General features: G+C 43.3%; 1 protein-coding gene and 1 long non-coding RNA gene across 3 annotated transcripts; both read left to right on the top strand.

The window, feature by feature from the left end:
• Window positions 1–46,370: 46,370 nt before the first annotated feature.
• On the top strand, window positions 46,371–138,333 carry LOC138261691 (cathelicidin-1-like). 2 transcript variants are annotated; one of them, XM_069210950.1, is made up of 5 exons: window positions 46,374–46,661; window positions 67,708–67,815; window positions 88,238–88,321; window positions 101,538–101,695; window positions 135,874–138,333. In XM_069210950.1, exons 1-4 carry the CDS (start codon window positions 46,476–46,478, stop codon window positions 101,673–101,675), a joined length of 516 nt encoding a protein of 171 aa, XP_069067051.1. In that variant the 5' UTR covers window positions 46,374–46,475; the 3' UTR covers window positions 101,676–101,695; window positions 135,874–138,333. The 2 variants fall into 2 exon arrangements, with proteins under 2 accessions (XP_069067052.1, XP_069067051.1); XM_069210951.1 differs by lacking the exon at window positions 101,538–101,695 and having other exon boundaries at window positions 46,371–46,661; window positions 135,874–136,148.
• On the top strand, window positions 56,579–58,258 carry LOC138260789 (uncharacterized). The gene is made up of 2 exons (XR_011198990.1): window positions 56,579–57,026; window positions 57,522–58,258. It is a non-coding gene; the product is annotated as an uncharacterized lncRNA (long non-coding RNA).
• Window positions 138,334–144,179: the final 5,846 nt, after the last annotated feature.

The raw sequence follows: 144,179 nt of genomic DNA, 5'->3' as shown, positions 1-144,179 counted from the left end.
TGTATTTGTCAATTGAAAAGAGTGAGTTCACCTTTCAGTATGAACCTTAAATATTTGAAGTTCAAAAGAAATTAAAGCAGGCAAAGGATCAGTGGCACACCTAGGCAGGAACCTTCAAATTCCGGTAGAGGGGAGTCTGGGAATGTAACCACTAGGCCACAGGAGACTCAATTCCTTGTAGAATCCAGATATTGACATTCACCCCAAATAATCTGAATGCAAAAGGCCTAAATGACCCATCACACGGATTGTTAAAAACGCAAAACACTAGCAAATAATCAGAGGCATGCCACCGGGCTTGAACCTTCAACCTACTACGTAGCTGTCCAAGACATTTACCAGTAGGCCAGAAGAGATGCTGTTCTAGAGTGGATCAAAACTTACTTATAGCCTTCATGCCAAACATCTTACTAGTCTATCTCTTTGAAGTCATTGCATGGAGAGACCATGCAATGAGTAGCTCTCTCTTCCATCCCATTATGGGTGGAAGAGAGAAAGTGAATGATATTACCGCAGGGAAAACCATGTCCTGTGGGAGCTGACATTGCTCCTCCAAGCAGGGAGCTGCTTTCATAGCAGCTCCATGCCTCCAGGAGTAATTTTTTAATCTGTTGTCTCCACACTCATATTTGCATACATGGAAAACAGATGAAAACTCTGCTTTCTCCAAGTGAGAGCTGTTTGACAGCTCTCATGTGTAGAAAGTGGACTTTGTTTACTTTTGCTTGGTGGGAGTGGTCAGCTCCCACTTTGCGAAAGCACACAGCTATGTCCCTGGTGTGGGCCCCCCGGACACAGCAGGATCTGGCCCTGAGGAGTGGTGGTCTACAGGACCAATGGTGGCTCCTCGAATGTGGCACCCCTCCAAATGTGAATTTAGCCCCGGGGAAGTGGCAGTCCCTGGGACTGTGGGGTAGATCCATGCCCCTTCCCCCATTAAATGCAAAATAAGCCCCGGGGAGGTGGTGTCCCTGGGGCACTGAAAAGTCCAGGACATGGCCCACCCAGGGGCTTTAAAAAAAACAAATGTGGGTGCCTGTGCTTTGTTTGTTTAGACTTTTTTGCAGCAAATTCATGAATTTTGTGAATTCACAGGAATTGTTTTTTTTAAAAAAATGTTTTTTTTGCCTTGGCGGGGTCCCTCTGGGGCCTCAGCACCAGGCCTAGGAGGTGAGGTGCTCCCTACTCTGGCCCATTTCCTTTTTTCACACTTTGTTTTAGGGACTCAGCTCAAGCCGAGTCCCAAGATGGCTGTCAACACTTTGTGGTTGAAGTGATTGCATCCAATCAGAGCTGTGCATTTCCCTGCACTAGCTTGTAATTATTTGCAAAGTTGTCATTGCCAGAGATTTACAAATGTAGATTTCCTTAAATTTCTCAAAAACTACTGTGTAATCCACATACCAAAAGCTAGCTTTCTGACAAATTTGGAGTATTTACATCCAGTGGTTTGGGCTGTAGTCATGTCTAAAGGTCCTATGGGAATTAACAAGGGAAATGCAACGTTTTTGACCCCCTCCTTTTTCCTTGGGCCCACTTGTCGGATCACCCCGAAACTTTTCGTGCTCAACAAGAATCTCTGGGGCACTTTTTGTTTAGAAAAGAGAGAGAGAGAGAGATTGTGTTGGGTCAATGTTTCCATAGGAAATACCTTTTTTGTTTTGCTTATAACTTTAGCACCATTTGACGAATCTTCATGAAACTTTCCCAAAAAAGTGTGCTCCTTTTTTGCCTATTTCATGCATGGACATTTTCTGGGTGATCTATCGAATGGGGCTGATAAAAAAGAGGACTACCAAAAAGCAAAATCCATATGAATTTTCCACAGACTTTTTTAGACAGCTGTACTGCAAAAACTGCTGAGCGAATTTGCACCAAATTTTAGAAGGAAGCTAGAGCTTTGTCAAGAAATTATACTTTTTCTGATTTGGTGTAAATCCATTCAGTAGTTTTAGAGATATTAAGCTCCAAACTTCGATGTATATCTGGACCTTGGGTTCAAGAAACTCTCATGAGATTCCCTCAAATGCAATTTAACAATCTAGCCTTCTGTTTGGCCCAGGGAGCTTTTTTCCTTGAGCCAATTCACTCCAGTAGGAACAAGGCTCTGATTGGCTACCAGGAACATAAGAAAAATTTTGCTGGCAGCCATTACAGGACCTGGGGACTTAGGGTCAGATGTATGACCATTTTATGTTGCGAGTCTCTGATTGTGATTCATTGCAAATCGCAATTAGAGACTCGCAAACTGAAGAGTACAAATGTTTCTCAGACACATGGGGTCGAACATGACCTACCTCCTTAATATACATGAGGTAGGTCACAATTTGCAACCCCAGTGGGAATAGCTGCACTCACAAGGATGGTGGCCTCGCTGGGGACAGCAGACCACCATGTCTGAGACTTCTTTTCAATAAAGCAGTTTTTTTTATAATGCAGTCCATTTTCCTTAAAGGAAAATGTGCAGCATTTCAAAAAGAAAAATGTAAAGTTCTTTTTTCATTTATTCAGGGTAAGCAGTGATCCCTGGGACCACTGCCAGCTCTGAAACAATATTTTTGCATGCGTTCACAAAGGGGAGGGAGTCCCAATGGGACTCCTTGCCATTTGCGAATGGGTTAACACCAATTTAAAATTGGTGTTAATTGCGACTGCATTCACTGTCACAAAACAATCATACATATCATTCAGATTCTGCATTATGAAGGGCCACCCTAAACACGCCCCTTCGTAATACTGAATGGCAAGATCCAAATTGTTTTTCGGTAACAAGTTACTGATTCGCAATTTGGGCTTTCTTCATCCCAAAAAGCATTTTTCTAGTCGCAAATGGGCAGATTCTGCAAATCCACCCTTTTGCGACTAAAAAAATGCTTTGTACATGTGGCCCTTAGTCCCCTCTCCTGAAGTGCAAAAATACAAATATAATAAGGGGGATAGGGATACCCTGCCACACTAGGCTCTGTGAGGGGGACCCAGAGGGGTCCCTCAGTGCCAAAATAAAAAAATCTGAGTTTTTTTCTGTGAGCCCACAGGACTATTGCAAGATTGCAGTAAAAAAAGAAATGGCAGCCTGCCAATTTTGAATAAATATTTATGGAGGGGGCTTGAGTGGGGCCCCGCTCTTTGGGATTGAAATGTTATTTAAAACAAGCGTGGGCTTTTATAGGCCCTGTGACCGATTTCATACAACAAAAGGGAGGGGGACGTGGCCACCTTCCTGAAACTTTACAGCATCAGGAACCCCATCAACAGGCCCAATGTCTTTTTTTTTTTAAAGTGAGGGGGCTGCGTGGCCCACCTGAGCCTTTAAAGACCCCAGCAAACCCCTTCTCCGGTGCTGATTGGTAAAAAAGAGTCAAGGGGGAATGCGCGGCCCCCTACTTAAAACTTTGTAGGCCCCGGGGACCCCATTCCTGGGGCCAAAATGAAGTCTAAAGAGAGGGGGCATGCAGCCCTTCTGCTGGGCCTCTGAAGCAGGATGGCTTCCTTGGGCCCAACTCAATTACCCTGTCCCATGACACCCACACCCAGGACAGAGTAATTTGCCTGCCCGCACTAGAGCAAGCATGGAAACGCATGTTTGCTCCTGCCTGGATGAGCATTTTTAAATCGTTCATTTGGTAGGAGCAAACATGCCTTCCTGGATTGCAGTAGGTCGGGAAGGGAAGACACGTCTGATCCCAGCCAGGGTGAGGTTTAAACATGCTTCCACCAGGTGAGAGCAAGCATAAATAGCTGCTTCCACCAGGTGGAAGCAATGCGCTCTTCTGCTACAAGCGGGGAGCCAGCTGGGGCTGTGGGGGCCCTGTGGCTGCGCCTGCAGCCCTCACCTTGCTAGTTGGCGGATGCCTCTGGCCCCAGGGTTTGGGGTGCCGGAGACCAAAAAGTGCTCAGGAACGGGGGGCATATGTACACTCCCCATAATAATTGCATTTGGCCCCAGAAGGCTGGGGTCTACAGGGCTGAAGAAGGCTTGGGGAGGATGACTGCATGCCCCCTCCCCCTAATGATTGCATTTGGCCTCTGGGGATGGGGCCCCCGGGCCTATTGAGGCTCACAGAGGGGAGCCATGTGGCTCTGTTGCCCTTTTAAATTGTTTTTGGCCCAAGGGGATGAGGGCCCCCTAAACCTATTGAGGCTTGGGGAAGGGGCGATGTGCCCCATCCCCTTTCATTAAAATATGACCCCTGGGAACGGTCTCCAGGGACGATTTGGGATTGGCAAGTGGAGCCACATGCCCCCCTCCCCACATAATAAAGTATTTGGCCCCATGGGATGGGGTACCTGGGTCCTCTTAAGGCTTGGGGAGGGGGGCCACATGCCCCCTCCCCTATAATTAACCTGTACTGTGCCTTGGATGAGGTGACCTCGAACGCGCGCTGATTTGTCACAGGGCCTCCCCAATCACGCTGGAAGTTCAGCTTCCAGCGCGATCGAAAGAGAAATGCTTTGCATTTCTCTTTCGATCACATGGGGGAGGCCCAGAGAGGCTTCAAAGGGAAGGAAATGTATTTCCTTCCCTTTGAAGTCTCTCCAAACGTTTCAAAAGCCTGATTGCTTGCAATCCGGCTTTTGAAACGCCCACTAGACACCAGGGATTTTTTTTTTTTTGAAAGTGGCATAAGGGAGCGACCCCTTGGGCAAGGATCGCTCCCGATGGGGGGCATTTTTTAGGAAGGCCTTTTCTGCCCCCTATTATTAGGCGATCTGCTCCCAGGGGGGGCAGAAACCTCTAGGGTACCAGGATCATTTTTTTTTTTTCTTTTTCTTTTTTGTTTTTTTTTTAGGTGGGGAGCGACCCCTTAGGCAAGGGTAGCTCCCTTAGGGGGCAAATTACATTTTGGCCATTTCTGCCCCCCTTGGGGGCAGATAGGCCTTTTTTGATGAGGCCAATCTGCCCCCAAGGGGGGCAGAAACCACTAGACACCAGGGAGTTTTTTTTGTTTTCGTGAATTTCACGCAAGGGTAGCGACCCCTTAGGCAAGGGTCGCTCCCCTGGGGGGGGAATTATTTTAGGCCATTTCTGCCCCCCTGGGGGGTAGATCAGCCTATTTTGATTAGGCCGATCTGCCCCCAAGGGGGGCAGAAACCACTAAGCACCAGGGATTTTTGTTTTTTTTTGTTTTACAGATGGGGAGCGACCCCTTGGACAAGGGTCGCTCCCCTGGAGGGGAAATTGTATTTAGGCCATTTTGCCGTTTTTTGCTACGCCAATCTGCCCCCAAGGGGGGCAGAAACCACTAGGCACCAGGGATTTTTTTTTTGCGCCAATGTCACGCAGGAGTGGCGACCCCGTAGGCAAGGGTAACTCCGGGGGTGGGGTTGGGGGGCAAATTTATTTTAGGCCATTTCTTCCCCCCTGGGGCATATCGGCCTATTGTTATTAGGCGATCTGCCCCCGGGGGGGGGGGCAGAAACCTCTAGGTGCCAGGGCAAATTTTTTTTGTGTGTTTTTTTTTTTATTTGTTTTTTTAGAGATGGGGAGCGACCCATTAGGCAAGGGTCGCTCCCTTGGAGGGCAAATTGTATTTAGACCATTTCTGACCCCATTGGGGGCAGATTGGCCGATTTTAGGTCAATCTGCCCCGAAGGGGGCAGAAACCACTAGGCACCGGGGATTTTTTTTTGGGCGCCAATGTCACGCAGGGGGAGCGACCCCATAGGCAAGGGTAGCTCCCAGAGAAGGTGGGGGGGCAAATTCATTTTAGGCCATTTCTGCCCCCCCGGGGGCAGATCAACCTATTGTTATCAGGCCGATCTGCCCCCGGGGGGGCAGAAACCTCAAGGCTCCAGGGCAAATTTTATTTTTGTGTTTTTATTTTGTTTGTATGTTTTTTTAGAGATGGGGAGCGACCCATTAGGCAAGGGTCGCTCCCCTGGGGGGCAAATTGTATTTAGTCCATTTCTGCCCCCCTTGGGGACAGATTGGCGGACTTAAGGTCATTCTGCCCCCATGGGGGCAGAAACCACTAGGCACCGGGGATTTTTTCTTTTACGCCAATGTCACGTGGGAGAGCGATCCCGTAGGCAAGGATCACTCCCGGGGGGAGGGTTGGGGGGGGGCAAATTAATTTTAGCCCATTTCTGCCCCTCCTGGGCCGGCTGAGCTAGAGGCCAAAATCCACAGGTAGGCACTTTTGCAAAAAACACCTCTGTTTTCTGTGAAAAAATGTGATGTGTCCATGTTGTGTTTTGGGCCATTTCCTTTCGTGGGCGCTAGGCCTACCCACACAAGTGAGGTACCATTTTTATTGAGAGACTTAGGGGAACGCTGGGTGGAAGGAAATTTGTGGCTCCTCTCAGATTCCAGAACTTTCTGTCACCGAAATGATAGGAAAAAGTGTTTTTTTGGCCAAATTTTGATGTTTGCAAAAGATTCTGGGTAACAGAACCTGGTCAGAGCCCCACAAGTCATCCCATCTTGGATTCCCCTAGGTCTCTAGTTTTAAAAAATGCACAGGTTTGGTAGGTTTCCCTAGGTGCCGCCTGAGCTAGAGGCCAAAATCTACAGGTAGGTACTTTGCAAAAAACACCTCTGTTTTCTTTAAAAAAATGTGATGTGTCCAAGTTGCATTTTGGGGCATTTCCTGTCGCGGGTGCTAGGCCTACCCACCAAGTGAGGTATCATTTTTATCGGTAGACTTGAGGGAAGGCTGGGTGGAAGGAAATGTGTGGCTCCTCTCTGATTCCAGAACTTTCTGTCACCAAAATGTGAGGAAAATGTTTTTTTAGCCAAGTTTTTAGGTTTGCAAAGGATTCTGGGTAACAGAACCTGGTCAGAGCCCCACAAATCACCCCATCTTGGATTCCCCTAGGTCTCTAGTTTTCAAAAATGCACAGGTTTGGTAGGTTTCCCTAGGTGCCGGTTGAGCTAGCGACCAAAATCTACAGGTAGGAACTTTGCAAAAAACACCTCTGTTTTCTTTAAAAAAATGTGATGTGTCCAAGTTGCATTTTGGGGCATTTCCTGTTGCGGGCGCTAGGCCTACCCACACAAGTGAGGTATCATTTTTATCGGGAGACTTGGGGGAACGCTGGGTGGAAGGAAATTTGTGGCTCCTCTCTGATTCCAGAACTTTCTGTCACCAAAATGTGAGGAAAATGTGTTTTTTTGGCCAAATTGTGAGGTTTGCAAAGGATTCTGGGTAACAGAACCTGGTCAGAGCCCCACAAGTCACCCAATCTTGGATTCCCCTAGGTCTCTAGTTTTCAAAAATGCACAGGTTTGGTAGGTTTCCCTATGTGCCGGCTGGCCTAGAGGCCAAAATCTACAGGTAGGCACTTTGCAAAAAACACCTCTGTTTTCTTTCAAAAAATGTGATGTGTCCACGTTGCATATTGGGGCATTTCCTGTTGCGGGCGCTAGGCCTACCCACACAAGTGAGGTATCATTTTTATTGGGAGACTTGAGGGAAGGCTGGGTGGAAGGAAATGTGTCCTCTCTCTGATTCCAGAACTTTCTGTCACCAAAATGAGAGGAAAATGTGTTTTTTTAGCCAAATTTTGAGGTTTGCAAAGGATTCTGGGTAACAGAACCTGGTCAGAGCCCCACAAATCACCCCATCTTGGATTCCCCTAGGTCTCTAGTTTTAAAAAATGCATAGGTTTGGTACGTTTCCCTAGGTGCCGGCTGAGCTAGAGGCCAAAATCTACAGGTAGGCACTTTGCAAAAAACACATCTGTTTTCTTTAAAAAAATGTGATGTGTCCACGTTGCGTTTTGTGACATTTCCTGTCGCGGGCGCTAGGCCTACCCACACAAGTGAGGTATCATTTTTATCGGGAGACTTGGGGGAACGCTGGGTGGAAGGAAATTTGTGGCTCCTCTCTGATTCCAGAACTTTCTGTCACCAAAATGTGAGGAAAATGTGTTTTTTTGGCCAAATTTTGAGGTTTGCAAAGGATTCTGGGTAACAGAACCTGGTCAGAGCCCCACAAGTCACCCAATCTTGGATTCCCCTAGGTCTCTAGTTTTCAAAAATGCACAGGTTTGGTAGGTTTCCCTATGTGCCGGCTGGCCTAGAGGCCAAAATCTACAGGTAGGCACTTTGCAAAAAACACCTCTGTTTTCTTTCAAAAAATGTGATGTGTCCACGTTGCGTATTGGGGCATTTCCTGTTGCGGGCGCTAGGCCTACCCACACAAGTGAGGTATCATTTTTATCGGTAGACTTGAGGGAAGGCTGGGTGGAAGGAAATGTGTGGCTCCTCTCTGATTCCAGAACTTTCTGTCACCAAAATGTGAGGAAAATGTGTTTTTTTAGCCAAATTTTGAGGTTTGCAAAGGATTCTGGGTAACAGAACCTGATCAGAGCCCCACAAGTCATCCCATCTTGGATGGAGGCCAAAATTTACAGGTAGGCACTTTGCAAAAAACACCTCTGTTTTCTTTCAAAAAATGTGATGTGTCCACGTTGCGTTTTGAGGCATTTCCTGTTGCGGGCGCTAGGCCTACCCACACAAGTGAGGTATCATTTTTATCGGGAGACTTGGGGGAACGCTGGGTGGAAGGAAATTTGTGGCTCCTCTCTGATTCCAGAACTTTCTGTCACCAAAATGTGAGGAAAATGTGTTTTTTTAGCCAAATTTTGAGGTTTGCAAAGGATTCTGGGTAACAGAACCTGATCAGAGCCCCACAAGTCATCCCATCTTGGATGGAGGCCAAAATTTACAGGTAGGCACTTTGCAAAAAACACCTCTGTTTTCTTTCAAAAAATGTGATGTGTCCATGTTGCGTTTTGAGGCATTTCCTGTTGCGGGCGCTAGGCCTACCCACACAAGTGAGGTATCATTTTTATCGGGAGACTTGGGGGAACGCTGGGTGGAAGGAAATTTGTGGCTCCTCTCTGATTCCAGAACTTTCTGTCACCAAAATTTGAGGCAAATGTGTTTTTTTGGCCAACTTTGGAGGTTTGCAAAGGATTCTGGGTAACAGAACCTGGTCAGAACCCCACAAGTCACCCCATCTTCGATTCCCCTAGGTCTCTAGTTTTCAACAATGCACAGGTTTGGTAGGTTTCCCTATGTGCCGGCTGAGCTAGAGGCCAAAATCTACAGGTAGGCACTTTGCAAAAAACACCTTTGTTTTCTTTAAAAAAATGTGATGTGTCCACGTTGCGTTTTGGGGCGTTTCCTGTCGCGGGCGCTAGGCCTACCAACACAAGTGAGGTATAATTTTTATCAGGAGATTTGGGGGAACATAGATTAGCAAAACAAGTGTTATTGCCTCTTGTCTTTCTCTACATTTTTTCCTTCCAAATATAAGAGAGTGTGTAAAAAAGACATCTATTTGAGAATTGCCCTGTAATTCACATGCTAGTATGGTCACCTCGGAATTCAAAAATGTGCAAATAACCACTGCTCCTCAACACCTTATCTTGTGCCCATTTTGGAAATACAAAGGTTTTCTTGATAGCTATTTTTCCCTCTTTATATTTCAGCAAATGAATTGCCGTATACCCGGTATAGAATGAAAACACACTGCAGGGTGCAGCTCATTTATTGGCTCTGGGTACCTAGGGTTCTTGATGAACCTACAAGCCCTATATATCCCCGCAACCAGAGGAGTCCAGCAGACGTAACGGTATATTGCTTTCGAAAATCTGACATTGCAGGAAAAAGTTACAGAGTAAAACGTAGAGAAAAATTGCTGTTTTTCTCACCTCAATTTCAATATTTGTCTTTTTCAGTTGTTATTTTCAGTAGGAAACCCTTGTAGGATCTACACAAATGAACCCTTGCAGAATTCAGAATTTTGTCTACTTTTCAGAAATGTTTAGGTTTCTGGGATCGAACATTGGTTTCACACCCATTTCTGTAATTGACTGGAAGGAGGCTGAAAGCACAAAATTTTTTTAAAATGAGGTATGTCCCAGTAAAATGCCAAATTTGTGTTGAAAAATTGGGTTTTCTGATTCAAGTCTGCCTGTTCCTGAAAGCTGGGAAGCTGGTGATTTTAGCACCGCAAACCCTTTGTTGATGCCATTTTCAGGGAGAAAAAAACCACAAGCCTTCTTCTGCAGCCACTTTTTCCCATTTTTTTGAAAAAAACGAACTTTTCACTGTATTTTGGCTAATTTCTTGGCCTCCTTCAGGGGAACCCACAAAGTCTGGGTACCTCTAGAATCCCTAGGACGTTGGAAAAAAAAGAACGCAAATTTGGCTTGGCTAGCTTATGTGGAAAAAAGTTATGAGGGCCTAAGCGCAAACTGCCCCAAATAGGCAAAAAAAGGCCTGGCACAGGAGGGGTAAAAGGCCTGGCAGCGAAGGGGTTAAAATATTGCCCTGGGAATTGGATTTTACCTATAGGAGAGGACAACACTCTCCTCCTCTACAATTAAAATATGGCCGCAAGGGCTGGGGTCCTCATGCCCAAAAGTATTTGGCTCCAGGGGATGATGTCCCCCAGAGCTTCTGAGGGCTCAGGGAGGGGGGCATGTGCTCTTTCTCCTATAAATAAAGAATGACCCTGGAGCTGGGATCCCAGGCTCAGTTTGGGTTTGGTAGATGGGCTAAACACCCCTCTTCCCTAATGTTAATGTATTTTGTCCTCAGGATGGTGTTCCCGGAGTCTCTTATGGCTCGGGGAAGGGGACCACGCATTCACCTACCCTGATATTATGTTTTTTTCCCACTGAGATAGGGTCCCCGGGACCAATAGCGGCTCATCATCTAATCAGTATGTTACTTTGTTTTATAGTTTACATAGTGACGGGTAACTACCACATTAATTCTCTACCTAATTCTTTACAGACTATGGGGGTCATTCTGACCCTGGCGGTAATTACCGCCATGGCGGAGGTCGGCGGTAGCACCGCCAACAGGCTGGCGGTGCACCGCTGGGCATTCTGACCGCGGCGGTTCAGCCGCGGCCAGAAACGGAAAGTCGGCGGTGTACCGCCGACTTCCTGCTGCCCTTGAGAATCCTCCATGGCGGCGGAGCGCGCTCCGCCGCCATGGGGATTCTGACACCCCCTACCGCCATCCGGTTCCTGGCGGTTCTCCCGCCAGGAACAGGATGGCGGTAGGGGGTGACGCGGGGCCCCTGGGGGCCCCTGCAGTGCCCATGGCATGGGCACTGCAGGGGCCCCCGTAAGAGGGCCCCACGAAGAATTTCAGTGTCTGCTTTGCAGGCACTGAAATTCGCGACGGGTGCAACTGCACCCGTCGCACCTTCCCACTCCGCCGGCTCCATTCTGAGCCGGCGTCCTCATGGGAAGGGTGTTTCCCGCTGGGCTGGCGGGCGGACTTTCGGCGGTCGCCCGCCGGCCCAGTGGGAAAGCCAGAATGACGGCCGCGGTCTTTTGACCGCGGAGCGGTCTTTCGGCGGGAACCGCTTGGCGGGCGGCGACCGCCGTCCGCCGCGGTCAGAATCACCCCCTATGTCTAGCTAATGGGTGTAAGAGTTTACAAAACGTATGTGCTGCTATAAATCTTTGTACTGAAAAGTAATTCTGTGTGCAGATGACAGCTGATGACTTGTGTCCAGTATGTTCCACAAAAGTTTTTTAGTTCTGCACAAAAAGTTTCCAATGAGGCAAAGATTCTACACAGTGTTGCAAGCAGCCTTGAGTTATCCAACAGAATCATATCAGCATGACAATTTCTATATAACGTAGAAGATTGTGCACACTAGGTACTAAGCTATGTACATGCAATTGTTTAGCTTTAAATGATAGGCTATCTGTAAAGTTTTCACTACAGTATGATGGCAGCATGTACCATGACATATAGCACCTTCAGACCTTGGGTATGTTAAATAGTCTCTCTTTGCACAACTTTTGCATAGAGTGAACACTGTTCTTAGTACATACATTTTAATATTCTGTGGTGTATTCTTCATGAGAGTTTCACTGTCAGCAAATAGTGTGATACAGAGTAAACTCTATACAGCAAACACTGTTTACAGTACTCACTTTACTACTCATATCCATTTAATTTCTCACTGTCAGTTTGGAGACTGTGAAGGGTTTGATACAGGTAAAGACTTTCTGTAGTAGGGCATTAGTTGTGTGACAGAAGTTGAGCATCTGGAGGAATTTGGTTTTCTCTGAACAGTTGTATACAGATTGAACACCGTGTGCAGTAGGGGTTACCCACCTACATGTGGCTGATTGTTAATTTAAACTCAGCTACCCAGGAAGTGTGTGATATATAGAGTCAATGTTATATATAACACAAGCTTGCTTCACCTAAAAGGTTTGTATGTGTGACTGCATTATTGACTCTTTATGTTATTCTGAGCCAGTTGGTCCCTACATCAAACCTCTAATACCATACTTCCTTATAGGGTAATATGTACTAAAACAGCTTGGATGATATCATCAGTGATGTCATCAATGTTATAATTTGAGATGTCATTAGTCATGCCATCAATGATGCTATAGAGCACGTCATGAGTGATGTAATTTGTGAGGCCATAAGCAGTGTATGGCAGTGGCACAAGTAATATTTACTGCTGCTAACTATAACTGGTGAATTTTTGTGTTTTTTTAGTTCAGAATATTAATGTTGTCACTAACATATTCCTAACATATTCACTTAATTATAATGTTACTTTAGCTTTCTGTTTTTTTTCAGTGAATATATATTTATATATATATATATATACACACACATATATATAATTTCTTTTTTTACCTATATACATATGTATATCATATGTATATATGTCTCCAGTAGGTAGTTATAGTTAGGATCTAGTTTCCGTAGACGAGGCATTTTTTGACTTGCCTATATCATTGGCACTGTTTGTCGAAAAATAATTTTAAAAGGGTGCCCTCCAGGGTCTTGTGCATGGAAACTTTCAAGGTGATCCGCAGGGGGCGAGAAAAAGGGGAACAACAAAAGTGCATTTTCCTTGGTAATTCCTTTAGGGTCTTTAGACAGGCCTACAGCGCGAACCACTGGGTGGGATCCGCACGCCACTAGCAATACTGTGATTGGCTGGCCACAATCTGACTGGAAAGTTGCAGCCACCAATTTATGTAACAGGGATCGGTTCCTAGAGTGCAGCTATGTTTGTTTTACAATTGAAAATTTGGGGCACCCTTCAGAACCTACACGCTGGTGCTAGCTGTTCAACGTGCTGCTCTTTCGACCACATTGTAAGGAGAGATTTACTACAGCAGCGTCCAGCATTACAACAGTAAGAAATGGATACTTCACAGCGGGTCGAGTGCTGGAGGACAGAATCAGAGGATCTCGTCCACGGAGGAGTTCTCCCCAAGGTGAATGAAACTGTATCCATGTCAATGAAGTTAACTATTCCGAAGTGGCCCTGTATATGCCAATGTTTATACTAATTGCAGTATTAGCATGCTTCAAAACTAATCAGGCCATGAACTTCTATAACTTAACTATTTTGAAAGTGACAACCGTGGTAAGAAACTTAATCAATAATGTGAGCCAGTAGGCAAAACTACAGCAATCTACTGCTTTAAGTCGAGAAATTAAACACACTAAACCGCTACAAAGTGTTAACTTCTCAGATCACTGTGAACTATTCAAAGCTGTGCTGAAGAAGTTTTCAGTGTGTGTATTAAAAGTATCTGACAGTTACATGTATGCTCATGATTATCATAGCCAAAGCAGCATTTGGATAATTACTGCCAAACACGTTCCAAGCAGACAAACTTCCATTACCAAACTAAGTGAGACCAACAAATTGCTTATGGAGGGTATCACTGAATTCATTAAGTCGCTGTTCTGCAAAAATAACAAGCATTTGCAATGCATCGGGTCTCTCATTTGCTCGAGTTAGCGCTATTAGCATTGCACACTCCTAACCGTACTTTTCTTGCCACACAAATTAAAAGAAAAAAACAAGCGCGATCGCGCTATGTAAAACCCAGCGTAATCACGCTGCTTGGAAAATAAAAAAATAAAGTAGTCCGGAAACCAGGCTGAAAACATGAAGACTCGTATGTTTTCAGTAGTTGGCCGGTGCGCTCAAGGAGTGCTAAACACCGGAAAAGGCATGATGTATGCATGCCTTTCACTAATGAAATCAAGCAGATTTCAAAAGGCAACCCTGCGAACCAATGAAAGTGACAGACGTGACGTGGGCATGCTTAAAAGCCCAGAGAGAGATTGCAACAGGGACAGGGTGCTTGTGCGCTCGATCCTAAAAATTGACAAAAAGGCATAGTATGTGCTTCCCTATACAACGTGCCTCTTAAAGTTATTTCACAAAGGAGAAATCACTAATGCGAGTTGTATATACAAAGAAGTACATCTAATTAGGAACATATTTAGTGAATCTACAAACAAAGCAATTATTGTGAAATTCTTGAGACAAGGGACTAAAGTGCTTGACGCATTAAATGTTCAAGGCTCTCATCATCATGCTTAAAATAAAACTGTGAAATATTCAATCTTTAAACAAATTATATTTTAATGAAATGCACTCCTTCGACCTTAATTTATAATTTCAAATTTTGGTATTGAAAGAAATGTGATAGAATAGCAATTAATGCAACTTCAGGCATCAATGATTAATTACTTCTAATTTTGGAGTCCAGTGATAAAGGGTACTTTAAAGTGAGGCTGTACTCACAGTAACCGTAAATAATTTTTCTGTCTTTCACTAGACGTCTTTTATTTTACTACTGACAAAATATAGTAACATGAAAGCAACGCTTTGACAAATGAAAACACAGTGAAAGTAAAAGGTATTATGCGACGATTTAAAGAGGGGCTTTCGGGCGTTTTCAGACATAAACATATCATTACGGTTGAACATGGCTAAATTTACACAAACAAGGCATTCACCAAATTGCGTGGTCGGACTGACCTATTGGACAATTAGGCAGTGACCAATGCCCTGGTCTGACCGTTCTACATGTGGGCCGGTTTTTCGGTGCAGCTGTATAGTCTTCTGGGAAGGTTTTTGCTGTTGATTCCCCTGACAATAATTCAAACACTGCAGCAAGCTCAAATCCAATCAGACTTCCATACCTTGCAAAACATTTATACAGCAGGGGTGTGGCTGGAGGTCACGCAAGATGGCCGCAGCTCTTTAGAACTCCGTGAGGCTTCAGCACTTCCTGGAAGGAAGGAGATGTTTTCACATCAAAATGTTTAATTTCTTCAGCATTTTTTAGCACTGGAGCTATGCCACTGCATAAATATGCCTTTATCTTACAGAGACATCGAGTTTTGAAGTCATTTCAGAGACTTCATGTGAGGGCCTTTTTCACTCCATAAGCCTCTGCACAAACCTAAACTTTCACAGAGATGTTCCTATTTGACTTTTAACTGCTTGCCTGGATGTCATTCTACAAATCTAATTTCCCCTGCAATAGAATATTTCTGACAGCCAGCTGAACTTTTGACCTCTCTCTTCAAACACATTTAGCTGAGGTTTTCAACTTTCAGTATTCACTGGCAGGTCTTGTTGTCAAGGAGCTCTTTCAAATTGCTCTTCATAACATAGTAAATGCTTTCCTTGGAGGAGGGGATTTTTCCTTTTCAGAAGTTTCCCTTAAAACTAGTCACCAATTGTTTGACTATGTGCAGTAAGTGCTATGCTCTTGTGGTTTTCTGTCATGCCTGTTTTGAGAGAATAATTTAGGATTTTGTATTTATATATTTTTTGTTATATTTTGCTCTGTTGTTGGAAACTTCTCGCAGAACCTTCTCATCGTCATATAATTTCATCATCACCTCACATTGCTGGCTTCCTATTACCAAATTGCTGCTGGCTTTTATGGGTAGACCACATAATTCTCAAAGTAGCCAGTCATCCTCTTCCTCCAAGTCTAACAATCCTCTTCGAGTGGTGTGCACACATATAACTAAATCTTCTCTACCATCAGCTTTAACAATGCATAGTGCTACAGACTTTTCAACGGATAGCGCCTCTTCATCTCATGCTGCAGGCGCAATTGCAAAAAAAACATCTAACACCTCCTCCGTCAAGCGCCCAAAAAAAGACCTTGATTCTCCCTCAAAATCACCTACACATCTTACTATAGATGATGTCATGGAGGAATTGCGTGCATTAAAGCCCTTTATGATGGACACTAATGCCTCTTTGCAGTGTATTGAGGAGCAATGGTCTCAACACGAACAATTAATTTGTACTCTGGAACAGAGAGTCAGTAACCTTGAAGATTGTAACACTGTCAATCCTCCGATCTCCGAGGACATAGCTCAACTTAAAAGGCTTACTGAAAACTTAGAAAATAGAAATAGGAGAAATAATCTTCGCCTTTTTGGGATTCCTGAAGGTTCGGAAGGCTCTAACATGATTGCATTCCTTAAACAGCAATACCTTCAATTCTTCGCTTGCCTTCTACCTCTCCCCTCTCTATCCAACGGGCACATTGTTTAGGTCCACAGACTTCAGCTGGCCCTCGTGCACATCCTAGAGGCATTATTATTCTCTTTCTCCAATTTACTGACTTGATGCAAATACTCTTGGAAGCCAAAAAGATGGCTTTTTGCTATGGTCAGGTCATAAAGGGGGTTATTACGACATTGAACCTCCGTGCGGCCGCCAATGCGGCCGCACTCCCACGGCCCCCATTACGACATTCCCACTGGGCCAGCGGGCGCAAACCAAGTTTGTGCCCGCCGGCACAGCGAGGATGAGGCCGCAACATAGGAGCCGGCTCCTAATGGAGCCGGCGGTGTTGCGGCCGTGCGACGGGTGCAGTAGAACCTGTCGCGCTTTTCACTGTCTGCTATGCAGACAGTGAAAAGCTGGCCGGGGCCTTGGTAGGGGGCCCCTGCACTGCCCATGCCAGTGGCATGGGCAGTGCAGGGGCCCCCAGGGGCCCCAGGACACCCCTTACCGCCAGCCTCTTCCTGGCGGTGCAAACCGCCAGAAACAGGCTGGCGGTAGGGGTGTCATAATCCCCAGGGCAGCGCTGCTTGCAGCGCTGCCTTGACGGATTATCACCGCCGGGGCTAAAACGGCGGGAAACCGCCGGCCCCAACGGTACGACCATAAGGGCCTCTGTACTGCCAGCCTGTTGGCGGTACGGACGCTACATCACCCCTGGCGGTCTCCGACCGCCAGGGTCGTAATGACCCCCAAAGTGTTTTTAACGACTTCTCTCCTGCTACAGCTGCACGTCGCAAACAGTTTTTGGACTTACGTCCACAACTCAAATCCTTGAATATTCGATATGGTCTTCTTCACCCATGCCTTTTCAAAATTACATTCAAGGACAAATCTTACTTGTTCGAGGAACCTTCTGCACTTCAAACTTTTATTACCCAAAACAAAACAGAAGCAACGGAACTAGGAGCATCTGCATTTACTTGAAGATATAATTTAATTTGTCTTTAATGTCCTTTCTTTTTTTTTCTGAACAGTTTAATAGTAATGGTTATGTTTAGTATTTATATCCATGGTTTTCCTTCTCAGCATCTTCTTATTTTCTTCTTTTTTTTTTTTAGATAGTGTTCTTTGTGCAATCCTTATGTTCCTTTCCCAACCATATCCCTTTGTCACCATCCAAATTGTTCTCCTACACGTTTCACTGGTAAGGTTTGATTTTTATTGTTCTTCATGTCACACTCCTTTACTGTAGTTATTACGTTATTTGGTCTCCTGAATGGTACATTTTTCATTTGTATGTTTTTTTTTTAATTCCATGAAACTCGCCTTCATTTGTTTTACTACCTAATATCGCTTTTCTTGTGCTGAAGCCACTCTTGCCTGTCTTTTCAAGTTCTCCGCTGTCCCTCTACCTTTCGGGATATTCACTTTCTAGTTTGTCTTCTTTAGCTTTCGTGGACTTTAGTCCCTGTATTGCCACATCCGTATATATACAACTTCTGGAGGTCATCTTCCTCCTTTTCTTTTTCTTTACTATCATGTTTCTTTCCATTTCTTTGCTTTTGCAAAATTGATATGCCTAGTTTTTTCCTTGTTACAGCAGTTGTTTATTAATACTTCTTGGTATGCAACTTAGAACTGTTACTTGGAATGTTAAGGGGCTTAAACATCCCATTAAACATCAGCATGTCTTATCTCACCTAGCAAGTTTGAAATGCCACATTGCTTTGTTGCAAGAGACTCACCTCAACGACTCTGAGGCAAATAAACTTAAAAAACAATGGGTGGGGGACATTTTCTACTCCCCTTCCACCACAAACAAAAATGGGGTAATTATACTCTGTCATAAATCTCTCAAACCTACCATAATTTCACAGCATCAAGATACTGAAGGTCGCTGGGTACTGGTTACATTTATTGACAATATTTCTCTTACTATCCTAAATATATACGGCCCCACACATCCAGATCCAAATTTTTGGAAGAATCTTTCACATATTGTCTCTGAACATTCCTCAAACAATTTACTAATAGGTGGTGACTGCAACCAAATTCTCAATCCATTTTTGGATAGACGTTCCCCGTCACATTTTGTTCCACATGCCTCCCACAAAGCTTTTAAAAACTTTATTTTACAGCATTCTCTCTCTGATTCCAGGAGAATATGCAATCCCGACCTCTTGGAATACTCTTTACATTCTCCTACCCACCATTCCCATTCTAGGCTTGATTATATCTTTCTGAGTAAAGGTTAATGCAACATATGGTCAACTCTGAAATCGGTGCTATTTTGATCCCAGATCACCCACCTGTGATTACTGACCTTAACCTTTTTCTTAATGGTTCTAAAACATCTTCATGGAGGTTTAATAACTCTCTACTTTCAGATGCTACTTTTATCGCTTCCTACAGTAAGTTTATAGAAGAATACTTCCACATCAACGATAATGATCAACTATCATTTCATTTTGTGTGGGATGCATTCAAAGCAGCCCTAGGGGTTTCATCATAAGTTACGCTCACTCAAAAAAAAGTCTGCTCAACAAAAATCGACTCCCATCCTTGAAAATATAAAGTCCCTAGAACATGAATACTAGACTCTCAAAACTAGTAAATCACATCTTGAAGCACTAGTTTCAGCTAAAATGGAGTTTAACCAATATACCACTGAACAAGCATGTGGCACCTTCCTGAAAATAAATGCCAGATATTATGGTGGTAACAATAAAGCTAGTTCTCTTCTAGCTCGATATTTGAAACAAAGAAAAAACAACTATCATATCTATCACAGCTAACAATGGTTTTAAACATTTTAGAGATAAGGATATAGCATTGTGTTTCGCTTCTTACTATAAGGACCTGTACACTCCAGAACCCACACAAACAGTTGAATCTCTCAACCAATATTTCTCTGATCTCAAACCAAGAGACCCATTGCAGATTGACCTCTCATCTTTAGACCAACCCCTACAACTTACCAGACTATGGGGGTCATTCCGACCCCGGCGGGCGGCGGGCACCGCCCGCCGGGCGGAAACCGCCCAAACACCGCACTGCGGTCAAATGACCGCGGTGGTGATCACAACTTTCCCGCTGGGCCGGCGGGCGATCTCAAGCAGATCGCCCGCCGGCCCAGCGGGAAAGCCCCAGCAAAGATGAAGCCGGCTCCGAATGGAGCAGACACTGAAAATCTTAATCGGGCCCCCAGGGGCCCTACGACACCCGTTCCCGCCAGCCTGGTTCTGGCGGTGAAAACCGCCAGAAACAGGCTGGCGGGAAGGGGGTCGGAATCCCCATGGCGGCGCTGATGGAGGATTCCCTTGGGCAGGGGTAAACCGGCGGGAAACCGCCGGTTGCCCTTTTCTGGCCGCGGCTTTACCGCCGCGGTCAGAATTGCCCATGAAGCACCGCCAGCCTGTTGGCGGTGCTTCCGCGGCCCTCTGACCTGGCGGTTTCAAACCGCCAGGGTCAGAATGAGGCCCAATATGCAGCTTTACAATCTCTCCCCAAGGTTAAGGCTCCAGGCCCAGATGGCTTCACAGTAGAATTATTTATTCAGTTTGCTAAGTCTCTCTTCCCCAAACTCTTTCAATTACTTCATCACTTTATAATGTCAGGTTCTGCATCTGGCTCATTTACGGAGGCCACGATTTGTCTTATTCCCAAAAAAGATCGGGATGTGACTAACTGTAAAAATTATAGACCCATATCTTTAATTAATACTGATTGTAAACTGTATGCCAAAGTTTTGGTTCTCCGTTTACTCCCATATATACCTGACCTTATTGATTCTCATCAATCTGGGTTTATCCCTAATAGAAATGTAGCAGATAATTCCCCTACTTTTTAGAATATTATTAACAAGGCATCTAAACTTAAGATTCCTCTGGCAGCTTCATCACTGGATGCGGAAAAGGACTTCAATAGGGTCTACTGGGGTTTCTTGTCGAGGGCATTGGAATGGCATGGACTAGGTACTAAATTCTGACATTTTATATCCATTCTTTATTCCTCACCATGTTCCTTGGTTATAACAAATGGTATCTGATCTCCATTTCCCTCTTAAAAGGGTTACTCGTCAGGGATGCCCATTATCTCCTTTACTATTTATTTTGGCTCTCGAACCTTTTCTATACCAATGAAAAACATCTGAACAATTTACGGGGTTTCAAATTAATAATGCACACATCAAATTTATGGCATATGCTGATTATGTTCTTTTGTTCATGTCTAACCCTGACACTTCTCTTCCTGCATTCCTGCATGAGCTCAACTTATATTCTCATGTATCTGGCTATAAACTTAAAATAGACAAAACAGTGGTCTTACCACTTAATGCTCATTGCACTGGCTCTGTATTCCTTGATGCAGGATTATTTTGGAATTCTTCTGAGATTAAATGCCTGCGGGTATGGTACTGCACTACTCTCAAGGATACATTAAAGACTAATTTAGAAATCTTATCTGCAAAGCTTGTAGATCTCACACAGAAATGGTCTCTGTTATATCTCACGTGGTGGGGCCGCTTGGACACCATTAAGATGATGCTTCGCCCTATCATTAACTTCTTCCTTATGATGCTTCCTATTAAAATACCTAAGCTATTTTTTAGTTCAATTGATAAAATTCTATCCAAGTTCCTGTGGAACGGTAAACAATCCAGACTCTCTCTCTCGAAATGTAAACTTCCTAAACTACAAGGTGGAGTTCATTTTCCTGACTTTTTAACTTATCACAAATCTTTTGGCATTAAGCAAATACATCCCTATTTATCTTCACTCAATGATGCCCCTCAAAAGCTATGGTTCTCTTTGGAAGAAACATTTATTTCTCCCTTTTCCCATAAACACATTATATTTATGTCTATTCACCAAAATTCTGGTTGCCCAGCACTATCTCCCATTCAGTCAACTTACTGAAACCTTTTTTTATTTCGTATCTTACCCCCATTCATCAATTCTTTAACAGTCCTATTTGGCACAATAGTTCTCTTAGGAAACAAGGTAAAACCTTGTGTTGGAAGGCTTGGATGACTAAAGGTATTCTTCTCATTTCCCAATTATATCATAAAGACTCTCTCATCTCTTTTACTACTCTCTCAGCAATCTATAATCTCCCTATTCACATGAAATCCCAATTTATCATTCTTTGTACTCTGGTCCAAGAGGCCTTCAATAAACGTATACATCATAATGATTCTTCTCTTGCATCATCTCCATACCCGATCGTAACTTCTAATTATCCTAGGACAGCTGGAATGCATCAACTTTGAAGAACGTCTGTTTCACCTAGACTCAAATCACCTATTGAGACATTGTGGGAATCAGATCTTGGTGTTGTTTGGCCAACTTTTTTATGGGATAGAATATGGAATAAGATACATTCCACTGCACGCACTGCAAGCCTCACGCAGACCCTATATTATTTTTAAAATAGACTTTTCTACACTCCTGTACGCCTTTCCAAACTTGCACAAAATGACAATTGTTGGCGATGCCACACTCAGCAGGGTACTGACTTTCACGTGTTTTTTTCTTGTCCATCCCTATCTACTTTTTGGTCCTCAATATGGTCTCTCATTTCAGCAACAGCTCAAATCTCCTTACCAATGTCATATGAATTACTGTTTCTGGGGGGCATACACGATATCTGGAGTTCATTCTGGCCTCTTAGAAAATGGGTGGACCTTTTGTTTTCTATTGCAATCCCCATTATTACTTCTAACTGGAAATCTCCGGAGAAAATTACTCTCAGACAGTGGTGGAATTCTGTATGTTTTCATCATAGACTTGACAGCTACAAGCTTGATTCAACAGGGACTTTCTTCAAACGTCATCATCTATGGTTGCCATTAAGTAACTATCTCTCACACACTGCGAAGGAAATTTATTTTTCTCCTCCTTTTTAAAAATGTCAATATATTTCCTGTTTTTCTTCTTATATATGCTTATTTCATCTTATATTCGCTGTAACTAATGTCTATTACCTCTCTCTCCACATGGCTATCACTTGACTCCCTTTTCTATCCCTATAGCTCTTCTTCCTCTCCCTATATCTTTCTTCTTTCTTTATTCAAATGTGGAGTCTTTGATACTATATTGCTGTATATGCCTAATTCATTTACATGTTTAAGATGCATTTATAAGTACAATATTCTTTATGCATATATCTTCCCAACTGCGTATCTCTGTCCTGGCAATGTTAAGTTAATGTTCTTGTATTTGACTCAATAAAAAACATCTTTAAAACAAAAAAAAACATTTATACAGCATTCAAAATGGCCCCAATTTGCAAATGTGGGGCACTTTTTTTTAGCTATCTTACTCTCTAGGCGGTGGTTGGGTTACATTTTGTTGCTGGGACGTTTTTTCTATCTGAGACCGAACTTGTAATGCCACATGTAATGCCTTAAACTAATGTGGACAGTTATGCAGGAGTAAGAGTTGTTTTTTAAAGTCTGACTGGAAATGAAACACCTTCAAGCATTTTGGGGGTGCATGGGAATGGAGGTTTTTGTTTGCGTAGTCATACTTCTACCCTTTTGTATAGGGTCATTGGTTCAGACAAAGCATAACTTGCTTTTGTGAATGGGGATTTTCTTCCAAGTTCACAATACGAAATGCATATCTCCTCAGTTCTAAACGTTTTCGTAAACTGGGCAATAAGCAGCATCTACTAAAAAGCAGCATAGACTCTAAAAAACTGGTCTTCATAAATGTCAGGCGTTCTTGATTTGCTTTATTAAGCATCACAATGCTGACTTGGGACTTCCGTTTATAGCTGCAGCAGCCCGATGGGCTGAGTGTCTCTCGTTGATGTATTTAAGATTGCTTGATGTGGCAAATTCCAATTACATCACAGTATTAGTAGATAAGACAGTGGCTGTTCATTTAATAGCTTACTGTATAGGACCACTGGTAAATTCTTGTGGATTAGCCTCGCCTTTTAGATGTTATTACAAAGTTCCCTCAGGGCCGATTGCTCTGGTGTGGTTATCATTCGAAAGTGTACATGGAGAGTTATGGTTTCATTGGAATACAATGAAACATTAGAGTCCGGTATATAAAGATTACAAAAAGTCTAGACTAGTAAAAAAATAATGCAAATGCTAGTTTATAGGAAAAGAACCACATTGAAAAATAGAATAGCTGTGTCTGTATGGATGTGGTGATCAATGAAAACGGATGAAAAACTGTGCTGAAGTGGATCCGACAGGGCGAGGAAGCAGGGGCCTCCAAGCCTTCTGCTGGCCCCTTTTCAATCCTAGGATAAATAACATGTGAAAAATATGGTAGATTGCGCAGGGATGCATCATTTTGCGTTTTGACACTGCTAGGAGGCCTATATACCATCACTACTGATGCACATGGACAGGGAAGTGTTCACCAGAAGACAGAAGACGCCAAATCAGAACAAGAAAAGTCCGGTTAGGAGTTTACAGATCTAATAGCTCTAGCTCGAGCAAATGCGAGACCAGCTCAGAAATATGAGTGCTTAGTAGGAAAATGGTTAAGGCACAGGGGCAGGGGCAAGGTTGGTAGTGGGAACGTGGTGCGTGGGGGGGCGGGAAGGAGGAGCAGTGTTTACAGGTCCTGTTGGAAAAACTGTTCGGCTGTGAGGGCACAAAATAACAAGCATTTGGAATGCAATGGTGTCGTGTTTGCTTGCGTTAGAGCTCTTAGCGTTGTAAATTACTGACTGGACTTTTATTGCCAGACAAACTGAAAATAAGAAATGGAAGAGAGTGAGCTGGCCCTGAAAAAGACCCCCTCTGTTTTTATTATGTTTCTAGAGGGAGCTGGTGGGGAGGAGGGACTGACCAAGCACCCACACTGCTGAGGTGAAACAGGCAAATGCCAAAAAAAAGTCCCTTACAGAAGAGATAAATAGGGCATAGTGTAATTACACAGTACTTTGTGCTGCTCCCAAAGTGAAAAAAGACAGGACAAAGAGGCAGAACTGACCACTAGCAAGCAAGGATTTTTGAAGGACACTGCAACTAACAAATCAGAATGCTGGAACTCACTCTATTGTATACTTTAGTATACAGCAGGCCAAACGCTAACGCTCGACCTAAAAATGTCTATGAATACTGTGAACCACAACACAATGAGCATAATCAGCAGCAATCTGTGCTGAAAATACAGACTTTGAGTGACATTGTAAATCATATGAAAGTACTAAGCAAAGGCCCTGTGTCACAATTAGCCTCTGATAGAGTGGATAAAGTATAAATCAATTACATGGTATTGATGAATGGTAAATTCATTACGAGGCGAAATGGAAATTCACCACCATAATATCAGCATATGTATTTGTTGGTTGGTTGCTGCTTGAATTTTTGTCTATCATAGTTTTGCGGTAAGCAACAATGTCTTTCTATATATTTATATGTGTTCTTCATGGGTGCATTGCTATTGACCTTCGCACATAGTTTTTGCGGGAGACTCGACTGACAGAAACGTGACAACTGTTCACATCGCCTGTGCATGTGATCACTGAGTGCTTGGGCACTTTATGGTTATATCAGATATTGATGTCTTATAAAATGTCATCGTGTTTTCTTTTTATTTTCTCATGCCAACCTTAAATTAGGGCTTCTGGACTCTTATTTAAGTCCTTCTTTCAATATTTGTACACACTACAGTTACACAAGGTTTTTTAAGTGAAGTCTGGGATTTTTTGTTTGTTTCAGGCCCTGAAGAAATGCCAACTGATCATTATGTGATAACATAGGCGTGAAACATGTCAACCATCACTGAGGGCTAAAAGACTAATTTCCTCTTCCCCTCTTCTATTTCCTTGTTGAGTGAGGGAATATAATTTCCTTGGTCACTCCCTTCCTTTTTAAAATTGACCTAGACCATAAAGGGACAATAAACTCATTCATTTTAGGTCCTAGAGTCACTTTTTAACACACAATCTCCAGTCCTTCACTCTCTTCACATGTAGGTTTGAGTCTACTCCTACGGCAGACAATGGCACCTATCAAAAGATCTCTGACAAAGAGCCCCATTGAGGGGCCCATCGGTCATTGCAGTGCTGAACCATCGAGGAGCAGGCTCAATGATGAAGCATGACACCCATTGGGGGTGTGTGAGGGACTTTGCTTCTATTTATAGAAGTGCCTAGTTGACCTGTGGCCATTACCAGAGCACTATTGAGCTTCCTTATCTCTGAACAGTGTACCTATTTGTTTTGTATTTGACTGTTGGGAGATTGTGCACTGGACCGATAAAATCTCCCAGTCCCTACATTGTATGTAGTATCATTTGATAATATTTAAACTCTACCTGGATTTCCAAAAGACAAGGCACAGGGAAGCCACGTCTACGGCATCTACTAAAACGGTAAAGTTAAATAAAGTAATTACCAACACTTTCATAGCTGTGATCATCCACCTAACAACTTACAGTTCCATGCACACCCTGATACAACCTCTCATACACCCACTCATACACCCAAACAGCCACTCACATACTCATTCCCAGACCCATACAAGTATCCACACGCCTACTCACTCATTTTTACAAGCACTCACACACCCATATTATTACTCACACACTTATACACCCATAGAGCCATTCACACAGCCACACGCTCACCCATGCAGCTATTATTACCCTCATGTACTCTCCAAAAACAGTCACTGCCACAGCCACTCACACACCTATACACCCACTCATACACACACTTACTTATCAATACAGCCACTCAAACACCAGGTCATACAGACATACAATCAGTCAGACACTGAGTCACTCACCGTTGCACCTACATACATACCCATACACTCACACACATAATCAATAACACAACCACCAACCACCAACTCACCCACACAAATACTCAAACACCCACTCACTTAATCACACAAGCACTCACAATTTCCCCCACTCACCATGACAGCTACTCACACAACCACTCACCAACTCTCACGTAGAGCTACTCAAGCATCCACTTCTTCACTCATTCAGCAACACAGAAACCCACTCACTCACCAGAACATCTACTGTCACAGCAACACACCCACATGTATAGCCACTCACACACAAATTCAGACACTCACACATCCACTTAGATGACATATCTAGAAATAGTATCACTAATCAATAGTACCAAAAGAAAATACATTTAAGTTATGCTGTATCTTAGTATTTATCTTTAACTCTCATAAATGTTTTTTAAACGCGCTGACTGGATGATGCCATCAGTGATGTCATTTGAGATGTTATCAGTGATGTCACTGACCTTATCATGAGTGATGTAATATGTGAGGTCATAAGCAGTGCATTGCGGGGGCATAAGTTATAGTTTGCTCAGGTAACTATAACTGCTGCATTTATATGGTTTTGTGCATGTAAAATCTAACCCTAACTATAACACTCTTGTAACCTTTGTTTTTTTAGTGGAAAAAAATAAATACATATATATATATATATATATATATATATATATATATATATATATATATATATATATAGATAGATAGATAGATACATAGATATAGATATATATAGATATATATAGATAGATATATATATATATATTTAATCATATACTATCTATTACCATCCCTTAATCCCTGATGGTGAGGAAGGGTCATAATTCACAAGAAGCAAAGGGAGAGGGGCACTCTCATCTCTCAACCAAGGTATAAATAGCATTTTACACTCCATGGAATTGCCTGTATGATTTATGAAATGCGGGTCTTTCATGTGCATTATTTATAAACAGTGGGCCATTTGTACCAAGTTGTGAGTAGCAAACCATCTGTGATGTGTTAAAGATCTAATACCAAGGTTCACAAAAATTGCAAAAACTTGTGAATGTTTAAGGTTTCCTTATTTTGCTAATAAAATTAGCAATTCATAGATTGCAATTTCCAATTACTGGCTCACAAGTTACACAACAAACAAATTCACAAATTGCACATACTCATAAAAACGGTAAATTGCATTGGTAATTTAGCATCAAGTAAAAGTAGGTGGTAATAGGTTACAAAATCTAAAAGGTCATCCAAAATGCTAAAAAATCTTTCACCATGGTATCACTCTTTGTTATGTGAAAAAAAAATTCAAACATACATTTTCCAAATACTGCTACTGAATTTCAGGCTACTAATATGCAATGTTATGTTATTGCACAATGTCCACATGGCATTGGATGTGTGGACAGAACCCAAGTCCTCCTATGCCCCCTCCGGGAATAGGTTTCCCCACATAAAGCTTAAGAACCACCACTGCCTGAATATACAAGTAGTATGTAAAGTCACATGCCTAATCACTGGTCTTGTTGCTGCACAGTATCTGGGAAGCACACATGACCTCTGTATCCTTTATCACTAATGAGAGGCGAGTTTAGAGAAAGGCGGTTGGTTTCATAAAGATACAGGAAGTTACATTGTTTAGTGAAGATATTGAGGTGTTGTTTGTTATTTCTAAATATATATGTGCCTTCCCATTTCAAGTGACATGGCCTATGCCCAATGCCCATGGGTAATGGAACCATACTTAATTCCACAGACTAGAGAAAGGAGGTATAATGCAGCTCACAAGTAATCCAACTTGACTTTAGAACAGACATTTGGCTTGCTGAAAGGCAGATTTTGTTGTATGCACAAGGGTGGGGGTTCACTAGCATATGATTCTGCTACTGGTTACACAATCACAGCCACATGTGCATTTATACATATAACATCATCTTTAATAGTGAGTCTAGGAATGATAGGACTGTGCCCTCAACTTCCACCCCAGGACAGGACAGAACAGGATGCGGCAAGAATGGCAGAAGGACCAATATGCTGCACTGAAGTAACACAAGGCTAAAGATGCAGGAACACACATTTAGATATAAACTTTATTTTGCAGTTCAAATCAATGTCAAATTTCATATGTATGATATATTAAGGAAAAGAGTTTCAGACAAATTTTGTAATCAGCAATGTTTTCAGATTTCTCTGAAAATATTTTTCCTAAGTGTCAAAAAAACGTTTTATCAGCAAAATGAATATTCATACAAGATTATATGTATGCCGTTGCTTACTAAAACTTGCTCATTTTTACAGGAAGGTGAATTCAATTACTCTCTCCCTTTACACTGTTTTCTTCTACTCATTGTAATTGATGTCTCAGATGTTATGGATACACTACTACAAATACACTTGAAGTCTCTTTACTCTCCACTGGTGCTGCAGTAGATCTTTTGACTGTTGTATCAACATTTCCTAAAATGTATTTGCTATTTGTGCAAGGCTTCTGATTACATTGTCTCTGTAATAAACCATCTCGTCTTGCATAGTTGCTGTACATCTGCACCTGACTGTTTTAGAAGATGCCATTATTTGACCAGAGTCTCTGTATGGGGTGCACATTTGTTGTGTCTGTTGTACATTTTTATTAAAGTTCCTGAATCCTATGGTTTAATAACATACTGAATCTAAACATTACAGAGATATCTTATTCATTAATTGAAGACTGGAACATATGTACAGAAATTATATCTAAACAATTCGTCTAGGAACATTTATTAGTGGGACATTGTCTGTACACAATTCCTATGGGACTACTGGGTTGCCCCTTTGTATGTTAAATTTCTAAAAGTGGCATTTTCAGAACTGTGACTTAAAATTTAATTTTACCATTAAAGAGGATTTTAAATTGAGTTATTTAGACATCAAACATGAACATTTTACCTGTTCCTAAACTTGTTATTACTCATTAAATGTATCTTATCCTATGGATGAGGTAGGCCTTGCAGTGGTGAAAAACAAATTGAAGAATCTTTCCCTATTAGAAAAAGCAACATTTTAAAGTAAATGTCCAACTTTTTTAATACACTGCACATAGCCCTAAGGTCTCTTTAAGGCTCACCCTAGGGGTAACATATTAAAAAGGAAGATTGAGCCCTGGCAAAAGGATTCTTTAGCCAAGTTAAAATGACAGTTTAAAACTATATACAGGATGCAATGGCAGGCCTGAGACCTGTTTAAAAGACTACTTAAGTAGGTGGCACAATAAGTGCTGTAAGCCCTCTAATAGCATTTGATTTACAGGCTCTGGGTACATGTTGTATCATTTTACTGGGGAATTACAAGTAAATTAAATATGTGAATGGGTCTAAGCCAGTTTTACTATGTTTAAAGAAGTGGACACAAGCTCTTATCTACTGGTTAGCAGTGATGACATGCACATAGTCCTAAAAGCCAAGAAAACAGGTTCAGAGGACAGGAGGGGTGACAGCAAAAAGTTTGAGGTGACTCTGCAAGGAGGGTCAAGTCCAACACTGATGCTTACCAAATCACACATTAGAAATTGGTATTAAATAATAGCGGACATTTAAGAATCATTATTTGGTGATGATAAGCCTTAGTACATACTATTTTGTTATTGAGAAATAGCAGTTTGCTAAAAATTGCTATTTTCAAATTGCGATATCAAGCTTTTGTACATCAGACCCATAGTTTTTTAAGCAGACTCACAGCACAATTAATTGAATAGGCCCATCTTGTTAAGCAATGAAGTTATAGAAGATGATCCTACACAGAGCCAACAGAACTTGCAGCTCTACTGTTATAATTGGGGTCTTTGGTTAGCAGTCAAGTTACCCCCTGTCCAAGCAAGGACCCTCACTCTAGTTGGGGCAAAGGAGAAACACACCTGGTTAACCCCCGCTCACCCCCTTGGTAGCTTGGCATGAGTAGGGAGGCTTAACTCAGAAGCAATGTGTAAAGTATTTGTACCAGCATGCATAGTAAAACAGTGAAAACAATACAAAATGGACACCACATCAGTTTGGAAAAATCGGCAATATTTATCTAAATAAAACAAGACCAAAATGACAAAAATCTAACATACACAAGTTAAAATGTGAATTTTCAAAAGAATAAGAGTCTTACTCCAGAGAAAACAATGGAAACGTGGATCTTGCAGAAGGTACCTGGTTAGCTTTAAAAAAAAAGCTGCACGGGCGAGTGTGCGCAGGAAAAGGCAGCGAAACGTCAATTCCTTCCTTGGAAGGGAGGCCCTTTGTTGTTTCTTTTCCGGTCGGATCGGCGATGCGCCATTTTTCTCCCTTGCAAGAGAGCGATGTTTCAATTTCAGGATGGGGCACCTTGGATCCACGCAGAGTCAGGATGACTTTGACGTCCAGGGACGATGCGTGGAAAATCCAGTCGCACGGTGTTAGAAAACTGCTGTGTGTGGGGTTGGCGTCATTATCAGCAGCCGCAAGCAGGTGTTGCCCGTTGCTTCTCCAGTCACGATGCATCGATCTCCCAGCCGTGATGCAGGTGGAGCGTCCGTTTTAGCAGCGAAACCGGCTGCACATCGTTTATCAGCCACGTTGCATAACGTGCGTCGAACAATTTCCTGCATGGTGTTCTGGGTGTGGCTTTTTAGCTCTTGTTCTGCCAACTTCACCTTTCAAGGTCCCAGGGACTGGACAGAGCACCACTTGGCATGGCAGGAATCTCTGCAGAGAGTCCAGGTGCTGATGGTCCTGAAACTTCAAAACAGGAGGCAAGCTCAGTTCAAGCCCTTGGAGATTTTTCACAAGCAGGAATATACCACAAAGTCCAGTCTTCGTCACCTTTCACAGGCAGAAACAGCAACTGCAGGATAGCCCAACAAAGCACAGTCACAGTCAGGGGCAGCATTTCTCCTCAGCTCTCAGCTCTTCTCCTTGGCCGAGGTTCCTCTTGATTCCAGAAGTGATCTTGAAAAAATCTAAAGTCTGCGGTTTTGGGTCCACTACTTATACCTAATTAAGTCTCTGTTGTTCACAAGATCCTGCCTTTCCCAGGCCTGGCCCCAGACACACACCAGGGGTTTGTAGACTGCATTGGGTGAGGGCAGGAACAGCCCATTCAGGTGTAAGTGACCACTCCTCCCTAGGGCCTACCTTAGGGGTGCCTTACATGTATAAAAAGGGAAGGTTTAGGCCTGGCAAGTGGCTACACTTGCCAGGTCGAATTGGCAGTGCAAGACCGCACACACGGACAATGTAGTGGCAGGTCTGAGATATGTTTACAGGGCTACTCATGTGGGTGGCACAACCAGTGCTGCAGGCCCGTTAGTAGCATTTGATTTACAGGCCCAGGGTACCTCTAGTGCACTTTACTAGGGACTTACTAGTAAATAAAATATGCCAATCATGGATAAACTAATCAACAATACAATTTACACGGAGAGCAGATGCACTTTAGCACTTGTTGGCAGTGGTAAGGTGCCTAGAGTCCTAAAGCCAACAAAAACAGGTCAGAAAGATTAGGAGGAAGGAGTCAAAACGTTTAGGGATGACCCTACAAAAAGGGCCATTTACAACATCTACTATATGAAACATAATGTGTTTCACAAGTGTACTATAGTAATAGTTGTCTAAATCTGTATATATTACTGCACTTGCTCGAAATAACGTGGTTCATTGTGCTACATTTATTTTCACTGCTACATATGTGGTCGGTATGTTCAGAAACCTAACAGCTGAGAACCATATCACATTTTAAATGAATTAGTTATATTTAAAAGAAACACAAATGAAACGGTTAACTATTAGGATACAGAAAAAAACCCATAAAGAATCTGATAATGTTTTAGAGGGTTTTATGGATATAGTTTCCTCTCTTTGCCTTGCAGTGAGAGGAATTGACCTGAAATAAAGGAAACAGTAGATAGAAGAGGACAGTAGACAGATTCTTGGCATAGAGAAATAGAGTGAAATGAACTATGGTATAGGAGTAAGAAAAGAGAAAGGTGGATTTTTGGGGAGGGGGTTAAATAATAAAGGAAGGAGATAAATAAGAAAAGTTAGGCAAGAAATTGTTGTTTTATACTGCCTAGGTGAAGTCCAGGAGAGATTACTAAATTGAAACTAACCGAAATTGAATTGTAATAAAATGTTTTTATTTCCCTCGTGAAAGGTTTAGAGAGAATCTGAGACCGAAGGGAGTCGGTTTCAGAACCACTGGTCTCTTCAAGAGAAAGCCTGAGGCAGAGTCTTCTGGTTTTAAACATTGTATTGTTCTTATTTAGTTAAATGGAAGCCAGTCAACCCTGTTTGAGGGTACATCTGGCTTCAAACTTGAGCCTATCGAGAGCTGTCAGGAGCTGACTGAGAGTTCAATTGAAATGAGCAAGTAACCTCGCATGCCACTGCATGAAGTATAGATTTTCATGGGTGTCTTGCTTATTTTTTCATGCCAATTGAAAGGATTTCCTTATTAAAGTCAGAAGAAGACAAGAGACCACATTAGGATCTGCAGGGTTCAATGAGCCTAAAATGGTATTAAATCTTGGCCTTGCCATGGATGCAAAGCTCAAATCTTAATTTACTAGTTTGGGTGAAGCAGAGAGATTGGGCACACCTTACAATTTATGTGAGATTCCCAGAGTGGTAAATGACGTTTTGTACTGTTGAATTTTGAGACAATGAGAATGAGATAGGTCTTCCGAGGACTGAGACTGGGGAAGTGTTGTGCTATCGATAACTGGATTTTTTCAAGCATGATTTAATTTTGGAGTGGCAGTCAATGTGTATTGTTGGAACTCAATGCTAAGGACATCCATTGTGAAAAATGAATTAAAAAGTGAGGAAGCAAAGACTGTCCCTTGCAGAATGCTGTAACAAACATGCAAGAGAGAAGAAAGGGGCCCATTTAATGGAAATTCTTGGCAACAGCCCTTGAGAAAATAAGAAAACTACCTCTAGGCAACATCATTGGCGCTAATATTTGTTCAGGTGGCTTAATAAGTCATGGTCTGCAGTGATGGATGAAACAAAGGAATTTAAGAAGGAGTGAGAGAGGAAGGGTCAGAGAGTGGATGGAGCAATTGGAGGGAGAAGGGAGATCAGAGGAAGAAAGGAAGGAATATTTACTTTTCTTAAATATGACACACCCTACACTAACATTATCAGCAGGACACCATAACTTTTGAAAACAATCTTGTTGTCACCTACAAAGAAGCAGTGAAAGTTCAAAGCAGTTCAAAGTTTTTCTTCCTTAGGAACCACCACTGTTGCAACAAAACCCTGAGGTTACCAAATCCCAAGGCTGCCTATTCATGATTTCACATCATGTCTCTTTCTCTCACCATCCCAACCTTACTTAATTTCATTCTCCAATGTCTTTCTCCTCTATGTTTTCTCCCTTTCTCTCTGTTTTCCTTTCTTTCTATTTACCATCCTTTCCCTTTTTTGCCTTTCTCTCTTTTGCTATACAGTAGGTCATAGACTGCTATAGGTCACAGACTGAAGATGGAAAATAAGTCCCAATGCCCAAAAACATGAGTACTGGTGATCACTTCCTGCAACTATGCACAAATTAACTACTGAATACACTAGAAACCTGGCACATTATAACGAAATAGAGTGTTCAACAGCAAATTAACCTTAAAAATATACTCGACACAAAGCAAGAAAGGAGGCAAGAGGTACCACTGTCCACTCTGAGGATGAAATAGTCCTGGACAACAGACCTGTTTCTTCACCACTGTTAAACCACAAACGAGACTGCAGTCCTCCCCAAACACGTTGTTCTTCAACAAGTATGTTGTGTGAAACTGTTCCAGCACTATGGCCCTCGTTATGACATTGGCGGTAAGTGCTGCTTACCGCCATGCTGACTGCCGCCAACATACCGCAGCGTTATACCACTACGCGTATTATGACCCACACATAGAAATCCACCACTATACAGCTACACACACCAGTCCGCCACACCAAAGGTCAGTGATAAAATGGCGGTACCAAAACCTACACCGCTACACTAACAGAAATACACCCACAGCATTATGACCAACGAATCATCGCAGCGGACAATCAACCGCGGTAAACCATTGGCAGTACATACCTCTGTGCTCAAAATACACACACATATACAAAACAACACCACATTGGGCAATTCAAAATACACACACCTGACACACATACACACACGCACAACACTATAAAACACCCACCCACGATACCCACTACCCTTTACCACTACGAACAATTTACAACAGAGAGAGAGATCCGCCAGGAGCACCCACTGAATCAGAGCCACAGAACACCATCACCCATACACCATCCACGCACCTTACAGCACACACCCAACACATCACCCCATACACCCTAACACACACCACTCACACTACACCCATGGAACCACAAAGAGGAGGAGCTGAGGATCATGGTGGAGGAAACCATCTGGGTAGAGCCACAGCTATTCGGATCACAGGTGCAGCAGACGTCTATAGCTAGGAAGAGTGAGCTATGGTGGAGAGTCGTGGACAGGGTTAACGCTGTGGGACAGCACCCCAGAACAAGAGATGACATCAGGAAGAGGTGGAACGACCTACGGGGAAGGTGCATTCCGTGGTTGCAAGACATCAGATAGCTGTACAGAGGACTGGCGGTGGACCCCACCTCCTCCCCCACAACTAACAACATAGGAGGAGCAATTCTTGGTGATCATGCATCCTGATGGCCTGGCAGGAGTAGCAGAGGAATGGACTTTGGTAAGTCAAATCTTTACTACTTTCACCCCACCTACATACATGTCATCACAAACTCCTACCCCCATCACTCCACCACCTCACATATACCCCACCATCACAATCCACCCATCCCATTACCAATCTCTGCATGCAACACCAATGCATGGACCCCCATCACAGACCTGCATGGACACCCATCACCACAGCATGCACACTAGTGACAATCACTTAGCCAACCAAATCACAACTCACACAAGCCAAAGCTGCCTTGGTAATAACAACCATAGAGGGAAACATACTCATGCACAAGATGTCACACGCAGAAACAATAACAATGCATTTACATCCCCACTGGACCCCCACACAACGTCACAGGAAGGAGGTGCCAGCAACATCCAGCTCCCCCCCCAGGCAGAGGCCCACAGTGATGACAACAGCTCTGCATGCCTGGATCGGGATGGCCAACCTGGCCCATCAGGGACCTCTGGACAGTCGGTGACCCAGCCACAATCCCAAACCACCACAGAGCCTCCCTCTTCAGGAAACACCACCACAACACCCACCCAGCAGGTTCATCCTTCTGTCCCCAGGACACGTCAATCAGCAGTGTGTCCACCGCTACAGAGACCCCAGGCAACCCCACAAACACAGGACGATCAGGAACCTGGGGTCAGTGGCACAGGACAACAGGGAAGCTGGGAGGAATGCTGTGCGACAGGGGGAGGACAGGCCAAGGGAACCGATTCTCCACAAGACACTCACCAACATCCTGGGAGCATACCACCATTCCCAGGAAACCATGGGCCATATACTGGACAAGTTGCAGGAGACCCAGCGGCTGCAGGAGGGGCAGTACCTGGGGATCAGGTAGGACCTGAGGGACATCCACACTGCCCTGGTCACCATTGCAGGGGTGCTAGTAGACATGGCCAACACCTTGGCCAACACCATGAGGGAGGCAGTGGCACACCAACGGGCCCCTGACAATAGCCACACCGATGAACAGCCCTCCACCTCCGCTGCCGCTAGTGTACAGGAGGCCCAGTCACTGGAACAACAGGCCACCAGCACACCTCCCCCTGCAGAAGGAGAACCACCCTGCAAAAGGTCGCTGCGATCCAGGCAGAAGCCAGAGAACATTGCCAAGACCCCCGCCAGGAAATAAGACTCCCCTGAATGTCACCCTTGTGTCCCACTCAGTCACCCTGTCCACCTTGAACTGCCATTGCCCCACTCCCTATGCCCCCTTGGACAATGCATCTGTGATACCAATAGACTTGACTCTATCCTGGACATTCCTCCACCATCAACCCAGCCCATTGCAATACCCCCTACACTTATTATCACAGAAATAAACACCCTTGGAACTAATACAAGTATAGAGTCTGTCAATTGATTGAAAAATGTATTAGCTTAACAAGCTGTAAACATTGCAATTAAAATGTACAGTTATATATACATAGGTATGACCTGTAGTGGGCAGCAGTAAACACACCAAGAGCCAGAGTGGGGCACAGATGTCTGAAAATAGAGATGCCAAAGGGTACAGTAAGTGGCCATAGATTTGGGAAAATCAGGCTGCCATGTACAATGTCCAACAGAAAAGTGCCATGGAAGGTGAAGTTACAGTGTCTTACCTGTGTGTCACTGGAAATACTTTTGAATCATAGTAGTTCTGTTGTCCACATCCTCTTCCTCTGCCTCCACTTCGTCGCTGTCCACAGGCTCCACCGCTGCCACACGACCATCTCCAGCCTCATCCTCCTGCAGAAAAGGCACCTGGCGTCTCAAGGCCAGGTTGTGCAACATGCAACATGCATCGATTATCTGGCACACCTTCCTGGGTGAGTAGCACAGGGCTCCACCTGTCAGATGGAGGCACCGGAATCTGGCCTTCAGGAGGCCAAAGGTGCGCTCAATGATGCTCCTTGTTCGCCCATGTGCCTCATTGTAACATTCGTCTGCCCTTGTCCAGGCATTCCTCACTGGGTTCAGTAGCCATGAGAGGTTGGGGTAACCAGAGTCACCTGAACATATCGAGGGATAACTGTTAGACACACACTCACCCTTAGGGCCAACCCCACACACATATACCAACAGACACTGGGTGGGGACCATGGGCTTACCTATTAGCCACAGCCTGTGCCTCTGGAGTTGAGACATCACATATGGGATGCTGCTATTCCTCAAGATAAAGGCATCATGCACAGAGCCAGGATACTTTGCATTGACATGGGAAATGTACTGGTCCGCCAGGCACACCATCTGCACATTCATAGAGTGAAAGCTCTTTCGATCTCTGAACACCTGTTCATTTCTGCGGGGTGGGACAAAGGCAATATGTGTACCATCAATAGCACCAATGGTGTTGGGGATGTGTCCCATTGCATAGAAGTTAGCCTTCACTGTGGCCAAGTCCTCCACCTGGGGGAATACGATGTAGCTGTGCATGTGTTTCATCAGGGCAGACAACACTCTGGTCAGATCGTTTGAGAAGATAGGTTGTGACATCCCTGATGCCATGGCCACTGTCGCTTGGAAGGAACCATTTACCAAGAAATGAAGCACTGACAGGACCTGTACTACACTGGGGATACCTGTGGGGTGGCACATAGCTGAAATCAGGTCTGGCTCCAATTGGGCACACAGCTCTTGGACTGGGGCCCTATCAAGTCTGTAGGTTAGGATAATGTGCCTGTCCTTCATTTGCGCCAGGTCCAACAGGGGTCTGTACACGGGGGTATGTCTCCATCTCCTATTCATCCTCAGCGCTTGAACTCTAGAGTGAAAAATGGTGAGCAGATTGTCAGATTCAAACATATACTCAGATTAATATGCCTTGCTTTTCTTACAGAAACTCAATGTGAACGTGTAGGTCAGTTGATGTGCCTATGTCTGCTGTGACGCAGTTAGGTGCCATGGCCTGTGCTCCCTTGAAATGGCAGCCGCCTGAACTGTGAGGAAGGATATGTGGAAATGAGGTCATTCTGCTGACGTTCTGCGCTGTTGCGGGAGGCAGTTGATGACCGCCATGCAACACATCATTGGTTGTCATTGGGGCCTACGGTTCGAGGAGCCAATGGTGATGTACGCCAGTGGTGACGGTACGCACCGCCGCAGACGTGACCGCCATTTTTTATCTGCTCACTCACTTGCTACCTGACCTTCAACAGGAGAGGACCTACACTACAAGTGCTGCTGTGACCTGTGTCTGAAAGCAACCATTGCTCGAGTGTCTGGGGAAACGGCCCCTGCCTTCACTTAGGAGGAGTTGGAGAGACTGGTGGATGGGGTCCTACCCCAGTACCGTTTAATTTATGGTCCTCCAAACCAATAGGTGAGTACCCTGTGAGCACCATGCATGGGGCATGAATGTATGGAGTGCTGTGTGTGTAAGCCTCGTGTGGGGGGCTGAGGTGTCCTGGGCAGAGGGCTGTATGTTTGGTGGGCAATGTCCGTGCGTAAGGGGATGGGAGGGATATGGTGGGCCATGAGTATAACAGTCAGGACGGTATGAATAATACCTTTTCTCATGTATCTTTTTCTGCAGGTCAGCACCCATCAGAAAAAGGGTATTTGGCATGCCATCTCAAAGGAGGTGCGGACCCTTGGGGTCTTTGACAGGCAGAGCACCCACTGTCGCAAACGGTGGGAGGACCTGCACCACTGGGCAAGGAAGATGGTGGAGGCCCAGCTGGGGCTGGCCTCCCAATGAGGAAGGGGTGCCCGTTGTACCCTGACCTCCCTGATGTTCCGCATCCTGGCGGTGGCCGATCCAGAGTTGAATGGGTGCTTGAAGGCATCACAGCAGCCACAAGGAGGTGAGTACAGATTCATAATCATGAATTTGCGTGCGTTAAGGTGTTACCTGGGTGGGGGATGTGGGGCTGTGGGTGCCCCTAGGCCAGGGCGAACGTGGCAGGGTAGGTTCCATGATGGGCAAGCTCAGATGCACTCCAACCCCAATAATGCTAGTGGGCATCAACTACTGGGCAAGGTCCTGAGAGTTTCAGGTGTTCAGTTAATGGCGTTAGGCATTGTATCTCCTGGCCTGGTGACTAGCATTGTAACTGGTAGTGCATGGCCTAGTGCATAGGACTGTTCCCTGTGAGTTGTGTACACCAACGGTGGTGTTGTTGCTGGCATTGACCAAGTGTATCCTCTGTCTCTCCCCCTTTTTGTTTTGTCACCCTGTCCTTGTGTGTATTAGCATCATCTGGCAGAGGAGCAGAGGCACCGGTGACCGAGGGAGCTGCATCCCACATGGGCCTGGAGGCCGAATCCACCAACGGTTAGGGCACCAGTGGGACGGAGGGCAAGGGAAGCACCACGACGGAGACAGGAGGGGACAGTTCTGACAGCGACACCTCCTCCAATGGAAGCTCCCTGGTGGTGGCGGACACCTCTGTGCTCACCCCAACTACAGGTACAGCCGCCACCCCTGTACCAGCACCGCCCTCCCAGAAGCTCCTCAGCGAGTTTCCCGTGCCTGCTCACCCAGGAAGGTGGGCATCTCCTTCGCACCAGCCACCCCAGGCCCTGCCCCAGTCAGCCCTGCTGCCCTCAGTGAGAAGGCGATTGACCTCTTGAGATCCCTCTCTATTGGCAGTCAACCATACTGAATGCCATCTAGGGTCTTGCAGTGCATTTGCAACAAGCAAATGCATACCAGGAGGGCATTCACTCTGATGTGGCGGCCCCACAGAGAGCATTCCAAACTCTGGCCAACTCACTGATGGCAGCCATTGTCCCTGTCTCTAGCCTCCCCCCTCCAACTTCCTCTACCCAGTCCTTTCCCCTCTACCCCAGCCTATCCCAGGCACACATTCAGACCTGCATGCACCCCAATCAACACACAGAAGTGGCTAATACAAACACAAGCACCACACTTCATCCCACAGGCACTGACACTAGCACCATCCAGATGCAGACACAGCAACATCCACTGCCTCCACTGTGTCCTCCTCCTCCTCATTGTCCACCTCCCTCCCAGTTGTGTCTCCACTTACACCTGCATGCACTACATCCTCATCCACTACCTCCATCACCAGCAAACCTATCACAACACGCCCCTCACTGGCAGTCACCACCCCCACATCCACGCACACATCCCCTGTGTCCTGTCCCACTGTGTTAGTGCCCCCTCCTCCCAAAGTACCCAAACGCAAGCACTCAGACACCCAACAGCCATCCACCTCACAACAGCATCCAGCCCATGCACCTGCACCCAAACACAGCAGACAGACACCTCCTACAACCACTCCCTCTTCCTCCACTCCCAAACCTTCACCCTCTTCCAGCACCAGTGTCCCAAAAAGGCTTTTCCTCACCACCCTTGGCCTATTCCCTGCCCCTCCCCCCCCACGTCCTTCACTTTGGGCCAGGGTGGGCAGAACCCAGCCCAGCACCTCAGCCACCCAGTCCACAGCCACTGTAGTTACTGCAGCTACTGCAGGTGTGAGAGGCTACAAGGAGGCACCTGTAGGCGCAGTCAGTGTGCCTGCAACACCTGCCACGGGCAAGAAGGGGCCATCAGCTAGCAAGGGCAAGAAGCGGCTGCCAGCTAGCAAGGGCAAGGAGGGGCCACCAGCTAGCAGGGGCAAGGAGGGGACACCAGCCAGCAAGGGTAAGGAGGCACCACCAGCCAGCAAGGGTAAGGAGGCACCACCATCCAGCAAGGGGAAGGAGGCACCACCAGCCAGCAAGGGCAGGAAGGGAACACCAACTGGCAGAATCAAGGAGGCACCACCATCTGCCAAGGGCAGGAAGAGGACAACAGCTGGCAAGGCCAATGTCAAAGGAACTGACGCCGCAGGCAGGATGGATCTGGTGCATGGGGCTGAAGCAGAATCTGGGCAAACAACACCAGCCACAGCACTTCAGCCGTCCGAGGCTGCAGGGGAAGGGCTGGAGCCTCCCCCCACCACTGCCACCACCGCCACCTGCACCACCTCCAGCACCGCCACCTGCATCGCCAGCAGCACCACTGCCAGAAGCAGGCCCAGTTGGCAGTCATCTGAGGCTGCAGGGGATGGGCTGGAGCCTCCCTCCACCGCTGCCAGCACTGCCACCAGCACCACTGCCAGCAGCCCCAGTGGGAAGCCGTCCAAGGCTGCAGGGGAAGGGCTGGAGCCTCCCCCCACCACAGACAGCTCCGCCACCTGCACCGCAACTGCCATCCACTGAGCAGCCATCAATGCCAGCGAGCAGTGTGTAGTTGTGACTACATGGGCTGTAGCGCGTCCTGGCCCCAGCAACACCTGTAGGTGTGACACCCAGGTGAGAGACTGTGACCTTGCACCATCCAGGATCAGCATCACAGGGCACTAGCCCCCCCCCCCCAGAACCAGTGGAAGAAGGCATCCACTCACCCCCTCCTTGCCAGGATGAAGCAGACTGGGCAAAAGGCCCCCTCCAGAACCAGTGGAAGAATGCATCCACTCACCCCCTCCTTGCCAGGATGAAGCAGACTGGGCACAAGGCCCCCTCCGGAACCAGTGGAGAAGGCATCCACTAGAGAGACTGTGGCTTTGCACTCCCCAGGACCAGGCAGTGGACAACCCACCCACTTGAGAGACTGTGGCCTTGCACTCCCCAGGACCAGACAGTGGACAAACCACCCACTTGAGAGACTGTGGCCTTGCATTCCCCAGGACCAAACAGTGGGCAAACTGCCCACTTGAGAGACTGTGGTCTTGCACTCCCCAGGACCAGGCAGTGGGCAAGTCACCCACTAGAGAAACTGTGGCTATGCACTTCCCAAGACCAGGCAGTGGGCAAACCACCCACTAGAGAGACTGTGGCTTTCAACTCCCCAGAACATCGCAGAGGGCATGTAGCCCCCTTCAGGAACAGTGGCGTTGTACCATCTCTTGGCCTGAGATGCCCCCCATTCCCTGTCCCCCTGAGGTGCCTGTGTGTTTTCGACCTGATGCCCCTGCAGTGTTCTCTCCGTATTGAGGCAGGAGTCAAGTGTGGCCTTGGCCTATGTGCTATGGCCCTGTGGGCCACGGACATTTTGGAATGGGCATTTTCCCTCCATTTGTATATATTGTACATACTGTTTAGTACTTTAAGAATGTATTTATCTGGCTTTGTAATATTACACTCACTTTAATCAATTCCTTTTGTCCTTGCGTTATTGCTGAGGCTTACAGGGTGTATAGGTGATGTTGTTGCATCTGTTTGTGTGTATGGTGTTGGGGGTGGGGGTGTTGCGTGTTGCGTGTGTGTGTCACTCTAGTTTTCCTCCTCCCCCTCCCTTGTGTGCTAGGTGTGGTACTCACTGTGGTCTTCTTTGCTGCCGTTTGTGTTCCTGGTGTGGGAGGAGGTAGACCAGCATTGGAAATATGTGCAGTTCGGGCTCCATGGCGTCATGGTTCTTCCTTGAGTGTCAAGAGGTGAGTCGTTTCCCTTCTGTGTACTGTTTCTGCCGTGCTTGTGATGGTATTGATACCGACCCGGAAAAGGTGTCGAATTGGTGTGTCACAATAGAGTGGGCCGTACATTGTGTTCCGCTTGGCTATTGGCAGTTACCGCTGCGGCGTTTGTTGCTACCGCTGTGGTGGTCGGAGTGTTAAAGTGGCTGTATGTATTGGTGGTGTCCGCCGTGGTCATGATTCCATTTTTCTTACCACAGGCCTGTTGGCGGTATTGCCACCACTTCATCACTGACCGCCAGGGTTATAATGAGTAAATGCAAATTGTGGCCAAAAAGGGGGAAGAATAAACATAGACTCCCAAGGTAAATAAATTGTAATTCTGTTCAATGTCGTATTTTTAAGTAACTATACATTTTATGTCTTTGTCACAACATCCAGTATGACCTTTTTTTTTATAAATCAGCTTAAATTGAATTCTTAATCATAAATTTCTAGGTGCTCTAAAAATAACATCACAGTGAAAGTGAATATTGTGATAAATAAAGTGCTAGTGTTTTGTACAATATATACAAAAATGTGGTTAAAAGCAACAAACAGTGAACTTCAAAAGGATTCCTTCAATCTAGGAGTCTTGAAGTCACTGTATTATTTCTACAGCAATCCACATTGATCATTTTTGTCGACGTTTCGACCCTTATTAAGACATAAATCAGAAATGGGTCATCATCAGGACTGGAGATTCCTCTGAATTAGTAGCACCTAGAGATAAGGGGAATTACATCTATTATAATCTTGTCAAGGTAAAGAGGATTTGGAATTTATATTATTTAAATTTATGAAATATGTTAGGCAGTGGACCACCCACCTATATTATTCGAGGTCATCTAATGCAACAATCCCAGTATATTTCTTATTGGAGATTGTCAGCAATATTTATCATTTTCCTAATAAAAGGAAAAAGTAAACAGGCCTATTAGGTCATATATTTTGCCATCGCTGAGATATTACCTTAGGCAGTGGCAGCAAATATTATTTCCCTTAAGCAAGAGCTAACCTTCTTGCAGTTAAATGTTTATTGTGGAATTCTATCCTAATCCATTAACGGAATGAAATATTATCTGAGGTTTGATTAATATTGGTAATTTTCATTACAAACTTACATCGATCCAAGATTTGAAAAATTATCTTCTTAGGGATGCCAATGAAAGAGCGGGAGATGTTTTGATTAGCCACAATCTGTTAGCCTTACACTTTGCTGCCCTGACAAAGTATAACTCTAAGGCTCATGTTCCCTGAAAAAAATATAATAAGTGATGGAATTCCAATTGCATCACGATAATCTACAAGTTTGGTTGAAAAAGGCATTTGATCTATGACTTACTTCTTTTCGGATAGCACGCCGCACTGCTGGGCACTGATTAATGTTCTTTAATGCGGGTCGGAATAAAATGCCATTTAAATAGAAGGTGGTCGTGCGTGGCGTTTACTTCACCACTCTAGTGGTTCCCTTTCTGGTCCACATACCCAAACACCATAAAAATAAATATAGAGGGCGGTCGTGCGTGGCGTCTACGTCGCCACTCTAGCGGCTCCCTTCCTGGTCCACATATCAAGCAATGCATAATAGTATTGCCCCGATTGGAATATAATATTTGTACAATTCACATGTAATATAAGGTGAATCTATTTAAAATGTATCTCTTCTAAATCCACTATCTCTGGAAAGAGGATGTCAACGTATATGGCAATTGTGTTGGAATTGTTGCTGTTTCCTCTCTGGCCCGCCTGCGATTTCCATGCACTCTAGCGGTTCCCTTTCTGGTCTGCATACCAAGATGCCATTTTAATAGAAATCCATTGTGCGTGGCGTTTACATCACCACTCGAGCGGTTCCCTTTCTGGTCCGTATCCCAAACAGTGAATAATAGTATTGCCCCGGTTGGAATATAATATTTGTACAATTCACATGTAATATTGTGATGATTTTATTTAAAATGTATCTATTCTAAGTCCACTATCTCTGGAAACAGGATGTCATCGTATACGGCAAATGTGTTTGAATTTATTGCCATTCCCTCTCTAGTCCGTCTGTGATTTCCATGTACCAGATTTACATAAAGGCGGTTGTACTTTAGCGTTTAAGCTGCTATTACACCGGTTTTCTCTCTGGTCTGCCTAGAGTTTCTAAATGTCAGATTTACATGGAAAATGGTCTTATTTGGTGTTTATGCCACTACTGTGACAATTCATTTGGCAATTGATGTATATATTTATCTGCACATCGGTTGGGTCATATTATTTCTACAGTTTACTGATAAAGATGTGTATGTTGTTAAGATGTCAGTGCCCTTTTACAGATTCTTGAAGTATAAAATACCCTACCTCGTTTATCAAGGATTCGTATATACTGAATATATCTGTTTCGTGTGGCATGTAATTTCAATTGATTATAAGGGATGTGTCATAACCTCTGGGCCACTAAAAAATTGATCACATTATTGAGGCTTGTCTCCAGTCTTCTAGAGTATCGAGCCCATTATTTATGGTTCTACATCTTTCCATCCAATAAAGTTCACATTTCATTAGGAGATTGTTCTTGTCACCTCCTCTAGGACTCAAAGTTATTTGTTCAATAATTTGCCGTTTCAACTCATCACTATTATGTTCAAACTTCTGAACCGCCCTCTATATCTTTTTTATGGCGTTTGGGTATGTGGACCAGAAAGGGAGCTGCTAGAGTGGCGGTGTAAATGCCACGCATGACAACCGTCTATTTAAATGGCGTTTTTTTCCGACCTGCATTGAAGAACATTAATTAGTGTCCGGCAGCACGGCGTGCTATCCGAAAAGAAGTAAGTCAAAGATCAAATGCCTTTTTCAACCAACCTTGTACATTATAGTGATGCAATTGGAATTCCATCACTTTTTATTATATTTTTTTCAGGGAACATGGGCCTTAGAGTTACACTTTGTCACGGCAGCAAAGTGTAAGACTAACAGATTAATGCTTTTCAAAACATCTCCCGCTCTTTCATTGCCATCTCTAAGAAGATAATTTTTCAAATCTTGGATCGATGTAAGTTTGTAATAAAAATTACTAATAATATTCAAACCTCAGATAATATTTCATTCTGTTGATGGATTAGGATAGAATTCCACAATAAATATGTAACTGCGAGAAGGTTAGCTCTTGCTTACAGGAAATAATATTTGCTGCCACTGCCTAAGGTAATATCTCAGTGATGGCAAAATAGAGGACCTAATAGGCCTGTTTACTTTTTCCTTTTATTAGGAAAAGGATAAATATTGCTGACAACCTCCAATATGAAATACACTGGGATTGTTGCATTAGATGACCTCGGATAATATTGGTGAGTGGTCCACTGCCTAGCATATTTCATAAATTTAAATAATCTAAATTCCAAATCCTCTGTACCTTGACAAGATTATATAATATATACAATTCCCCTTGTCTCTAGGTGCAACTACTTCAGAGGAATCCCCAGTCCTGATGATAACCCATTTCTGATTTATGTCTTAATAAGGATCGAAACGTTGAAAAAAATGACCAAGGTGGATTACTGTAGAAATAATATAGTGACTTCAAGAATCCTGGAATGAAGGAATCCTTTTGAAGATCAGTTTGTTGTTTTTAACCACATTGTTGTATATATTGTACAAAACACTGGCACTTTATTTGTCGCAATATTAACTTTTGCTGTGTTGTTATTTTTAGAACACCTAGAAATGTATGATTAAAAATTAAATTTGAGCTTATTTATTTAAAAAAGGTCATACTGGATGTTGTGACAAAGAAATAAAATGTATAGTAACTTAAAAATACGACATTGAACAGAATTACAACTTATTTACCATGGGAGTCTAGGTTTATACTTCCCCCTTTTTGGCCTCAATTTGCAAATTCTAATATTTATTTACCGAGGTCTAAGGGTTATTCGGTGATACCTCTCTTTTCTATATAAGGGTTCTAATGAGGGCTTATATGTATGTAGCTGCAACTTTTTTTCCAAAACATCTAAAACATCCAACCTAATTCGCAAGAAATTTCCAATTTTATGTCAAGAAAAAAAACAGTGCTTTGCCTGTAGGGCACGTTGCTTGTCATGTTCGTGCGTGCCTGTGTTTAATTAGAAGTACTTCAAAGAAGTTAACTCTTAGGTTTTCAGAATGGCACGTGGACTTAGTCGTCAGCTCTTCAGGGAACATTCCAATGGGAGCAGAAACAGCTGGCTATATATGGGGCTTTCTGCGCATCAGAGGAGTAGATTAAAGCCAGCTGCGTGCCTCGCTGCAGGATCAACAGAATGGAGCTGTGCCTCTTACTCACACTGGTCCTTGGTGGGACTTCGGTAGCCACCTCGGCGTCCTTCCAAAAGACCCCTGCAAGTAGCCGAGATGCCTTGATCATTGCCAAGGCTATCGAAATCTACAACCGAGAGCCGGATGTAACTTATTTCAAACTCTTCGAGTCTGATCCTGACGGCAGTCTGGTGAGTATCTTTTACTTAATTCAATAAAGACTATTACCTACGAGTGCAGTGGCTACTAAATATGGGCGGCCTAATAGCCTGTTTCCATGCTTGCCGGAATTGCTGCTTAAATCTATAGCCGAGAAAAAACAGGAATAGATTATGTTTAAATATGAATCCCAAACAAATACGTATTGACTAAAAATAAGCAAACTAAAGCTTTGTTTTGTGATGTTTCATTCACTCGGCTCAATTTCGGCATTAGACTCCGGAATAAAAGATGGCCGAAATAAGAGCGCTGGGAGTGGTATGCAAGTACATTAGCTCAGAGGGTTAAAGCAGGCGTGACAGAGATCCAGGTGCATGCTGAAAACTGTTTCTCACCATATACCGCAGACTTTTCAACTTGCACGGTGCCCCCGTGTGTAAGACTTATCGGATCTCACCACGCCGTCACCCGATGCAGAGCCGATATCACACGCTGAACACAAACATTAACTGGCAACCCCTGCAGAGAGCAGGTTTCCGGCTACCCGTCTAGAAATTCTGCTCATGGGGTGTCCCTTAGGGGGTGTGAAACTTGCTATGCACATCAATGACAGCCTTAGAATGCAATTTAAAGTGGCTCAATCTGTGCTCTGCATTAAATCCCACCCCAAACCCCACTCGTTCAGGACCCCACCCTCCCCTCAAACAGTGAAAATTGTTGGTAAATTGGCAGGTCTGACACAAGCATGCATAGATTACACTCACAGAGCAACACACCCATGGGTACTCAATTTCACAATCTCTAGGAGACGTTCAGAATGATCAACAAAGATACATGCATGAATCCACGCAGACAAGCAGCCATATGTAAAACAGTAAGCAGGAAGCACAGTTTGACGTGCATCAGTTGTCATAGGTATATGTTCACCACAGAAGCACTAGCATAGCTGCCATATTTCCAGATCTATGTGTACTATGCTGCTTCAGTCCAGTTTTTTTTCCTCTTTGAATTCTGGGACTTTTAGTACCGTTTGTAAAAGAATAAACACGATTAAAAGTCCCAGGACCCAGAGAAAAACTTGGAATGGAGCAGCACATCACGCACGAACCTAAGTAACCTTGTTGGGCTGCAATAGTAATGTGCACTGGGTGCTGTGGGTCTTAGGAGAACTGAGTGAAGTCCAGTTCTGTCGCACAAGATTCTATGGGCCTTATTTACAAGCCCCTTGGGCCGCTCGTGCGTCACTTTTTATATGGGAAAAAGTTGCGCAAGGGTTGCGGAAGGGGCTTGTAAATAAGGCCCCATGTATTATTAGGGCACATGCTGTGCTCTAATAAGGCACAGAATCCTGTGCCATTGAACTGGGCTTACAAGATGCAATGCAGCAGGGCTCACAGGGTCAAATTCTGTGATGTACATGGCGATGGAGTACAAAGCGCACACGCCGATGTTTAGTGGGTGGGCACAGTATGATGTCAGATGTCCTGTGCTTTTTGCAGCAGCAAGGTTAGATAAGCTTTTCATATCTGATCTTGTGGAAGACAAACTGGGACATTTACAGCTTTCTTTTCTAATGCTTTTGAGGTATTTGTTTTACGGGCCAGGATATATTGTGGGTAGATGTAGGTTTCTGTTCTTTATAGCTACCCGTAGACAGATAACATTGGGTACACATACATTCATAGCTACACACCGACATTGCAGCACGAGTGCCCATGTCCTGTGTGAAGTCTCCTGGAGGTCCTGGATTTCTGTATAGCAGCGTTTGTCGTACTAGAATTTTTAAGCCTATACTCATAATAGTAAGAACAAAACTCCAAATTCCTGAATGCAAAGAGCTCTTTGACTGAAAGAAGAGAAGTTTTTAAAGCTGTTTCATGTGTCATTGGCTGCCTGCCTGCTATGCACATAGATGGATTAATTGAAAATTGAAAAATAAACATGCATTTCCTATTTAGTCTTTGAAATGTTGACTTGTTTTTGTGTTGCTGGTTTTTGTGGGCCTCGCCTGCTGATCACATTAGCGTATTAAATAATATTTTTGATTATTTTAATGTAGCTTGTTACCCTTCATTGTATTATAGGTAAGGTTCTTGTGCGGTAACTCATTTTTTATTATATGAGAAAGATGGAAGACACACTCAACCTTAGTCAAGCAATGAGCTGCCTGGCTTCAATGATTTCTGTAAAGACATAATTTCTTTCTTATCGCACACCAATGAAAACATCAGATGCCATATGAATGATGTTGTTCATTATCTGAACTCCATTGTTGAAGCCAGATGCTGCAGTACAACTATTCACAAAGACAACAATTTTGCTTGCAGCTATATTTGTGCCATACCCTTGTATCTATAAAAGTGATTAGCATATTAATGCTTTGTGCTCACTTAATAAAGTCAAAGATAACAATAGGTTCAGTTAATGCTAAATTGTAGGCCGGTAGATTTTGTGTTCTAGATTGACAAGCTGGCCTTCAGTGACTATCCATGTGTCTTGCTATTCGTTGGTTCTATGTTGAACGCACCCACCTATTCTTTCAAGATATTCCTAGAATCAACGAGTATAGAATAAGCTTGCATTGGAGGGACTGACTGCAGCTAAAGTGGGTCCACAAGATAATATTTAGTGGTCTTGCAAACCCCACGACAAAGTGCATTAACAAGTAAGGCCCTAATTTGTTGAGGACAATTCTTTTTTGAGACAATGTCTGTTTAATAAAACTTTACCCTGAAGTAACAAAGAAAACCTACCCTTGAGGTTGTGGAAAAACCTTAGCCAGAAAACATGCCCTTGAGACAGAAGCCACACATGAAGGAGTTGAAGTGAAATATGTGAAGGTATATGGGGTTGGGAACATGACTGAGAAAGGAATCAGCCAAAAGCCAAAAGGGTACTCATTTAATATATGTCAGAATACTAAATGTCTGCTTTGGCCAGGACTTGATTGAGCCAGTGCTTACAAGGTACACTCTGATGTCTTCAATAGGAGACTGATGATTGGTTGAGACTGATGAGAAATTACAAGTCTTTCCGCCATTACTTCTGAGTACTTAGATGAATGTGTAAAACTGGACTGGCCTGAAGAGAACGCAAATCGACTGTAAACATATCAGCTGTATGTTTGAATAAACACCCCAATTATACAGAGAGATAAACACTGTGGAGCATGCTACATACAGGGAGCGCAGAATTATTAGGCAAGTTGTATTTTTGAGGATTAATTTTATTATTGAACAACAACCATGTTCTCAATGAACCCAAAAAACTCATTAATATCAAAGCTGAATATTTTTGGAAGTAGTTTTTAGTTTGTTTTTAGTTTTAGCTATGTTAGGGGGATATCTGTGTGTGCAGGTGACTATTACTGTGCATAATTATTAGGCAACTTAACAAAAAACAAATATATACCCATTTCAATTATTTATTATTACCAGTGAAACCAATATAACATCTCAACATTCACAAATATACATTTCTGACATTCAAAAACAAAACAAAAACAAATCAGTGACCAATATAGCCACCTTTCTTTGCAAGGACACTCAAAAGCCTGCCATCCATGGATTCTGTCAGTGTTTTGATCTGTTCACCATCAACATTGCGTGCAGCAGCAACCACAGCCTCCCAGACACTGTTCAGAGAGGTGTACTGTTTTCCCTCCTTGTAAATCTCACATTTGATGATGGACCACAGGTTCTCAATGGGGTTCAGATCAGGTGAACAAGGAGGCCATGTCATTAGATTTCCTTCTTTTATACCCTTTCTTGCCAGCCACGCTGTGGAGTACTTGGACGCGTGTGATGGAGCATTGTCCTGCATGATAATCATGTTTTTCTTGAAGGATGCAGACTTCTTCCTGTACCACTGCTTGAAGAAGGTGTCTTCCAGGAACTGGCAGTAGGACTGGGAGTTGAGCTTGACTCCATCCTCAACCCGAAAAGGCCCCACAAGCTCATCTTTGATGATACCAGCCCAAACCAGTACTCCACCTCCACCTTGCTGGCGTCTGAGTCGGACTGGAGCTCTCTGCCCTTTACCAATCCAGCCACGGGCCCATCCATCTGGCCCATCAAGACTCACTCTCATTTCATCAGTCCATAAAACCTTAGAAAAATCAGTCTTGAGATATTTCTTGGCCCAGTCTTGACGTTTCAGCTTGTGTGTCTTGTTCAGTGGTGGTCGTCTTTTAGCCTTTCTTACCTTGGCCATGTCTCTGAGTATTGCACACCTTGTGCTTTTGGGCACTCCAGTGATGTTGCAGCTCTGAAATATGGCCAAACTGGTGGCAAGTGGCATCGTGGCAGCTGCACGCTTGACTTTTCTCAGTTCATGGGCAGTTATTTTGCGCCTTGGTTTTTCCACACGCTTCTTGCGACCCTGTTGACTATTTTGAATGAAACGCTTGATTGTTCGATGATCACGCTTCAGAAGCTTTGCAATTTTAAGAGTGCTGCATCCCTCTGCAAGATATCTCACTATTTTTGATTTTTCTGAGCCTGTCAAGTCCTTCTTTTGACCCATTTTGCCAAAGGAAAGGAAGTTGCCTAATAATTATGCACACCTGATATAGGGTGTTGATGTCATTAGACCACACCCCTTCTCATTACAGAGATGCACATCACCTAATATGCTTAATTGGTAGTAGGCTTTCGAGCCTATACAGCTTGGAGTAAGACAACATGCATAAAGAGGATGATGTGGTCAAAATACTAATTTGCCTAATAATTCTGCACTCCCTGTAAATATGTGGACAAAACAGGGAATGATAGAAGGACTTTTTGTCAGTGTCCCTCATAGTTAGTTTTGTCTAATTGGGTTAAAGTAAGGACTGATAAAGCCAATATCTTGGGATTTTTTCTAGTGAAAAACTATTTTGTGTAAGCAGAAATAAGCACACAAATGTGCAAGTAGCCTTTGTGTCCTCAACCGTTGGCAATGCTTCTGTAGTACATTCCATAATAGGTTTGTGGTACAGGAGGAGGAGGAAGTAAGAGTGTATGAGAGGGGAATGAGAACAGGTAAAGTACTACCTTGGTTGAGGAGAGGTAGAGTGATATGTCGATGGCCTTCTGGAACCACTGAAATCCTTGGAGAAAAGGACACTTCTCCAGAAAACAGAAGAGTTGTAAGCTTCTTTGTAAAAGACAGAACAGAGTGGGTCTGTCTTATACACAGAGGCCACTGGGAAGAGGGATGAAGGGAGTTTACGAGAAGATGAGCTCTGCAGAGGAGGTGAAGTTTAATAGAGGCAAAGGTGAGATAAAAGAGATATGGTGTGAAGCAGAGACAAACATATGGCAGAGTTCGTGAAATGCAAGTGGAGAAGGAAAGGTTCAATGTAGTCTTGGGCATACATGATGAGAAGGGTTGAGATATTACCAAGCGAAAGATGTGCTGTGGTGAAATGTGCCCTGTTTAGCGAGATCTGAAGAGATCGAGTGCACTAAAGTGACATATCAATGGTTGATGTGCCTTGACTGAGTGCTCTGCAAGTAGCGAGAAATGTCTTGAGAGAAGGATCTAGTGGGGCAAAAGAAAGAGTGTATTATATTCTTCAAAGTGTGGTTAGTAGATGTGGTCTATGAAGAATACATACCTTGAAAGGAGATCTATCAGGTCTTAGACATGCATAGGGGACTAAGGCCCAGATGTAGCAAACTGTTTGCGAGTCGCAAACGGCAAAAATCGCCGTTTGCGAGTCGCAAACGCATGTTTGCTATGCAGAAATGCATTTTGCGAGTCGGAACCGACTCGCAAAATGCATTTCCGAGTCGCAAATAGGAAGGGGTGTTCCCTTACTATTTGCGAGTCGCAGTGGTATGCAATTCCATTTGCGACCGCGTAGTCGCAGTTACCATCCACTTGAAGTGGATGGTAACCCACTCGCAAACGGGAATGGGTCCCCATGGGACCCCTTCTCCTTTGTGACTGGACCCAAAATTATTTTTTCAGGGCAGGCAGTGGTCCAAGGGACCACTACCTGCCCTGAAAAAATCCGAAACTAAAGGTTTCGTTTTTTTTTCCTAAGTGCAGCTCGTTTTCCTTTAAGGAAAACGGGCTACACTTGGAAACAAAAAACTGCTTTATTTAAAAGCAGTCACGGACATGGAGGTCTGCTGTTCCCAGCAGGCCTCCATCCCCGTGAGTGCCCAGAGTCGCTATGGGGGCGAAAATTGCGACCCACCTCATTAATATTAATGAGGTGGGTCTTTGCGACCCCATAGCGACTCGCAGAAGGTGTCTGAGACACCTTTCTGCATATGGTTTTGCGACTTGGAAATTGCGAGTCGCTCGGAGTCGCAATTTCCGAGTTGCAAAAGTTAGTTTTGCTACATCTGGCCCTAAATGTGACCTCAAATTATGATTTCTGCGAGATGGGAAGTAGTTTGAGAGCCATAATATGTGTTGAGATGCAAACGGAGAAAGAGTATACAATGTATTGGTCTAGGGCACCAGGGTCAGATTGGTAGGCTGGGAAATTGGCTGGTGCTCGAGGGGCCTGTGGCAGCGGAGAGCTAGTGGGCCATTTTTTGAGACTGGATAAAGCAGCTCTACTTACCTGGGCTGCTGTTTCTAATCAATAGAGTGCTGCAGGTTCAAGTGAGAGGTAGTCTGAGCAAGCCACACATTAGGACCATTAATTGTTATTTGCAGAAGGACAGAAGGGTGGCTGACACACGCGCATCATGTGGTGTGCCTCCTTCCATCCCGGGCCTCAGAAGTCACAGTGAGCCTTTGAGGGAGGTGCTTCCTTTGAGCACCAAATTAACAAGTCTTCAGTGTGGAGAGGAGGCTTTTGTCCCCCATTGCCGGTCACAAGGATCAGCCGCAGGTGTCTGCTGCCAGTTTTCTCAGATTGTGACCTGGAGTTTCATTCAAATTCTGTGCAATGAAATGAAAGAAAAAACCCACCAAGAATCACAAAAAATGTAAATAACTTTGCAATTTGAAAAAATCAGAATGAAAATGGATAAAAAGAAAACACAATTTTTTGCAGTATTGCTGTAAAATACTCAAACCCCCATCCTGGCATGAAAGTCGGGAGAGAGAGAGAGAGAGAGAGAGACAAAAGGATGAAAGAGACAGGGAGAGGGGCAGCGAGGCAAACAGGGAAGAGAAAAGATTGAATGGAGAGAAGGGTTGAATGTTAGATTGCTATAGAGAGAGCGAGTGAAGGATGGGAAACAAAAGTGGAGAGAAAGGAGATAGCAAAGGGAGAAAAAGAGCGAACAGCGAATGATAAAACAAAGCATGGATGGCGAAGAGGATGGCCGAACATTCCTGGTCATTGAGAACAAGAAACAGGTGGATTAATGCATCATATACACTTCTTAATTCTCTGAAGGTCCAGTAGTCTATGACTTATTTTAGAAGTAGGCAGACCCTTAGAGGAAGTGCTGAATTCACAGTAGAACCCACCAATGGAGTTTCATTAAAAATAGGATAGTATGGAAAGGAAACACCAACAGCGGGTTCTCCTCTTTTTTTAACACTTCCTCTGGAATTAGATTGCTTTTTCATTACCACCCAACTCGAAATCAGACTCTTGGTCTGTCTACTATCAGAGCCAGCACAGGGTACCTCCACTTCCCTGAATCACCTTTGGGAGACTGCAGAACTCAAAGTACCCATAAAGTCCAAAATCCATTCAAAATAGATTTTTTGAAGCAAGCAGCTACTGACTGCAACAAGACAATAAGTAGAACATAACAAAATATAATGTTAGGTGTAGTACAGGATGCACTGAAGTTCAAGGGCTGTATGAAAATGAGTGTGAGGGACACAAAAAAGCAAAGAAAATCTAATAGATGCACTTGGTGTGAATGGGAGAGTGGAGGTGACATATGGGATTAAAGAATTGGGAAAGAGTGATGAGTGCCAGAAAATGGAGAGATAGACTGTTCTTATGTGTAGGTCAGTAATAATGAGCAAGAGTACAGATTATATAAAGAAAATTAAATTAAAGGCTCCAGTTGGAGTGATTTCTTATAGTATGTCAAGCAGGTTCAGATCATGATTCTTCTCACATCGTAAAAGTCATCGAGTACCAAGCTGTGTTGCACCCCCTAGATATCACATGCTGACTGGCCTCCATGTGACAACCAACAGGGGGACTGATTAAAGACTTACATATGTGCAACCATCAATGTCTGAGGCTCAGCAGGGAGTTTTCCGACCACCTAAGGATTGACAGAAGCCTCAGGAAATGTCTACATATGTCAATGTTTATACCAGATGCCTAACAAAACTTGAAGGGACACCTGTAAGGTACATGGAGGGGTCCCCATCCTGACTCAGTAAAGAGCTCTCAAGCCATGCCACCTTGCTGAGGAAGCCTCCTGGAGCTCTGGCGCCTCGCACTGTGGGGGTTGCGGGGGCCTATGTTACACCACTGATTCGTAAGTAAGCAGCATTCAGATTTTGGAACTGAGGAGCTTTAATCACCTGAAGATGAGCAGGAACCTCAGGGGCCTAAAGTTAGCTGGACCTTCGAAAATCAGTGTGCCTGAGAAGGAACTTCTGGGTTCCATAGTAGGGCAAGAAGCCACAAGTAAATAACAGTAAGGAAAATTGGGCAGCACATGGTGAGCAGGAGTCATTGGTAGAATCAGGAGCCTTTAAGTCCTGAAAGTGAGCAATGCTTTGGAAACTGAAAGTGAGCACAAACCTCAGGAAGCTAAGGGTGAGCAGCACTCTCTGGGACTTAATTGAAGCAATGCCTTTGAAGCAAATATTAACTCGAGTAAACGGGAGCTTTAGAGATCTAGTGGTGACTATGTGCCAAGCAGCAAGGGAAATACATGGAAATGTAAGCTGTGCAAAATCTCCTGGTGAACATGGTTTTAAGTGAACTGAGGGAATCCTGAAGCTTTTAGGTATGAGTGAGCAAGAGATACTGAAGCATGCAAATAAGGTGACCAGTAGATGAGCTGAAATCCAAAAGGCACCTGAGAGTGAGCTGGAGCATCCTAAATTTGAGCCGGAGCAGGATCCTCAGGGGACAAAAGAATGGAAATTAGCTTAAGGATCCTATTGGTAAGTGGGTAGTTTAGAGGCCAGCTGATAGACAGTAGGAGTCTCAAGTCCTTAGGATGCACAGAACACATGGGTCCTTGAGGTGAACAGAAAACTTGAGGATGAGTGTGAACCTCGGGGCCATGTTGGCTAGAAGTGACTGAGAATCTCTAAGGATGACCAGAAGTTTTAGGTTCTGACATGGTATCCACAGATCCGAGGGTGAGGTAGGGCTTGAACATATAAGAGAGAAATGTTTTCAGGGACCGGATGGTGAGAGCTTTAGTGACCTGATGGTATGTGTCAGAAGATTTCTCCTCAAAATATACCCCTGATGCTAACCATACAATGATTCATGAAAGGTTGAAATGCACAAATGTCAGCCTGGGACAATTTCCCATATCAGTCTGATCCTGTGGTGCACGATGGAACCTTAGTCTCCTTCACACTCATGGACATAATTAAGATTGGACAAGATGGCCACAGCACACAGAGTGTATAGTCCATTAGTGTGGCAGGGATACGTATCCCTGATAGTATGTTGTTGAAGTGAAAGGGTGAATGGAGTCTCAAGTCTTGTTTGCAGATAGTGTCTTTATTTGTAGATGCTAGAAATCATTGTGCCATCATCAAGATACAGCCAACACGTGTTTTGTCACACAGGTGACTTCACCAAAGCTGCAAAACAGTAATGAATGCAAAAATTGGCATACAAAAGTGTTTGGACTCGAAAGTAGGCTCATAGGTGAGCATATGGGAAAGACTCCAAAACCGGAAACCAGTGACCAGTGATCCGTATGTGAGCTCAGTGGGCCTTAAAAGGTGAGTAGGTGAGCATTGAAAAAACACGGCAAGCAAACTTCATGACTGGGACCCAAAGTACAAAGCATGAAAAAGAAAGTGAGTCACCTTGACTGAGTGCTACGTAACCTGGACCAAAGTTTCGAGAGGTATATACCCAGAGTTTATGGTGGACAGAAACAGCGTAGTTCTGGAATTACTATACAAAGTTTTGACTACAGGCTTATCAGGGCCTGCCATACCTGCCCTACCTTACGTGTCCATTACCTCACTCCACTGCTGCTGCTTGGGCAGCCATACTAACGATAGGTCCACTCCAAGAAGGTATGTACTGTGTGACCTATATTTTCTTCGTCAATCTCTCCATTCACTGTGTATAAACTACTCCTCTAGACTTCTTGTTCTCTTTTGTTTCTACTTTCATTTTTTATTTTTACTTTTCACTCCACTGTTGGCTATTCACAGACATTGTTGTCTCTCTTCCCAGATCCAATTCACCTTCTAAAGCCCATTCAGCTGATCACAGGGCACCCTCGTTACTTACCTTCGTTACGTACCATTCTGGCCGGACGGCCCAGGTATGAGCAACGTACTCGGCCCCTTTGCCCCTTCCTTCGGTCAATTCGCTAATCCACCTTTTTTGGCTTTTTATTTCCTTTGTTGTGTTCTTACTCAGCCACCGGTCTGGTCTCTCTCTCAGTCCTTCTTTATTCTTCTACCTGTCTCACCTCACTTTACAGTCTTTGTATACTAATTCCAGAACTACGCTGTTTCTGTCCACCATAAACTCTGGGTATATACCTCTCGCAACTTTGGTCCAGATTACGTAGCACTCGGTCACGGTGACTCACTTTCTTTTTCATGCTTTGTACTTTGGGTCCCAGTCACGAAGTTTGCTTGCCGTGTTTTTTTAATGCTCACCTACTCACCTTTTAAGGCCCACTGAGCTCACATACGGATCACTGGTCACTGGTTTCCGGTTTTGGAGTCTTTCCCACATGCTCACCTATGAGCCTACTTTCGAGTCCAAACACTTTTGTATGCCAATTTTTGCTTTCATGACTGTTTTGCAGCCTTGATGAAGTCACCTGTGTGACGAAACACGTGTTAGCTGTATCTCGATGATGGCACAACGATTTCTAGCATCTACAAATAAAGACACTATCTGCAAACAAGACTTGAGACTCCATTCAACCTTTCACTTCAACAACATACTATCAGGGATACTTATCCCTGCCACACTATTGGACTATACCCTCTGTGTGCTGTGGCAATCTTATCCAATTTTGTCCTTGGGTACTCTGGTACCCGTTTTGGTGCCTACTGGGTAGTAAGGCACTGGGCCAGATTGCACCAGACTCTGCGTTTACTTTGATACTGTCTAAAATTATTGTTTTACTGCCTAGATGTGCGGCACCTTTCACCCTTACTACCCTAGTGTGTTTTCTCCTAGACATAATTAAGATGTTTACCACTTCTCATAATGAATTGTGGCTTCGTTTTTATTAGGGCACTTTAATGTGCATCTTTCAATGTAATCAACCTTGATAGGGATAAATGGTGAAGGGCTTGGATTAGGCCAGATTGAAAAGCCATTTTTGCTGGCATAAGCTTGCGTAATTTAATTTTACAATTATTGCATGAAATGCCCATGAACTGCCGATCATTACATTATGCTACATAGCGTGATTGTGGTTTAGTCTGGATAAAAATCCCAATGATTGTGGGAACATAACAAATGCAAGCAGGTGATGTTTCGATTACATGGGAAAATCGCATTCTGCACTAAAATAAAGCAAAAACTACCAGACCTTCATGTTGCATAATAACATGTAATTTTTGGTATTTTACATCATTTCTACAATGTAAATTATGCAAGTTTGACCCTGGTTTAGTTGAGAGCAGTGCATCTAAGTTTTTATTTTGTAGAGGACTTCCTTCTTGGCTCCTAATGATATTTTGTGTCCTACTTGATACGTTGAGTGTCCTATGGAACCATTTTGTATATATTGCTACCCAAGGCTACAATTACCACAATGCAAGGAAGCAGTATCAAAAGTTGTGATTAGATCCTGTGATTTTTAAAATGTTTTCGCTTTTCTAGAGGCAGGCTGCTTTCCCCGTTAAAGGAACTGTACATTTCACAGTTGTCTAAGAAATCTTCAGTTCTCTGCATTTGGGTTAAAGTCTGTAAAGTCTACTCAGTTATAAAATCTGCAATCAGCCAAGTATCAATCATTGCAGCTGTGGGAAGAGCTCCCTGAGAAAAAAGGACGGCACTTATTTGTAGAATGATTGGAAACTTCTAGACTAAGGTCACATGGTTGTAAGTTTCAACACACTTAGTGGCAGTTGTTAGTAATGAGATCATGAGAAACAACAGAACTCACAAGAAACGTCCTTCAATATGGAAGAGGGTAGAGCAATTCAGAGGAATATTGTAGCAACTGTCGCCATGATAGGAGTCGATGCTGGAACCTGGTGACAAGGGCAACAGGTAACCGTGGTACTCCAGCATTATTTCTCCCTCGCAATTGATAATGCTCTACAGGAGGTTGACAACCGTTGCACCCATCTGAAGGTAAGTGACAGCTAGCAACCTTTCATAAGACAACAAAATCACATTTCATATTACAGTATGGCCTAGGTGTCCACAAAAGGAAAGCCAAGTCTGAAGTAAAAGTTCAAAAGTCTTTATTACAAACTAATGCACAGGTTAATGTAAACAATCCTCATAAACAAACTATAAAGATATCAGATCCCTATAGAGTGACCTAAGCACTGGAAAAAGCGATGTTTTATCAGCAATAAACACACAATACAATCTTGAACAATGACACAAAACAACAATAAAATCACTTGGTGGTTACTGAATATGTGCAATCCACTACTCAACATGGAAGTAAATCCAATGCATCAAGTTAGTTACAGGTTACAGATTAAGGAAATACCTACTGGAATGTCACTAGCTGACAAATACAGGACAAGGCAAAGTTGGGGACAAAAGGTAAAAATCAAAAATAGGGCAAAAATAATTTGGAAGAAGGACATGTGGGCCAACAGAAGACTAACTAGGACTGGGAAAAGAAAAGTAAAAATAGACTGAACAATTGAAGCTCTCTTAAAGAGTCTTCTCACAGGGTCAGAAAAATCCTATGTCTATCTTTCAAGAATAAGGATGGTTGTGAAAAGGAAACAGAAGCATTTAGTTATGTACCTACAAAAGTCCATATGGAAATTTAGCCCATGCATTGATCACTAGAAATAGTGACTAAAAGAACAAAAGCGTTCGGCAAAGTCTTTGGTCATTAGTATTTGGGAAAATGGCAAGGTGTCCATGGGCAGGTGCAGTGCATGAGGATTCAAGTGATCAAAAAGAGTTCTGCTCCCAAGCAAAGTCAGGGGAAGAATGTCACAAGTTCATCTGGGAATGGTAAGTTAAAATCCACAAAATGTTCTGATTTATTGAAAGTTCTCAATGTTTGGATCAAACGAATCCTTTATCTAATCTAGCCAATCAAAAGACATCACATGTTGCATATCTGAAACAGTTTATCATTATCCTACACTCGTCATGGGAAAGGGGTCCATCTTCTTCTCCTGCACTTAGTTTGCCACCATGTAGTACATCATCTTACAATGTTCCTGTGGCCAAGACCATCTTCTTACTCTCTAGGGCAAAATACAACAGGGCATTAAAGTTCCATTAGGGATGCGATGGGACCGGATCTATATGAAACCTGACTATCATTTTGTGTGAACCAACTCTCAAAGAAATGTCACATTAGCAAGTGAAAAAGAACATCCAATCATAATTTCTGCTAAGTCACAGGCCTCACGAACTACAATGGTCAAGCTAAGCAAATAAAGTTAAATGCACATTTTAATTAAACAGTTCAAATCATTCAGCAACAAATCTTTTACTTGGTATTAAGAAATCAACTTAGCTTCACATTAAAATACATTTAAAAGAAAAAGGTAATTATAAAACCACACTCAGAAGTCTACTGTAGAACTGCATTGGGACAACTTACATAGGTGGTATTACGGGGTTAAAGACAGATACCTAAATCACTTTAATGAAACATTTTAATTATCATGATAAGGAAACAGAAAATATGAAAGCAAATTTCTTTACATGCATTATTTATATTATACCACCAGGGTAGTTTTTTTCTATTCTACTGTGAATGCACATTACTATGGTTCTCAACTGTACCACTTTACATCTAAAATGCTAGACATTATTACACTCAAATAAGCATATAGTCACGTTAAAGGTTATACTGTCACACAATTTATAGCAGCCTTATCTCTGATGCACAAGTTCCCCCTCTGATGGAGAATTGAGCCATCATGCATTATCATTTTTAATAAAACAGATTAGAATCTTTTAGGATGAGCGAGGGTAGCTATTCTGGGCTCTTCCAACTGTTTTATATTACTGTAATAGATACTTTGTCTAGTCTTCATCTCAATCTCCACTTTTCTCCTTCCAATCTCTGTTCTTTTTGCCTTAATTCTTTTTAACAATATGAAGCAACCAAACAACACCAAAACACATAATGCATTTATCAGTATTGATCTCAAGATACTGCTTACAGTTCCACTTCTCTTGCTTACAAACCACTTTTCAATTGCTGAAAAGCCACTATCTATTGCTTCCCAAACATCTGTTTCCTCTAAGCCTTCAAATCCTTTTTCAGGTCAGTCATATTCTTGATGTATTTCCTCAACTCCTAATTATTGTCAGGTATAAAAGTGCAACATTGTTGTGCCTGTAAAACCTTACAGAGTCCACCTTCCTTTACAAGAAGAATGTCTAACGCAAGCCAGTTTTGCAAAACCATTGATCTCATAGCAACCATTTCAGTGTCTACTAATAAGAAGGCATCTGTTGTTTTAGTAGATAGTTTATCTACAATTGTTGACAACTTTCTTATTTTCAGATCATTTAGGATCCTCCTGCAAATGGAATCAAAGCACAAAAAATATCTCTTGTCACTTTCGAACCACTGGCATCTCTCTTAACTTGGGTGTTTGATCTCTTATCCCATACAGGATCATCAAAGTGTTCCACATGATATATCTTTGGAAACACAACTCCATGATAGCATGTTCCATACCATTCTTTCGGCAACTTGAAAGAAGCCTGCTTTCTGCAAATAAAATACACTCTTGGTATAGCTGGGGCTTGTCCACCTTACACGAAGGTCCAGACACTTTTAAATAAAAATACATATCTGCCTTCACTAGTCTCTACAAATAAGGTGTCTGTCTTTGACTTTGGTCTGTATGTACACAATTTCCATAGGTGTTGCAATCAAGGGTCAGGGCTGCTTGTTTTTCTTCTGCTAAATGAGCTAATTCTTCTTTTCCTCAACTGCAAACTCCTACTCCGGTTTCTACCTTTTTCTTCATAGCTCTCCTTTCTTCTACTTGTCCTATAGAACAATTTTCTACTGGGGAAAGTATACAGGTCAAGTTGTTTCTTTGAGCATAAACTATACCCAATGTCAGTTTAGTCTAGGGACATTTTCCTATTGTGTCAATATTTCTAACCTTTGCAGGGGTGCTCAAATGTTTCATGATTGGAACAACTGAGAAAATGTAGCAGTAGTTTAAATCATAAGATTGGAAGGACTGTTGATGATAGTCAACAATAAACTGCAGGAAATTTCATATGTAAGGGTTAAACTATGGAAAGTTATTCCCTCTGTAACTGATGATGGTATCTGTGTACAGACATAGCAGGTTTCAACCTTCATCATCTCAACATATTCGTACAGAAGCGTATAATACACATTAGTTGACAGGTCTCCTCTGGACTGATCAGCATTCAACTCCTTGTCATCCATAAATGACTCTTTACATACTGTGGGTGCTGTGTGAACTGAGGCACTTGTTGGGCTAATGTCCTGAACTAGAATGTATGAGTAATCATTAGGAGTGCTATGACTAATATTCCTACACATATGTATCTACTCTTACTTCTCTTATTCTTTTTGGGCTCCATGAGTTCTCTAATTTCAGACCAGAAAAATGAAAAGTACAAATATAAAAAGCGGCAGCAAAATTAGCTATTGTCTTTTTCAGTCTTTGTTGTGAGCAAAGCAAATAGCAAAAATAAAATTCTTCAATTGCCAATAAAAATTGCAAAATTTTGGGTCTGATTATGACCTTGGTGGAGGGGATTACTCCATCACAAATGTGACAGATATCCTGTCTGCCGATTTACAAGTTCTATAGGATATAATGGAACTTGCAATGTGGCGGTCGGGATATCCGTCATGTTTGTGACGGAGTAACCCCCTCCGCCATGGTCGTAATCAGGCCTGTTGTCTTGATCTTCTTGAAAGTTCATCAAGTTTGTGCTAAAAGTTCACATGTACTTTGTCAGTAGAAGCGCAGTTCAAATTCACTTATATCTCCTTCCAGAATATAAAGTCTCGGTCTATCAATGGGCAATTAAATCTGAAAGTTCAGTTCCTGCATGACAAATAATTAAGATATGTTCAGCTGTATTTGAATTGTTAGGATAAAAGGCTGCAAACTCCCCGTGCCATTCATTGGCTGCGTATTAGGTCCATTCAGGTGTTGCATACTTTTGACTTGGGAGTCTTTTCCTTTTTGATCTCTGATTTACTGGTCTTTCAGAGTCACTGTCACTTTGACTCCATTCTTCGGTTTCTTCTGGAACAATTGAGGGTACCTAACACTGCTGGTAACAGTTTGCTTACTCAGCAACTTATCACTAGGAACAACATGTTTGACTGCAGCAAAGGATCCTTCATCAGTACCTGAGCTTTGCACGGTCCTCCTGTTTCCTCTCGACCCTTCTGTACCAACAACTGCTGCGATTAACTCTCTCAGATACCCCTTGGACCCCAAAGGTGCTGTTCTGGTTGCTTGACCATCCCAACAGCCTGACTAGCCTGCCCTTTTTGACTCACTGTTCCTATGCCTTCAGAGACAGGTGCTGCATCATCAAGGGGACCTGGCACTTTCTGAGTATGTGCAGCATGCACCCAATTTGGAAGTCCAGCACACTTCACAGCCGTCTTTGTGACAAGGATAATCTGGGACCTCTTGCTCTCCCTATCTGCTCAGTGTAACTGCTTTTCTCATGCCTACATTCATCTCTTGACATGTGACACACCTGTGACACAGGGCTCCAGACAGCAATCTGAACCTGGGACAAACCAATTCTGGCAGAACAAGTGCACCATTGCATTACTTCCCACATGTGCAGGGCCAAGGTAATGCCTAGCCATGTGTGGCAACAAACTGTTAGGCATCACGACTCTTCCTTCTCTGGAACTGAAATATCATTTGCTTCTCTTTTTACACAGCGTGCTCTAATCAAACCCTGCTGTTCTTCCTCAGATATTTCTTCCTGCAATGCTTTAATCTCTTTCCAAGTATCTGTAGCAGTTAACAAAAGATTGTACTCTGTTTCATCCTCGCTGGAGTACTCTCCGTTTAAGGCAGTACAATTTAGGGCACGGTATCTTGCAATCTCATTGGCATAGTCGATACCCAATGAGATATAATAATCAGCTTTTTTATGAGCGGAACACTTCACAAAAGCAATTTCGGTAGGCATTTGCAATGGATTTGACAAATTGTGAACCTTGTGCTCATTGCTAATGGGTGCACCAGAGGTCATCATAAACCCTCTCTGGGACCACAACTATTAGTGAAAATTGCCACCTTCACCTGATTAGAAACACAGCAAGCTCTAATAAGAGCTACTAGCTTAGCTCCATGGGCAGTAAGGACGCCTTTAAGCCAGGAAGCTTTGACTATGCCTAAGACTGTACAGACTGCGCAACCAGTTCTCAGGTTCACTCATGGTCGCTCAAACAGGAACCATCAACAGATATCACATTATCGTTGTCGGTCAAGGGGGTGTCTTGAATATCAGGTCTTGGCTCAGTGCATAGTTCAGTGACATCTAGACGGACATGCTCAACCTCATTGGAAAAATGTGTGTTTTTGTTATCAACCTTCAAAGAAATGAGGATTGCACAATTCAATGTGCAGCACCACTTCAAAGTGATGTGGGCTAAAGCCAACAAGGGTTTTGTTATTAAGATGTTAGCCTAGCATTTGTCAAATACTGCATTTTAACATGGTTTAACAAAATTTCAATAGAATGAGGAACCAAAACTGTCACTGAGTGACTCATAACAAGGCTTTTGTACTGCTCAATGCTGATGCCCGCTTGTAGCCACAGGTTTATGATACCTGGGAAACACAGATGCCACAGGATCAAGACTTTCATGTGACTGAGTCAAAACTGAGAGAACACATCTCTTTCTTTCAAAGCAAAACAATGTAAAACATTTGTTATAATCAGGCATTCCCACAGATGGGACACAACAGAGGTTTTTCCTCAGCTCTGTGAAGGCACAAAAACCTGTCATCCAATTGTACCGAATCAGACACATCCTTGTGTGTCAGCCTCTGTAAAGGCTTGGCCATAAGGTAAAAGTTTGGAATCCACTGGCAACAGTGGCAAAACATTCCTAGGAACATTCAGACTTCTTTCTGAGTTGTTGCAGGATTCATTTTCAGAATTGCTGATATTCTCTATTGGGACACTTTCCTAGCACCTTTCTCAATTTGGTGTCCTAGATACAGGACGCCTCTCTTATACTACTGCAATTTTGTTGGGAACATATAATGACCATTCACAGCTAAGTGATTCAACAGGTGAATGGTATCATACTTGCATGCTTCCTTAGTGTTTGATGCCACTAGCAGGTCAGCAATACGCTGGATCAGGACTGCGTGAAAATGCATTTTAGGGACTCCAGAGTCTTCTTTAGAATCTGATTGAAAATCAAAGGACACCTGGCAAAGCTCAATCACGGTAAACCATTCTGCTTCACAGGAAATTTGAAATAAAATTACTGCTGGATTTGGTATCACAGGACAAGGAACTACTATCTCATTTATTTATTTCAAATCCTGGACAATGGGGTGCTTTTCACTCGGCTTCCACAGTCCTAAAATGGGGGAGTTATATTGGCTTCCCATCATCTCCTTTAGAATCCCTTGCTCAATCTGGGCCTCTATTAACAGGATTGTTCCTGCAATTATACTGGGTGTCATGTTATATGGAGCTATTCTCAGGTACACACCTTTTGACTTTAGTTATTTTGACAGGTTCTATATATTTAATGAGTCTAATCTCCACTCCTGAAAAATCCCAAACTTTAGGGATGGAATGTCTTTTAAATCTTCTGGAAAATCATTGCATGTCAACATCGGGTAAAATGTGACATTTTGGGTCTGATCTTCCATTTTAAATATTACATCCTCATCATTTGTCTGGGGATTATTCCCTGGAGCATACAAAGGAACAACTGGACCAATAATCACTGGAACTGTTAATGCGTCTTGATTCATGTAATTCAACGGGTTCTGTGGAACTGCCATTCCTACTCTCTGTCCTGTCAAAACAGTATTTAAAGCGTGTTCTGGCTGATTTGGGGTAAAATTTGTATAGGCTGCTGTAAAATGAGATGTGGCATAGGCTAATTTGAATAAAAATTATGTGATGGCTGATTTGTGTTTGTACTCTGCTGATTTGTGGGGAAACTCTGAAGTGTTTAATGTATAGTAGGAGTCTGTTCTAGTGAATTCACACTTGAAACAGGCACTTTCTGAATTGGGGTTTGTTCAACTGGTGTGGAAAGTGCATCGAATATCACATTTCTTTAGGCTTCGCCTGACGCATTTATCTGCTCAGAATTGTATGGGGGCATATGATTTAACAACTAATTTATAAAATCATCATCTGAATCATTCTCACAAGCTTCAGCTTTCTTTTCATTACCTGATTTAGGTCCTGGATTTTGTGTTTTCTTCGTGCTTTCACCTTCTTCGTTAGTAATTGCTGGATACAGCTGTGTTCCTTCCATAATGTCTGCTCTCCAAACATTTTGCTGTCTATCCCATCTAGATTTTGCTACTGTTGATCTTCCCTTTTTCATTCTACCCTTTTTTTTTCTCTCAGCTTCTGATGTGTGACATGCTCCCAAATAATCAATACTTGTGCAGGTCTTAGAGGTGGTTTTATTTCATACAACATTTGTCTCAAACATTCAATAATTCTAAAATTAAATGTTTTATACCGAGGAAATGCTAATTCTCCTTCGATTTCTGTCATTTTATGCCATTGTTCAAGCCACAAACCTGCATAAAAACATTCTTCAAATGCAACACAAAGACCTGGTGCACCTTCAGGTGGAGTCGTCGCTTCAGTGCTGGCGGTATGCTGGCTGCCCTATTAGGATTTTTCCGCTGGGTGAAAATAGTGTTTCTGCCCGCTGGCTCAGTGGAAAAATCACCACAACATTGACGCCGACTCGTAATCGATCCTGTGGCAATGTTGTGGTGTGTCAGGTGCAACAGCACCCATCACACATTTCACTGGCCGTAATTTGGGTAGTGAAAAGCGCAATTGGGCTGTCCATGGGGGCCCCTGCATTGCCCAGGCCAGGCCCCAGATGCCCCCTTCTCACCAGCCTTTGCATAGTGGTGAGACGCAATGCAAAGGCTGGCAGAAAGGGACTCGGAATCCCCAGGGCAGCTTTGCTTGCAATGCTGCCCTGACGGATTGCCACCGCCAAGACCGCCAGGCTGTTGACAGGTGGCAACCTGGCGGTGCCGGCGGTCAGACTGTGGCCAATCTGCCACAGTCATAATAGGTCAGGCGGTTCAACCGCCATTGCAAGTGTGGCGGTCTTGAGATCACCACACTCGTAATGAGGGCCCAAGTCTAGGGTAGGTAGTCTACCCCTGTGTCTGGCGGAGGTAACTTCATGAAAAGCTGCATGGAAATGGTAGCACACATCTATAGAAAGAGACTTGCTGGGAATGCCTCCTTCAATGGTATGTTTGACAGGCAAGATGTAGCATTGACTGTGGACCCCCAAGTAGGGATATATTTTCAGTTCCCTCATTCAAAATATTTTGCTATTATTGCATGCTCTAACTTGATTTTCCATCCAATGATTCACAGTAAAGAATGTAATTTCCAAAGCAGGATATACACATTTTTGTGGAAAAGTCTCTGCATCCAAAGTGGAACACTTAATATGACAAATTTTTGATCTTTGGCAAAAAAGTTGCCCTTTCAACAACAGTGGATAGAGAATGAATCTGATAAATTGTAAATAAGGTGTTTTTTATTAAAAGGCAAGCATTACATCAGTTACTCAAATTCTCATATTTAATTTTTTGTAGGAAATGCCTTCTGGTCCTGAGCAGCTGCGGTTCACCATTAAGGAGACAGTGTGTGTTAATCAGATGAGCAACCAACATGTAGACAAATGTGACTTCAAGGACTCAGGAGTAAGTAACAGCTTTTGAAAAATGACATACGGAATGGGGTTGAGTAGGAGGGCAAACTTCGCCAAATAATTCCCTGTTTGTTCTGAGACAAGAAAGGTTATGCACATATGAATATAAAAGAGCTAAATGGGTAAACAAGGTGTTTTTGGTCATTCCCCGGAGCATATTATTCAAAAGAAGTGATCTAATAAATCTTATGCAATAGAGAATCATTATAAAAATGTAAAATTTACTACCCGCTTCTCCAACAAAGTAACTTTACTACCAAGAGTAGTCCAAATTGTGGACTCTACTATCTTTGTAAAGGTTTGAATTTACCATATAATATGATTATGAGCTACCTGAGGTATAGCAACTGACAGACTACCATGTCCGGCACAGTTAACTGTGTGAATGACATCCACAGAAGTGGTGGTGGACACTCATGGAAAGGAAAGTATGACAACTCCTAACTGTTAGGAAAACTCTCAGCATGGAACAGAAATAGGATGTGCGAGCTCTAACAACATACCCTACTTTGGTAGTACATTCACAGTCCTCATATTTCATCACAGAGATTTCAAAAGCAAACATATGGTGGATTTTCTACCAGAGTTTTTTTCCCAAAATTGTTAATCTAACAGTGAATGCATCAACTTCAGTGAAGTCACCTGTGTCTCCCAGAGAGAACACTCAAACCATGGTGGATTTTCCTCTGCTACCTTAGTAGGGTTAAACATTTCCTCACATTGGAAAGTGGATACTCAACTGTCTAAGCTCTAAATCAGCCCTGGAGAGTGTCTAATAGAGAACTGTTTCTTGAACATTGTAATCATTAGTAACAGAGCATTAGAGGAATGCAGCACCTTGCTATGGAAATACAATTAGAAATGTGGATTTAAAAATGAAGGACATACACTGTAGTTTTCTTGTTAACCAAACACCAAGCCTGTGTGTGAAACTGTCTGCACATACAAAAAGTAGATGGCATGGAAGAGAAGTATACAAAAGGGAACAAATGATTTGTGGTCATGCCAATAGAATAATCTTGAGTTTCAGTTAGGCATATTTTAGACAGTTTCTATTTAAGAAGCTGGTAGTAGTCAAATAAAGATATCACCATTGCTGCAATAAAGGGCATACCTGATACTGAAAGTTGTACCTGGACTGTAACTACTGTCCCAAGGCTGCATGATCTAACATCCAAATATTAGCATTAAAGAGATTTTGGAAATAAATAACAGGTATCCAACCTTCCCACTAGCAAAAGCTACTTATGTTCATTGAAAATCCCCCCAAGCTACTACAATTATTGGTGTTTTTTAGAAATGGGGTCTTTGGTTGGCAGACAGTTTGCACTTTGTCTGAGCAGGGACCCTCACTCTAGTCAGGGCAAGGGAGATAAACACCTAGGATAACCCCTGCTCACCACCTTGATAGCTTGGCACAAGCAGTCAGGGTTATCTTAAAGGCAATGTGTAAAGTATTTGCACCCAAAGCACCTAGTAACACAGTGAAAAGACCACAAAATGGACACGACACCAGTTTAGAAAAACAGACAATATTTATCTTATAAACAAGACCAAAACGACACAAATCCAACATACACAAGTCAAGAAATGATTTTTTTAAAGAAAAAGAGTCTTACCTCTGGTTACTGTGAAACACAGGGTACTTGGTTTGTATCGAAGACGTAGGAGAGAAAAAGAATGGTATAAATTGGAGGTACTGCTGCTCCCGCTAGTGAAGAGCATCATAGCCATTAACTGTGTACAGCCCACAGACATGTCCTTTAAAAGCAATATAAAAATGTTTTCAAACAAATTAATGTGACTGTGTCGCCATAAGACTGAAGCGTGACTTAATATTCTCTTTACAACTAAAATAATAGAATCAGATAAATATCACAGGAGAAATGGGAGCTCATCTCGGAAATAACGTATTGGTGTGAGAGAGAACAGAATCTATTATCAATTGCTGGGCCCTTACTCCATGTAGTACCATGTCCTCCTTCAACCTGCATTACTGCATCCATTCGTGGTGGGAGTTCTAGTGAGAGATACATCGTAATTGAAGGCAGATAAAATAAACTATGAGGCAGGTTTAAGAAAATTGGTGCTGCACCCAGTACGGCACCACTTTTCTTGTGCCCCTTAGCGCCCCTCCACTGCCACCATGGGTGCACTGTATTTAGAATATGGCGCCGTCAAAATTTCAGATGCTATTGACGTACTGTTTTTGGCACTAACCCTGAACAGTATATAAGGTCCATTGTAACCAAAGGTGTCCCCACTTTTAACGCCTGCTCTGAGCAGTAGTCTCCCCTGACAGTGACACAAAGGGAGCTGGGGCATAGCCTGCATATCCTCTTGAGTCTCCTACGCTAGAGTGGGGAGGGTTGACAATTACAGCTCAAAGGGCTGTTCCTGTCCTCACACAATACAGTCTCCCACCCTCTGGTGTGTGTCTGGGGCCAGCCCTGGGCTAGGCAGGATCTTGTCAACAACAGAGACTTTCATTTGAAGTGTGCCTACTTCAAGACCAGAACGGGGTATAAGTAGTGTTCCCAAAAGCCCAGATTTTTAGAACACTTCTGGATCAAGATGAACCTCTGCCAAGGAGGAGGAATATTGCCCCTTTACTGTGTGTGCTTTGCTGGGTTGGCCTGCAACTGCTGCTTCTGCCTAAGAGAGGGCAAAGACTGGACTTTGCTGTGTATCCTGCTTGTGAAGTTTCACCAAGGGCTTGGACTGACTTGCCTCCTGGTAATAAATCACAGGGAGAGCAAAGACTTCACCTAGGAGCCTCTGGATTCATTTGCTGAGGACTCTAACGCAACAGGTGGTACCTACTCCAGTCCTTGGGAGTGAAAGCTGGTGAAAAACCAAGAAAAACAAAGTGCACCGACTTCAGATGACACCCAAACTGACGTCACTGCCGGATGCCGGGACACTACTTGCAACTGAAGCTGTGGTCACCACTAGAGTGCGATGACCCAGACAAACCCTAATGCCCAACATTGCAACAGCCTCGCTGAAGTCCACAACTCTGTGAGTCCGGAAGCGCTGTGTCATCAACGTCCATGGCACCGGACTCCGCCGTGGAGCTTGCACCCTTGTGGCATGACTATGACCCCGCGAGGTCACCCCATCGAGTCTTAACTGCCAGGCATTGACCCTCCCAGAGCATAAGGAACCAATGCTTCACACCAACGCTGCCTTATCTCCACCGCTCTACAACAAGAACCAGACGCCACACACTTACGCCTCTGCTCCACAGCACCGGAACCCGATGCCGCAGCAGATCCATCGACACCTCGATCCCCGACTCCGTGCACTGGCTTGTTTCCTCATTTTCACAAGGTACTGTACCTGGGGGTCTGTGCGACTCTGTGACTGTCGGCATTGATGTCGGATTGTTAGGAACAACTTCGTCACAACGCTGTGATAACACCAAATTGAAGCATTTGTGTTTCTAAGCACGATATTGAAGTTTAATCTTTGAAAATTCATAACTTTGCATGTGTATGTTTAGTTTTTGTCAGTTTGGTCTTGTTTTGCTCTAGTCCTATCCTCACTACTGATCACCAATGTTAGAAATGGGGTCTCTGGTTGGCAGTCAGTTTGCACTCTGTCCAAGCGGAGACCCTTACTCTAATCAGGGTAATGGAGATACACACCTACGATATCCCCTGCTCACCCCCTTGATAGCTTGGCACAAGCAATCAGGCTTATCTCTAAGGATAGGACTTTTATTTGTACTTGTCAAACTGTGATTGGTGTACACTACTGTTTTCAGTGCAAACCATTATGTGACCACATACTACCTGTTTTTCTCTGTGGATTTTTTTCTGCTTCCTTTCGGTTCTGTTTTCCCTTGAGATGGCTCTGCGTTTTTGGAACTCGTGCATCTTTATTTAACCTCACCCACAAGCACGTCTCAATCTGGGGTTGCACCAGTTGTTGCTACAAAAGTTGTGTTTGAGTTGGAAAAACATGAGGAGTATACAGTGGCTCATCTTAAACAATTTTGCAAAGAACTTTCCTGCCCAGTCAAAAACTCCGCTAGTAAGGAGGAGCTGCAAAAGGTACCGAGGGCCAGCTTGGCAGCTAAGGAGTCTAGGGGGCACACAGAGGAGGAGAACGTGGATGAGGAGGTGCAGAGCATACATGTGGTATTGGGTAACCTTGACCTGCCTGGGGGGAGGGCCTCCAGGGCAGGCATTAGTGTTTCTTCCAAAGGTCTGAACCCCTGAGGAGTTGCAGAACAGACAAGTAGAGAGGGTGCACCAATTTGAATTAGAAAAACATTAAATGGAGATGGAAGAGAGAAGATTAGCCATAGAAGAGAAAAATATGCTTTTGGCTCATAAGTTAAGTTTGAGGGACCGAGACCAAAGGAGCCAGTCCAGCAGAGATGGTGGCAGCAGTACGTTAGTGCAGCCTGAGAGGAAAGTACACATCCCAAAGGACCTAGGGTTAGATGTATCAAGGTTCACATTAGCAAATACCAAATAGCGATTTTTAGCGAATTGCTAACTTGGATTCGCCAAATGCGAGTACCAAATGCGATTTGGTAAAATAGCGAATCGGTATTTAGAAATCGCTAATTGCTACATTTGTATTCTGGAGGAGCTTGATGACATCACTACCAGTAAGTGAGTCATTGCTTGCTGTTTCCTGAAATCTTAGCCAAATGAGCAGGCTGAGAGACCTAGCACAGCACCAGTGATGCACTCAGGAGAGTCAGCCAGAACCAGAAAAAACTATGGCCACTGATGGGAATGGGAAGGACAAAGGAGAGAGGAAGCGTTCAGTGAGCAGGAATTGGAGGTGCTCACAGAAGAGGTGGTCAAGAAGCATGACCAGTTATTTGGAAAAAACTCATTACAGGTCCCAAAAAGTGAAAAGAGAAAAATGTGGACTGACAGCCAGACCAAAATATGTGTGGTGGGTGTTGAGCAGTGCTCCATTGAGGAGATACACAAGCGCTGGTACGACTTGCGTTCAAGTGCCAAAGAGAGGGTAGCAAGCAGGCTGAAGGAGGCACGGAGCTCGGGAGGAGGACCACCCACCCAGGCACCATCCACCCCCATGGAAGACATGGTGGAGCTGCCTGAAGCTGTTAGGGTGTCACTGACATTGACACCTCAGGCACACACAGCACCAGCAAAGGTAAGGGCAGTAATGATTTGAATCACCATATGTGAATGTACAAATGCCCCTTAGAAAATAGCAATGGCACTATGCACAGTGATAAGTAGTCCATGCCACATATTACATACAACACAACAATGCCTTATGGGAGTGGTAGTCCATACCCCTAAAGTGCATCTACTACATATATGGCAAGATAGTGTAAAACCAAACAGATAAATAACATAACAGAAACTAGAAATACTATGGCGTGGTACATTTTTATAATTTAAGTAACTGTGAGAGTGCATATCCAAAAATGACATGCTGCGCATTGTTGTTGCAGATGTTCCGGGCCCTAACGCAGCAGAAAGTGGAAATAGGGGGAATGACGAAAGTTAGCCACAGTCCGATTCAAACACCAGTGAGTCCATCATACAAGCACCAACTAAACACAGGGAAAGAGTGCTACCCCTCCCTGAGTTTAACCTGGACTCCGATGAATTGCAAGAAGAAGTACCCACACCACCTCCAGAGGTTAGAAGCATCGACAGACAGCAGTTCCTGTCCCAGCGTCAGCCACTCCCCTCAGTAGGCATCGCCAAGAAGGCAGGCAGTGTACAGAGGACGGTGAAGGCCCATCACTGTTTGGTGGCCTTGAGGCATCCATGCTGAAAGTGCAGCACCTGCAATGTAAACACATGAGATCAATGCACAGGCAGTTGGTATCAATCAATCACAACATGGGATCACTGCAAATGCAGTTGGGGTCTATCAATGACAACATGGGATCAATGCACAAGCAGTTGGGGTCTATCAATGACAACATGGGATCAATGCACAGGCAGTTGGGGTCTATCATTGACAACATGGGATCAATGCACAAGCAGTTGGAGTCTCTCAATAACAACATGTGCAAGCTGCATGAGGGACAACAAGCTGCAGCAGAACATATAAGGGAGAAGACAAACGCCATTAAGGAAGACTGCGTTGTAATGCAGCAGGAGCATGTCACCCACGGTAGGCGCCATCACCAATTGATGGGCAGGTTGGATGGGTTCAGCAGATCTGTCAATCGGCTCACTACCACAACTGCTTTGGTGACACGACGTGCTGTGGGCATGCAAGTGGAGATGGCACATTTCAGTCGGGACGTTACACAAGGATTGGTGCAAATCACCAATGTATTGGAGACAATGCAGACAACCCGGAGTGCTACAAACAGCGAACTGGGTGGTGGGGATAGTGAGGAACTCTCTAGCCTCAGCAATGTCACAGCCCCTATGATGGTCCTAGGCGTCGCAGTACCAGACACAGTACTGTCTCTGAACCCGCAACAAGAGGTGCCACTGAGACCACTAAGCGTGCGTGGACGTAAAAAGTAATGTGGAGAACTACAGGGGACTTGCATATAATGTAGCATTTCATTGATACTATGATGTCAATAGTGTCACACTGTAACTGGGACCTGATTGTGCATACTGTATACCTATGTCCTATCCACACATATATTACCTGAAGTCAAGGTAATAAATGTGCTACCTACAGCAGTAAATGAAAGTAGACATTGTGTTGTCATTACTTACATCAGAAATAGTTGTGCGTGATCTCAGCACGGCCTTGTCTGCCCTCTGCTGGTTCTGTCTGCTGGGTGAAGGGGTGGCAAGGGATCATCATCCTCATCTGAGTCAGGCTCTGTGAGTTCCGCTGGTTTGACTCTCGTCATTGTGATGTTGTGCAACATAGCACATGTGGGAACAATTTTGCGGGTGTTTCCGGACTGTAGTGCAGTGCACCCCCACTCTTGTGCAGGCATCTGAAACGACAGCAGGCCGAAGGTCTTCTCTATCATGCTACATGTCCTCCTGTGTGCTGCATTGTACCGCCTTTCACTTGGCATGGCAGGATTGAGATAGGGTGTTAAGATGAAGGACCGCACTGCATATGCACTGTCTCCTAGAATGACAGGAGAGTAAAATGAGTTATTGTTCTCTGTGATATCACATAGACGTTATGCAACATTGTCAACTGTTACATTACCAAGTTGGTATCCTTCGTCAAACTCCCCAGCAAGAAATCTTGTGTGTATTCCACTGCGCCTGAAGATGTAGGAATCATGTGTGCTACCTGGGTATCTGGTCACAAGATCGATTATTACATTGCAGGCATTGCATATGACTTGTATGTTCATGGAATGTGTACTTTTTCTGTTCCGCTAGACATACTCTGTGGCAGATGGTGGACAGATAGCTACATGTGTTCCATCAATGCAGCCAATGACATGGAAATTGGGCTCCCAGGTAGAAATCAAATTCTGTTTTCTGTAAATCCTGGGGGGTGTTGGGCAATTTTATGTGCAGATGGATTTTGGTTAGCATGGCATTTAGGAATGCATTAAAGAAACGTGAAAGCGCACTTTGAGAGACACCTCTAGCTGCTGCTATGACCCCCTGATAGCTTGCTGAGGCTAAGAGGTGCAGGGAGCAAAATTCCTTCACATGAGTGGGTGTGGCATTGGTTCTGTGTGTGTTTCGCTGCAGTAGGGGTTGTAAATCAGCTATCAAGTCAAGTATTATGGCTGAGTTTAAAGTGTACTTATCAAAAATCTCCTCCTCTGTCTGTTCAAATAGGGTAATATGCACTCTAAAAATGCGCTCCTGTCTCCTCCTCCCTTTCCTCAAACCTGCCAGGATCCTCATCCTCCTTGCCATGACATAGAGTGCAGCCATTGTGGAAAAGGTCTGATGCAATCTGGGCCTCTTTATAGAGGTTGCACCTGTTTACCACCTGATTTAAATTCTTGGTAAATTGCACATGCAAAAACCCATTTTGCGATTAATCGCAATTTGCGAATGCTTGATACATTGAATCGCGATTTGGTATTTGCGAATCACAGTGTGCGATTCACATTATCTACCCGCAATTTTAAGGAATCGCTATTTTAGCGATTCCTTAAATTTGCACTGCGAATGCCTTTCATACATCGTGAAAGCCAATTTTGCATTCACAAACGGTGGATTTGACCGATTCACACAGTTTGCGAATGCAAAATCCTTTGATACATCTAGCCCCTAGTGAAGGATTACCAAAGAGAGGATGATATATATCTGTGGTTTAAGGGGTATGAGTCAGCTCTCCACATCAACATGGTCCCTAAAACACGTTGGTGGGCGGGTCTGTGGAAGCACTTTGAGGTAGACGGAAGGGTCACACTGACATCCATAGGGAATCCTCATGGACTCACAAATTCTATCATGAAGGACACCCTACTCACTAGATATGGTCTCACCCCTTAACAGTATATGGAAAAGTTAAGATCCTATAAGAAAAAGGAATCCCAAACTTGGTTGTAATGTGTAGATTCTTTCTGCAGGTCACTGGGTGGTTGAGTGAAGTGCAGTAAGGTAACAACTTATGAGGGTCTTTACAATTTGATTGCAAGGGATCACTTGTATAGACTTTGTTTTCCAAAGCTGCACCAGCACATAATTGACAGCAAGCTGACTGACCCCAGGAAGCTTGCCCAGGAAGCAGACCGGTGGGTAAGTACCAGGATCCAAAAGGGGTATGAGGGAGACTCCGTCAAGGGTGGGAAGGTTCCCTATCAGAATAAGTGTGGAGGGGTAAAGGTTAAGAGGGGGAGTTCTCTGAAGGCCCACAACCTAGTTCCCAGGGTAAGGATTCCTATGCCCCAATTGAGAAGAAACTAAGGGTCCCTACAGGAAAACCTACAGAGAAGGGTCCCCACAAATGTTTTGCATGTGATCAGGTGGGTGACATGAGGGTGGACCCCAAATGTCCCAAGTAGACACAGGCACCCATTGGTGCACAGTCACAGGGTTTCGTCAGTGTAGCGCTTGAGGAAGAGTTGGTTCCATTAGAAGGGTGGGAGCCAGCTGAGATGACTCTTGTCTCACTAGGGGACAGTGAGATGGTCCAGAGGATCCTCTTGCCTGAGAACACTAAGAAGTACATGCAGTGGGTGACCAACAATGAACAGAGGGTGGAATCTCTGACAGACACAGGAGCCAGTGTGACTACTGTGAGGTATAAGTGCAAGTAGTTACCCATGTACTTCATGAAGTAGTTGCAGTAGACAACTCAAAGCACCTGTGTAAGGTGGCGCAGGTTCCTTTTGAGTGGGGGGGTCTCAGGTTCTTTGAGGGTAGCTGTGAGTCCAGCCATGCCTGTTGATTGCTAGGCAAAGACCAGGAGGTTTCCTCTTGCAGTGATGAATAAGACCTGTCATTCTTGAAGATGTTGGGTCTGCCTGGGTGAGCGTGTGTGACCACCCTGTCTATGGCAGTCCTTCAGTGTAATCAGGAAGCCCTTGAGCCAGCCTGAAAGAGTAGCCCAGGTGTCTGCCAGAAAGAAAAAAGGCAAGGGGCACTGGAAACTGCCCCTGACGCATTCCCACAGTCCGGGAGGAGGCTGAACCTGAGGGGGACTCCCTGGAGCCTACGGAGGAACAAGTGGCTGAACAGGGGGAGGAGCCCGAGCTGACCCATTGGTAGCAGGAAGGGGGTCCCACCATGGAGGGGTTCTGTGAGGCACAGAAGTCATGCTGTACTCTTGGTGGTCTGCAGTGGCAGGCTGCAGTCGAGGCATCTGCCAAGGAGTCTGGATCACACTGGATCTATTGGAAGGATGGCCTCTTGTACAGTGAGCCTAAGGTTGCTGAGCCTAGGGCAGCACCTGTGCTGGTGGTACCCCAATGCTTCAGAACCTTCCTACTGGGTTTGGATCATGATGTGCCTTTGTCAGGATATCTGGGGCAGGACAAAACGTTTAAAATGATTGTCACCCACTTTTACTGGCCCCAAATGTGCAGGCACTCTGATGCATATTGCAGGTCTTGTCAAACTTGTCAAGAAAGTGGCAAGAGTGGGGGGAAATGTAAGGCTTCCCTCCAACCTTTCCCTGTGGTCAGCACACCCTTTGATCAGGTGGGCATTGACATTGTGGGGCTTCTGGATCCCAAGACAGCCATGGGCAACAGGTTTATCCTGAGTTTGGTGGACCATGTCACCTGGTACCCGAAAGCCATCCCTCTAAGATCAATGACAGCCCCTGTGGTGGGCTGGGCATTGATTGGGATTTTACTAACATTGCGTTCCCCAAAGAGAAGGTATCTGACAGGGGTACCAACTTCATATCTACTTATATGAAGTAACTGTGGAAGGAATATGGGGTGACCTACAAGTTCACCACTCCTTACCACTCCCAAGTGAATGGTTTGGTTGAGAGAGTCAACTGAACCCTGAAGGGCATGATTATGAATCTGTCTGAACCAATGAGGCATAGGTGGGACATCCTCTTGCCATGTCTTCTGATTGCTTACAGCGAGGTACCAGAGAAGGGACTTGGTTTTAACTTCTTTGAGCTGTTTTATGGCCATCCTGTGAAGGGACCTCTGAGTCTGGTGAAGGAGGGCTTAGAGAAGACCTCTAGTAAGCCCCCTCGGGATGTGTTTAGTTACATGTTGGCTTTTGGAAACCAAACAGCCAACTTCATGAGACTCACTCAGGAGAACCTAGAAGCAAGCCAGGAGGACATGTAACACTGGTATGACCAGAATGCCACTCTGGTCGTGTTTCAGCTTGGCCTGAAAGTGTGGGTCATGGCCCCAGTGAAGCCTCATGCCCTCCAGGATAAGTGGACTGGGCCTTTTGAAGTGGTAGAGCGGAAGAGTGATGTCACCTATCTGGTGAACTTGCAGACTCCTATGCATGCGAAACGGCTCAAACTTCACTTTGAGAGGTCTGAACTGTCAATGCTCAGACGATGGGGTTGGAGGAGGATAGGGAGCATCTTCCTGTCTTCCTGTCTGCCCAGGAGTAAGATGGGTCTATGGAGGGTGTGAATCTCTCCCCTACACTGACCCCCAGAGCGGCTGTCATCAGTTGTTGGGACAGTTTGTCTCCATGTTCTCCCTGACCCCAGTGGTCACTCAATTGTGTACACATGATGTGGACTCCAGGAACAGTCCACCTGTAAAATTTACAGGGTGACTGACAAGGTCAGGGCTAGCATCAAGGATGAGGTTTCCAAGATGCTAGGGGTTATTGAGTTCTCCAGCAGTCCTTAGGCCAGCCCATTGGTCTTGGTTCCAAAGGCTACTGCCCCCAGTGCCACTTCAGAACTCAGATTCTGTGTGGACTACCGTGGACTTAACACCGTCCCCAAAATACTGACATGCACCCCATCCCCAGAGCTGATAAGATCATTGATAGGTTGGGAGATGGCAAGTTTCTCAGCAGGTTTGATTTAACATCTGGATACTGGCAGATTGCCTTACTGATGGGGCAAAGGAGAGGTCAGCATTTTCCACCCCAGATGGGCACTACCAGATCCAGGTTATGCTCTTTGGGCTGAAAAATGCCCCTGCCACCTTTCAGTGGTTGGTCAACCAGGGTTTGTCTGGGTTGGAGGATTTTGGTGCAGCCTACCTGGATGACACTGCAGTGTTAAGCACCAACTGGGAGGAACACCTACAGCACCTCTGTGAAGTGTTGAAGGCACTTCAGAAGGCAGGCCTCATCATAAGGCTAGTAAATGCAAAATAGGGCAGGGATCTGTAGTTTACCTAGGACACCAGGTGGGGAGTGGCCAGGTGGCACACCTGCAACCAACAATTTATACCATTCTGGCTTAGGGGCCTCCCAAGACCCAGACAGAGGTAAGAGCCTTTCTAGGTCTCATTGGATACTACAGGAGGTTTGTCAAGGGGTATGGCAAAATACTTGCCCCCTTGACTGAGTTGACCTCTAAAAAGCAGCCGAAAAAGGTGGTCTTGACTGAGGCTTGCCAGGCTGCTTTTGATGCCCTGAAGGTAGCCATGTGCACGGCTCCCTTGCTGAAGGCACCTGACTTCTCCAAGGAATTCATTGTGCAGACTGACGCTTCAGAGCATGGTGTGGGAACGGTTCTTGGACAGATAACTGAAGAGGTCCTAGACCAGCCTGTAGCCTTCATTAGTAGGAGGTTACTTCCCTGGAAACTGAGGTAGAGTGCAATTGAGCGAGAAGCTTCAGCTGTGGTCTGGGCACTGAAGAAGCTGAGGCCCTTCTTGTTTGGGACTCATTTCCAGGTTCAGACGGACCACAGGCCCCTCAGATGATTAATGCAGGGTAGGGGGAGAACCTGAGGCTGTTAAGGTGGTCCATCTCCCTACAGGGAATGGACTTTACGGTGGAACACCACCTGGGTATAGAACACACCATTGCTGATGGTCTGTTCGAAATCTTCTGCTTTTGTGATGAAAACTCCCATGAGGTTGGGTAGTTCTTCCCACTTTCGGCTGGTGGGACATGTGTTAAACTTGGCATCCTTGACACAGTCTCCCCTGTCTTTTTGCCTCTGCTTCCTATGTTTTCACTGTGTGCTGGACTTTGTTTTTGCTGGTTTTTGGTACCCTGGGCACTTCACCACTGCTGACCAGTGCTAAAGTGCGAGTGCTCTCTGTGTAAAATGTATGTGTAGTTGGCTTTTCAATGAGTGGCATATTTGATTTACTAGTAAGTCCCTAGTAAAGTGCACTAGAGGTGCCCAGAGCCTATAAATCAAATGCTACTAGTGAGCCTGCAGCACTGATTGTGCCATCCTGTAAACATGGCTCTGACCTGCCACTGCAGTGTCTATGTGTGCAGTTTTAAACTGCCATTTCGAACTGGCAGGTGTACTTACTTACCAGTCCCAAACCTTCCCTTTTTGTACATATAAGCCACCCCTAAGGTAGGCCCTAGGTAGCCCCATGGGCAGGGTGCAGTGTATGTTAAAGGTAGGATATATACTGATGTGTTTTACATATCCTGACAGTGAAATACTGCCAAATTCGGTTCTCACTGTTGCACTGCCTATCTCTCTCTTAGGTTAACATGGGGACTGCCTTTAAATATCCTTTAAGTACAGTTTCCCATAGGGAGCAGATGGAGATGTGGAGTTTGGGGTCTCTGAACTCACAATTTTACAATACATCTTTTGGTAAAGTTGTTTTTTAGATTGTTAGATTGAAAATGCCACATTTAAAAAGTGAGCATTTTCTTGTTTAGTCATTCTGTGCCTCTGCCTGCTTGTGTATTCCATGTCTGGGTCAGACTGACAGTTGGGGTGTTGTAAATTCCCTCTAGACAGTGACACAAAGGGAGCTGGGTCATAGCCTGCATATCTTGATGAGTCTCCTGGGCTAGAGTGGTGGGGAGGGAGGAGTTGACAATTACACCTGAAAGGGCTGTGCCTGTCCTCCCACACTGCAGTCTCCAACCCCCTGGTGTGTGTCTGGGGCCAGGCCTGGGCAAGGCAGGATCTTGTCAACAGCAGAGACTTTCCTTTGAAGTTTGCCTACTTCAAAGTCAGAAAGGAGAAAAAGTAGTGGACCTAAAACCCCAGATTTTTAGAACACTTCTGGATCAAGAGGGCAAAAAAAAGACTGGTCTTTGCTGCGTGTCCTGCTTGTGAACTTTTCCCAAGGGCTTGGACTGAGCTTACCTTTTCCTAAGAAGTCACAGGGACAGCAAAGACTTCACCTACCAGCCTTTGGGTTCACTTGCTCAGGACTCCAACTCACCTGGTGGTGTCTACTCCAGTTTCTGGGCACTTGGGAGTGCTAGCTGGTGAAAAACCAAGAAAAAACAAGTGCACTGAACTGACGCCGCTGGCAGATCCTGTGACAACACGTGCAACTGAAGTCGTGGGGCCAGATGTATAAAGCAATTTTGCATTCGCAAACAGTATGAATCGCAAAATTCAGCAGTTTGCGAATGCAAAAATGCCGTTCACGATGTATGAAAGGCATTCGCTGTGCAATTTTAAGGAATCGCAAAAATAGTGATTTCTTTAAATTGCGACACCATTTAGAGAATTGCAAATTGAGATTCTCTAAGTAGGAAATCGCAAATAAGGAATTCCTATTTGCGATTTCCAAAGCACATGTATCAAGCATTTCCTAAATGCGAATTGGGCACTTAGGAAATGCAGTTACCACCAAATCCAATTTGGTGGTAAGCATGTGCAATTTTTAAAAATGCATTCTAAATGACATGTACCACACCCTTTCCCCTAGGGCCTTAGGCCCCCCGCACCCTGGGGTTTGCATTACCTAATTTGCAAATTCCTAACTGGAATTTGCAAATTGGGAAATGCAAAACCATTCACACCTATAGACCCATAGGGATGAATGGAGTCCAATTCTCTAATTGCGATTTGGTAATAGCGATTGCGAATTTTAAGAAATCGCTATTACCGAATCGCAAATTTCATATATCCCATTTTGCATTTCTTAAATGGTGATTTCTTAAAATTTGCTATTTTAGAAATGCATACATCTGGCCCATGGTCCCTGCTGGAGTGTGACAACCCTGACAAACCCGCAGGCCCAACACTGCCGCAGCCTCACTGAAGTCCACGACCCTGTGAGTCCCGAAGTGCTGTGTCACCGACATCAGTGACACCCGACTGTGCAATGGTGCCAGCAGCCTTGTGGCATGAACGCGACCCCAAAGGTTGTTTTTTTAAGTGAATATATATATATGTATATATATACATATATATATATATTCACTTAAAAAAAAACAAAGGTTACAGGTACGTTATACTTACCTTGTGAATCTATTGGCACATAAACCATAGAAATGCAGTATTTATAGTTAGAGTTATTTCAAGTAATTATAATTCACACCCTAAGGTAACTATGGCTCGTGCTGCCACCATGCACAGTTTTTTCTTCAATAATTTGACTTATAGAAGTTGTCATGAGTGCTGGAATAGCTAGGGTAATTAGCAGTGCATGGCGAGGGCGCGACATATAGTTACCTTAGGGTGCGAGTTAAAGATACCACAAACCTTACCAAAAAACTGCTCTTTTTGCCTAGTTTGTACCTGGAAAGTTCCTGGGTGAGCTTTCATGTGGGGGATGAAAAAAGGGGGGGTTCCTAAAACATGTTTTACCCATTCATTTTCACTTGGAGCACAGCTACAGTCTAAACTGCTGAACAGATCTACACAAAATTTGGCAGAAAGCACCCTTGCCATGCCATGCACTGCTAAATGCCCTAGATATTACATCACTCATTACATCTTCTTTGACATCCTCTTTGGTAATATCACGGTGGATGATGGCAGGGTGTCAGGTATAATTACCTTACGGCATGAGTCATAGTAACTTGAGATAACTAACTATAACTGCTGAATTGCAGTGTGTGATCTCAAGTAAATTTTGTATCCCCCAAACCCTTTTTTTCTTCATTATCAAATGTAAGAGCACCTTCAGACACAGTGAGTTCAAGATGTGCACTGTACAAAATCCTATTGAGGGCTTTAATATAATATAAAGTTGCTCAATCTGTCATATAAATGTAGGTACATTTAAGTTACATATAACAGCTGGCTTGCCTTTTAGTTTACTAATAGCATAGTCATCACGTCATGGCGGGGGGCAATTATGTCTCTAAATTCATGCTTAAATTTTTTTACTTTTAATAAATACCTCCAAATATAGTTATATAATCTGATGTACTAAGGTGAAACACTTCAATATGTGAAAAAATACACTTTTAAAAAGTGTTAATGTTAATAAATGCCTCCAAATCTAGTGATATGATCTGATGTTCTAAAGTAAAACACTTCAATGTGTTACATAAATACACTTCTTTTTTACTTTAGAAGAGACTGTCCTATTTGTACATGATGTTTGTTGCATGATTTACTTATCCAATATTTTTAATCTTTGGCCCTGCACAGACTCTTTGAACTAATTCAGACCCCGAGCTCAGTTCTGGCTCGGCATCCTTCTTAATTTGTTGGCTCACCCACCTCTACACCTCAGTCCCTTGTGTGCCTAAGCCTTGCCAGCTCAGCAAGGTAGAATTTGATTCAAGGAATAGTCTAATGGCTCATTTTATTTCCTATGAATCTAGGTCTACACAAAGCATCCTCTAAGCCAGTGGTTCCCAAACATGTTCGGCCTGCTGCTCCTTTGACTTATTGGACATTGGCCGTGGTTCCCAGTTATGTCATTTTTATTTTATTTTTACGGGTGAGGGATGTAAGCGAGGCCTCTGAAGCACTTCTATTTTTTTTCCCTGAAAATAATTGGGATGAAGCCGATAAAGGGCGTCTGCGACAGGTGTGTCTTCCATAACTCACCCACATGGCATTCCCACATGGGTTACTCAGGGCCACAAATGCACATTACAAAAACCTAACAAGCTTAATTTATTTGCACTGTGATTCTTTATTTTTCAGACTATCATACAGCTTCATTCTAAATGTAACGTTTTTAGAATGGAGCAGTATGGTAGTATGAAAGAGAAAGAATCACAATCCAAATAAGTCAAACTTGTTTGGTTTTTACAGTGTTACGATGTAAATTGTAAAACCCATAATGTTTGGTTTGTTTCCACAGCAAGTCTTTCTCTTTCATACTACCATGCGGCTTCATTAGCTATACAGTAGTATGAAAGAGAAATACTCGCAGTGGAAGCAGTGCTTAATTTGAGACCGTGGTTTCAGGTGGAGGGCTCCAGCTCTTATTTTTGAGGGCCGCCACTTCGTTTTCTGCATCAGGCATTTACTGCAATCAAAAGACACATATGGGAAAGATGAAGGAAGAAAAGGAGGGAACAGCTCCACATTGCAAGAAAACAGAAATCTGCAAGAGTGAGCTGAAGGGGCAGGGAGAGGCTGTAACTGGATTAAAGTGGCCCAAGATGGCTTTAGGATTACGCTGCCTCAGTATTCTGTGCTTGCAAATTTAATTGCAACAGCCTCATATTTCAGAGGAGAGCTTTCAGAACTGGCACATTTTTATTTACAAATTAAGCACTGACCTGATGGGTTTTACAATTTACAACAGAACATTCCACAAACCTAACAAGTTTGATTTATTTGCACTGTAATTCTTTCTTTTTCATACTAACTACCGTATGGCTCCATTCAAAACGTAACATGGCTTTAGAATGGAGCTGTGCAGTAATATGAAAGAGAAAGACTAGCAGTGCAAATAAGTCAAAATTTTTAGGTTTTTGCAATGTTATGATGTAAACTGTAAAACATTGCAAGTTTGATTTGTTTACAATGCAAGCCTTTCTCTTTCATACTACCGTGTGGTTTTGTTAGCTGTACGGTAGTAAGAAAGAGAAAGACTCAAAATGGAAACACATCAAACCTGATGGGTTTTGCATTTTACAACGTAACATTGCAAAAACCTAACACATTGTATTATTGTGCAAAGTGCTGCTTTCTTTTTCATGCTACTGCACGGCTCCGTTCTAAACGTAATATGGCTTTAGAATGGAGCTGTGCAGTATTATGAAAGAGAAAGAATTTCAGTGAAAAAAAATCAAACATGTTAGCGTTTTGCAATGTTACAATGTAAATTGTAAAACCCATCAAGTTTGATTTGTTTACACTGTGAGTCTTGCTTTCACACAGTGAAAGCATTTCCAATGTTCCCAAGTTGCGTGTGGCCCCCTGGCGAGTTCTGACCGCACACCGGGGCACAGGGGCTCACACTTTGGGAAACACTGCTCTAAGCCATCACTGGGGATTAAAGTGGCTTTATATGCTAGGAACCAAAAAGTAACTTTGAAACATGCCTCCGATTTCACAACAATAACTCTAATAGGTACTTCTTGTAAGCAATGCAGTCTCTAGTTCCGTTTCACGTTTTTCTTCTTGCATTCACTGGGAAGATTTTAATTTTCTAGATGTTTTACTTAGGTAGCTTTTTCATGCAACACATGGCCCGTATATAGTACTTACTGTTAACTGAGTTGCCCCTAGTTGCTTGGGTGAGTACAGATTGTGGGTCGATTTTAATGACAAGAAACAATTAAGTGTTCTCAAATTGAGGCTAAAATGCAAATCAAGATTCTCACAGTGTCTGTCAGTGGGTCATAAAGGTGCGAAGACCATATGTTCATCCCGTCCCTGGTATAGATACTCTGCTGAGCACACAGGTCTATGCTCACATACATGTCAATAGAAATTACTATTTTATGTGCAAGTGTAAAGAAAGTATTCACAGCAGTTACAATATTGACAGTCGCAAAGAAAAAATGCTGTGTTCGCAGGTGGGAAGAGTGGGTGCATATGTGAGAGAGCATGTGAGTGGAAGTGAGTATTAGGCAGTGAATGAGAATAACCATTAATTGAGAATAAGTGCAGTGAGTGATGGGGAGTGAGTGAGAATAAGTGTGAGTGAGAATAAGAGCCTAGACCAATTTGGGCTAGCTCGCTGGAATTCAGTGCTTACCCCAACATTTAAAAGAAATATTAGCTGCCAGTGCAAAGCTCTCCAAATGTGATAAGTCTGCAGCAAGAGAAGCAGACTAAGGGGGTTATTACAACTTTGGAGGAGGTGTTAATCCGTCCCAAAAGTGACGTTAAAGTGACGGATATACCACCAGCCGTATTACGAGTTCCATAGGATATAATGGACTCGTAATACGGCTGGTGGTATATCCGTCACTTTACCGTCACTTTGGGACGGATTAACACCTCCTCCAAAGTTGTAATAACCCCCTAAATCTTTCCACTAACCTGGTGGACTGAAGTACTGCTGGGCAAACTCTAAATAATCTGTAGATAACTAATTAATTGGCACCTGGTGGACTGTTAACCCCTCATTCTATGCACTGGCGTAATTAAACTTGAGGGGGGGGGCTCCTGCAAAGAACCTTGAGGGGGCCCGCCTCCCTGGATCCAGTCAGGGGCCTTCCGCCCGTGCACAGTGTATTGTGCTGAGGGGGGGCTACTGGAGCTTGCCCCCCGCTACCTAGGGCTGAGGTGGCCTTTGTTACAAAACTGACTGTGGATTTTCTGTTTCTGTTCTCCTATAAATTGGCCTCTAAGTTTGCACAATGAAAGCTATTTCCTTAGCTTTTCATGAACCAGAAATAAGAAAAATAGTATATACAATAAAGAGTACCAGCCTGTAGACAATAGTAAACATTAAATCAAATAAAAGCTTCACCAATTGCATAGTCTTCAATAATTTAATCTTAACACAAAGAGAAAATACCTCAACACAAAAAAGTTTATAACAAGTGGGGCAAGGATGTTAAACAATGTACAACTGAAACAAGAAATGAAACAGTGTGGAAGAACGCAAGAGTGAGACTTAACACTAAACGCTGGCAAAATTTACACTACACCGTCATATTCTTGCATAATTTCACAAATTTAATGGTACATGTGTTTTGTGAACTTACCAAACCTATGCTATTATGTCACGTGGCAACACGAAAGCACAGGAACAACATGAACAGCGCTTTTTTTGTAGCGCAAAATGCAGGCCGGCTCGCTGGTGGGAAAAGGGGCAGGGCTGTGTGATGCGTGCCGGGGAGAGAGGGGAACAAAAAAAACAAATAAATAAACTAAAAGTAAAAGTTACCTTTTTTTCCGCACCGTGCCACACCGCGCCACACCGCGCCACGCCGCTCCTCACCACGCTGCTCCGCTTCATCCGCTCAGCTCTCCGTCGTTGCAGGCACCGGCTCCCAGCCTGCCTTGCGGCCATTCCTGACACTGCTCAAAGCAGCCTCAGCATTGTCTGGGAGCACCCAACCAGGGCACTCCCAGGCTGCCTGGTCTCTTCAACTCTGCAATGCAGTGCCAGGTTGGAGAGACCCTTCTGTGCATGTATGTTTGGCAGGCCCGAGACGGCCGGCCAAACATACATGAGCATTTAGGGGGAGTGCTGTGCACCCCCCTCCGCCCCCATCACGCCCATGGTCCACCAACTTTTATAGTAAAAACATAATAAACAGAGTTTATTATGTTTTTACTGTAAACCGCCCCGGCAAAATGTATCCCAGCATCCGAAATAGACACCAGTAATCACTTTGTGCTAAAATGTAACTCCAAATGCTGGTTTTGATTTTGCATAATTTCATGTAATTTGCATCTTTTCATAGCATTTCATGTATTTAGGCAAAAATAATTATGCAAGTTCTGTATAAAGACCAGATTTTGAGGAGCAAAGAATGGGGCTCGTGGCTGGCATGCTAGAGAACAGAATATGACTTACCATAATGGTTGGAGGAGGGAGAAAACAAAACTGAAGACCAAAGCAGAGATTGCTGTCTTTTAAATGGCATGTCCTGTTCTACCTCTCTCCAAATGTTCTACTAATCAGATTTGAAAAATGTATTTTTGTTGAATAAGGAGGAATGGTACCCAATGCCTTCCCGGGAGGAGGGGAAAGAAAGGCTTCATGACTCTTCTTCACACTAGTGATTCCATATGAATAAAAACTATCTTCTCTGCTCATAATTTAGGGCTGTAACATTTTTGCTTTTCCTTTGCAGACAGTGAAAGACTGCAGAGCAACTGTCTCCTCTGTGCTCGGGGAAGACATAATCATGGTGATTTGTGATCCAGTTACAGCAAAGGTAGGTCGTGGTTTCTGGTTCACTTTTGGCGAAAACAACATTCTGTGAGTATGCATGTCTGGAAGATGCAGGCTCACTGGTGCTTTACCTTGCTCTGAGTCCAAGTACTCAGCTCTACAAAAAACCTGTTAAAAAAAAACTTTAAAGTTAAAAAAATACAGCTTTATTTTCTTTTTACTTAATGGTTTTGCACTCTCTGGCTATTTTCAAGTCAAGTGCCTTTCCCTACACTTTTCCAGGCAATGCCATGCATGCAAGGAGAATATTTTATTGATGACTTGATAAATATCAATTGGGTGGTGGGGCACTGGTCCCCCAGTACTGCTGCAAATATGGAGGTGTTTGAAATGCTTTCAGATTTAGCATTTGAACTCTAAGGGCCTTGTTTTGAGTTTGGTGGTCCCACCGTGGGACTGCCAAACTTATAGGGAGTATGCCAACGACATAATGTATGGTGGGAAATTGTAATATGCGTTCAACAGGAACAGTGCTAGGATATTGGCCTTGGTTCCTAAAGAGAGCCAAGGCCAATACCATAACACACCAGCAGCCTCCGAATGTAACAGTGCTGGGCAGGGAGACCCCTGCCCAGCTCATGCCGACGTCCAGGGGCAGTACATGGGCCCCCCTTTAGTCCGCCAGCACTGGCTTTCTACCAGCCTTTTCATGGCAGGGTCCCAGCTTGAAAAGGCTGGCAGAAAACGGGGTTGTAATCATCCAGGTGGCACTGAGTTCAGCTCCTCCCTGGCTGGTTACGAGTTCGACAACCATCACCCCATCGGGAACCATGTTCCCAGCAGAGACAGCGGTTTCCTGACAGGTCCGCCTGCCAGGGTTGTGATGTGGTGGTCGGACCACCACAGTTGCCATGGGCCAACTCCCAACATAAGGCTGGCCGTCCTAGGATGGCCAGCCTCACAATGAGGTCCTGAGTCTGTTGTTTATTTCAGGATATACAAAAATAAGGCAATTCAACAGGCATTATTGTGGCTTATTTAAAAAATAAATTGGGTGGTATTTCCTTTTTTTAAAACAGAAGTTATTAGCATTTTCCAGATTCTGAATATAGGCACAGTGATAAATAGTAGGTCACAGTATCAAACAATCAAATCATGTGGAAAAGTGAGTCACATCCAATAACTTGTTATCCAAGACATAATAGGTAAAGAATTGTATCGGATGTCTATATGAATGCAGTCAGAAAACTGTACAATTAGTAACTACCCAAACAATATTTTGATTGAGTCCAACGCTTTATTAGGAGCAATTACAGAACTAAGGGAGGAAAAGCCAAAAACAAAAACAAGGAGAAATAATAAACCCATCATGATGATGAAAGAGCCACTAAGTCAGCTCTGGTCAGTGTGTAATGTGAACGAGGCAAGAGGTTATGTCAGAGATGGGGAAGCAGCGTACTACTCATCCGAAGATTCTCCATCTGGGACAAAAATAGGTGTCCAACTGGAGCTATCAAGGGACAGTCAGCAATGGTCTGATCCCATGTTGTGTGCTCCAGGCTGTGCTGTCCCTTCGGTAACTCCAGTGTCATGTTGGTACGTTAACATTTTGCCCACTTATTAAGTTCTTGTCTCCAACCCTAAAGTGGAGGGGGTGTCGAGCAGTGTTCCCCAACCCCCGGGCCGCGGACCGGTGCCGGTCCATTGATCAATCGGCACCGGGCCGCCCCACTGTGGTGGGCGGTAAATGTTTGATAATTTTTCCGTGGCCCGCTTGTCACACAATGGGACAAGCGGGCCACGGAAAAATTATCAAACATTTACCGGTCCGCGGCGATAAAAAGGTTGGACAACACTGGTGTAGAGGACTTACAGAACATGGAAATATGATGGAAGATCAATTTCAGAGCCAGGTCTGCAAAATTGGAAGTGCTACTTTTAGTCTGGGGTTTGGGAAACAGTCCCAGTATACAGACAGCCAGGGACAGCCAAGGCCTTGTCAAGGGTGCTCCTGGTGGCAGTTTTTATAAAGGTGAACTCTGTATTCCAGTAGGGGCGTGAGTGTCAGGCAGTCCCAAACCATTTGGTACAAATCTGCATTGTCTAGCTAGCATCTGGGACCGGCAACTTGTGCCCCTGTATACATTCTGTTGATTCTTTTAGGCATCAAGTATACCCTGTGCAGATCATAGTACTGTACCAAGTTTAAGCAAGCATTGCGAGAGGTGTGAGGAGTAGATCCAGTTCATCAACCTAGCCTTTGACTGTCAATTCTCACCTGAAGTCCACAGCCTAATGATCACAAAGGGGGGAAGATTGTGTCCTACCTGGGAAAGTAGCAATCTATAATGAAGTGTAATCACTCTTTTCTGGCCCATCGTAGTGCAAACAGTTTTAAGGGAAAGATTCTCAAGAGGTTCCACCTCCTCCCTACCCCACATCCTCTTGATAGCAGTTGTCACTGTACTGTAGAGAAGAAAGTGGTAAGGGGGTGTCAAACTCAGCCATAGGGTCTGGGAAATTCCTCAGTTGGCCCCCTGAATACCCTTCTCCAGTCATTGGCATACCTCCCTGCTCAGAGGAGTTGCAGTCTAATCCAGTCTCCTGTATTTCGGAGGCAGAGCAGCACCAACAGTGAAAGATATTTAGTATAGGGTATTGATGTCTTGGTGAAGTTGCAGTGCCTGGGACAGTCCAAAACGAATGGAGGGCAATAAAGGTATCTCAAAGCACACCCGGGACGGAGGACATTCCATAAGGAACAATGTCATCAGAGTTTGCTGTGTACGGGCAAATAGTGAACTACAGTGCTGCCCCCCCCAGAATGGAGGTTATGCCAATGTTCTGCTCATTTCAATTATGTGTCTGGATAATAGAGTTCCATATCCAGGACTGCTAGTCCTCCATCGTGCCCAGTGCAATGCAATGGCATTTGTCGTCCCACATAAGGTGAGACAATAGGCCGTCTATCTATCTGTGGTAAAAAATAGATCAACCTGGGTAAATATATCATCTACCCATTCCAGAGAGAGAGAATCAGAGCAGGGATTGTGTAGAGTGGCGCTGAGAGGCAAGATTTGTTTGTTTATTACCTTCTATGATCTCTGCTTCAGTCAGAGTGATAGATGTTGACACAGAAGTATCAAAATGTAATGAGTTCTCAATAAAAGGGTGTTTCCTCCTTGAAAGACGGAGCACACATGGATAAGACATATAAATGGAATACAGTAGACTTATTCCAGTAACCCCATAGCCCAGAATGGCAGCCAAACTCTGACAGTGCAGCAATGGCTCCCTCAACATGGGTGCGTTCCTCTTAAGAGTGGAGGAGGAGATTGTCCACACAGAAGGAGATGTGTAGAGACAAATTCTCTGTATGCAAACTGTGGTAGTGGTGTCCGGTGCAGAGCGTGAAAGCCAGAAGCTCTATTGCCAAGGCAAATAATAAAGGTGAGAGAGTGCAGTCCTGTCATGTGCCCCTCTCGATTGCATATGAAGGAGAGATAGGTCAGTTTTCATACAAGGCACTGGGCATATCTAAAGAAGTTGTGTCCAGTCCAAAAAGCCACCAGCCAGTCCCATACTTACCGTGGTGACATATAGATAGGTCCAGCACAGCTATTGTCAACAGCCAATGCAAGGCCTCTCAGTTGTACAGACAGTAAAGAGTTCATGACTTGTTTTAATTGGTGTATGTTACACACAGTGTAAGTAAAAAAGCCTGATTGATCTTCATACATGAGGTCTTGCACATGAGGGAGGATCCTGTGCACTAAAACATTGCTCATAATCTTGTAATCAACACTCAGGATAGAGAGAAGCTTCTAATAAGCAACCAATTCCCCAGGTTTGTACTTCTTTAGAAGAGGAGCTAAGAGGGCCTCATAGAGTATCAGAGGGAGGGAGGCATCATCCCTTGGATTGTTAAACAATTTGGTTAAAGCCGCATTCAGGGTATCTGCATCTGTTGAATAAAATTTCCTGAGATGGGCATCTGTGCCATGGACTCAAGCCAATGTTTAATGGTCCCTCTTATTTCTTGGACTGTTACTGCCCTCCCTAGTGTAGTGGCCACATCAAAAGGGAGGCTATACACCCCTGCTGCAAAAACATTATCATGCATAGGCTTGACAGCCTCATCTCATTTGGTACAGAGCTGGGGATAGTATTGTCCATTTTAGTCTGAGTGTATCCCACCCTATCACCAGGTGTGAGTATCTGAAGGATGTGGGAGACATGCCATTCCGGACTAGCCAAGGGTGCCAATAAGTGTCCCATCTTAGTGCACTCATCATACAATCTGGTGTTGTAGGTCTGATCGCCAAAAGTTTTTCACATTCCAGGTGTAGACATATAGAAGGCAGAGTTGCCAACAGGGGCCAATTCTAGGTCTTTCAGGAGGTCTTTCTATTGCTTGATTTCCCTGAGTAATCTCTGGGGCCACTGCCTCCTAGAGCCAATCCTCAAGAAAGTCGAGCATCAATATCCCTTAAAAGTTTTCAGGGAGTCCAATCACTTTGATACTGTTACATCTGGCTCTAACTTCTTGATCTTCAATCCCAGTCGCAAGCATTTTCACATGCTGAGCCATGTCATTGATTTGTGATGCATAGGTCTTTGTGGTAGGTGGTATCTCTGCCAATGTGGTCTTGACAGAGAAGACCTGGTCAGTCATTTGCAATGACTGTCACTCAGGAGACTGAGGTCCACAACTAAAGAATCAATGTTTGACTCAAGGGCTTCACCTGTAGAGCTAATAGCTGCTAATATCATATCTAATTTATCCCCAGAAGCATGGGTCACCTCTAGGGGGGCATTGGAGGAACCAGGTGGTGGTTAGAGCCCTCAGCCACAGTCAGCAGTGGGGAACCTTCCATCGCAAGAAGTGACTGCCCTACAGTCATCAGAGATGCAGTAGGTAGGGAGTAGTTCAGAGTAAGTGGGCCCATGAAGCCAAAGTAGCAAATGTGTCCCTGCAGTGGTGACAGAGCCTTGCATGGTGCACAGTAGCCAAAGCAGTACTCACAAAGTACACACAACAGAAAAGGTGTGGAATCCATGGCCCTTAATAGTGTGAGCAGGTTAGTTCCACAGTGTGTGATACAATCCCATAGCCACAGACCAACATGAGGCAAAGAGGGGCCACAATTGCCTGGAGGAGAACTTAAGGCAACCTCCTCTGTCTAGAGATCAGGTATGGTGTTTATGCTGAGGGGTCCAGGGACTATACCCACAGGGCAAGGAGCAGTGTCATTGCACCACAGCCCAAATGCGCCACCAATCAGGATTAGTCAGGGTACTCTATCCACATCTGCAGCCTTCAAGCCCGGCGGGCGGGGCACATATTAGAAGCTCCACATTTAGGGCAAGAAAAAGGAACCAACCACACAGTTCATGCAGCACTATTCCATCTAGACAGGTCCATAGCCACCCATCTAACATGCCCCCAGACCAATGACGAGGTTGGTCTCTCTTATGCTTCATCTCTCTGCCACATCTGCAGGAGGGGTCTCATCAGAAGACCCAGCAGTGGCCACCGACCATCAGAGAAGGAGGAGGGAACAGCTCCTGTGTTGCTCCTCAGCACTCATCCACTTAGCTCTTCCAAGAGTACAGCAAGGTGCATCCCCCTTGTGGCCACTGTTTTGCCAGCTCACTCAGTCTCACCTCTCCCCACGCTCACCAAGGGACCCTCTCAGTACCAGCAGCCAGTCCTGCGTACTTCACCACAGGATCTGGCCCGCTCTCACTCCAGGCCAGGAACACCCAGGACAGATGAGGAGCTCCAAGGAAAGCGCTTCTCATGGCATGTCAGCTAGCTCCGCCACCCCAATTTGGATAGCATTCCTTAACAGCCATTATATATCTCTTCATAACTACTGTGAAAGTAGTTTGGGTGTTACATTGATCTGGCCTGCTCAGTGGTCCAGAGACTGGTGGTGCCCCCAGTTTGCATGTGACTATGGTAATTTTATTGAGATTTCTAGACACACACAATCCTCACATTGGTCCTAGGTTGTTACATATTTTGATTTTATTTGTTCTGTTAGATGAAAAATGCTTGATGTATTTAAATATCAGATTCCTGATGTAGCCTCTGGATTTACTAATGAGGAATTCATGAGACAGATTTACACAAGATGAACTGAAGAATGCAGTGCAAGTGTTTAAGACTCCAAAATACAACAGCATCTTCGTATGTAAGGAGACTTCACTAGGACTTTAATATAGTCTGAAGAACATGAGGGATATCAGTCTTATGAATACATTGTGAGAGAAAATATAAAACTGATAATTCCATGGATGTCATTTAGGGTTTGCTAGGGATAGAATCGTCACACCTTGCTGACTTTGGCACTGCTTTTACAACCCTCGGCATATTGGTCTCAGGAGCATGCTCAGGAACAGACGCTAACACTGCTTTTTTCACAGCCCTTGTTCACATTCTACCTTTGTCAAGGTAGATTATGTGAACAAGCATGTGAAAGTAGCCACGAGAACCTTAAACATACTAATAAAGGTGAGAAAACTGGATAGGGTGGTAAAAGAGAGAGGGATTTAGTGGGACAGACTGAGCAAAGGTTGAGGGACTACAGTGGGAGTCTCAATAATTCCTGTTTCATATAATAATCATCAAGCAACGTCGTTGCGTGGAGGTTGAATTAAATCCTTTATTTCTCAAGGGTGGTTTCCACGACTGACCTGCCTTACTTTAGTTTTGCTGCATTAGTTAATCTTGAAAAAATATGTTAAAACATGTTCCTGATAGCTAAGTGAATCCATTTTCTGCTTTGCACATCTCAATGCAGCAGGTAGCCCCAGCATTGCTCTGATGCAGGTTATGCGCATTTATAAAGGGTACACCTGTGAGGGTATCCTAGCTCTGAGCACAAGTGTGTGCCTACCCTACTCTGTAGTAGGTTGATTAATTGAAAAGCCAGTTTTTCAGCTTCTTACAGAATGTTAGAAGAGAGGATGAGGCTCTGAAGTAGAGTGGGAGGCCTTTCCACAGTTTAGGCGCGATGTAAGAGAATGTCTGTCTTCTTGATCTTGTTCTGTATATGTATGAGATGTATTCACATAGGAGTGCTGCCAAGCGGAGTATTCTGAGTGCTTGTTGGAAGAAAATGTAACTGCTCAGGCGCTATATATCAAAGCAAGTTATGTTATCAGGTGCAAAGATCCAGTGACTTCACTTCTTGGAATACTAACAGAGTATTACATCATGTAATGTTACCTCCTGTGATGTCATCATTGGGTCAAAGGGCAAGTGAAGTCTCCTCCTCTAGCCTAAGTGTTTTAGGTAATCAGCATTCATGAAAGCTGCATTTAAATATGCAAACTATGTGAATAAATTTGAAATCGCAGAGGGGAGTTATAATAGAGACATTTAAACACCTCTTGTGCATACATGTAAAATAAAAGTTCGAGAGCAGATTTGAGAGGATCATTGCAACTCTTCAGTGTTAAAAACACACCAGGAGATAATGTGATAGAGATAGCTAAATAATTCCAGTGTGTAAGAGCAGAGAAAGTAATCTTTTTTTAGGGGAGACACAGCTATAGGGCAAGATTAATGAAGTAAGAATCATTGAGGGGTACCTAATGAATAACATTTTGCTTTATGTTGAAATCTATGTTGTATGAACCTCAGAAATATGATGAAATGTAGATGGTTGATCTTCCTGAAAGAAGCTTAAATGGAGGAAAAATTGAAAATCTATTTTCTGTTAACAGACATTTTGCCCACTGACGAAGTGGTGAAGTGTTCACAATTTCCTCAGAAGCATTTAAACTTCACAAACCCACTTATTTAAAATGGAGTTTCAATGTGCCACAGAAGTAACAAACCTTGCCTGCCAGCAAATCATTGATAGTTACAGTGCTGATTTGTTGGACCCTTCATCGTAGGAAAGGACATTTTAAAAAATATTTTGATATTTAATTTCATAGTGCATCTGTCAGGAATTGGGTTTTTGGTTGACTGAGGTATGCACCATGATCAAGCAGGAACCATAATTGTAGTCAGAGTAAATCACAAACTTACCCTAAATGCATCTGTTCTCACCCTCTGGTAGCCTGGTACAGAGAAACCAGGCTTAACTTAAGATGCAATGTGTAAAGTATTTGTGCAACACTTCAAACAGTAAAACAGTGAAAACACCACACAGAATGATATCACACCTGGTTAGAAAAATATAACTTAATTTAATAAATAAAATAAAATTAAGCCATCAAAAACCCAAAAAGTAGAACCTGAGATATGAATTTTTAAAGAATAAACTGTAGAAAGTGCTTAGAAGCAAAAAATGCTGACCAATGTTATCTGGTTGTACCAATCAAAGTCAAAAGTTCCGGCAGACCACAATAGAGAGCGTGCCGGCTACAGGATCCCAGTGAGGCCTGCTGAATGAAAGTACCTTAATCCTGGTTGCATTGTTGTCAAAGATGCAGGGAGTAGGCTGAAGCTATGTGTCGGTATCAATCCCCTCAGTGGAGGCAATGCGTCTATCTGTCCTACACAGTAATGAAGAAGCATTGATTTTCTCCACATAACAACGGTGATGCATCAGATCCAAGATGGAGGAGTTCTGAAGGTAATGCACTGACTGATCCATGCTGGAGACGCAATGCATTGACTCCGATCCATGCAATGGGCAAATGCGCCATTTCCGATCCATGTAACAGGGGCAAAGAGCAAGTTGCGACATGCACTGCAGCTGCAGTGTGTCATTTCAGCTGCAGCAAACACCTTAAGTCCACTTCCAAGGAATCAGGGCTGGGAGGCACGACTTATCAGGGCAGACGGACAGATGGCAGAGTCCAGGTGTAGATGTAGATTAGTGACAGAGTCAAATTCAGCCATGTTACATAACTCACCTAGTCTGACCTCACCATCTTTCACTTCACCATCGCTGGCACACAGCACACTATCACCAGGGACCACATCTCCTCCCACCACAGCTGAGGCAAAGTAACAGAAACAAAGTGGATTCAATTTCTCTCTGCACCGAACCCAAAGCCTCATCAGACCTAGAACAGGCCATCCAGAACTTCTCCACCTGGTTCATTGAATGTGCTGACAGTGCTGCCGCCAATATAACCAGCAAGAACTAACTAAACTAAACCTCAGGGCAAGCAAGCTAACACACCTGAGCCCAAAACCTCCACGTGCAGATGCTACTGTCTCAAGAAACTATGGTGATTGACCATAGCTGCCCACAATGTAGCCCTCAACAAATACCAGTGGCAAATCAAGGAACCCAATTGAGCAGCCATGACAGCCCGCTTCGACACAGCAGCACAGCCAACCACATGAAAGATCTATTCAAAATAGTCAAGGGGTATTCCAACCTGACAGCCACAGAGAACACCATCCATCCTTCATAAGAACTCTGCGACACCCTCTCAGACTGCTTCCACAGCAAGATTCACATCATATACAACTTCGAACCACAACCCACAGCCCTCAACCTCAACAGCCTTGATCAATCAGCTCACACTAGCCAAACGATCACTACATGATCAACTGCTCACCGCACAAACCACCAGGGCCATCATGACATCTATCCACTCCAGAGCATCCACCGACCCATGCCCCCATCCCTTTTTCAACCCTGGATATCAATCACATCAGCACGGAACACACCAGCATCCTCAATACCTCCCACACCACATCTGTCTCCCCAGATAGATGGAAACACCTAGAAATCTGACCCCTTCTAAATTAACCCTCTGCCGACCCCAGCATACTCAAAAATTATTGACCAAACTCCCTGCTTCCTTACCCTGCCAAAGGACTCAAGAAGGCTATTAACCAACAGCTCACTAAATATCTGGATCAAAACAGCCTGCCTGGAATCTCCAAATCAGCCTTTGAGCCAAACACAGCAAAGAGAGCACACTGATCACAGCCACAAACAATTACAGAATACTCCCCATCTGTGTAGAGAATGCTGCACTAATCTGCCTCAACCGCTCTGCAGCATTTGACACCTTCTCCCAACACACCCTCAGCAACCAACTCTACAATACCAGCATAAAATTCAATGCCCTCAAATAGATTGCCTCCTTCCTTATAGGGCGCACCCAGAGCATCCGTCTGCACCCCTTCATATCTGAACCAAAAAACCCAGACCCCAAGGATTATCCTTCAGTCCCACACTGTTCAACACTTACATGACTCCCCCATAGCCGCAACATCATATCTTACGCAGAAAAAACACAGCTCATCCTCTTGCTCACCGAAGCCCCGCCACCACATGAACAATCTTTTGTGATGCCATTATCAATGCAGCCAACTGGATAAGAGCCAACTGCCTCAAACTCAACTCTCACAAAACTGGGGTATTGATCTTTGGGAGAAACACATCCATTTGGACCACAGCTGGTGGCCAGCCAAACTCAGATGATTCCCCGCTCCAACAGATGATGCATGCAACCTAGGCATCATCCTTGACAGTGAATTGACTATGAAGGGACAAATCAATGGAGTTGCCTCCTCCTGCTTCTACATTCTCCACATCCTCTGCAGAATCCTCAGTTGGATCCCTATCAAAACCAGAAAAACTATCACCCATGCCCTCATCACCAGCCGCCTCGATTATGGCAATGCACATTATTTCGGAATCTCCACCCAACTCCTCAAAAGACTTGAGACCATACAGAAGGTGTCAGCTAGACTCATCTTGAGCCTCACCAGATGAGCCTACATCACCCCCCACCTCAGAAACATCCACTGGCGCACCATCCAGAAGAAATGCCAGTTCAAAATCCTCACACATGCCTTCAAAGCCTTACATGATCAAGGACCAGTTTACATCAATTACCAACTGAACTTCCACCAACCAACCAGACAACTGCACTCCTCCTTACTTGTCTTTGCACACTCCCCCTCGAATCCATCACAGCCACAGTGGTGGCCATTCCTTTTCCACATAGCTGCCAAGACATGGAACATTCTGCCTCTCTACCTGGGAATGTCACCCTCCCTTGCAGACTTCAGATAGAAGCTCAAGACCTGGATCTTCTATGGAAATCTTGCAACTCAGTACCCAGATTCCCGCAGGGGTGACCGTGCTGCACTCTAAAAATACCAATTGATTGAGTTGGAAGTCTTTTATGGCCCCAAGACTTCAGAAAATAGGAGATCAGTCAGCTGGCCTTTGGAGTAATTCTGGGTTCTGGGTTTAAGTAATGTGGGTTCAGTCCTCCTCACTTAGGCGCCAGGTCAGCACAGCAAAAAAAATAATTCTTTCAGAGTAGCAGTCCAGAATTATGTGTGTTAAAAGGGTAATTTAAGGCTTGTCAAGAGGTTTTAAATGCCAAGTCGACATGGCAGTGCGACATTGCATTCAGGCTACAGTAGCAGGCTTGGGACATGTTTGAAAGGCAACGTAAGTGGGTGGCATATACAGTGCTGCAGGCCCACTAGTCGCATTTAATTTACAGGTCCTTGGAACATGTAGGGCCCTTTCTAGAGGCTTATAGGTAAATTAAAAATTGCAATTAGGTATATACCAACCAAATCATGGTTTAGGGGAGTGAGCATAATCATTTTAGCATTGCTTGGCAGGGGTAGAGTGCACCAAGTCCTAAGGCCAACAAAAATGAATTCAGCAAAATTGAAGGCAGGCAGGCAGAAACGTTTGGGGGAAGACCACCCGAAGGCTGACAGGTCTAACAGCATCCTAATCATTTAAATTTAATTTGTTAAACCAAATTCGTCCATAAACGCCATAATTCGGCTTCTGTGGCCATCCCACAGACACTGAATGCAGGTTTTTGAGATTTAAGATTGTCTTAATTTTCTAGCAGTGATTAGTTCATAAAAAAACATAAGTGCAGGGAGCCAAAGATTGTCATCAGTGATGGTGATTGCTGTGATTTCTGATTATATAGGATGATTAGTTCTAATTCCACCTCATGCCAGTTTCTTTCACCACACACTTCCTGTCTTATTGTCTCCATTTTGAGGGTTCTTATTTAACTGTGTTGTCTCCCCTTGTCACTGATTCCTAATCTTAGGGCCTGATTACAGGTTTGTCGGTCAGCAAACCCCACCGCCAGACCTGTGGTGAGGAGACCTCTGCAGAGCTGGCGGTCTCCCCACCTGCCCTAATAAGAGATTTCCACTGGGCTAGCCCAGTGGAAAACTTGTGGCAGCTTTGGACCCTGCTCCACATGGAGCCAAGTACAATACCACCGCACAAGGGACCCCCATAGCGCCCTCAGAATGCCCACTGTCTACAGTGCGCATTCTGACCATGCTTTGGAGGGACCCCCTGTGACCCCCAGCACTTGTTCTCAGACAGTCTTTTCATGGTAGTCAGATAGCCATGAAAAGGCTGGTGGAGAACAAGGTTGTAAACAGCATGGTGGTGCTGACTTCATCACTGCTGTGGCTAATTACAACCACGACCACCGTCAGCCCTTCAGGATCAGAGATCCAAGTGGTGACAACTGTCATTTGGTGGCTCCAACCGCCAATCTTGTAATGTGATGGTCGGACCTCCACAGCCACAGCAGTCCGACCTCCACCGCGAGTCTGGTGGTCTTCGGACCGCCAGACTCGTAATCTGACCCTTTGTCCGGCAAGTATTTTTCCACCGCCAGAATACCTGACAGCAGCGATACTGGTTACTTTGATAATGGGGAAAATATGTCCAATTACGAACTGGAACCTTAGGGTGTTTTAAGAAAAGGGAAATTACCAGAGAATCAGTAATTACAAGTCCAATTCCCCCTGTAATTCCCCTAAGACTTTCATCTTTAAATTTCAGCTTCTTTCACATCCTGAAATCTTCAGGTGACAATAAACATACCTGCAGTTATCCTGTGGCTCTCGTAATTCTGCTGGGGCTGGTAACTGTTGTTAGCTGACCGAAAGGAGTCAAGCAGTCACTTGTAATGAGGGTCTCAGTGTGGAAAAATGGTGATTCGAATAGACAGACACACATACAGGATGGAGCGCCACACAGATGAAATTCTACCTATCACAATTTCTTCTATAGTGACCTTGCTCGCTTAGCATGTTGCCATTAGGCTGAATGAAAATAGTAAAGCTTCTTTTAGCCAAACATAAAATCAAGAGCGAGGCCAGACATTCCCTGTATCCCACATTATGCACCAGCTTTACATCATTGCATTTCAATACCCCATGTTGTCTCAAAAATAGGAAATAAACAGTAGCTGCTGATGGATCAGCTGTACAAAAAATTAAAACCTATATTTAGAATTTACGCGTTGTTTCTCTGTAGACTCCAGTAAGAAGACCAAGGCAAACAAGAAAATGTGTCCGGCAGAATAACAAACGTGTGTGCAAAGAAAATACCAATCCCTCCAGACCTGGTTTGTTCTCTCCTCTAAGTCGTCCTGACAACACTCAGATGATCTGATGTTCTCACTGTCAGAGCAGGTGAGTTTAACCCCACAAAAGCAGGAGCTCATCCACTTGAATGTATATGTTCAATGTTGATATACCAAAATAAAAACTCGGAGTAACAAATTTGAAAAAAAGATACTATGTAAAAAATTGACACATAATGGTTAAAACAAGATAGGGAAATGTTATCCAGCAAACTGAATAAGTGCCAGATTTGAACCATGTCAGGTGGCCTGCCTCATTTATAGATGACTGCCTTGCAAGTGGTCATTCATAATGATAGCAATGTATATCACTCTGAGATACAGAGTCAGCAGTATGCAGCTAAGCAGTACAGATTAATAATTTGTTTCTTTATAAAAAGAAAATCCTGATATGAGAGTCTTCTCCTAAAGCTGGTAGCAATACATTGTTTTTACCTTTCGTTACCACCAGGTTTTGGAGGTAAGATACAGTAAATAAATTGACTACATGTACGCCCATTTAAATAGACAGAGTTGGCTCTGCCATGGCCAAAGTTAAGGTCTGCCCTCAATTAAATTTGGCGGGCGGAAAACTATATCAGTGGAATTCTGTCACCATTATGATGAATTGCTAACAAAATATAGTGGCAAGCAAAATATCGATGACATAAATATTGTGTCAAAAATATTGTTTACCACAATATTATGATCCTATACTGATAAAGGTAAGCACACAAATATTTGACAAAAGATATTGTTGACACTAATATAGTCCAAGAGTCGACAAAAATAATGATTTTTTGAATATATATAGTTTAAAGTAGTAAATGTTAAATATTGTTAAATGTAATAACATGTAAATTAAATCTATTCCACTGAGATTTAATACATTATATAAATATACTGATGTAAACACACACAACCACCTACATATACAGTATATATACATATATATATAATTATATTATTTTCTCATATTGTAAATTAATCACTATGAAAATTATATTACATTATATTTTTTTGATATTTTTTCTTTCATTTATAAAAACATAATATAATGTAAAACACATGTTTATTGCCTGTTACACTATATGTGTGTGTGTATATAAACATATGTATGTGTGTGTATATATATATATATATATATATGTATATATACATAACACATATAAAAAATATAAATATTAGAAATATGTATGTATATATAAACATATGTATGTGTGTGTATATATATATATATATATATATATATATGTATATATACATAACACATATAAAAAATATAAATATTAGAAATATATACATATATGTATATATATATATGTATATTATATTATATTAAAAATATATAATATAGTTAAAGTATAAAATATTAAACATTGAAAAAAAAAAGACATTTACAAAAACTACTACAAACATTAAAACATTGAAGAAGTGAAACATGTAATATATAAAATATAAAACTATGAATGCTATAAAATCTATTTAACTAATATTATGAAAACTGTTGGAATCTTGGAAATCTAAGTATACCATTCCCACTCCAGTTTATGTAAGAGTAGGGAAATTGTTGGACTTTGGAGGAGTTAGATTTACTATTCCTACTCCAGTCAATGCAACAGTATAGAAAGCATTGGACTTTGGAGGATTGACATTTTCTATTCCAACTCCAGCCTATACTACAGTAGGGAAGTGTTGGACTTTGGGGACGGGGGGGGGGCGTTAAAGTTACTATTCCCACTCCAAACAGCGCAGCCGTAGGGAAGGGTCAATTTACCATTCCCACACCAGTCTGTGCAACAGTATGGAAAATGTTGAATTTTGGAGATGTGAAGTTTACTATTCTCACTGTGGTTAGCACAACAATAGAGAAAGTGCTGAACTGCAACAGTTAATGTACTATTCCTACTGTAGTCTAAGCAAGAGTAGAGAAAATATTTCACTTAAAAACACATTACATATATGAGTAACTCCATGAGTGTAGAAAAAATGTTAAACCCTTAATAAAAACTTAATTACCATAATATATGTATATATATATATATATATATATATGTATTACCCTTACAAACCAAGCAGATCACATTTAAAATATAAGTAAAAAAATAACTATTCCATAACTTAAATATTTAAACTAAATTCAGAAATTAATTAACAATTATAATTAATTGCTATTTGTATTACTTATTAACTTCCCACCCGAGCATCCTGCCACTAACATATAACTAAATTAAATCAGTATTCCATATTTTACATATATAAAATGAATTAAATAATTAACAATGAAAACATAAATTGTTAAATAATATTACTTAATTAACAACTTCCACCCCTACACCCCTACAAACCTAGCAGCCTGAAACTAGAATATAAGTAAAATAAATACGTATTCCATGATTCAAATAATTATTTATACTTAACTAACTTCCCACTCTTTATCCTTACAAATCTAACAGCCTGCAAATAGCATAAATGAAAATAATTCAGTATTACATAAATTACATAATAAATATCGATCATATAACCAAACAACCCAATATAACACTCTAAATGACTATTAAAAATTAATAAAACATTCTAAATCCCTTAAAACGTCAAGCTATGTTTTAAAAACAATTGATATCATTTATATGAACAAAAATAACATAACATAAATATTGCAACTAAACGCATTCAAATAAATTAAAAATGATATTTTTAACCAGAAAATTAGTTAAAAATGAAATAAAAACATCAATGTTATTCATATTGATATTACTTACCTTAAAAAACGATATTCCTGTCAACAATATCTGTGCATCATGATATTTCTGTGTCCTGATATTTACTTTCTGATATTTCTGTTTACCAATACTTTTAAATCAATATTTTGTTGAAACGCCCACTGCAACTGAGTACCCTGTCCACCAATTTATAAATCAGGCTCTATGGGACACATGTACAAAAGTTTGAAACAGTGAGTTCCTAATTGCGATTTCCTGTGATTTGGAATTAGGAAATCGCTATTTCAAATATATGAAACTCTTTTGAGTATCATTTGCGATTCCCAGTGTGTTGCAAATAGACCAACCTCATGAATATTAATGAGGTAGGCCTCGCTCTGTGGCCAGTTGGGAATCACAGGGATGGTGGCCTGTGGGGTCAGCAGACCACCATGTCTGTGGTTGCTTTTTGATAAAGAAATCTTTTTTTTATTGCAGCCTTACTTCAATAAAGCTTTTTGTTCCAAAAATAAAATGTAGCCCATTTTAAAGAGGATGTGTTTAAAAAGAAATGTCCATGAGACAACTGCCTGCTATAAAGATAGTTTTCCAAACATTCAGAAAGGTGAAAGGGTTACTTGGGGACCCCTTCCCATTTCCAAACTGATTACCACCAGTTTCAAATTGGTGGTAAAATGCAATGTTTTGCGACGGGATTTAAATCACAAACCATTCACACATACCACTACGATTCGCAATTAGGAAAGGACACCCTCAACATGATGTTTCATAATACCAAATAGCATACCCAAATTTCCGTTTGGTAACAGGTTACCCAATTGCTATATGAGTTCAGTGCATGTCAAAAAGCCTTTTTGCGTTCACAAGTGGGCCTGATTCTGCAAATCGGCCCATTTGCAACCTGCAAAATGGTTTAGACGCCTCTCTAAGTGATTAAACTGTTGCTAAAATCAAGCAACTCGATTATTCAAAGCATCTCACAAATGATTTACAATTTCTTTTACATAGCGCATACAGCACCAAGAAGACCCTGAAAGATGGGCACCCTTACCTGTCATTGAAAAGCAATGCAGGAAGTGCTATTGAACAAAGTAGCATTTTAGAGAAGACACAACAGAACAATTACTGGCTTTAGACCCTGGCGAAATTTTCATTATGCCACCACCTCATGTAATTGTCTATCTGTTTGGGTAAAAATTATATCTCAGAAGCACAGGAACAACGAGCAGAATACCAGGGGCAACTGTTGCATTCATATAAGATGTAGGGCGATGTGCCTACATTTTAGGGACTGTGATTTCCTAATTGCCATTCTTTGTGAATCTCAATTGGGAAATCAAAATTCAAATATATAAAACCCATTTGGTTTAATTTAGCGATTTCTAATTTGGTCGCAATCGACCTACCTTATGATTATTAGTGAGGTAGGTCATAATTTGTGAATCATTATTAATCGCGGGCAACACAAGTATAGTGGTCTTCTAGAGTCAGCGGACCACCAGGGCTGTGATTGCTTTTTAATAAAGCAATTTTTTTTTCTAAATGCATCCTGTTTTCCTTAAGGGATAACTGGATGTATTTAAAAGAAAGATGTAACTTTGAAGTTTCATTTTTTTAAAGTAGGCAGTGGTCCCTTGGACTACTGCCTGCTCTTTCAAATATTTTTTTTCAACATTCACAAAGGAGAAGGAGTCCTGTGGGGCCCAATCTCATTTGTGAATGATTCTCACCATCCTTGAGGTGTCTGTAAAAAATGAATATTTTGTGACCGGTATGAATGAATGAGTGTTTTCTAGAGTGTGTGTATACTGCGAGGAGGGTCTCCAGACTGACAGAGATCACAAAAAATTCATACATACCATTGCGATTCAGTAAACACGCCCCTTCCAAATAAATAATTGGTAATACAAAATATGGCACAGAATTGCAAATTGTGCTCTGTACATATGAAAAAGCTTTTATGCTGTCAGAAAAGGCTGATTCTGCAATTCTCCGGTTCAGCAAATTTTGTCCTATTTCATCAGCTCAGCCCCTAGTACCTCTAAGGGTGATCCCAGAATCAAACCCTGGATTCCAGAAAAGGTGCAGATGATCACATAGGGAATTAGCAGAGGTTATAAAAAGAAAGAATAAGACACAAATCAACTCTGCCAAGAAGTCTTATACAGTAAAGCGACCTAGGCTAAAGCTAAAAGAGTTTGGGATGAAAAGAGGTGGAACGATCTAAAGGATGCTTGTTACAATCATGACTCTGCTAACTTTTGGTCCTTGGTTGCAAAGGGAAGGGACAAGTTTGCCCCCAACTATCTAATTATATTTCTCCTTTAGATTGGTTTGATAATTTTTCTAATTTGTATTCTTAAGGCTATCTTGTTCCTTTTGTTCCTGCTTATCATGAGCTCCCTGTTATTGGTCCTCTAGCACCTATTTTGTTTGACCTCAGTGATTTTTCTAAATCTTTGGATGCAGTCACTACCCTCAGAGAAGCAGGCCCGGACGGTATACCCTCAGCCATATTTCTCCATGATAGAGCTGATAAGTCTAAGTATTTTAATATTCTTGCCAATGCTATTGCCTTTCTGAATTGTTGGAAGGGAGCTGAAGTTATCCCCACTTTCAAAAAGGGGGATAGATGCCTGCTGGGCAATTGTAGATAAATCAGTCTGAGTGATTGTGCTCAAAAGATTTTTGTTTGTCTTGTTTAGCGAAAAATCCAGGATTGGATTATCAATGAAGATATTCTTTCACTGTATCAAGTCGGCTTCCACATGATAACAAGCTCAATTGATAAGGTTTTTTGTTTTTTGCTCTTCTGTTGGTAAACAGTAGTTATGGGCAAAGGCAAAGTATGTTGCTTTTGTCAACCTCAAATTTGTTTTTGATATAGTCGGACGCATGAAGCTGTGGCAAGTCCTTACAGACATGGGCATGCCCCTGGAGCTCTTTGGATTAGTCATCTGTTTTCATGAGGCAACTTTGCTCAAGTCAGATGGGGCAGTCAAGGCAAACTTACAGATCAAATTGTTAGTAATAAAGGTGTTAAGGTGTTTGCCAGGGCTCTGTCATGGCCCCCTCTCTGTTCGCCCATTTCTTAATGATATAGAGACCAATTACGATTCTGGCTATCTCAAGACTGCCAGACTCGCGGTGGTGGTTGCACTGCTGCGGCTGTGGCAGTCCGACCGCCACATTACAAGACTGTCGGTAGGACCCGCCAAAGACCATCGTCTCCACCAGGATCCCAGATCCCGATGGGATGACAGCGGTCTTGGTTGTAGCCACGGCGGTGCTGAAGTCATCGGATTGCAACCTTGTTCTCCACCAGCCTTTTCACGGTGGGGACCCCACCATGAAAAGGATGGAGGAGAACAACTGCTGGGGGCCACAGGGGGTCCCTACACTGTTCATTCCAATGACATAGGCAGTGCAGGGGCCCCACTGCCCAGCACCATTGGAATGTGCACTGTCTGCTTAGGATGCTGGTCGCCCCCCGTGCAATGAGATTGGACTCAGCTCCATGTGGAGTCGAGTGCAGTGCCGCTGCACATTTTTCATTGGGCTGATTTGTGGATAGGGCAGGTGGGTAGACAGCCAGGTCCACGGTGGTCTCCTCACAATGGGTCTGGTTTGTCGACCTCCAAACTCGTTATCAGGCCCATATTGTCTTTTCTTTGTCGATTGCTTGCAGACGCTTCCACTTTGGCTGGGAATAAAGCACCTATTCTACTAATTGCGGTGCAGATAGTGAACATTGTGAAGGTGCTGGTGCACCCTGCAGGTGACAGCATTGCAGCCCACTCAATTTCAAGCCGAGGAGAATGCTGCCACCAGTTTCCCGCTAGGTTGATGGGCAGAAACCTCGGTTTCTGCGCGGCAGCCTAGCAGGAAACTTGTAATAGGTCCTGCTGGGTGGTCGCCACTATGGCAGCAGCCACCCTGTCAGGAGTTTGGCAGACGGGTGTTCCCATCCGCCATATACCTAATTAGGCCCTTTATTTCCACTCCTTGCTAATTATTCAATGACGTTCTTGTCTATAACACTTCAGTGTATCACATTCCATGGCCTTCCTCCTTTTTCTTGTGTTTCTTCCCATAAGGAATATTTCAGTCTCACCTTCATTTGATTGAAAAAATAGGTCCTTCTTCTGCAGACTTCAGACCTTGTACTTCAATGCATGAAGGCTTATTTTGTCTTCCTCTTTGTTTCTGTCCCACCAATCCTGTCCCACCCCTCTCTATTTATTAAAAAATGAGGTCATCCTCAAAGGCCACTTTACCTACCCCCACAATCCCTCTATGTTAATGGTGTAAAGCTTTTTAAACCATACTAAGATTGCTGCTCTATGTGCACACACATGTTGTAGCCCTCTTGAAATAGATTTTTTTGGGTTTAGGAAAAGATTTACAAGTTTCCCACTGAACATGCACATACATGTGTGGCAGCCATCTTTAAAGGTTTTTCTATCTGTTTAAGAAGAATTATTAAACAATGGTCACCAGACAGGCATACCTGGTGGCCATCTGAGTAGAAACACAAGCATTGGAAAGTCAACTGGTGTAGGCCACTTTAGATGTATTTCTCCAGCTAAGGTCTATGAACTCTGTTAAGGTCCTTTTGTGCATTTGTTAAGCTAGAAAACTTGGCATGTCTATAGAAGAGCTGATTTGATTAAGTAAATCAAGGGTAGCTCTGATGTTCCAGATTTACTTCTTGAATATATTATCATGCCTTCCCCATTAGATTTCTGCAATGATGTAAGATGAGTCTTTAAGATGTAATCACATGCATTAGCTGCAATGGGAAGAATGCCAGCTTATCACATTTACTACTGCTATACTTAGTCCTGAAGGACTTTTGTAGATAAATGGAAAGATAGATAGATAGATAGATAGATAGATAGATAGATAGATAGATAGATAGGTAGATAGATAGGTAGATAGATAGATAGATAGATAGATAGATAGATAGATAGATAGATAGATAGATAGATAGATAGATAGATAGATAGATGTGTGACTATATATATATATATCTTCACTAATAAAACAAACATAACAGAGATATTATAGTTAGGCTTACATTTTAAACATACAAAAACATAGAAATTCACCAGTTATAGTTAGAGTGATCTGAAGTAACTATAACTCGTGCCCTAAGGTAACTATAACTCGCACCCCTGCCATGCACAGTTTTTTTGTCAAAATTGTTACTGGAAATATTACATTGATATTATCAATGACGTCATCAAAGACGTCATGAGTGCTGTAGTTTGTGGGGTAATTCATTGACGATGTTTCTTTTCTCTTTTGCATTGATGTATGTATTCTGATGTATATTTAACTTGTATTGGACTGTGTTTGTGTGATCATCAATATGAAATCGAATAAAGCTTTCTATTGATATATATATATATATATATATATATACACACACACATCCACAACCTGTTCATAGAATAAAAAAACAGGCTCCGACACAACTCAGGATCCAATCTTAAACACCATCTCTGTTCTGGTACAACAGTTAATGCAACACGTTTCTGCTGAGAATCATCCTTTTTCACACATGTATAGCGTATTCACTTAACATCTATATATATGCAGTAAGCAGAACACGTGATAGGTGAACACAAAGAAAACACTGTCATTACGTTGATCTAATGTTCAAATATAAAAAACAATACCAAAGCACAGGTTCTGTACGTTTACCAATTTTTCATTGAATGGTGCATTGGTCCAGTGACAACTCTTAGATCGATCAATCAGCAAAGACCTCTAGTAAAATATCTGCGACCAGTGCCGGGTCTATGCCATTCACTGCCAACCCGTGCTGATTTAGGACACTCCTGCTCCCAATACTTCAATGGAACAAATACCTGGATAATCTCAAAACGTGTCTGCCAATTACTTATATTTCTCAACTGCATCCAAAATAATTGATTTTGAATTGATTTTGAATAAACAAGGATGGGAGAGTGTATGCAGAAATTATATAATGCCATTCAAAACGCTGCATCTTTTTCAATAGTACATTTTTCACTCACGTCACTGATAAGCATCGTCAGGACACCCAGCCCCTGCTGCACTCTATTACTCCTTTATTTCCAGTGCCATTACCATACTGAAATGTTTGCAGATGCAGCTCATGCCACGTCCACAGCAATCCAAAATACAATAAAATGGAAGTATTAGCTCTCCTAGAGGCATCCTGAATCATTGTTCACTTCCAAATGCCGAGACCTAATTGAAATGTTTATAACTGCGAAGTGTTCCAAGGCAATCCAAGCCTTCAAAAAAATCCACTCTCTCAGAGATAACTTATTACACTTGAGCATGAAACAGTGGTATTGCTCCTCCTACAGTGCTATGTCCCCCACAAGTCAAATGTTAGCTCTCTCCTTCATGCTTTCACCATCACCACTGGAAAATCTTCTGAAGGTGCTGGAAGTCCAAATGGTCCTGTCCTTGCAGCTAACATACTGTTGGCCTCTCTCGACAATGCATTTGATTAAGGCTGGACCAAACCCACAGCCTGGGGGCGCCTTTCAACGCACCACCAGCAGGAGGCCTGTATTAGCCAATTTGCAGCTCGGGGGGATCCTCGGTATGTATGTAGATACCATCCTCAAATATGTGTTGGCTACTGAGGTGCTCCTGAACGAGAGGGGTGTTGGATTCCGATGCCAACTTGTCAATACTACACTCATCAACAACCTGTCAATAAGATAAAAAACAGACTCTCACACGACTCAGGATCCAATCTTAAACACCATCTTTATTCTGGTGCCACAGTTAATGTAACGTGTTTCGGCTGAGAATCAACGTTTTTTCACACATGTATAGCGCATTCACTTAACATCTCCATATGCAGTAAGCAGAACACGTGATATGTCAACATAAATAGCACTGCCATTACTTTGATCTAATGTTCAAATATAAAAAAAATACCAAAGCACAGGTGCTGTCCATTTACCTATTTTTCATTGGAAGTTGCATTGGTCCAGTGACAACACTTAGATTGATCAATCAGCAAAGACCACCGGTAAAATACTGGTGGTCGCCAGTATGTAGCTTTACTTAGGACCTAGTTTCCATTGAAAAAGTGATTTTGACTTGCCTATGTCTATGGCACCATTTTACAAATCTTCATGAAGTTTTAAAAAAAAAAGTGCTCCCTAGGATCTTGTTGTGCCTGGAAAACGTTTTGGTGATCTTTCAAGTGTCGGTCGAGAAAAAGGGGGGCCAAAAATAGTCCATTTACCATTTTAGTTCTAATTGAGATTTTAGACATGACTACAGCCCGATCTGCTGGACGGAATTATACCAAATATGGCAGGAAGGTAGTTCTTGGTCCAGAACGAGTGTTTTATGTTATTTGGTGTAAATCCATTTAGTAGTTTTTGCAGATATTAAATGAAATCCAAATTTGTATATCTAGGGTTGTGACAAATTCAAAAATACTGCCAAACTTCTGCGGAGATCTGATAGACTGGCAACACTTCAACCAGGATGTGTTGGCAGCTATTATGGGACTTGGCTTCAAAAAAGAAAAGGGGCAGGGTACCATTAGCCTTGGTCCACGGGTCCCCAAGGGATTGCTACCCCCAGTGCCAATTCCTGCTACCTCTCGAGGTGCACACGCTCAGGAGGTAGCAGTTTGCTTTTTCTTGGCTAGAGCTGACAGCTCCTGCCAATCAAAAGCAAAGCGGGCTCTGCTCTCAGTAAGCGGGAGCACTCAAACACTTTCTTGCTTTCTGAAAGGGGCATTTTCATCTCTTTCCCTGCACACAAATATGTGTACAGGGAAAGAGATAAAAACCTTTCTCTGGCAAGCAGGGAGCTGATAATTTAAAGCAGCTCCCTGCTTGTGAGAGCAATGCCTACTCCCACAAGACACGGGGAACCGGCTAGGACCGCATGGCCTTGAGATTCCCCCGTGGTCCTGTCACTTTGTCTCTTTCTGTCTCTCTTTTCCATACCATATTTGGAATGGAAAAGAGAGAGAGGCATTGTTATTACAATGGTTTATCCATACAAAGACTTCAAAGCATCAAAGTAGCAAAATGTTTTGATGGAATGTTATGGTTATGTTTTGATGCACAACAGAACAGAGTAACCCTTGGCCTACTGGTAAAGTTCTTAGACTGCCACTCAGTAGGTTGAAGGTTCAAATCTTGGTATCTCATGGCAGTGTGTCTGATTATTTACTTGTGTTCTAAATACACCAGACCTTCCTATAGGGCGCAACAGATTTCACCCTCTTACGGCTTTAGAAGACATAGATTGACTCAATAAGAATCATACAGTTCCCCCAGATGAACTAGCCCAGACAGAACATAAATCAGGGTGGGTTTCAAACAAAGAACATACATCCCACACAATAGATCCTATAACAAACAGGTCCCAACCCCATCTAACTCAGAGCAGTGCCCCCAGAAACATATCCCAGCCACCAGGCGACATTCTATCTCCCTGTACTCCAAGGGACCAGTATGGCATTCCTAAACAGAAGCGGAGATTGCTTTACTGTTTTGGAATATTGCAGGTCTAACCAACAAGATAGGCAATGAGACCTGGGTGAACTTTATAGAAGAATATTCATGCATATGCCTCCAAGAGACTTGGCTACTAAGGGCCTGATTCTAACTTTGGAGGACGGTGTTAAACCGTCCCAAAAGTGGCGGATATACCACCTACCGTATTACGAGTTCCATAGGATATAATGGACTCGTAATACGGTAGGTGGTATATCCGCCACTTTTGGGACGGTTTAACACCGTCCTCCAAAGTTAGAATCAGGCCCTAAGTCTTCTCCACATTAACGGCTACAAAACATTTCACTCACCAGCTGCTGAGGCTAGGCACGGTAGACCAAAAGGGGGTCTATGTACATATATCTCTAACAAGTTACGTCTACAAAACCTAGAGTTGAAATTTACAAGCTTGTACTATCAAATGATAGAGGGTAACTTGGATCATAAGACTCGCCTAGTCATCATTAACTTTTATAATAATGTAGCCCCAGGAGAGTTTCCTAATATCCTAATGGAGATGGGAAATTATTTAAAAAAAATAAGTACTAATAACAATCGCGAGACCTTTATGATCTGGGGTGGAGACTTTAATGTCCATCCTTGTAAAGAAACCTCAGATAAGGTATGTGGCTGGGACCCTGAAGGTGTTGGCTTAAGTCTTCACTTTGTACATAACATCCAAGGAGATGCATTGAATTTACTGTCTCAAACCCATAATTTATCCTTTGTAAATGAAGTATACTCTGCTGAAACACAGTTTATACCAACATATGATGGAAGGGGTGCGAATACCGTGATTGATTATGTTTTAATGTCAACCCACTTTGCACACTACCTTATGAATTATACTCTGCATGACATCGCAATTAGCGACCATTATCCTCAGAGCCTGAACCTCCTAATAACCCCCCTTACAGCAGACAGAGATGACAGGGCCACTCTGATAGATGACATCAAATTAATGCCGTGTAATGGATATACCCTGAAATGGTCACAGACTGATCCCGAGTCTCTGCTGAAACAGTTACTATGCGACTGCAAGCATGCTTTTGCAGGCTGTTTAAGTGAGAATCCAGATCCAGGGCGATGTCTAAGTGCCTTTACATTGATTATGCAAACCATAAAGAAAGCCCTTATTATCAGAAGTGGTAAGTCGGGGAAAAAAGGGCCACTGGATGGTTTGATTATAACTGCTCACAAGCACATAGGAAATTGAAAAAGACTCTAAGAGCCCCAAAAAGATCTTTAACTGAGATACGTAAGTGCAGACAAGAATATAAAGCAGCAACGAAGGGAAGGAAATTGACATTAAAAAGAACTCTGTGGGAAACTCTACACACAGCTAGCCGAACGAAAGATAATATCCTCTTCTGGAAAACAATCAACTCTCCTATGTTTGGGGACAGAGACTCCCCCAGGATGGAAATAGCGATCTCCGAAGAAGACTGGATTGCACACTTTTCTAAAATATACTCGCGGGCTAGCGATGCGAACCCCACATTTTCTGTATACGATCAAGGTCTCCAGGAAGGTACACGCCTGTTCATAACCCCACAATTTAGCCTTGAAGAGGTAGAGGAAGCCAGAACTCTAAGTAAACCAGGGAACGCTCCGGGCCCTGATGGCGTTCCGATTGATATATACAAGGCCAATATCCAGCTATGGGGGCCTGTACTGACGCAGTCATTGAGGGCCATTTGTATACGAGGTCCCCTACCATCTTGGCGAGACTGCAATATAATTCCAATATATAAAAAAGGTGACCGCCTTAACCCAGCCTGTCACAGACCAATCTCCTTGCTGGACACAACAGCTAAACTAGCGGGAAGAATTATCTTGAACGGGTTGCAAATATGGGCAGAAGAAAAGAGTGCTTTATCTCCTGTCCAATATGGATTCCGGAAAGGAATTAGGACAGTGGAACAAAGCCTGAATCTAAGTATTATTATTGGAAAGTATACAAGGATTAGAGAAGGTAACCTGCATCTGGCTTTCATTGACCTATCATCAGCATTCGACTGTGTACTACATGACAAGCTATGGGATATCCTAAGCAGCATGGGGGTAGAACCAGCCATAATCCAGTTCATACGAGAAATGTACACAGGGTGCAGAGCAAGAGTGAGGTATGGCCTAAAGGGGGAATGTACTCGCCCTTTTGGCATATATAGAGGTGCGCGCCAAGGTTGTGTTCTTGCCCCGTTCTTGTTCTCAATGTACATAAATAACCTAGAAAATGTATTGGCTAGTAACTGCAAAGATCTACCCCAAATAGGCAATCGTGCTGTCCCGGTTGTACTCTATGCAGACGACGCAGTTTTAATGGCCAGGATCCCGTTAGCTCTACAAAAACTATTAACTACCTGCATCACATTTATGTCACAACTGGGTCTCACTGTCAATCGCTCAAAAACGTTAATTATGAACTGTGGCGGGAAACGTGGCAAGTCCTATAATATTACTACCGCGGATGGGAGAGTAGAAACTGCGCAAACCTTCTCTTACCTGGGCATAATGTTCGACAAACAGGGCTCCTGGGCTAATTGTGCGAAGATGAAAAAAGCCCAGCTTATTAAAACAACAATGGCTTTAAGGCTTTTTTCCAAAAGGATAGGGGGGATTACCCCGCCAAATATGCTAAAAATTTACAAAGCCAAGTGCACCGCAGCTGCCTTGTACGGGTCTGGAATTTGGGGATATACTAATTGTAACCTGGTGCAGAGGGTCGAAAATGATTTTATAAGACATCTATTGATGGTACCAAATGGTACATCATCATACATTATCCACTCAGAACTGGGGCTCTCCTTTATTACAGACTTGATAAAGATTCAACCCTTATTGCTATGGCACAAAGTCTGGACCTCGGAATATACTGAACTAAATAAGGCCATCTTGACTGACTGCATGGAGTCTATATACGCCACAAGGGTGCCCTGGTTAAGATACATTATGACATTCTTTGAAAACATGGGCAATAAAGCTTATTACACAAATCCAGCTTCGCTGGAAAAAATCTCTAGGAAGGACCTGAGTGCTCTGGCATTAAAATATTTAGAAGATTTACAATGGGAGGTTGAATCAAAAAAGCCCACCGTCATTTACAATCAAATAATTTTGTCGACGGCAGCCATATAGCCTTATTTGACGAATGTGGTAAACCCCCGCCACTGTTTTGTTCTTACCAGACTGAGGCTAGATATATTTCATCGTTTAGTGACCTTTCCCACTATGAATGATTGGAGCACCACCCTGAAGGCTTGTCCATGTGATGCAAAGGCACCCCAAACCACAATTCATGTGGTTTTATTCTGTAAATTCTATGCCAAGCAAAGAAAGCGCTTAGTAGCCCCTCTTCTAAGGTTAATTCATCTGCCCCAGTGTCGTACTGCGTATGCCAGCCTCCAGGTGCTATCCTCTACTGAGATGTGTGGAACCTTGGCCAACTTTTTATGCTCCGTATTAAATACAAGAAAGCGCATGGGGGTAGCAATGTAATTTTATCTAGTTTACCCAACGGTTCGTATCTAGGACATTTTTCTTAAAGAAATTTTAAATATTTTTCATGTACGCATCTTTTTATCATTGTAAATCATTTATATTTTAGTTTATTTATTGTATTTATTGTATATTGAAATGTTAAATATTTGATACTTTTATGACTTGTTGAAAGTCGAATAAAGTTTGTACTACTACTACTACTACTTGTGTTTTGAATGTTAACCCCTTCGGTGCAAGGCCTTTTCCCCCTCAGGTGCCAGGCCTTTTTTTGGCTATTTGGGGCAGTTTGCGCTTAGACCCTCATAACTTTTTGTCCACAGAAGCTACCCAAGAAAAATTTGTGTCCTTTTTTTTTAACATCCTAGGGATTCTAGAGGTACCCAAAGTTTGTGGGTTCACCTGGAAGAGACCAAGAAATTAGGCAAAATACAGCTACAATTTCGTTTTTAAAAAAAAAATGGGGAAGAAGGGATGCAGAAGAAAGCTTGTGGTTTTTTCCCTGAAAATGGCATCAACAAATAGTTTTGTGGTGATAAAATAACCATCATCCCAGCTTTTAGGAACAGGCGGACTTGAATCAGAAAACCAAATTTTTTTTACACAAATTTGGCATTTTACTGGGACATACCTCATTTTTACATTTTTTTCGCACTTTCAGCCTCCTTCCAGTTAGTGTCAGAAATGGGTGGAACACCAATGCTGGATCCCAGACAGCTAAAGATTTTCGAAAAGTAGACAAAATACTGAATTCAGCAAGGGCCATTTGTGTAGATCCTTCAAGGTTTTCCTACAGAAAGTAACAGCTAAAATGAAACTAATATTGAAATTGAGGTACAAAAGAGGTATTTCTGTCCACATTTTCTACCATAACCTTTTCCAGCTATGGCAGATTTTTAAAAGCAATATTCCCTTATGTCTGCTGCACTATTCTGGTTGTGAGGATGTATAGGGCTAGTAGGTTCATCAAGAACCCTAGGTACTCAGAGCCAATAAATGAGCTGCACCTTGCAATTGGTTTTCATTGTATACCGGATGTGCAACAATTCATTTGGTGAAATATAAAGAGTGAAAAATAGGTATCAAGGAAACTTTTGTATTTCCAAAATGGGCACAAGACAAGGTGTTGAGACGTAGTGGTTATTTGCACATCTCTGAATTCCGGGGTCACCATACTAGCATGTGAGTTACAGGGCATTTCTCAAATAGAAGTCTTTTTTACACACTGTCTTACATTTGGAAGGAAAAATGTAGAGAAAGACAAGGGGCAATAACACTTGTTCTTCTATTCTGTGTCCCCCCTCGTCTCCCATTAAAAATGGTACCTCACTTGTGTGGGTAGGCCTAATGCCCGCAACAAGAAACGGAACATGGACACATCACATTTTTACATTGAAATCTGACGTGTTTTTTGGTAAGTGCCTAGCTGTGGATTTTGGCCTCTAGCTCAGCCTGCACCTAGGGAAACCTACCAAACCTGTGCATTCATCAAAACTAGACACGTAGGGGAATCCAGGATGAAGTGGGGCTCTCACCAGGTTCTGTTAACCAGAATCCTTTGCAAAACTCAAAATTCTGCAAAAAAACACCCTTTCCTCACATTTCGGTGACAGAAAGTTCTGGAATCCGAGAGAAGCCACAAATTTCCTTCCACCCAGCATTCCCCAAAGTCTCCCGATAAAAATAGTACCTCACTTGTGTGGGTAGGCCTAGTGCCTGAAACAGGAAATGCCTCAAAACACAACATGGACATTCCCAAAGAAAACAAACCTGTTTTTTGCAAAGTGCTTAGCTGTGGATTTTGGCCTCTAGCTCAACCGGCACCTATGCAAACCTACCAAACCTGTGCATTTTTCAAAACTAGACACCTAGGGGAATCCAGCATGGGGTGACTTGTGGATCACTCACCAGGTTCTGTTACCCAGAATCCTTTGAAAACATCAAAAAGTGACAAAAAACACTTTTTTCTCACATTTCAGCAGCTGGATGAGCAGTAATTGACTCAAACTTAATAGGGAAGAGACTGAAATAATTTTGGGGGGATTAGACAGTAAGTTATGGAGTCCCTGCTGGTGGCCGGAGTCTTGTAGTGAGTGCCCTGTTCCGCGCTCCTCGGCTAGAAATATGGGAATTGTATTTGACAGTTCCCTCTCATTTGAGCAACAAGTTACCCAGACGGTTAAAGGCTGCTACTGGGCATTAAGAACCCTTAAGAAAATCTTCCCCTTTCTTCAGGAAAACCTGAAAATTTGTGGTGGCTCTGGCACTGGTAATGTCTAGATTGGACTACTGTAATGCCTTAATGTTGAATATTAGTAAATCCACACTCCACAAACTACAACTTATCCAGAATGTGGCAGCCCGTTTGATTTTAGACCGACCGTGCTCTGCATCTGCTAGCAGCTGCCTCAAACAACTCCACTGGCTTCCGGAGGAAAAACGGATTAAGTTTAAGTCTCTCTGTTTAACTTATAAGGCCCAACACCAAGAGGGTTGCTATTATCCTAGATCAGTTCTACAACCAACCAGCCGGGTCGGATGCTCAGATCTTCATTTAGACAGCTTATTTCGGTACCCCGCTTTCACAGGGTTAGGTGGGAGGGGGACAAAGCTTTTTCAGTGGGGGCAGCCAGACTCTGGAACTCCCTCCCTCTCGCCCTCAGGTAGACAGAGACATATTTTGGTTTTAGAAAGAAACTGAAAACTTGGCTGTTCTCCCATTAGGATGGGGTTTTCTGGAATGGACTTGGTGTCTGACCACTTTCTGTCTTTGTATTTTTACGACTCACTGGTATTTATCAGCGCTTCGATTCTACGGGCGGAATGCGCTTTACAAATGATTTACAATACAATACAGTACAACAGAAAGTTCTGGAATCTGAGAGGAGCCACAAATTTCCTTCCACCCAGCATTCCCCCAAGTCTTCAAATAAAAGTGCTACCTCACTTGTGTTCATAGGCCTAGTGCCCGCAACAGGAAATGCTCCAAAACGCAGCATGGACACATCACATTTTTACGTTTACAACTGATGTGTTTTTTGGAAAGTGCCTAGCTGTGGATTTTGGCTTCTAGCTCAGCCGATACCTGGGAAAACCTACCTAACCTGTGCATTTTTAAAAACTAGACACCTCGGGGAACCCAGGATGGGGGTGACTTGTGGCGCTCTCACCAGTTTCTGTTACCCAGAATCCTTTGCACACCTCAAAATTTGGCCAAAAAACACTTTTTCCTCACATTTCGATGATAGAAAGCTCTGGAATCTGAGAGAGGAGCCACAAATTTCCTTCCACCCAGCATTCCCCCAAGTCTCCTGATAAAAATATTACCTCACTTGTGTGGGTAGGCCTAGTGCCCGCGACAGGAAATGCCCCAAAACACAAAATGGACACATCACATTTTTCCAAAGAAAACGGACCTGTTTTTTGCAAAGTGCCTAGCTGTGGATTTTGGTCTATAGCTCATCCAGCACCTAGGAAAACCTAGCAAACCTGGACATTTCTGAAAACTAGATACCTAGGGGAATCCAAGATGGGGTAACTTCTGGCGCTCGCACCGGGGTCTGTGATCCAGAATCCTTAACAAACCTCAGAAATCGGCATAAAAACACTTTTTCTCACATTTCAGCGCTGCAAATTTCTGGAATCTGAGGGGAGCCACAAACTCACTTCTACCCAGCGTTCCCCCACATCTCCCAAATAAAAATGGTACCTCACTTGTGTGAGTAGGCCTAGTGCCCGCAACAAGAAATGCCCCAAAACACTACGTAGACACATCAAAATTATCAAATACAAAACTATCTGTTTTTGCAGGGGGCACCTACGTTTTTGGTCCTGGGTTCAGCATTCATCTAGGGAAACCTGCCAAACCCAGACATTTCTGAAAACTAGACACCCGAATCCTCAGCAAACTCAAATGTAGCTGAAAAATCAAATTGTCCCACATTTCTGTGTGGGATCACCACACCAGCACAAATTTCCTACCACCCAACATTCCCCTTAGTCTCCGGATAAAAATTATACCTCATTTCTGTAGGTGGGCTAAGTGCCTGTGACAGGGAAGAGCAATAAACATGGCAGAATTGAGAGGGAACCAAAGCTGGTTCAAAAGGGCAGTTTGAAAAAAAAATGTTTTTAGGCTGACAAGTGGGGCAGAATTTTTATTGGTATAGATGTGATAATGCTGGGTGGTAGGAAATTTGTGGAGTTCTGCAGATTCCAGAAGGTTCCATCACAAAAATGTGGGAAAAATGTATGGAGCAGAAAATGCCTAATGTAAAAATGCCCCCAGGGGAGCGACCCTTGCTCAAGGGGTCACTCCCCTTCATCGTTTACATGTGACGTAACAAAATCCCTGGTAGCTAGTGGGCATTTCTGCAGCCCAATCGCTATACGATCGGGCTGCAAAAATGCTCAGACAGACATCAAAGGAAAGGAAAGAACTTTCCTTTCCTTTGATGCCTCTCTGCCGCCCCCCCACCCCCCCCATCAGGAGCAATTACCCTTCCATCCCTGCCCAGGGGAGGGGGGTGGGAGGCCCACAGGGGGATCGCTAGCACTCCCCCCATGGGCTGGGTGCAGGACGTAACGGTTATGTCCTCGGCACCCGAGCGGTGCTGCCGACGGCGTAACCATTACGGCACCCAAGGGGATAAACATTCCTTGTGATGGAACATTTACATATTTTTTACCATGAGCATCATTAGTTTGAGTGTCATAGAGATGTCTGGACACTACAAAGCAAGTTATAACCAGTGGCCTAGTGATTAAGGTCTCAGACCCTTGCACAAAAGGTTGAGGGTTCCAGTCTAGGTGTTTTAGTTGTCATTTCTCACCTTTAAATTCTTCTCAGCTTCAAAGTAAGGTACATACAGAAAGGTGATGTCTCTCTTTTTACTTTTCAAATAGATTTTTTTTGATTTCTCAGAACATTTCTCATTGTAAGTGGAGGGGGGTGGGTGGTCATGCGGGGTGGCCGCAAGGCCTGGCCAAAGACCAGGCCCGGTGGCCTCTTCCCTCCATGCACAGCCAAAGTCTGTGCATGGTGCCGGGTTGGGTGGTTATAGGGGGTTGGTTGCAAGGCCTGGCCACAGACCAGTCCCTGCAGACAACCCCCACTGCACATGGCTGAAGGCCATCCAGGGTGGTGGCTGGATTAACGAATAGTAATTAAAATTACTTTACATTAAAACCATATAGAAATTCACTGAAAATACCAAAGATTACACAGATGTTATAGTTAGGAAATGGAATAAAAAAACATAGAAGTCAAATTATTGAGGAGAAAACTGTGCATGGCGGTGTGCGAGTTAAAGTTACCTTAGGGCATGAGTTATAGTTACTTGAAATAACTAACCGCTGACTTTCTTTGGTTTTGTATGTTTAAAATGTGAGTCTAACTATAATGTCCCTGTAACCTTTGTTTTTTCAGTTATTATCATTATTATGATATATATATATATATATATATATATATATCACAACACCCCAAACAATATGAGTCTGGGGGCACACTCTCCAGTGCAAGGTGTTTATTGTGGGCATTTCACCTCTCTCAAACCTTGCTCACTAGAAACATGAACACAGCAAGTCACCATTGTTAAAGTGCTTTAGAGCAAATGAAAATGAAAACAATAGATGGACTACTGTTAGCTTAATCCATCATTGAAATGGAAAAATGCTTGTAGTTAAACGTGCATTTGACATGTTTCCATCTGTTTGTAAAACATTCAGGGGCTCCTGCGGGAAAAAAGTCAAAACTCGCAATCTGATTGGCTGGTCCTGCAAAATACCTGCTGGGCCGTGTTTTGTGGTTGTCAGAATCAACATGAAGAAAAGGGTTGTGGTGGCCATTTTAGGACTCAGGCAGTCAGTCACAGAGTCCTAAAAAACATTAAAAGAAACACATCGGGGGCCGGGGTAGGGATATTCTGACCCACTACCCCTTGTGGGGGGCCCAGGTCAAGCCCCCTGTGGTCAAAAAAAAAAAACAATACTTCAGGTTCACTGTGGTCCAACAGAACTCCTGCAGGAGTCAGTGTGGCCCCACATACTCCTGTCCTGCAGGACCCATACAAATGTTAAAACATAGAAAAAGAAAGAACACTAGAAGTAGGGGGTCTGTGGCCCCTTCACCTCGCCTTTGATGCAACCTTAGAACCGAGGGAAATTTGACAGTTATACATACCTGACAAAAGTAAAACTTGCACTGTGTGAAGCACTGCTTACAACCTCACATATTTCATCACTGATGACAACTGAAATCTATCTAAGTTGTACTTATGTCACTTACGCATAACTGGGGAATTTCCCTGGATAATGGTTATTAAATTGTAGTGCTTTTTCTGTGAATTCTGAAGATTTTTTAAAGTAAGTTAAAACCATTTTCCTGTAAAACTCCACTTTAACCTTTCTTTATTTCAGTATATATATATATATATATATATATATATATATATATATATATATATATATATATATATATATATATATATAAAAAAACTAAAAGTTTCATATATATTACATATATATTTTTCACTAAACAAATCACTAAAAAACTAAAGGCTACACACACATATAAACGATGCGGTGCAGACTCTAACATTTTCCAAGGTGATTTGTGGTGCAAGCAAATTGTTCCAGCATGACATGTTTCAGCGAATCCTCTGCCCTGTTCACATACATGCAGTGCCATTACTCTTCCCTTTTTTTAAAGTACTGCTGTGATAAATAAACACTGTAAACATACTACAATCAACAACATCCTAAACTGAATTTATTACAGGTCTGAGATAAAGAAAAACATGAAAAATAATGTTTAAAAAGTCTGATTGTTTCTGATTAGAATTCATGCATAGAATGTGCTTAAAACAAGGTACCACATAGACTGCATCATACACATACATTATTATTTGTGCACCTTAAAAGCTGTATCTTATGATTATAGATACCTGAGTAACTTCAAGTCCAATGTTAAATGCAGCACAAGAGCAAAATATTTAATTTGAACATGTTCTATACTGAAATGGAATTTCTTCTGAGCTGTATTCATGAAAACAAATACCTAAACTATCTTTACCTAATAAATTAAACCATAAACTTTCAGAGTAAGTGGGCTTTGGCAGCTACTAATTCCTCCTCATTGAGGCCATTAGGGAGCTTTGTATCAAGAATAATAATAAACCTGGTCTCAAGCTGTCTCAGGTCTCTCTTGTGGTTACCACATCTGTATTGTTACCCAGCCACACCTGTGACAAAATACTTTAGATGTTTGGGGTCATTATTATGATATTCATCAAAATGCCTCGCTACCAGATAGGAGAAATTTTTTCTTTTACCCTTATCTGCTGCAAGATTATATTGGACTCTTGATGGATTGTGGTACCTATAAACTTGAGCTTATATTCACAGGTCAGCACAAAAAATAAATTTCGGTCTTACAATTGAATGAACCAGATATTTTGAGAGGTCCGTAATGAAAGGGGGGGTTACCTATGCATCTGAATTAATTCCAATACTGTGTGTTTTGCACTTACTACATTTGTGGAAGCCTGTAGCTTGTTGTAACATTGTCTTTTTGTCCTACTTTTCAGGGCTTCTCTTGTTTAGAGCATTTCACATCTAGGATGTTCTCCTATATGTTACCAATGGCAGTTTTGGAATCAATGACCCTATCACTGAATCCACTCTAACTAGATGCCAGTGTTTACAGACAATACTCCTAAGAACCTGATCTTGTTTACTATATGTAGTTATTTGTCTTATGTTATGGCCAGATTTCTCCTACACTGTTTTAGTGGATTGCTTCAAAAATAGTAGGTACTCCTTGCTTTTCTGGTTGGCAGTCGTTATTGCTTTCTCTAGAATGTCACTCGAATATCCCCTTTCCTTAACTCTCACAGTTGATTCTTGTTGGCATACAATTAAGCCCTCACTGGTTATACAATTCCACCTCATTCTCAGAAATTCCCCATAAGGGATACAGGCTTTCAAATGTGCAGGGGGATCGCTCCTTGTCTGTAAGGTCATATTTTCAGCTGACTCCTTTCTATACAGCATGGATTCAATCTTACTATTGCTAATGTATACCAGCAGATCCAAAAAATGAACTTGTGTCTTAATGACTGTACCAGTGCAATATAAATATAGTTCATTGATATTAATTGCATCCACAAACTCTTTTCACTCTCTAATGACACCTTCCAGATAACAAACAGATCATCTATAAATTGCAGCCAAGAAATCACATGCTCACCTAATGTAGCACTCAGATCATTGAGAAGCACCTGTTCCTCCTACCAGCCCATGAGCAGAAATGCATAACGGGGGTAAAGCAGGTGCACATCGCTATGCCCGTTATTTGGTGAAATACTTCTCTGTTAAACAAAAAAAAGAAATTCTCTGTGCACCACTTGATCATGAGTAACAGCATTTGAGTGTGTTTGCATAGCTTCAATGGCCTACCCCTCAGGAAATTCAGAATTGCAAGTAAACCTCCAGCATGGTCTATACTTGTCTAAAGTGATGTTATATTATGCGTCATCATAACATAATCATGCCATATCTTCTCTTTTCAAGAAATATCCTGTCTTCTTGATTTATGATGGTAAGTTGCATACATGTTCCAGAAGGGAAAAAATCAGTATATTTAGAGGTTTTCTAAAAATGCTGCTCTTAGCCAGTCTGATTAGCCTTCCTGGGAGTTGTTGCCAGTCCTTATTCACTTTTGATATCCAATAAAATACTGGTATGTTTGGATGGTAAATTCTGAGAAAAAGGTATTTATCTTTATTCAATAGCCCTTTATTTCTCCATCCTAGATTCCAGGTGACATTGCGTCCTGGCTTTGCTAATGGTACCACAATCACTTTTAGAGTAGTATTCAACATTATTCAATTGTTTGTAGGCTTCTGCTGTTTACATTTCTAAGGGACACAAAACTATGGGGGTCATTCCGACCCCGGCGGGCGGCGGGTGCGGCCCGCCGGGCGGAAACCGCCCAAAGACCGCACCGCGGTCGAATGACCGCGGGGGTCATTACAACTTTCCCGATGGGCCGGCGGGCGATCTCCAAAAGATCGCCCGCCGGCCCAGCGGGAAAGCCCCTGCAAAGAGGAAGCCGGCTCCGAATGGAGCCGGCCGATTTGCAGGGGTGCGACGGGTGCAGTGGCACCCGTCGCGATTTTCAGTGTCTGCAAAGCAGACACTGAAAATCTTTATGGGGCCCTGTTAGGGGGCCCCTGCACTGCCCATGCCAGTGGCATGGGCAGTGCAGGGGCCCCCAGGGGCCCCACGACACTCGTTCCCGCCATCCTGTTCCTGGCGGTAAAAACCACCAGGAACAGGATGGCGGGAAGGGGGTCGGAATCCCCATGGAGGATTCCCTGGGCCAGGGGTAAACCGGCGGGAAACCGCTGGTTCCCCTTTTCTGACCGCGGCTTTACTGCCGCAGTCAGAATGGCCCTGGAAGCACCGCCAGCCTGTTGGCGGTGCTTCCTCTGCCCTCCACCCTGGCGGTTTGAAACCGCCAGGGTCGGAATAAGGGCCTATGTTTCCTCCTTTGTCCGAGTTTTGAATGACCAGGTCACTTTCTGCTCACAACTTTCTGATTAAACAACTATAACTTCTCTTTTGGTAATTCTTTTTTGTAACTCCTCTTTTCATATTGATATGTCACTTTTTTTTTATCTCACTAACAATTAAGTCATTGAAGAAATTGATAGAGTCTTTAGGTGTGTCTGGGTGAAATGTGTATGTTGGTTTGAAGGAGATATTCGCTACTCCAAATACATCAAGCTGCTTCATGCAAATAATATCTTGTTCCAAAATAGGTTCTGTTCTTTCAAAGGTTTCATTTTCAGGTTCTTTTAAATCTGTCAACAATTGAATGTCAAAGATTCTCAGGTGTTCTTGATCCATATTGTTTTTTGTATGTTAGGTGGAGTCCTGTTTGCCTTTTTGCTGATGAAACTTTAACGGCTTTAATTTTCAAATAAATTTGTAAATGTCAATTCTGGTTTGGCTATAATTGAATGTACGTCTCTGCAGTAGGACTGAAACAATGATAGAATTTGTTGTTCTGCTTTGGTTAACACTATCCCATAGAGGTTGATAATAGTGTTCGTATTTACTGGAGTCATTTACTTCTCCTTCTTTGTTTCAGTTTTATTCCACTTGTTTGAAATCCTTCGCTTGTGTCTTCTTTTCCTCCTTGTTTGTCGGTTTTGTAATTCTGCCCCCTTGATCTGAATGTTAAACATTGATCCAATATTCTCAGCCCTCTTGGGATATGGCCCACATTGAAGAATTTCTGTATGGACATATGCTCTCACCATTTTTATTGCTCATTACTCCTAAGCTTCCCCAGTTAATTGAGCTTATTTCTGACATTATCTTTTGACATAGTCTTACCTATTACATCTCAATTTTCTTCCCTTGTAGCGTCTTCAGACAGTCTCTCACCTTCTGCCTACCTTTCTCACAGTAAGTCAGCAGACATCAGGTTTATCAATGTTAGAACCATCTTCTGCATTTCCACTGAATTTAAGCACCACTGGTTTGAGATTTTTCTACCCCAACATACTGGCTTCACTCACTTACCTGCAGTCTTGAGCTGCCATGCCGGGTCCTCCTGCTCTCTGCTGTGCCCACTACCAATGTTTGGTATATCATCAGGGGGGTCAGGCTGCTCCTTTCTTTCACTCCTCCAATTCTCACCATACTGCTGATGTAGCTGATTATTGCTTTGACTCTTGGGGGTGGTCTGCTAAAGCAGAGCCAGACAGCTCTGCGTAAACATTAACAAATCCAGTGCACCATTTATTCTCCAAAATGACCAGACGCAGGCTCTTGTATTCTCCAAGGTGATTTATTCTGCAATTAAACTCATTCCGCCATGATGCATTTCGAACGGATACTCTGCCTTGGTCACATATTAATATAGAACCAGAATGAGACAACAGGGGGCATGATAGACCGGACTAGAGGCTCCAGAAGCCCTTGCAGCCACAGACAGCCCTAGGCACCAATGCACCCAGAGGTGCTGTATTTAAAGCAGAAAGTAGCTCCCACTGCAAGGGGTTACCAGAAGGAGACAGCTGGGGACTGCAACAGACTGGACTAAAGTTTCCAGAAGCCCTTGCAGCCACAGACAGCGCTATGCACCCATATGCCTGGAGGCACTGTATTTAAAGCAGAGAGTAGCTGTTCGAGGGTTACCAGAAGGAGACAGAGGAGGGTCATGACAGACTAAACTATAGGCTACAGAAGCCCTTGCAGCCAAGGACAGTCCTATGCAATCACGTGCCCAGAGGTGCTGTATTTAGAGCAGAGAGTAGCTCCTGCTGCACGGGGTGCACCCTGGCATGTGCCTGGGTGAAGACCAGGTCAAGAGCTGGCCCATCTGCACCTGTCCACAGTTGGATGAGGCTGACCTGGGCCATGTCTCCTTTGCCCACTTTTTGGGGGCTGAAAGGATGAGTGACTACTGATCTTGGGACAGTTTCATCACTGTAACTCGTATAATGTTGATTTTTAATTGCACAAGGGTGCCACAGGTATTATTGGTATTTGACATTCTCATTTCAGAGTTTTCCCTTCACTCTCAGATTGCTGCATGCTGAAGGGTGTGCATTGCTCAAGTAATGGGGAAGCGTAAATGCCCAAGGAGGCCCCAGTCCCCACAACCCCCCTTAAACCTACATAGACCAATATGATGTTAAAAGGGCTACTGGGGAAGTGGTCTCTGAAACTGAATTAACAGAAAGATGACTTTCATTGAATTATGAACCTTCTAGCTCCTTATTGTGGACTAAGGCTCCTGTACTCGGTTGCCCAGATCCTTTGGAGAAAGGTTCCATTTTGGTACCCCTTCAGTCAGGAGTTCATGGATTGAGGCTGACCCTTGCTAATGATCATTCTATAACACAGGCCCCCAGCGTAGAGCCCAATATGGTGGTCAAGAGAAAGTGTAAGACCCTGTGTATCCGTAAAATGTCCAGAGGGGGCAGAGATGGCCCTGTGTCAGATTTTTTTTTATGGACTTCAATGCCGACAAGGGGAATACTATGGAAGAACACCAGCCGTGTTGGGCTGAGGACTTGATGAGGGATATCTGGACCCAAGTAGAATCAGTTGTATTGGCAGATCATCTGGCAAGACTGGAAAATATGTGCAGGCCTGCGATACACGAAGGCTCTTTGAGGCTAGAGGGGGCAATGGAAATGGGAAGCCAGAAGCCAGCACCACTAGCATAAATAGGGGAGGGAAGTTACAAGGTATTCATGTTGACTTTGGCTGTCTTACATAGATACGACGAATAAGTACAAAGGCAAATGGGAGCTTCCATAGATGCAGTTATTGATAATATCCCCAAACCTCCTATTATAAGTCTCCCACTGGCGTCCTGCCCCCACTTTGTGATTTTGTCATGGGTTCCAGAACTGGAAGTGGGCCAACGGGAGACTCAGGAGGATCTGTCTAAGAAATACTTGCATTGGGTCACAAGAAACAGGAATTTTCTCCCTGCATTGGTCAGTAGCATCCTTTTGACTTATAGAGTGAGATGGATAGGACAGGACCCTAATGATTGGTCTGGTGACTCCATCATCATCAATTTCAGGAACCAGTGGCTGATTTAAAAACTTTTGTTGTGAGCCAAACTTTCAGGAGTCAGGCTTCTCTATTTCTATTCTGCCATTAGGGTATTTCTATAAACCTATGGCCCTGATTCTAACTCTGGCGGGCGGCGGAGGCCACCCGCCAGAGTTCCCCCCTCCAGAATACCGCACCGCGGTCATAAGACCGCTGCGGTGATTCTGGGTTTTCCACTGGGCTGGCGGGCGACCGCCAAAAGGCCGCCCGCCAGCCCAGTGGAAAACAACCTTCCCACGAGGACGACGGCTCCGAATGGAGCCGGCGGAGTGGGAAGGTGCGACGGGTGCAGTTGCACCCGTCGCCAATTTCAGTGTCTGCTGAGCAGACACTGAAATTCTTTGTGGGGCCCTCTTACGGGGGCCCCTGCAGTGCCCATGCCATTGGCATGGGCACTGCAGGGGCCCCCAGGGGCCCCACTACACCCCATACCGCCATCCTGTTCCTGGCGGCAGAGCCGGCAGGGAACAGGATGGCGGTATGGGGTGTCAGAATCCCCTTGGCGGTGCAGCGAGCTGTGCCGCCATGGAGGATTCTTTTGGGCAGCGGAAAACCGGCGGGAGACCGCTGGTTTTCCACTTCTGACCGCGGCCAAACCGCCGCGGTCAGAATGCCCTGCGGGGCACCGCCAGCCTGTTGGCGGTGCTCCCGCCAACCCTGGCCCCGGCGGTCCATGACCGCCGGGGTCAGAATGACCCCCTATATTTTTTGGTAAAACTAATCACCTGGCTCCTAAAGGTTTAAAAATGCCCCCTTGTGTAGCCTCCCAAAGTATCAGGACTGGAATGTTCTGAAATACAAGGTACATGTAGCTAATAATTTGACATAGTGGGTGAGGTAGATTGACTCAAATGCACTAAGTCCGATTAAGTTAAAAGGTTATTTGAAAGCAGTATAGAAAAATCTGTGGATGAGGGGAATTGGCAGCTGGAAAAATGTATTAATTGTAGAGGGATTACTTCCCTGAGCAGGGCCCACAGTCAGGACGTTTATAAATATGTTAGAGTACATATGATGTCCCTCCTTGACTTAGTACCTGGACAGGCCTCGTGTAATAGTCCTATTGATGATTCTCCAATTATAAGCCAAGAGTATAAACTAGATCTCAGTTAAGATGGAAGGGGTGAAACAGAAGTAGGGACCAAGTCAGGGTCTGGCAAATGTAACCCTTGTGCTAGAGATCCTGAGGCAAGGGGGTTGCATTGGTAGAGACCATCTAGGGACTTGGTTGGTGTGGTGGATTCTATGGGCACAACAACAAAAACATTTAACTCTATTAATGAGTTGTCATGGAATGACACGGGCCTGAGGGTAAACTGGACTGCACTGACTGGGGTTTGTTTGTAGATCAGTATGACATCTGTTTTGTCAAAGAAACTTGGTTGACACAGGGACCGCAACATCAGGTTATGCAGTTTACAGTAAAACCGCGGCCAGGTAGCAGAGAGTAGGCCCTTGGCGGGGGGGGGGCGTTATCCACATGGGTTGCATCTCACTTGGGTTGCACTGTCAACACTGTAGAGACCCACACTGAAGATATTTTATGCCTTTATCTTACTTTACCCTTCATTATAGGTCTCCATTTGGACAATGTTTACTCTAGGTCAGTTAGTGGGGGACGTGAGTCTAGTATGATGGACACTTAGCCACCTTTCTATCCACATTATCAAAGCAACCCTATAAGGTGGTGGTGGTGATTTTAATTGTCAATTTGAGCCTCTAGAGACAAACTACAATGATATGTTATGTATTGAGGACAGGAGGCTATTTATCTTGAGTTAGTGCTCCCAATTACCAGAGACACTGACACACAACCAGATCAGTTGGGTGGAAGGCTCAGTCTGGCATCCAATAGAAGAAGATTCAATGAAGTGAACTGGAACAGTCCCCTGATTCACTTTAAGTACTCTATGGGCTAGTAGGTGATTTGATTGAAGATTTGAGCAAGGCTATTAGTATAGACAATCATTCCAGTCAAATGGTAAAAGTGGCTGAGATACATCAAGTGTTGGGTGGCGCAATTAAGGATTTGTTGTTTGTAGAGGCTCAAACCAGGGTCAACAAGAAAAATATTCCTTTTTGGTTTGGCAAACTGTGTTGAGTAGCCAAGTGAGCCCTATTAATGGCTTTAAAAAGACAGTATTGTGATTCGAAATGCCAGAGTTGAATATGAAAGTACCATTAATTCAGCTAAAAAGGAGTGAAAACTAGAAAAATTGGAGTCTTTGCATTGTGCACTTAAGAGCAAATATTATAAAGCATTTTTGGCGCATAGTTGCAATAGGGAACACCAAGTCCAGTATTTGAGAGTAATATTTCTGCTGGTATGTTTAATAAGCACTTTCAATCCCTGTATTGTGAGGGGGAAGAGCAAGGAGATAACATGGTTAGATATATCTCTATAGAGAGCCCAAGCAGGGAAACCTCTTGCCAGGGTTGGAGGAATTACCATGCAATCACATTTGAAGAAGTGCTCAGGGCCATTAGTAAGACTGCCCTTGGCAAGGCACTGGGTATTAATAACATTCCAGGGGATCTTTACAGCACAGCACCATTGGTTTGGGGCCCAATCTATGGAGAGTCTTCAGTGCTATCATGGAGGGATGCCCACTCCCCATTCCTGGGCTGGGGCAGAGATTATCCCCATTTATAAGAAAGGATCCCCTCTGTTACCCATTAATTACAGCCTGATAGACATGATGCAAAAATTGTTCTCTAGGGTGATTTTAGAAAGGCTCCAGGATTGGATGAAGTAAAGAAAGTCCTTAGCCCCTATCAAGCAGATTTCCTGCCTCGTACTTCTACTATTGATCAGGTCTTTAGACTTCAGCTTCTATACTAAAAGTCAGTGGATTTAGAGGGTGGGAGACTTTACTTGATTTTCGTTGATCTTCGTTCTGTGTTTGATGTAGTCCCCAGAAATATTTTATGGAGGGTGCTTGCAGACATGTGGGTCCCACCATACCTGTGCCATGTCATTCCGAACGTCCATGAGGGGAACTTTGTGCAGGTATATATTGGTAAATTGGGGAACTTTCTGAACCTTTCCCAGTTAGAAAGGAGATCAGACAAGGCTGTGTACTGGCACCAACACTATTCACCTTATGTATCCATGGCCTCGTTGATACGCTGAAAAACATAAATAATGATTCCCTTAGGTTGGTGTCAGGTAAGGTGCCAGTGCTGATGTTTGCTGACGATACCCTTCTTCTTTTAAAGTCTCCTATTGTCATCCAAAGGGTCTTGGACGGTTTCTTTTGTATGGAGAGGGGTTTAGAAATAAATGCAAGTAAATATAAATATATCATTTTTAACTCCTACAACTCTACTCATCCCAATCCAAACTTAAATGAGACCCCACTAGGGAGGGTCTTAATCTTTAATTAGTTGGAAGTCATGCTTAGTGAACATATGGACTGGTTGTCTCACATGACCAAGCAGAGACTGAGACTGGCCCACCATACTGGTGGGCTTTCCAAGGTGTATAGGGGTTCCTTTATCAAGCCAATCAGCCCTACTGCTAACATTTATAAGTTACAAGCATTAAGGGTGGCCATGTATGGGGCAGAGTTATGAGGCCACAAGACATAAACTGTGTTCATGCAAATAGAGAATAGTTTTATAAGGCAGCTGTTAAATCTTCCATCTAGTACCACTGTGATCCCTCCTAGACTCAACCTGGGTATAAGGCCCATCTCCAAGGACAATGGCTTGAGGCCCCTTCTCTTTTGGAGAAGAATCTGGGCTACCCTGAATTGATTGGCTATAGGCTGGCTTTAGAGGAGGCACTTGGGACATTGGGGGCAGGTAGATTGCCATGGTTATGTTATGCTAAGGAAACTTTAAAGAGTATGGGCAAGTTCAACCTGTGAATAATCATGTTGAGGCTTGCAAGACCTTTGTTAAAATGGACCTTACTAAATGTTACAGGGATTATAAACTGTCATAATTTTTAATGAATTCAAGGTATCCTAACTTTAAGATTCCTAGGCTTCAAGGATTGTTATTGATTAGAATGCTTTGTGGATGAAGTCTAACCGGCTCTAGCCAGGCACTTTTATATACACTTTAGGCATGGCTCCCTCCCTCTGCTTACTTTTACCACTAGCTGGAGTAATGGGGGCCACATACTGGATAAGATATGTCTGTCTTGTGGCCTAGCAGAGGAAACAGAGGCCCATGTGCTTTTTATTTGTCCAGTTTACAAGAAATTTAGATCAAAATGGATTGTCCTAGTATGTTGAAATCTAGGTATATTACACTGTATTGAAACACTTAGAATTCTGAAGACAGACACTCATCAGCACATTGTTTATGCTGTGTCTAGATACTTTTTCAGGATTTGGTGCTTGAGGAAATGGCTGGCATAATAGACTTTTATGTATTGTGGCTAGATATCATTTTAAGGAGGTTTTAGTCCTTTTTTTAATCTTGAACAGATTGTATTGGATTATGGAGTTAAATAAATTTGAGATGATTGTCTTAAACTATTATATAGAGTTTGTGTGGACAGTGTTTTTATGAAATTATATTTTATTTATGTTCTTTTATGTTTTTTTAGGCCACAATAAAGATTTATCATCATCTTCATATATAACATTATCTGTTCAATTTATAAAAATGTGCACAATTTGTTATGAAGGTTTTGAAAAAATAGTCTCAATGCCCTCATACATTATCTTTTCATTTTCAATAAGTACATATTCGGTGTGCATACATCAATTTATTATTTTAAGAGAGACATTTATGACTGCCACATGCAGATGTGAATTTTTGCTTACATGCTTATGCATCACTCCAATACTTGGATGCCCAGATGTACATCACATCCCATGCCCCTGAATGTTCATCCAATGGCAAGCCTTACCATCATTATGCGAGGGCCATCACTATAAAGTGAGGGCACCATCATAACATAGGTGTCCAACATGTACAAAGCAGTACCATGATTATTGCATGGTCAGCAATACTACAGGTGGTCACAATCACAGCAGGGATGTCCACAGTATGCCAAGAAAGACCAGCAATATGGAAGATGTAGCAGTTTGTCATGACTGGGCACAATCACATCTTTATAGGCCCTCGATATGCCAAAAATTCTTACCAGTATGCAACAACCAGCATTTTGGTATAAGTGAATACCATTAGCACACGCACACTCATGCATGCTCATATACCTAAGCACACATAGGCATCCTTACACATAAACATTTTTTTAGTTTGCCTTCTCAAGGCAGATGTATGGGTCCACTTAACAAGGTTCTCCAACGAGAAGCTCATGAGCTACTGGAAGCTCTCCAACTACCTGTTAGTAGCTCTCCTGTGCAGCCAAGCCAACTAAATTAATAGATTATACTTGGTTGCATTAATATATGTCTACCAAAGTTGAACGGTGCGTATTCAAACCAATAATGTATCTTTTTTCAGAGCTCATATGCTGATGTTTAGTGAAAAAAAGAAGAAAAGAAAAAGATTGAATTCCAAAATATATTTAAAGCTGACTTTCGAGTGCTAAAGACATGCAGCGTCAGGAAAATGCATGCACCGTTAGGAACTTATTGCTAATAGTATTATCTTTGTGCAAGGGGCATTGCAGTTGCCGCTGTTATGAATTACCCATATGGAAAAATTCCAAAGTGATGCGTTACTGCTGGCAATCCTGCCTGACGAACTAAGGTGACTACTGCCAATCTTGCCTGATATAAGTACGATGACAAGACTAATATTAGAAGTTTTTCATTGAACACAAGTAGGTCGTATTACAGTAAAGTTTGGAGACCCCTGCACTAAAGACAACAAAAGCAGTTGTCTCTGTTGATTTGGCTGTTGTTGTCTGGCCTTCTTGCAGAAGGCTCCGAGTCAAGGACTCTGTCAGCGGTAAATGGGCATTTGTAGTGTGAGAGCACGGGTGATCCAGAAGCAGAATAGGGGACATCATGTTCCCAGAGAAAGCATCATTGCCAGTGAGTCTGCACTGCACCATAGATCCTCATTCATGACATTAAGTAGCTGCTTGTTGTGCAAGGAGGTTAAGGACTAGCAGATCTCTGTGGTTGTTTATGGAGCATGGGTTGGCTTGCTCCAGGCACCAGGGCACTGACCACCAGGCTAGCCCTGAAAAGATGCGCTTTGTGCACACGAGGGATGGAGAGTGCCAGTTTGGCACTGTCGCTGGAACAAATCAGTCTAATGGAGATGGGCAAGCTATTCCAGTTTATAGGGTACGGGTGTGGCCCAAGAAAGAGTGCAGCACACCTTCCCGTAGCGCTGAGAAATCAACTGTTACTCTGTGCAAAGTCTCTGTATATGTTTGATGTAAAAAGTATTTGGTATATATTTGCTGGCAGTCCTGATAGGGGCCCTGGTCAGCCATTCAGATAATTTCTGTTATCCAAGGGATCACTAAAACGCAGACTCTTTGAACTTTAAACAAAATGAAGCACTATATTAATTAAGTCCCAGGCCCCAAATGAAGTGCTGTCGTGAACACATTCGACCAATGGCTCAAATACTGCACGGCTTGCAAAAAGACAGAGGACAACAATTCATTCATCTATACCTGCCTGCTCCCCCTTCCTTTGTGTCAAAGGTCCCCAGAGAAGATTCAGGGCAAGGAGGTGAACAATGAACTCCTGACTCATTAATTGAATGCAGTGTTGAGAGTTTTATATGAGGTAAAATTAGTCTTTTTAAGGAGGATCAATGATGGTCAGTTTTCTAGGTCACCACATGCACCTTATAGGTAGGTTCAGCTTGTCTGGAGCACAGGATGAGAAACCACGTGTTAATTTGTATTAAGCCTTTAGTCGCTGACTGACTACACAGCTTGTTTCTTCCTCCTGCAGATTCCAGTAAGAACACCAAGACAAGCAAAGCAATGTGTCTTCGAGAATAACAGACGGAAATGCAGACCCAGGCCTGGCTTCGGTTCAGCTGTTGCTCGTCCCGGCAAGGACGTGGTCACATAATTGCCTCACTGAGATTCTGTTTCTCTCTGCACGGACTCACTTCTTTCAGCTATATTGGCAGCCATTTGTGGTGAAGACTCACTACGTCTGGGAAATACTGCTGTTTTCCAGCATTACCTGCAGAATCTCAATGGTTTACACATATTATTTTGCTAAATGTCACAATTTTATGATCATGGCAAATGCAAAGAAAATATACACAAACACATCTCCAGGGTAGGGTGAGGGGAGATGAATATTCCAAATTAACACCTTCAAAGCAAGCTCACCCTCGTGACATTATGTGAAAAGAAAGAACCATATTAAGTGCCATATGTTCACATGTAGACAATGAAGAAAAACAAAAGAAGGGGGATTACAACCCTCTTCTCTGCCAGCGGTTTCATGGCCATACCACTGCCATGAAAATGCTGGCGGAGAATGGGTGCAGTTGACATGGGCAGTGCAGGGGCCCCCTGGCCAACACCATCTCAATGTTCACTGTCTGCTTTGCAGACAGTGAACATTGCGAGGGTGCTGGTGCACCCTGCTCGCTACAGAATTGCCGCCGGCTCGAATATGAGCCGGGGACAATGCTGTAGGCTGTTTCCTGATAGGCCAGTGGGCAGAAACCTGCTGACCGAGCTGTAAACTTTTAATGGGGCCAGCGGGAGGTAGCCTGTGTGGCTGCAACATCCCCATTGGAAGTTCGGCAGACGGTACAAACCATCCACCAAACTCACAATTACCCCCCCTTAATGTCTCTAAAAGATTGTTGGGGAAGTACGTTTGTGTACAGTATATACAACATCCTTACATTTTTTATTGTAATTCTAACGAAGTGGAGATAATGATTTTCTCTTGGTCATTAAAATGTTGTATTTCATTATTCATCTAGATTCATGTTACACTATGAATCCAATTTCCTAAACAAAGCAATTATTTTAGAAGGCATTTAGGGTACAGAAAAATCCAAAACATTTTACTCCCTCTTTTCTAAAGCTGATTTCTTGAATCTCAATGTCTTCTAGGGTGACACATATTATAAAATTTTAATGAATTAAACTGTTCTGCTGGGATGATTCCTGGTGATAAAGGTTGATTATAGGAGGCCCTACCAAGGTCATAGAATAACACAAAACTGAACACTAGCTCCAAAGGGTAACTGAAACACACAAATAAAAGAGGAACTCCTTTCATTGCAGGTGTAGACATATTTTCTTTTGGGCGGAACATTGTAAGTTTTAAATAAGCTATCCTACCCTGTGAATGAAAAGGGATATTTTCAATACAATGCCAGACTTATGTTTTCAAGCAAAACAAAATCATTGTTTTTAACTAACAATTCCAATATGATTCGGATGATCTCTATAATTTTCTTTTCTAAGGAAACTAAGGGGGTTATTCCAACTTTGGAGGAGGTGTTAATCCGTCCCAAAAGTGACGGTAAAGTGACGGATATACCACCAGCTGTATTACGAGTTCCATCGGATATAATGGACTCGTAATACGGCTGGTGGTAAATCCGTCACTTTTCCGTCACTTTTGTGACGGATTAACACCTCCTCCAAAGTTGGAATAACCCCCTAAGTGTTGCGTTTGCTGTTGGTATCCATTTTGTATTAATGAGTCGTACAATAACAAAATGGTGAGATAATACTGCCATAGAATGTTCTATATAATGGCACATACTTTGTTTTTCATGCCCCATAACTTTGTCCTTTTTCCACATAATTCCAGTGGATTAGGGTAGGGTTAAGGGTTTGTATTTGGTTTAAGTGAATGCCAGTGCTGACATCAAAGTAGCATTAGAGTTAGGATAAGGCCTAGAGTTATGACTATGGTAAGGGTTTGTGTAAAGGTTCATGTTAGAGGAATGGGTATATTTAAGATAAGTGTTAAGGTGACAAGGTAAGGGTTTATGGGTCAGGTTGATGCCTCATTGCCCTTCGCATGCAGTCTTGATTATTGGTGTGGGACCAATTAAAGACAGACAATGGAATGCTATTCTGTCTCTTGTACTTCACTGAGCAATAAAACATCCTGGGCGTTTAAAGTAACAGTGCTTCTTGAGATGTCTGGTCTCATTCGTCATGTCTGAAGAACAGAGCAGGTAAAGAGAGTGACACTGCCAAACCATGGTTTAGATGTGTTTAAATATTATTCTTTGGCTGACATGCAAGCATCCTCTATTTTCCATGCTTTTAATATTTAGTTTTTGACCCAAACCAAATAAATCACTGGAGTGGGTCAGTGAATTGCAAATATTGTATGGCTTTCTTATCATTTAATATGTCATGTTGCTTCATTTGATTAACTGTTACTTGTCAAACCATAATACATAAGCAAGTAAGTTGAGGGTCTGTTTTATTTCTTTACCGTGGCACATAGACTTTGCTCTTGGATAAATGCATAAGAGTGAAATATACTTCTGGCAAAGTTTGCTCTTTGGAATAGTATTTCATGATGTCACTCGACACGTACTCAGCACTCTTCTAGCCTGGGTAACTATCCATGGTTCAGACAATGCAATGGCACTAAGGAACAGGGGAGTAGGAGACCTCTGCACCACAGTATGCTTGCTTTTAGATTGATGGATTCCTTGCTGTGATACTGCCCCTAGGTCATTATCCTGATAAAGGTCTTCAAAACACCCAGAATGGCGAAGATCTAGCAACACAGAGCTCCGCCGTACTGTAGTATTTTTACAAGTTCCATTACATCTTGTTGAGGGGCTTGTGTTAAAGCCCTGACTTCAGCTGACCCTCTTTCCAGAATGCTTCAGAAGGCAATTTCACAGCTTACGTGGGCAGTCCATACTCCGGAGTACAGTGTCACTGTACAAATATGTTCTAAAAACATTTAGGGGGTCATTACAACCCTGGCGGTCGGTGTTGAACCGGCGGTAAGACCGCCAACAGGCTGGCTCTCTTACTTTGGGGAATTATGACCATGGCGGTTACTGCCATGGTCATCCGCCGGTTCTCCGTTCCGCCCGCCAGGGCGGAGACGACTGCTGGGCTGGAGACCTGGGTCTCCAGCCTGGCGGCCGTCACTATACCGCCGGCGGTATTTGGACCCGGCTTACCGCCGTGGATTTCCAGCGGTTTGAACCGCCATGAAATCCATGGTGGTAAGCACTATCAGTGCCAGGGAATTCCTTCCCTGGCACTGATAGGGGTCTCCCCCACCCCCCACCCGACTCCCTCCCCTACACCCCCCACCACCCCTGCCACCCCCCAAAGGTGGCAGGACCGACGCTCCCCACCCCCACCCCCAACATCACATCACCCATACCCACATGACATGCACGCAGGCACCACCTACACACTTACACGCACGCATGCCGACATACATGCCTACATCCACACACACAGTCAGACACGCACATTCAAACATATACGCACAGATCCATACAGACATACACGCACTCATTCCCATACACACAAGACCCCCGCAAGCATTCACGCACTCACACACCCCCTCTACATACACACATGCACACCCCCATGCACCCACACAACACACAACACCCCCCTCCCCTCACGGATGATCGACTTACCTGGTCCGACGATCCTCCGGGAGGGGATGAGAGCCATGGGGGCAGTTCCACTGACACCACACCACCAACAGAACACGGCCACGGCGAATCACAGGACGTGATTCGCTGGGCGGTGTTCTGTTGGCGTGGCGGTGGAGGTGGAGCAACCTCCACTTCCCCGCCTCCCGCAAGTATGGCTGTTGGCGGCTCTCCGTCGGTAAAAGGACGGAGAGCTACCAAGGGTCACAATAGGCCGAGCGGAAAACTGCCACCACTGACGGTCTTCCGCACGGCGGTCCATTGGCAGTCTTCAAAAAAGACCGTCGAGGTTGTAATGACCCCCTTAATGTCTTTGTTAATAACCTTTTGTCCAAACAAAGTAGTACCAGATACCCAGTGCACTGTTATACGTCATCGCGCAAAAATATATGTGAATGCACATAAAATGCATGTAATATAACATTCTCAAAAATGTAAACATCCATTAATCCTGAAATGTGCTTTGGCTTCCCAAATTTCTTGCTATTAAATCTGGGTGAACCATTTTATCGCACCTGAAATTAGATGGTGAAACAATTTTGTTGTGAAACACATTTTCCACTGTTCTCAAATTTGTCCTGCTGGTATGAATTTTTTCAAATTTTGTAAAGCGCATGATTTTTGTGGAATTTTCACCACCACTCGGCAATTAGATGGGGGGACAATGTGGCAACGGCCAGTGCTGCAGACTTTGTAGCTGGGGAACCAGGTTCGGTATTGGCTCGGTTCAACATCCTGTGATTCTGGGCAAATCACTTAGGCCCTCATTGTGACATTAGCGGTAAGTTCTGCTTACCGCCATGCTGACTGCTGCCAACATACCGCTGGCGCAGCGGATTACTGCTACCCATATTATGATACACACACACCAATCCGTCACTTTGCAGACGCACACACACAACTCCGAAAGTCCAAAGGTCAGTAATAAACTGGCGGTACCAAAACCGACACCCTTACACCAACAGAGCACCGCTCACAGCATTATGACCCACGAATCACCGCGGCGGACATTCAACGGCGGTAAACCATTGGCGGTACATACCGCCGCGCTCAAAATACACACACTCAAGCAAAACTACACCACATAGGACAATTCAAACTACACACACCTGACACACACCCTGACGATCGACGCACTCCTCGAAAGGACTGGAGGAATTCTTTTGCTGCATTTTTTCCTTTTTTGGAGGATTCCTTCCTGCCATCACAAGACGCCCTCGTGCTGCCTTGACCTCTGCTGCCCTTGGCCTTGCCTTCACCTCCCTCTGGCCTGGGGCAACGGCAGCTGGCTGGGAGACACCAGCTAGGTGATTTAAAAGTCTGCCTTGACCTTTTTGCAACCGGCTCTTGCTGCTTTGCCCTGGTGTTGGGGCCCTGGGACCAGGACAGGCATCACAGACAAGTTAAGGAGTGGTGGGGGTCCTGGTAGTATTCTGGGGGGTTCTCTGCTGGTCTTTTTTTAGGTTAAGAGGTGGTGCTTTCCTCAGGGGCTGCAGGGGCAACAAGCAATTAGAATAATTTTGTTGTTCATGCTAAGTTTTTTACACTGTGCAATTTTCTTTGTATATTTTTAGGCCAGTAGATGGCAGTATTGTTTTAATGGTAATTCCAGAGCCCGTGCTGTAATTTTTTATTGCCTACCTAAAATATATATAGTTATAATTGTTTACTATTTTAATGTTTTGGCTGTTTGTGAACCTTTCTTGACTTTTCCTATTTAGAGGTATTTTCTTCAACTGTTTTCATAAGTATTGTTCTCATTTGTGTGTTGTGGCAGCAGGGTGGTTTTAGTGTAATCTTTAGGCATGCCACCAAAACAGGTAAAGCGTAAATTGGATGTAGAGGCAGTTATGGGGCGCCTAGACGCTATGGACCGGGTGCTCGCTCTCATGCAACCAGCTCTCATGTTGCTGGTGCAAAGGGGGGCTGAGGGCAATCAGCTGGGTGGCGAGACTCCAATATCAGAGGTGGACTCTGCGCCAGATCAGGGTGGACGCTCAAGGTGAGCTGAGGTCCCTCCAAAATCAGCATTCCCCCCGGTTCCTAAGAGGGCTAGGAAAGTGGCACCCAAACTTGGGGGGGAAAAGTCAGCTCCCAAGAGGACACTCGCTGAGGGAAATGGGACCCCAACATGGGACAGGCAGACACGCAACCAGAGCTTGCCATCACGGGAGCAGTGGCAGGTACAACCTTGGAGGGAATGAATTCGGTCAGCGAGCGTGAACCTGGAGGGGACCTGGTTAGCGGATTGGCAAAAGTGCTGCCCTGGCTGGCGAAGTTAGGCAATGCCCCACAGATTGATTTGGCAGCTGAGGGGTCAGCATTGGCCACTTTAAAGGGCTTAGCAATGGGTATTGGCGCAAATCTGCAAGGGACTACCACAGGAATACAAGAACCCCCGAGGGCCACAGCCACCACATCGCACAAGCCTACATCCTCCATTGCCCTGCCAGCAGTCGTGGGCGCCACTACCAGTACATCACCACCAGGGAAACAAGGTGAGGGCGCTACCCAACCAGGTGGGACACATGATCAAGGACTTTCTCCTAGGGATCAGCTGGGACCTCATATATCTAGGGAGTTAAGGGCAAAAATTCACAGGGGTACATTTGTGGATATTTTTGAGCTAACAATAGTGAAGCCGGCTGATGAGGAAAGTAAGGACATTAAGGATTGCTCTCACAAATGGAAGAAACCTAAGGTAGATGAGACCATTATAAATTGGATAAAAGGTTTTACATTTATCAATCCATCTTGCTAGAGAAATTCCCTGAGCTAGGGCCTCAAACTGCATATTATTTTAATAAAATAGTAGGCGCGCATGAGGAGTTTGGAGGAACCAGTTGGAAGGATTATGACAAAGCGTTCAGGTTTAAAAAAGGGTCAAACCCTTCTATGTGCGGGGATCAGACTGATGTTAATGCATGGTTACGCTGTATGATGCTGAAGAAACCAGAAGCCAATGTCCAGTCTTTTTTTGGGGGCCCACAGCCAACGGGGATCGAAAAGGGGCGTGTTGAGCTTTCAACAAGAGAGCATGTTCTAGGCCACAGGGTTCTTACAAATTCAAACACAATTGCTCCTTTTGCGGTATGGCAGGACATCCTGAGTTCAAATATTTCAAGAAATCTAAAGAAAGGGTTGGGCAGAAATGAGGATATTGTTTTCTTGGTCCCAGGGGCCCCTTCACCTGTGTCTCTCTTGGCTATGAACCCTTGGCTTAGTTTGGTAATACTGCGCAACGCTTCAAAATTGTTGTATGAAGGTTTCCGCGATGGTCTTAGGATCCCAGCTGCAGGGGTGTAAGGCCCAAATTTTTATAAAAATCAGCAGTCTTTAGACATGCACAGGAGGTAGCTGAACGCATGATATTAAAGGAATTGGGTTTGAATAGGATTGCTGGGCCATTTGTCAGCCCCCCATTAAAGGATTTTGTTTGTTCCCCCCTGGGATTGGTTCCCAAGAAGGATCCTGGGGAATTTTGTTTGATACACAATCTTTACGCTCCTCGCGGAGCCTCTGTGAATGACACAATCGATCCAGCCCTCTGCTCAGTCAAGTATGCATCTCTTGATGGCGCCTTGACTTTATTGAGGAAAATGGGTCAAGGGTCTCTCATGGCAAAAGCAGATAGAAGTATCAGCCTTAAGACTCTTGCCTGCTAACCCTGATGATTATCATTTGCTGGGCTTCCAATTCAGAGGGAAGTTCTATTATGACAAATGCATGCCTATGGGTTGTTCAGTTTCCTGCGCTTATTTCGAGCAATTTAGCACATTTTTATAGTGGGTTTTTACACAAGTTTCAGGGTCACCTAATGTCATTCATTATCTAGATGACTTCTTGTTTCTAGGACCAAGCGGATAATATAGGTTTGCTAAGTCTCTGACTGCATTCAAGTCTCTGATGGATAAATTCGGCATCCCTTTAGCTCAGGAAAAAACAACAGGTCCAGCCACATCCTTGGTATTTCTGGGCATTGAAATAGATTCAGTGAGAGGGGAGTGCAGATTGCCCCAGGATAAAGTCATGGCTTTCAGAGCATCCTTAGAAACCTGTTTGGCAGCCACAAAAGTCACCCTGCATCAGTTACAGATATTGGTGGGTCAACTTAATTGTGCCTTGCGGATCATTCCAATGGGGCATCCTTGCTAACGCTCTATTGCTCAGTCTATGTCTGGCTTAAAAGAGAAGCCACATAGGACCCGGTTGTCTGCTGAAGTAAGGCATGATTTAAGGATTTGGTTTGCTTTCCTCCAGGATTTCAATGGGTCAGTGGTATGGCCAGCCCCTCGGCAGTCCAATCAGGAAATCAGTTTGTTTACTGACTCGGCGGGTAGTAGTGGTTTTGGGGCCATTTTAGGTACCAGGTGGTATGCACAGGCCTGGCCTCAGGCTTGGGAGACATCCGGGTTAGTTAAGAACATCACCTTCCTTGAGTTATTTCCCATAGTGGTGGCACTACACATATGGGTAGACCATCTTCGCAATAAATCTGTGGTTTTTTGGTCTGACAACATGGCGGTGGTCCAAAGCATTAATTTTCAACATGCGAAGTGCAGAAGGGTGTTAAGACTGTTGAAGGAGTTGGTGTTGATCTGTATGCAGAATAACATTCTTTTTC

The sequence above is a fragment of the Pleurodeles waltl genome, chromosome 10 (genome assembly GCF_031143425.1).
Source record: "Pleurodeles waltl isolate 20211129_DDA chromosome 10, aPleWal1.hap1.20221129, whole genome shotgun sequence".
NCBI lineage: Eukaryota > Metazoa > Chordata > Amphibia > Caudata > Salamandridae > Pleurodeles > Pleurodeles waltl.
Note: the sequence above shows the minus strand (reverse complement) of the source record. Positions and strands in the feature narration are given on the sequence as shown.

What these genes read in the sequence shown, in the direction of transcription:
- LOC138261691 (XM_069210950.1), top strand. Translation starts at nt 46,476, where the DNA reads ATGGAGCTGTGCCTCTTACTCACACTGGTCCTTGGTGGGACTTCGGTA. An exon ending in CTGATCCTGACGGCAGTCTG is followed by an intron (nt 46,662 to 67,707) that starts GTGAGTATCTTT and finishes AATTTTTTGTAG; the next exon opens with GAAATGCCTTCTGGTCCTGA. An exon ending in GTGACTTCAAGGACTCAGGA is followed by an intron (nt 67,816 to 88,237) that starts GTAAGTAACAGC and finishes TTTCCTTTGCAG; the next exon opens with ACAGTGAAAGACTGCAGAGC.